Source organism: Lepidochelys kempii, chromosome 19 (assembly GCF_965140285.1).
Source record: "Lepidochelys kempii isolate rLepKem1 chromosome 19, rLepKem1.hap1, whole genome shotgun sequence".
In the NCBI taxonomy this organism is placed as follows: Eukaryota; Metazoa; Chordata; order Testudines; family Cheloniidae; genus Lepidochelys; species Lepidochelys kempii.
This window is the reverse complement of record NC_136398.1, coordinates 5987536-6126623: the sequence shown is the minus strand read 5'-3', so window position 1 is coordinate 6126623 and position 139088 is coordinate 5987536. Positions and strand designations below refer to the sequence as shown.

The following is a 139088-nucleotide window of genomic DNA, read 5'->3' as shown; positions in this document are numbered from 1 at the left end:
GTTCATTGCAAATCCACCAGCTCTGCAGTCCCCTCAAGAGGCTGAGCTGATGCGCTTCCTGCTTTTCTCGAGGTGACGTAGCTCTCACCTGGGTTATTAAAGCATGAAATTTACATGGGACTCTGGCTTTTTCTGCTGAGCTGGGAGAAATTCGAGCCCTGGATCTCTACCCTCCCTCTAAACAAGTCCAGCTGTTGCTGAGTGAGTGAGAAACAGCATTTCAAATTAACCTTTCCCGTGCTGCTATCCTAGTCCCGAGTGCGTCCCAGCGGAGCGCAGCTCTCCTGGCTAATTACCCTAAGTGTACTTGGAGGTTGGCTGTGTCTATGAAACAGGGCTGGGGCAGCTGAGAGAGACCAGATCTTGTCCCCCGCACACGGCCCCGCCCATGTGCTGCTGGCTACCTCTCCACCCCACTGCCCTCGTCTGGCCATTAGAACATTAGGGCCTTAAGTGTCCCCTAGGGTGCAACCCAGAACGGTGCTCATTAAAATCAGAGAAATAGTTACTGGGCAGAATGACCATTTCAGCCCAGAGAGCGAGCTGGCAGTGAAGGAAAACAATCTGTGCTCTCCCTAAGGCCTAATTATTAGCTAAACCCCCTGCCACCCAGAGGCCCTCAGCATCTCCTGGCTGGTCAGGTGCTCGCCATCCTGCAGCCTTTCTCAGAGGGGAGATAAGAACTGCAGGCCTGGAGCTGCAGGTGGGCAGCTGTCACAGTGAAGTTCTCCGGTATGGGAAGGGACGGCTGTTTAATTACATGTTAAGTGCCATGCAGCTGGGTCAGGGGAATCTGCCAGGGTTGCCGTGTCATTACGGGGTAAAGAAATAATGCATTGGTTCTTAAGCTGCAGAGCAGGTTGAATGGGAGCTGCAATTACTGGCCAATGTTGTGGAACGGTATCTAACCAAGAACCGGATTTGTACTTAGAACTCCAGCCACATCCTGCGGTCCCATTGAAATCAATGGCAAGAAAAGCCCACCCGTTGGTGGGACAGCCATTTGGCCGTACGTTTGAGAGCCTGTATTTGCTACACTAACACAGTCTTGTTGAAATCCTGGCCAAAGCGCAGCAAGCCTCAAGTCGTGAGACAAAGGCATTGTGGCCACCCGGGCATCTGTACGCACAAGTCTGCCCACTGGCTGCTTTCTCGGTTTTGGGTGCCTGACTGGCTTGAGAGGAAGAGTTGGTCTTGGCAAAGTGCTGGATTCGGAGCCCGGGGCTCCACCTCGGACTCCCTGTGTGACCTTAGGCAGGGGCCCAGGGCATTGAGAGATGAAGTAAGCCAATCCCAAACGAGCCAAAATCACACCCCAGGATCCCTCGAAATGGCAATTGGCTTAAAACCCTTGAGACTTTAAAAATGCTAATTTTTTAAAAAATATGCCTTCTGTTTTTCAAACCGTCCGGTGCACTTTTTCCAGGTTTTTTTCTGCCACCACGAAGGTTAAAAACAGACACTTAAAATCTTGCCTTGCATGTAAAAATAGGACATAACCCCAGGACTGCAGAAGCCTGAGACTTGAAGATCAAAACCAAATACCACGAGAGTTGGCAACGCTGGATCCCTGTCCGCTCTGTTTAGATTGGGACTCTCTCCGGGGCAGAGGCTCTCACGGTGTTTTTATAGCAGCTGGCACAATGGTGCCCAGATCTCAGCTGGGCCTCTGGGCACTACTGGAATATAAAGACTCTTCTGGATTCCATCGGGCTCTGGATAAGACCCTGTGTTGTCAATGGAGTTGCTCTGGATTCGCGCTGTGGTAACCGGGAGGGGCAGCTGGTAAAAGTGTCGACGTCCGTTGGGCAGCAGCGAGGCGGAAGGGCGTGAGCGGGCAAAGTCTGTTATAAGACAGTAGCCATTTTGGGAACGTGGCCAATATCTCTGATGGGAAGCCATTGACCTGATCAGACTTGGGAAATTTGCTTTATGGGCTCTACAAGGTGCTCAGGGGAACTAGTGCAGAGGGAAATTACATTAAAAGCTGGCAGGGTTTTAAAGCCAGGAGCTAGAGAAACTTGACACGATCCAGTCCTCCTTCCTCCATGTAAAAATAACCCCATTGATGCAATATGTAATGCTGCTACATTGCATTTTTAGAGCCTGTTCTTGTATTTCTGTAGCCTTTAGGCGCCCCTGCTGAGATTGGGGCCCCTTGGGATAGGTGCTGTACAAACACACAGTGGGAGAAAATCCTGACAAGACAAGCCGTACAAAGGTTGGGAGAGGGGAAGCATTATAGATGGGTGTGACACAAAGTGGTTAAGTGACATGGCCAGGGTCATGCTGGAAGGCTGTGGCAGAGAGGAATTGAAGCAAGGTGAAGTGAATCCAAGCCTTTCCCTTCCAAGCAAGAATGTCAAGCCATTTAATCAATTAAACCTTGCAGCACCTCCCTTCCACAAGGTGTGTATCATTATCCTTGCATCATATGGGGAAATTGAGGCACGGAGCGATGAAATGATTTGCCTGAGGTCCCAGAGCAGGTCAGTGGCAGAGATGAGAGTAGCTCTGAGCCATGTCATCTCGAACGTCCACTCCCCCTGGAATAAGATGAGAAACCCTGCGTGACACGTAAGGAGTCAAACACAGACCCAATGCCAATTTGCTCACAGAAATAAAGGAGTGAATCATAAACAGAGGGGAAGTGAGTGACAAACGACGGGATTTTAATCTCCTCGCCCAGGCCCCATGTGTAAAAGGGATTTTGCATGAGTAATTCCATACATTTTTAATAGAGGCCCCTAGAGCAAAATCAATCAGGCCAGGCCTTTGCGTTTCCCGAACATGATGCGATTTCATTTAAGAACACGGCGTTCAGAACAGCCGTTCCCCAAGGCAGGGGGCTAACAGCAGTGCAAGCAGGGTGGCGGTCAGGGGGTGGGGGGGGGAGGGAGGCAGGGGCTAAAGGGAGGTGCCAAGGGCTGGTGAGAGACAGCACCTGGTGGGAGAACTGGTTACAGGCAGTGTAGAGGAGGGGGTATTTGTCCCATACATTTGAGGCTGAAGGACGCCAGCCTGGGAAGAAGGGCTGGAAGAAAGCACTCAAGATGATTGAGAATTTTTTTAATGAAACGTTTTTTTGTCGGGAAATGCCGATTCGCCGGAGCTGGTCCACTTTGTGTAAATAATTAAATATTCCTGGGGGCAGAGAGAGAGAAACCAACTCTATTGCCCAGCAGTCTGGGCATTTACCTTGGATGTGGGAGATGCAGGTTTACGCCCAGATGGGGCAGAGCAGGGATTTGAAACTGGGTCTTTCACCTCCCCGGTGAGTCCTCTGCCTCAGGGGCGATCAGCTATTCTGGGGTGGGTGTCTCTTGCTCTTGGGTTGTTGTTGTTGTTTTGTTTTTGCACAAAAGGTCTCATTTTCATTCCACGTCAGAACGAAAGTAAATTTCAAAAGCTCAGAATTTTTCATTGCACGGAATTCTTGTTTTCTGGCCCGCTCTATAAATCGGCCAAGCTGAAGCTAAAGAAAGACTCGCATTATTTAAGAGGGAGGGTCACTACTAGAGCAGGTTCCCAAACGATGAGGTGGGAGCCTTTCAATTCAGAATGGCTGTCGGTCTAAAATATCAGCTTCACCCACGAGGCGTTGGGCTCGGTGCAGGAATCTCTGAGGACCCCCCTGGCCTGCGTTAAGCAGGAGCTCAGATAAGATGATCACATGGTCCCTTTTGATCATAACCATCGAGGAATGGGGCTGGATCCAGTTTTAGTCCGGCCTTTGTGACATTGAAACGCCAGGAGATTTCGATCCCCAAGGGGCTGGAATCATTTGCGGCTCAATCAGATTCTGCCCTGAACTGCTCCCCAAATGTCAGCCTGCAGCCCAGCTGCACTCACAGCGCTGGAGAGAGGGACGCAATGACGGGAGTTTCTAGGAACAGCTTTGAAAACGCACTGATTGGTATTCTGCACACTGCCGGCTCCATTCATGGAAGGGGGCCAGAGCACTTAATAAATATTAGCTAAGCCTTGTGAAACCTTGGCGCGAAGGAAGGGATATTTGCGGATCAGGTCTTCTATTGCTGTGCTGGAAAGCGGACATCTCTGGGGTAGAACAGTGGTGCTGCATAGCAGCAGGTGTGAACTCTACACACCAAGCCGTGACGGGACATGAAGAACATTGGATCCAGGGAAAAGTACTCACGCCAGGCTGGAATTGCCTGAGCTGGAACTAGGCCAGGACCACTGGGTTTATAACGTCACTAACTCGCATGAAAATGCTCCCTATAAATGGCCAAAAACATTGAGGACCTCAGCTTTCCGTGTCCTGTGCCGGGCTAGGCCCACAGCACCCCCCGGCGCATTCCCTTTGGTAAGATCACGACCTTCTGAGTCAGCGCTCTCCCCCCCCCCCCCCCCGCATTTCCTTTGGAGGGCTCAGAAATGCCTTGGGAGCACATCCCCTCTCCAGCTCCCCACCAGACTCCGGGAGAGCCTCTGTCGCTGATTTCACACTGAGCCCAGCACAGGCTGAGGCCAGGGGCTGGGAATGTGGAGTGGCTCCCGTGCAGCGTAGACTCAGCGCGAATGAAGCTCTTTCTTCCATCACCAGGGAGTCTTAGGTACAGATCCTCAGAGATATCTAGGTGCCTAACTCCCATGGAAACCCAGGGGAGTTGGGAACCCTGATATATTTGAGGATCTGGGCCCTAGTGCTTTGAGTTAAGGAGAAGCTTCTACCCTAAGACTCTGGTCTCTCATCCACTACAATCCTGGCTTTGCCCTCCTTAGCAACGGAGTTCTCATGCGATCACCGCCCAGCTTCAGAGAAAGGCACCGGGGATAGCATTAGCTTTGCCCCTGGATGCCTGCCATCCCAATGCACAAGGCTTGTGTGGACCTTACAGCCCTGGCAGCTTGGTGTTGCTGTTTCCTGGCTGACTGCCCGAAGGTACCCATGGCCGCTCTCTTTATGGAGTACGCATGGGCCTTGTTTGGACACAGAACCAGTCCCAGTTCAGCCAGCGGCGGTCACCCTAACAGCCATCAGTGCAAACTCCAAGCATAGGCAAGGAAAGCTGCGTTCGCTCTTGCCATAAATAAAAAGGGAAGGGTAACCACCTTTCAGTATTCAGTGCTATAAAATCCCTCCTGGCCAGAGGCAACATCCACAGTATGCATCCGATGAAGTGAGCTACAGCTCACGAAAGCTCATGCTCAAATAAATTGCTTAGTCTCTAAGGTGCCACAAGTCCTCCTTTTCTTTTTGCGAATACAGACTAACACGGCTGTTACTCTGAATCCTGTTACCTGTAAAGGGTTAAGAAGCTCAGCTTACCTGGCGGGCACCTGACCCAAAGGACCAATAAGGGGAGAAGATACTTTCAAATCTTGGGGGGGAGGGGGAGTTTTTGTTTGTGCTCTTTGTTTACGTGATTGGTCTCTCTTGGGACTGAGAGAGGCCAGACAGAAATCCATCTTCTCCAACCCATCCTAATCAAAGTCTCCAGTATTGCAACCAGTCTAGGTAAGCCAGGAAAGGTGGATCAGTTTATCTTTTGTTTTATGTGAATTTTCCCTCTCTTAAGAGGGAGGTTTACTCCTGTTTTCTGTAACTTTAGGGTTTTGCCCAGAGGGGGATCCTCTGTGTTTTGAATCTGAATACCCTGTAAAGTATTTTCCATCCTGATTTTACCGAGGTGATTCTTTTCTCTAATTAAAATTCTTCTTTTAAGAACCTGATTGATTTTTCATTGTTCTTAAGACCCAAGGGTTTGGATCTGTGTTCACCTGTACAAATTGGTGAGGATTCTTATCAAGCCCTCCCCAGGAAAGGGGGTGTAGGGCTTGGGGGGATATTTTGGGGGAAGATGTCTCCAAGTGGGCTTTTTCCCTGTTCTTTGTTTAAACGCTTGGTGATGGCAGCCTACGGTTCAAGGACAAGATAAAGTTTGTACCTTGGGAAGGTTTTTAACCTAAGCTGGTAAGAATAAGCTTTGGGGGTCTTTCATGTGAGTCCCCACATTTGTACCCTAGAGTTCAGAGTGGGGAAGGAACCCTGACAGCTCCAGCTGAGCCTGTCCCAGTTCCAAGCAACCACCCAAGGGTGGTTCCACTCAGATTTTGCGTTTATGCAGCTGCATGGGTTGCTGGCTAGCAGTGGCTAAATCCCAAGCAGAGATGTTCTCCCTGAGCTCTCCCATACCTCATTGCAACCAAAAGCTTCATGACCTTTCCTCCCATCCAGGGTGGTGGAAACCTCTTTATGATCCTGCTCCCCGGGGTCCTGACCCCTGGCTTGAGAACCTGGGCCCTAGAGAGAGACAACTTCTCGGCCCATCCCCGATGGCCAAAATCCTTAAAAGTGGGGAGCGATGCCCAACCGGAGACACTTAAAGGGGCCCGGAAAGTGCAGAGCCTCCATCCACTGGAAAATCAGGGAACTTTAAGGCATCTCAAGTTGGGCAACTAGAAACAGAGACACCTGCAATCTCCAGTCACTTGGCCTACTGATAGCCACCAAGAGTCTGTCTGTGTGTGTGATGCATCCCTTTCCTAATGACCTTGGGGCTGTTCTTGCGACCCACCTACAACCCTCTGCAAACTCTGGCTAACGTGTCAGCCACCTCTTCTGCAAGGGGAGGCAGGAAACATTAGCTCTGTCTGATGGAAATGCAGCCAGGCGGGAGAGAGCAAAAGGCTAATGGTGGTTGGGTAGCTGCTAAAACTTCAACCGGGGCTGTATAGCACATCATTTAAGATGATATTTTTTTTTTATGCTGAAATGGAAGAAAGCAGCTGCTATCTGTACAAACAAAATTAGGGCAAAGGAGGAAAGTAATTTTGTAAAAGATACCGGGAGATGCAGGAGAGGAGATGGAGAGGAGACATGAATAAACACAATCTACATAGAAACAGATAAAAAATTCAATTTCTCCGCACACACATCCCTGGCCTCCCTTTCTCTTTCACACTCACACTGTACAGACTCACTCCTACTTCGGCGGCGGTGCTCAGGCATCCATCTGGAACGTGGGAGGCAAATACAATGATCATATTCTGTCATGAACACGCAGCAATAGTTTCTCCAATTATGTTTTTATAATTCCTCAGAATTAGACTGGGTCTTGAATAATATTTTGTTTTCTTTTCCCCGCTGTTTGAATTTTGTGCTGCTGGAAGGTGACAGAATGGCATTTCTTACAGCCATGCTCACAGGCCGTAGTCAAAATCCGGGCCCCATTGTGCTAGGAGCTGTACGCATGACAGTTCTTGCTCGAGAGAACTTGACCCTCTAAATGGACAAGAAGTATGAATCATAGAATCATAGAATATCAGGGTTGGAAGGGACCTCAGGAGGTCATTTAGTCCGACCCCCTGCTCAAAGCAGGACTAACACCAACTAACACAACTTTGTCAAGCCGGGCCTTAAAAACCTCTAAGGATGGAGATGCCCTCACCTCCCTAGGTAGCCCATTCCAGAGCTTCACCACCCTCCTAGTGATAAAGCTTTTCCTAATATCCAACCTAGACCTCCCCCACTGCAACTTGAGACCATTACTCCTTGTTCTGTCATCTGCAACCACTGAGAACAGCCGAGCTCCATCCTCTTTGGAACCCCCCTTCAAGTAGTTGAAAGCAGCTAACAAATCCCCCCTCACTCTTCTCTTCTGCAGACTGACTAACCCCAGTTCCCTCAGCCTCTCCCCATAAGTCATATGCTCCAGCCCCCTAATAATTTCAAAGGCTCGGAGGAAGGCGGACCAGGGATATGGAGGTCAGAAATCTCAGAAGGGCTGTACTGAGCTATCAGAATTGCCAATGATCATACGGCAGCCCAGCCTGGGGCACCCTTTGGTGGCAGGCTGCAGCATGACAGGCACACCTGCCTCAGTTTCCCCTTCAGAGTACCCAGAAATGGTGCTTAAGACCTTTGTGTGTGTGTGTGTATGGATGGATGGATAGGGTTAGGGTAGGGTTAGCTTATTACAAAAGTCCCTTGCATATAAATCATAACAAGCCCCACCCAGCATCTCATTGTGCCTCATCCCCATCCTTCAGCTGTCTGTGATCCTCTGGCTTCAGCTCTCTGGTTCAGCATTAGCAGGCACCTCCCTCTTTCCAGGGAGGGCCTGATAAGTTTTTTGCTCTGTGCAGGTTTCCCCAGAGATCTTCTCCAGTCTCCTGATCGCTGGTAGCTCACACTTGGCAATCCCCTCACTCACCCAATCGGTCAGACACTCCTTCAGGGACCCACCCTCTCTAGGGCCCAGGGGCCCTCTTCTAAGCCTAATTAGGGGGGTAGGGGTTGGCTGAGCAGTCACAGGTGCACTGGCCTCTTTCCTCTTAAGGGACCACACCCTGTGACACCAACTCTCATGGTTTTATTGGGTTTCCTGTGATGTTTGGTGTCGTAAAGCCCCAGATCCCGGAACGATGCCATTAGGTCAGCATCTCAGTTCCATTCAAAACAAAGATTATTAGCGCCCATGGCTGCAGAGAAAAACTTTGAAAACATGAACCCTAAAGGCTCAAAAATCAGAAGAGAAAGAAAAACAACCCCAGCGACATTAAAAATAAATTGCATGATTTTTGCGGTGCCTGGGACATGATTTCTGTGTCCCTGGGGGTGGGCTGTCTTGTGCAGCCCCTTGCACCTTCCCACTTCTGATCCTCATCCCAGTGCAGCTGAGTTGGATTTCGCAAGGTTGGCTGATAACAGTTGTAAGGTAGGTCAGAATTTTTATTTTTGCATTCTCTGCTCAGCAGCATGTTGCTCAAATCTGAGTTACACATAAATGGGAACCTGACGAGCTCAGCTACAAGGGTTACATTCAAATGATCTGACCTAGAAGTAATTCACTGGATCAGGAGCTGTGTAATGGCAGTAACTGGGACTGGCACAGCGTCCTCTGCTCCACCAAGGCACGGCTCGAAAGCGATCTCACACACACAGAATAGGAAATTCTAGCTCTAAGCAAGGAGCGATCTGGGTCTCAAAGCTGGCGGTGGATATTTCGGTTAGCTACGAATGGGTGGAATTGTCAAAAAGCCCCAAAGTGATTTAGGAGCATGAGTCCGGTGGGCTTTGTGCGCTTCATACTGGCCTCTTTGTAAAGTGCTTTGAGATCTACTAAGTGCTAAAGGAGAGGGAGGTATCACAAAGGAGGTCCGTGTCATGAGCACAAATCCCATTGACTTCTGCTCCGCAGCCGCTTAGTCCTTTTGAAATCCCCCCGATATATGCTTTTATTTTTCAATGGTAGCTGCTGGTCGTTATTTCTCCTAGAGGAGTGCCAGCAGGCCCCAGCCGAGATGTGGGCTGTATTGGGCTAGGCTATTGTGTACATGCATGCAAGACACAGTCCCTGTTCCAGAGAGCTCACAGTCTAGCTAGATCAGACAGACACAGGGTGGGAGAAAGGAGCTGATGGAGAAGGGAGGGACAGAGAGGCTGTTCTTCACCTGAGCTCACAGAAAGAGTCTAGGGCAAAGCCAGGAATCAAACCCACACTGCCAGGCTACCAGCTGACCATTTTATCACCATAGACTACCTACTCTAGACAACGGTGGGGTATTCTTTAGTAGGGGCCCCATTGTGTTAATTATTGTACCTGTAGTTACAAAACTAACCATAGCTACAAAACCCGTGAGCGGAAACTCAATGGCTGCCCACTGGCCTTGAAGGTAGAACTGGCAAATGTCATCTGTGGTCCATACCCAAGAGAATTCTCTTTCCAGCCCATCTTACCAGTTCAGTCCCAGTGTAACAGGACTGATCCAGGCTCTTTCTGGCTTTCCACGCTACCGGACCTCTTTGATTTTTTTCAAATGCTTAATTTCTACCCAGGAAAAATATCAGAGCGGTTTTCACTGGAGATTTTTCCTTTCGCAAGTTTGTTTGTCCTCAGAACCTTTTGAAGCATTGAGCCCACTGATGTCAGGCCTCCTCGTGCCCGGACAGCGGCCTGTCTAGGCACACTTTTTCGGTACGCTGCATGAGGAATCGGATGTGTTGGCTCTGTTCAATATTAATAGCGGTTGCGTGTCTGTTTTTCAGAGCTGGGTGCTAAAAGTTCTCAGCCACGTCCGCTCTGCGAGGAGAGGGGAGTGTGGGGTTTTGCTGGGAGTGGACTGGTGCTCAGGTTCGTAATGCCTGGGCAGGATAATTTGTTAATTGTTGCAAGGGTGAATTACTCTGTATGCCTTATTTCCCCTCCGAATGTGTCTAGCTTCAACTCCCAGCCGTTGGATTGTGTTGGACCTTCCTCTGTTCCCCTGGAAGGTCATTATAGCCTGTAACCAAGTCACCCCGTAACCTTCTCTTCGTGAAGCTAAATAGACTGAGCTCCTTGAGTCTCTCACTGTAAAGCAGGTTGTCTAAGCTGGGTGGTGGCTCTACATGGCTACATTACCTGCAGGCCACCACTTATCACTTGTGCTCTGGCGTTCCATTGGGCATCTCCATTCATTGACAGGGCGCGGGATCCTGGAGCCATTGACATCAAGGGTGCAGCTCCAACGTGAGTTTACTAGCCCTGCAAGGCCCGGGAAGTCTCCCCGCTCATCCCCCGCCAGGGCCCTGCTAAGCCCACCAGGCAGCGGGCCCAGCTGGATGGGTCAGTTCTAGATGAGAGTTACTACAAGTCAGGAGCGGGGCCAGGTTGGACAGAGCTGCAGAAGGCGCGGGCAGCTATTGTCCACACTGTGCATGAATAGGACTCCCAGCCTCGCACCTCTCTTCTCCCCCCCTCGCCTCACTATTGGGCTTCTCCTTGGCTTCCATTGCTGCCCTCTTGCTCCTCCTGCACTTGCAGCCAGCCCTGTACAATTGGGCACAGACCCACGTGCATCCCCCACCTGCACGCCGGCCTCTGGAGGGCTTCTGGGGTTCCGGCACATGCTTCCTCGTTAGCAATGCCCGGGAGGTGAGCACGGCACCCTGAGCAATGACACTGGCTCAACCTTCCCGGCAAGGCGGCTGGGAAATGCACTGCCCTGCTCAGAGCTGGGCCGTAGCCGAGGCTGGGCGTGGGAACGCACTGCACAGCTCACCCATTCGAGGCGAAGAACCACTTCCCAGGTGAGCTGTTGGACCGACTTGGATTCGGATTTGTCCCGGGGAGATTTTGCTGTTGTGGGGGCATGTCTATTCTTTCAGGGGGGCAGGAATGAGACTGCGTGGACTCTGCAATTGCACTGTACTCGTATGTATGGAAAAGCAGAAGGATTCCTCGCCCGTTGCAGAACGGGGCCTGGGCAGTACTGCAGGGCTCTGCCTTCTACAGCGCAGGCAGCCAGCCACAGTCAGACTTTGCTGGGCTGATGGGCTGACTCACTGGGCAATTCCCAGGATCTTAAAACGAAGCAACTCCAGAGCACTTATCAGCTGGCTACTTCTGGCGCTTGCCTTGAACGGCTGTGAAGTATCCACCCACGCAGCATCCACATAGGAAGGCGCAAGCATGACAAGATTCGGGGTCTGGAGTCCCCCCACCCCCATGGAATCTCCTTTCTCTGGGCCTTGTGCTTGGAGCCGGGTCTGAAATTAGTGAAGGTTTTTGAAGAAGAGAAGTTTAGCTTGGTGGGAAGGGAGGTTTGGCCCATTCTAATGGCAGGAGCCAGCTTGGAACCTCAGCTGCCCAATGCCTTTGGGTTGGGAGTGTTTGGATCCATGGGTGTGATCCGGGCTGTCTCTGGTAGCAGAAGTCTTTGAGGTCTCGGCCCAATGATGCGTTGAGGAAGATGCTGCTGAGTTTAATCTCTGTTCCTGAAGTTTTGCTTTCCCTGCACTGCTGCAGTCACTCTTTACAAGCAGGGCTGGGTGGGGCTGGAGTGGAACCAAATGGAAATCAGGAAACCCTTGTTAGAGCTGACATAACTGATTTGCAATGGTTTGGGATGGTGGCTTCTGGAGCCAGCTGGAGACCACGGACGTTGTGTTGTCTTGTTCTTTATTCTCCCCCCCCCCACCCCCTTCGCCTCTTTGATTACTGGACATCAAACCAGACAGGCACTGGAGAGCGACGTCAGCCCCCAGGCCTCGCCTGGCACCCACGCAGACGGCCGCGTTTGTTGTCCGTTGCTGTCTGATTGCAGGCCGGTCGCTCTCCTTGTTCCTGTGGTTTGTCTCAGGTCTTTGTGGGCAGGGCTATAGCAACCTGTTGTCGTGTGTGTGTGTGTGGGGGGGAATCGGGGAGGGTCTGGCAGATTGTGGATGCACCCATGGCCAGTGGGACACACCTAGGCTGTGAGCTAAGTGGGGCTTTGCTGGTTTTATCCTCCCTGTCCTCCTGGTGCATGGTGCATGTGTGGGGGGGAGGAGCCCCATGTTATGCCCCCCCACCCCCGCACCCCACACTCATGGGAAACTCAGAAATAAAACTTGATCCTGTTATGTGCAAAAAATAAATCAATGAAATCAAAGCGACGCCATTTCCCTAATCTGTTTCAAGGGCAGTGGAGCACGGAAATGAGCTCCCTCGGCTCCTGCTGCTGGAAGCGAGCGCCAGGTGCCCCCAGGAAGGAGAGTCTTGATGATTGCCATCTCCATGGCGTGAGGTGCAGGGCGCGTGGGCGGCCTGCCGTCCCAGGGGAGGAAGGAGAGGGACATCGGGTTGGGGGGAAGGTTTGGGAATAAAGATCAGGGCTCCGCGGTTGTCTGAATCTTTGCACCAAAATCTCAGCCAGGTCATGGGCAGGGCTTGATCCTGCAAGGTGCTGAGCACCCTGAGTTCATCAGTGGGAGCCCCTCACTTGATCAGCTCCTTAGGGTATTCCAATGGGGAAATCAAGCCCAAGGTGCACAGCTAACGAGGAGCCAGACAATAGCTCTGCAGCCAGGCAAAGAGACTCTAGTCTCTCAGCCACTGGGCGGGTGCAGAACAGAGTGGACAGCTGCTGTTTTAAGGGCAGGGTCCCACGTTCATTTCAGTAACCAGGAGTCTGGCCGGGGACTTCCCCAGGAGCAGGATAGGGACCTGAAGGCAAAAACGGGCTGGAGGTAAGAGTAGAAAGGATACTCTAGAATCAGCATTGCTGAGTCAAACCAGTCTCGTCATAGTTGGTGTTTTTCTGAAAGCCCCAGCTGCTGGAGTCACGGGATTTAGGGGGGAGAATCTCAGCTTTTGTTTTAAAAAAAGATAGAATAAGTTTCTAGCCCTCGCGGGTGCAGAGAAAAGCTTGCAAATGTGACCCTTAAAGGCTCCAAAATCCAATGACCGATAGCCACAACCCACCACTCATAATTTTTAAGCTAACCAGGCCATGGTTTTGAATATTTGGGGCTGGCAGTGCTGGATAATAAAGGCTGTGTTTATCCTCCTTTGCACACCTTGGCTAGCCTGAGTCTGTGCGTGGGCTCCTAGGCTAGTCTGTATGCTTCTATTCTTGGTGGCAATTGTTTATGGAGGGATTTGGATGATGAGACTGCCTACAACTGCATATGGCCTGTCTGTGACTGCTTTTAGCAAATACCTCCACTGGCCAGGGATGGGACGCTATTGGGGAGGGCTCTGAGTTACTACAGCGAATTCTTTCCCAAGTGTCTGGCTGCTGGGTCTCGCCCATGTGCTCAGGGTCTAACTGATCGCTGTATTTGGGGTCGGGGAGGAATTTCCCCCCAGGTCAGATTGGCAGAGAGCCTGGGGGGGTTTCGCCTTGCTCTGCAGTGTGGGCCATGGGTCACTTGCTGGTTTGAACTAGAGTCACTGGTGGATTCATGGTAACTTTGAAGTCTTTAAATTGAGATTGGAAGACGTCAGTAACTCAGCTGGGGGTTCTGGGCCGATTGCAGGAATGGGCGAGTGTGTGAGATTCTGTGGCCTGAAGGAGATCAGACTAGATCATGATGGTCCCTTCTGGTCTTAGTCTGAGTCTGATCTCCTGCAACGGCTGGCAGGTACTGTGACCCTCTCCTGCTGTTCCAGTCCTGGGACTCCCCGCACCGCTCTGCCAATAGATGCCCCAATCCCAACTACAGCCCTCTCTGGTATCCCAGACCTGGACTTCCCCACAGCTCTGCCAATGTACCTCACTCTGGCACACCCCCTGCTCCTGCAGGAAGGGTTCTGTCCTCTGGGAAATGGCCAGATGTTACCATGTGATTGAAGAGAGCGTCCAGCTTCCAACCCTGGATCCGGGACTCCGCTCGTGAGTGAATCCATTGTGTTCCCTGTTTCCCTTCCCCCTCATGCCTTTGCCCCAACCCTTTGGAATCCACTTGCACCCATTGTTGCTTGCGGGAAGCTGGCTGATTCTTGAGGCCTGCCCTGGTGCTTCAGAGTGGTTCGTTAAGAGGCATCGGTATAATTAAAGAGAGGAGAGAGAATAGAACTGTGTCAGCCGGAGGCTCCAGAATCCTTTTATCTGCCACATTTAAAAAAAGACAAAGAAAAAGCCATAATTCCGCCCCGGCATGGAATTATTCACACTGCAAAGCAGCCCTATGGGCGTGAAGACATTACTGCTCCCTGGACAGGGCTGTGGAGTGCTCCATCAGTGCTGTTTTACGTGCAAAGGACAAAGACGGCACAGCTGTGCAGAACTCGTGGGCTTTGTTGCAGCAGCTGGAGCTGGTGGGTAACCATTCCCTTCTGTTCAGATCGGCCCAGGGTCGTGCAATAACCCCGGCTGGTCAAACATCTTTCAGCAGATCTTCTTTTTGATGAGAAACGGAAGTTTTGGACATAATGAAATGTTTGCAGAAACCGTCTGCTCTTCTTGAAATGTGGTGTGGGGAAATCGTTGGCTGGAGACTGCTGTCATTAAAATGGCACAAGTGATGCTGTTGGTCTTCGATTCTGTGACGGCTGGGGTTTTTTTTTTTCCTTATGTAAAACTAACATTTTGGGTACAAACCATCTGATCTCTGTTGGGAGTGTTGTGTGCAGCCCAGGGTTCTGTTCAGGGCTGACTTTCGGCTGGGCAACTGACACGTCAGTGGGGTTGTAATTTGGCCACTTGCCCCTTTTGTGTGCCTCCGTCTGAGGGTACCACTCAGAACTCCCTACAGAATGCTCTTGGATCCATACCGGAAAAGCCCTGTGTGACACCTGAGTATTGATTTAATATTGCTGGTTAAACTGGGCACCGTTAGAAAGGCATAGTTCCCTGCTCCAAAGCCAGATGAGATCTGAAGAGGAAGGATGGTCCAGTGGTTAGGGCACTAGGCAGACATGGGTTCGATTCTCTGCTCTGCAACAGACTTCCTGGTGACCATGGGCAAGTCATTTAGCCTCCCTGTGCCTCAGTTCCCCATGTGTAAAACCGGGATAGTAGTACTGCCCTGCCTCACAGGGCATTGGCAGGGTAACTATGTTAAAGACCGTCATCTCCTGCAATAATGGGGGGCAGATAAATTCCATAGACAGTCAGTGGGAAGACTTGCTGAGCCTTGGATCAGGCCCACGCTGGTGTTAGCTGTGACCATGGCTAGCCAGGGCTGTGGATCAGGTCTGCACATGGCATTGGCTGTGCGCGAGATTAGCCGTGGCTCATGCCATTAGTTCAGTTTTCCTGTAGGCTCTGGTAGCTCTGATCCCTTCCCACTCAGGAGGGATTCCTGCTCTAATTCAGTCTGCCTGAGTGGGAAGGTAAGTTTCATTTTCAGACCCATTGCTGCTTTCCATTTACACCTCCGCCCCTGCAGCTCCCCACCTCTCCATCTTCCCCGATTCCCCCTCCACCCTCTCTCATTCCCCAGCCCCGACCTTCCCCTCCTCCTCCTTGAATTCAGCATGCACCAGTGAGCGAAGAGCTGTTTGCTAGGCTGCTAAAGTGGAGAGTTGATAATTTCCCCGTCAAGCAATTAAGACGAAGCCATTTCTCCTCAATCAGCCTCTTTGAATATGGAAATGATTTTTAATTACTCGGAGTCAATATCATTTTATCACTAAAATGTGTTTGAATTAGGTTTGCCTGTATTTTCAGGGAACCTAATAAGCTGCATGTACATTTGCTCCAATGCGTGGTTTGCAATGGTCTTGTTACTGTAGGAAGGCATTGCCCTTTGAGGGGGTGGAGCTATTTAATGTCTGGGCTTCTGATGGAGTGTGAAATACCGCCAGTCATTCCTTCTTTCTGAGCTAGGGCATCCCCCCTTCTCCATGCCTGGCGCCGAGAGGGCGGGGGACCCTTTCCAGAGTGGAATTTTCCATGGTTGGTGCTTTGTTTGCTCTGTCCCGCACTGGCGGGTGCTGTCTCCTCGCGCCTCCCCACCAGAATCCCACGGGATGGAAATGGGGCACGCTGCCAGCTGGGCACCATTAGTAGGTGGCAGGTTTAAAACAAGCAGAAGGAAGTTCTCGCACCATGCACAGTCAACCCATGGAACTCCTTGCCAAGGGATGTTGTGAAGGCCAAACATAGAGCTGGGGTCAAAAAAGAATTAGATAAGTGGATGGAGGATAGGTCCATCAATGGCTATTAACCAAGATGGTCAGGGATGCAGTGCCAGGCTCTGGGTGTCCCTAAACCTCCAACCGCCAGAAGCTGGGAGTGGACCACAGGGGATAGATCACTTGATGACCTGTTCTGTTTGTTTCCTCTAAAGCACCTGGCATTGGACACTGTTAGAAGAGTCTGACCCAGTATGGCCGTTCTTAGGAGGCCCCCACCCTGTCTGGGTAGGGGGACGTTTCTGGGCCTCTTACCCACAATGAGCCCCCGCGCCCCACTCTGGGAGGCACCTGTCTCTGCACTTCTGGGATGGGCTGGTACCCAGGAAGAGGCTGTCTCTGCACCGCCCGTACCCAGAGCCCCCTGTGCCTTAAAATGTGCATCAGAGCCAGCTGTCTCTTTCCCCATCCGTGTCTCTTGGGTGCAGGGCGCTAGCCCATGGAGGACGTAACCGGGGGGGAGCCGGGGGGAGGGAGGGGCTGAGTGCATCTCCCTGGGGCAGTGCTTGGGTGGGGCCTGCTTCGAGGAGGGGAGAGGGATCCCCTGTCACGTCTGTTTAGCTTCATTCTGGGATCAGTCTCTCCTGCGGGGCGGGGGGACAGGGAGTTCTGAAGTGCGCACTGACCCCAGGAAATGCTCCTGTCTCTCCCGCCCTTCCCTCCTCCTTGTGCTGGGGGTCTCTATTGTCCTGCCATTGGCCTGGCCTAACGAAGGCTGGCCGTGCCCTTTAGCCAAGCCAGGATGCCTGCCCAGGGCCCCTTGCCCTTAGCTGCTGTCATTGATTTTATCCACCAGGCCGTGGCTGGAATGGAGAGCTGCCGGACTCTCTGGCCGTGCTCCCCGAACCCCCGACTGTTCGCCCTGCTCCCAGCACCCCTCTACGCCCTGCAGGCGGTCGTCACGGTGATGAAGCACTGTGCGAAGGGTGGGGATGTCTCCATGGTGATGTGCCGGGTGCCAAGGCTGCCCACAAACCCTCCTAGGGTTATGGATTTCAGCTCCACGCGGGGCCAGTGGGCTGGGCAGCACCTCCAATGCCAGGTGACGGGAGGCCGAGGGAGGGCCATGGCAGAGCAGGAGTGGGATGGGGGGATTGGGGGATCTTCCCAAGATAATCATCTGAGGTTCCTGGATGCCCATCAACACCTATCCGCTGTGCTTTGTCAGCCTCCCCTGGTCCCCCAGAGAATTGCCCCTGCGTAACCCCCCCCTTCAGTGCCCATCCTCTGTGCCCCATCATGGCCCCCCTAGCATCTATGTACTGTTCCCCATTACCCCCTAGTGCCTGTCCACTGTGCCCCATTGTCCGTCCATTGTCTCATTTCCCACACCCAGTCCCCCTCCTGCTCGCACATTCAGCCTGCTTCCCCTCAGTGCCCATCTGCTGTGACCCCATCCACCGTGCCCATCGTGTCCCCCGTCCCGTCCCCCGCCGGCAGCAGTCTGCTGCCCAGTCACACTCGCCTCGGTCCCCCTCAGCACCTGACTGCATTGACCTAGGCTCCCCCATCCTTCCGGGTGTGCACTGTGTCCTTTCCCTCTCCCCTCGCCGGCTGCCTCCTCGTGCCCGTCTCCAGAGGCTCTGTTCTCACACCTGCGAGATGCTCCGACTGCCTCTTTATTTATGGCCATTTGCAAGTCGGATCATCCCCGCCCCGGCTCGGATCACTGAGTTATTAACAAGGGCAGAGGAAGGGAGCTCCAGGGAGGCAGCTGAAGGTCTCGAGGGAGGCTGTGCATGGCCAGAAGCGCAACAGCCAGCAAGAGAGGCGCAGTCTGCATGGCTTAGCCTCTTGCCTTAACATCTCCCAATGCCTGGCAAGTCCGGCCAGCCAAATGGGTTGGGCCTCGAGGGAGAGCACTGGTGATTCGTAGCTCTACACACCCTGAAAGCTCCCTGTAGCTAGAGCACTGGGATCCAGGAGATCTGCATTCGGTTCCTGGCTCTGCCACTGCTTCCCTGTGTGACCCTGGGCAAGTCACTGTCCCCAGTCTTCTGCAGGTGTATTTCAGCCATTTCTCCCATCCTTTAGCTGTCTGGTCTGTTTAGATTGCAAGCTGGGACCATCTCTTACTATATATCTTTACAGCGCCTGGCACAATGGGGCCTGAACTCAGCTAGGGGGTTTCTAAGGCCCAGATCCACAAAGGTTAGCTGCCTAATGCCCATTGAAATCAAGGGGAATTAAGTGCCTAAACACCTTTGAGGATCTGGGCCTACGTGCTACCAGAATATCAGCAAATGGGCGCATTTCTCTTGGCCAGCTGTGAGAGCATTACGCCTGCTTTACAGGTGGGGAAACGGAGGCACAGAGCCATGAAGTGACTCACCCCAAGCACGTGGAAGAAGCAGGAATTGAGCCCAGACCCCTGACTCTGAGCCCAGTGCCTTAACCACAAGACCAGCCTTCCCCGCTTCTGCTTGGAGTAACTTTTGCAACATTTGGGTTGGAAACTTTTCGGGAGTGAGGGGCCTTTAGTGGAAACACAGTGGTCTTTGTTCCTGGAGTCTAAGGCTGCAAAAGACCATTCTGACCATCAAGTCTGACCCCTGTATAACACAGGCCAGGGAACTTTCCTCAGTTACCCCTTTACTGAGCCCAATTGTCGGATTGAAGGAGGCTCGTGGGAATGTTTCTACTACAAATTCTACACTGTTTAATTACAAGCCTTAAATGTCGGTCCGAGGCCACCTTCCCAAGTCACCTACAGGAAATTCAGAAAAGCCAAGGCCTGGCAACGGGAAGAACACCGACCGAGCCAGCCTCTCCTTGCTCAGGTCTCTGGTTCCTGTGCCTGCGGGAGTCAAGGGCATTTCAGGGGGCCGTAAGTGCTTTTGCAAACACATTAGGCCTGAGCTGCAGAGAGTGCTAGATGAAAACCAAATCCAAGCTTCCACACGCCTCCCTCTCCGGGGGCTGTTACAGCCTAAAAGGACTTTGGTTCTTGTAGTGTCTTTCCAAGAAGTGCTCTCTGGAGCTGAAACAGCCTTTGACGACAATCACAATCGAGTGGAGTGCCGCTTTTATATCTGCTGTCCCCACTCTGCTCCTCCTGGGGGACCAGCTCTCTCTATACGCCTCTGTCTCCTCCACTCCAGGCTCTTTGATCCTGTAATGCAATTAGAGGTAAATAAGAGGAGGGGGAGGGGAGCTTGCAGGGAGCAGAGGAAGCCATTCTGGCTGGCAGTTCCAGGGAAAGGGCATCAAGGAGGCCTGTGCCAGATGAGGTGGCAGGGGAGAGGTGAAAGGCCAGCCATGCAGTTTACGCTGAAGGCCAAAGTGCCTCCAGGCAGGTTTTCTGGGGCCAAGGAGCCGGCAGCTCTCCCCGCCGGGCACTGGGGATGTGCGTGTGCGGCGGTCAAGCCTGTGCAGCGTGGGTGTGAAATGCTCCCCCGTCACAGCTCTGCACGCACGCCGTTTACAGCCACTTTGCACAGGCGTGAATGACGCAGCCAGGCAAGAGGCAGGGAGTGCTCCGGCCCGGGGCTGGGCGGTTGGCTGGCGTGAGACCGGGGAGGGTTCTACGAACAGGGACTCCTTCCTTTTCCCGAGCGCTGCATCGCAGGGCACAGGCAGCCCCTTGCAGAGCTAATGGCACCTCCGAGCTGTTAGATTCCCCAGCGATGGTCCCCCCGTTAAGTTGCTAGTTCGGTTCTCCGTTTATCAAAGGGGGCTGCGAGGGATGTTGAAATGTCAAGTGTTTTTGTTTGGGATTTTGGTTGCTGGCTGAGTGACACTGCTGCCGTGCTGCAGGGGTGCATTTCTGCGTCAGGCCTGGGCTTTTCACACCTCCCTCCCCTCAACTAGCTACCATGTTAAAGCCCATGGGTGAGACTGCGCTTTGACTCACATCCTGCATGATCCCACTGACTCCTGAATTCTAAACCCTAACGGACGTGGCATTTCCATACGAGCAGAGACGCAGCTCGGGGCCCACTCCAGGCAGGGGATCCCAGAGCCAGATGTGCCACCTCTGGGCTACCAACGCACTGCAAAGGAAGTACCCAGCAAGGGTGTTAATGTCAGAGACCTGATTTCAGTTCTGAGCTCTGCCACTTATCTCATTGGGTAAGTCCCTCTGGGCTTGTTTACATGGGGGCACTCAGGAAAATTAATTCAAATGAACTTAAGTGGATTAGTGAAACCACATTAAACCCCTGTGTGGACACTTATTCAGAATTTGGAAATAAAGTAAGACGATAAACTAAATTAAGGGCACTTCAATCTGCATGAGATACTCCACACAGGGGTTTAATGCAGTTTCACTAATCCACTTTGAATTCATACCTGTATTTAATTTGGATTAATTTCCCTTGGGCCTGGTCTATACTTAAAAAGTAGGTTGACAAAGCTGCATCCGTCAGGGGTATGAAAAACCCACACCTCTGACCACTGGAGCTATGCCAACTTAAACCCCAGTGTAGACACAATTATGTCCGCAGAAGAATGCTTGTGTCAATGTAGCTACCGTTGCTTGGGGAGGTGGGGTTCCTGCATCGATGGAAAACCCTCTTTTAACTGCGTCTACACTGCAAGGTTATGGCATAGCTACAGCAGGGCCGATGAGCAATGAGATGTTTGGATACTAAATCAGCGAGGGCCCCAAGGATGCCTAGATACACAGGGTCACAGGGCTCACCTCGGAGACTCACACTGACGTTGTCTGCCTTGGAAAGAAAGAATTGACTCTTGCCTGATTTGACGGGAGTAGGTCAAGGTATGCGAAGGAGGTTTTAGTGCGTGGTAGCAAGGCCCAGGTGGCCAGTTAGTACACGGCACACGTATGCAGTCTAGATTTACACCCCTGCTTGGTGAGCAGGTAGTGTTTTATGCCCGCTTTGCCCAGGTGGGAATGACGATGAGGCGCTGGGCCAAAGAGAATCAGGCCCATAGACGCATCCTGTGATCCAGCCACTAGCTGGAGATACACCCCCACGCTGACAACAAGGGGGTTTCCTAAGGAAATCACTGGGCAACCTTGCGATTGAGCAAACCGGCTCTGTGGATTGTATTGCGACTCTCTGTCCCAGCTGGCAGCCAAAGCGGGCCCGTCCCGGTTCGACGCTGCCTGGAACAGAGCTGGAGAGAATCTGGGTTTTGGTGTCCCTGGAAAATGGTCACAGGAAGGTTTCTCTGAAAGAAATCCCTTTAGTTGGAGGCTTGAAGGTGCACCTTCCCTCAGTGATGAGCTCTGGGGTGGTGGGGAATGGGAAAGGCTGCTCCCCCCAAACATTAGAGCAGCTAAAGCTTTGGTTTATTGCTTTGAAAATCTGTTGGATTTCTGTCTTAAATGTACAGCTTCAGAGCTGAAAAGATAACACTTCCCACCGAAGGCTTAAGTGGCGCTTGCTCCAGCCTTCATGTATATTAATTGAGATGAATATTTATGCAACATTTCCGGCTCTGGAGCAGTGGCTTGTATTGCAGGCGTGTTCTTTATTTGAACGATTCGTTCATAGCACGGGCGAGAGGAAGGCTCAGATGTCCAGATGCGAGGTTGGATTTCTTCCCTTAGAGGCTAGGAGCTCTTGGCCTGTTGTTGCATTTTGGACCGCTGGAAATAGGTGTGTTGTGGGCTCAGGGACAAGATGAAGAGAGAGAAGCAGGGGAATGAGAAAAGGCTTTGGGGGAGAATAAAAAGGGAGGTGGTTGCTAGGGTGTTAGAGTAGAGAAATGGGTATCAGGACTCCTGGGTTCCCTCTGCCACTGACTTGTTGTGCAGGGCTTTGGGGAGTCACTCCTCTCTCCATGCTTCGGTTTTCCTGCCTGTAAAATGGGGTGATAACACCATCCTGCTCCCTGGGGGTGCTGTGGCGAAGCTGAGGTTGGTAAAATAGTCCATGATCCTCAGATGAGAGATGGCGATATGAGAGAGAGAAGGCAAGTGAGGTAACGTGTTGGATTGGACCAACTTCAGCGGGTGGAAAAGAGACAAGCCCCCGAGCTTCACAGAGGGAACCAGAGCGGCACAGCTAAACACACGATTAAAAGATGGCTACCACAGCACGCAACCCAAGACAGGGAGATGTTCTTAAACCCTTGAACGGCGCGCGCTGTCTGGGGTCTAACTAGGTTGTAGCAGCCTATGCACTGTGCAGCGAGCGTATTGGGACCCATGGAATAAAGCGCCTGGCTCTTGGGTGTTATAAAGCCCGTCTGTTGTAGCTTCCTCTTTAATTAAGTCCTTCGTCCCAGGGAGAAGCTCTAAGGTAGACTGCTGCCAGGCGCCTGTGCTGAACTCACGCAGATGCCAGGAGCGTCGCAGTGAAGAGGGGGGATCCGTTTCTGTTTGCTCCCATTAGCCACTTGCAGTGAGTCAGCATCTGCAGAGAGCGTGCCAGGGATGGAGTGCTGTCCCCGCTGCCCTAACGGCGGGCCGGATAATCCAGCGGCAGCGGATTTCCATGCACGCCCTGCCGGAGCTGCAACCTGATGGCTCCAGGCAATTGAGGCAAATGAACCGTGACAAGCGGGAGCAAAGGTGATGGGTGAAGCTGGGCGCCCCTTGGGATAACAATCTACCCACACCCAGCCGAGAGCACGGCGCCCCCCCCTTCCCGCTGCCAGCGATCATAGCTATTTACATGGCCCTGGGACCTTAGCACTGCAGGCTCTTGGGAGGGAGAACAGTGCCATTAACTCCACTTTCCAAATGGGGAAACTGAGGCACAGTGGGATGACATGATCTATTCAAGGCCAGACAGGGCACCTGTTGCACAGCAGGGAATTGAACCCAGGTCTCTGGCCAGTGCCCGAACCAGTAGACCGTCCTCCCCCTCTAGCTATTATCTGCACCTTCCTGGACAGCACAGTAGGTATTTGTTAGCCTGCACTGCCCCCCCGATTGCCTTTAATAGCGGCAGCTCTGCCCCATGCTTGAATAAGGCTTCTGTCACTTTTGATAAACTCCCTCCGTGTTCACACCTGGTGTCTCTGCTGTGTCCCACCCCCCACTATCCGTTAGGCGAAATAGTTCCTTTTCCCTCGAGCTTGAAGAAACGTTCTCGCTTTGATAGACAAGCCACTTGGGTTTGGAAAGATGGGGCCCTGTATACTGGGGAGCGGGCTCAGCGTTGCTCGGGGGAGGAATTGTTGTGGCGGCAAAATGATCCATTGCCAGACACCGAGGCACTAGGGGTGAAATCCAGCTTCCACTGAAGTCTGCAGGGATTCTTAATCAGGAGTCATGAACCCTGGGGTTGCAAACAAGGACTGGGGGAGTTGGGACCCCCCCTACCCTGCCTGTATTGCTAAATGGGATTTTGGGGGGTGTCCTGGCTGGTGGGAGAGGGGTCCTGGTATGGAAAAGGCCGGACCCACTGCGAGAGTGAGGATGAGTAACAGACATGCCCAGGGTTGCCGCCCTGTGCCTTTTCCGAGGCCTTCAGTGGCACCAGCATTGGGCCCATAAAGTAACAAACAGATCAAGAAGGGGATGCTGCTGGGTCTTACTAAGGGCCTGATCCTGAACTTCTAGCCTAATTCTCTCCCCCCTCCCCCCCCCCCCCCCCCCCCCCGAATGGCTCATCCTCACTGGGAACACCTGGGGAAAAAAAATCCCCTCCATCCTGTTTGCACCCGTCAAATGCTCTTCCCCTGCCAAGCCATCCTTTGGCCACGCTATAGATATCTCATTCTTTTAATCTCCCCTGCTTGCTAAGAATTGCCAGCATGTTAGTCATCTCTGTGGCCTGTCACTGTGTCGCCCCGGTTAGCTGCAATCTCTCTGGCACTGAGGAAGCCTCGGCAATGCTAGAGGGAATTTGCTACCGATAGCTCTGTCACTTGAGCCCGTTCCAGCCCAGTAAGGCACGACGCAGACTGTAGCGTAACTGCCCCCGTGTCCATCTGCATTAGCCCGTTTCACGGTCCCAGATCTTCATTTAAGATCTGAAGTGCCAGTTTCCCGGCACTGCCCTGTTGAGACCGTGTGAAATTGGTCAGGAGAGGCGAGCAGCTGTGGTGATTCAGGAGAAGGCGCCCTCCCCTCTGAGTCGGGGTGGAACAAACGATTCGGGGGGGAGGAGGGAAGACGCAAGGTGAGAGGCTGTAATGTGGGAGGGGCAGCCTTTCCGATGAGACGTAAAACAAGTCCTGTCCACGGGAAATAATTCAGGAGACTGGAGGCCCTGTTTGCAAGAGCAGGAGTGCAAGCCTGGGGTCCAGGACTTCTTGCAATTGGAGTAATTGCACCGTGTCTCTATATGCAGATTCATTTGCATACCGTATTCTCTTGTAGCATTGCCGTGTGCTCTTAGGCCACACTTCAGGGAAGAACTAAACCGCATGCTTAATTTTAAGCATGTGTTTAAGTCCCATTGACATCAATGGACCTTAAGCATGTGCTTTACTGAATTGGCACTGGAACTGGAAAAAACAAATCAGCTGCCCGCCTTCATGCCAGAGGAGGATGCACTCCAGTAGTGGGTTACGGGACTCCTCTGTACATTTGTGTGTCTATTTGTTCAAAAATTTTCCAAACACTTTAGATTCTCCATGCTGTAGGGCCTGCAACACACATGCTGTTATTGCTATGTGCGTTATTATTCTTATCATAGCCAGCCACGCGCTCAGCAAGCTGACCCCTTGAGTGAGGCAAACCACTTGGGAAGTGCTGGGGTGAAAGGTGCTGTAGAAATGTATGTCATGGTTGATATTTTATCCTAGCTAAGCAGGCCTACAACTTAAACGGAGAGGTCCAGTCTCCCCACCGATGTAAATCGGCAGAGCTCTGAGTTTAATGCCAGGGAGAAGCGCTGGCTTCAGCAGAGGTTGCTGATTTCCACCAGCAGAGGATTTGGCCCGGAGGCATGAATAATTCCCTTCAGCCCTGTTCTTGCTCTGTTTGTTTCTTTCCCCTTCAGCACAGAGGGCGGCACCGTCACTGGCGGCCAGTTCTTCAGACCGTGCGGCACTTGGAAAGGAAATAAAAAACCCCCTGCTGAAATGTACTTTCCTGGCTTAAATGATGGTATTTATGTTATTCTGGAACCACTGGGGATACTGCTGTTGGATTGAGAACCGCAGCAGTGTTCCTTGATCCTTGACAAACCCATACATTGAAATTTATTCTAGGGCATTTTCATATTACTGCTCCTCTGTTTAATGTGCACGCTGCACTTAAACTCCTTTGTTTCCCTTCATATTTCCCCCCTCCCTGGAAAAACAAAGCCTTAAATCGCCTTTCAGCTGACTGGTGGCCCATAGTGTAGAGCGCTGCATGGAGGAGATGCACCAATTTGTATGCACCAACAGGCCGGGCAGTGGTAGTGACCAGGCATCGTAAATTTCTTTAAGGTGCCTCACACAGACACCTTCATTGGGTCCTTATTACCTTTTTCCATTAAAACAGATAATCTTGCAAACCAAATCTCCCTTTTATTGCTGCTTTTGCTTCTTTGCCCCTGCTCTTCGGAGCAAAGTTTATGAAAAGAGATTCGAAGGGGAGGTTGCAATTATTAGCAGGTGGAGAGATTCTTGGGGCCTGCTCCTTTATCGTTACGTGACCTGCAGTAGAGCCCAGAGACGTCCTATCGGAGATCGAGACCCCATTTTGTTAGGTGCTAAGCTCTTCTGAAAATCTGGCTGCTTATTGCAGTGTCTAAAAGGGGGTTGAGTCCCAGATCCGCAAAGGTAGGTCATCAATGGAAGTTAGGAGCCTACCTACTTTTGTGGATCTAGGCCAACAAGCCCGGATTTCCATCAGCTCAGCTTCCACGGAGGCAGGCAGCTAAACAAGGTTTGGATTTTCAAAAAGAACTTGGTATCCAGTGTGCCAAGCTCTTTGGAAACCCTTGCCCTTTCCTGGGTGCTGAACAGAGTTGTGGGGGGAAGAGGGGGAGAAATGGGGTTCCAATCCCTTGGAAATTTCTCAGATTTTGAAAAAAACTGGTTTGCACAGGGAGGAAACCAATATATTCTGAAAGCTGTCAGGAAAAACCAGAGAGATTCCAGCCCCAGAATAACCAATAGCCCAGCGGGCCGGACGCTCACCTGCTAAGTTAGAAACCCAGGTCCAAGTCCCTGCTTTGTATGATTCAGAACAGCAACTTGAACTTGGCTATCCAACGTGCCAGGCGAGTGTAGTGACCGCTGGGCTGTTGATTGGTCTCTCTCTGGTTTTAATCAGAAATTCCATCCTGGACCTGCGAAGCCTTCTCCACAGAAGTGGGGTTGAATCTAGAACGTTCCCGTGACGAGGCTGGGTTTCAACAAATCAGCATTTTCTGATGTCCAAAAAATTCCGACCAGCTCTGGTGCTGAAAATCCTGGCCCTCTCCTTCTGTCTGAGTGAGCCTGGATGGCAAGTAAGCAGCATGTGTTAATAGCAGAGTATTGCATGGAATTTGGGTGGTGATGGGGGAACAAAGCGGGCTGGGGGCAAAAAGCCCCTCAAACCAGCAGCATCAAGGGGAAGCTGCTACATCTCAAGTTTGCGTCGGTCTGTTTCAGCTCGGAGAGCTCGCGTCAGACGGTGATGGGTGCTTTAGGAACGAGTGCAATGAATAAACAATAAAATAAATAATAAATGCCCAGGCACCGAGGAGACCCATGTAAACCTGGCTAGTTATTACTGCCTTAATGGACAGGTCTAATTTCCATTAGTCCCACAAAGCCCCAGTGTTACAACTTTCATAATCTCTGCAGCTGCTTTAATTATGCCCTTTGTGCCACACTGGTTACACTGGCTGTATGGTACCTTACAATTTGCATTAATTTGTTCATCATATGCTGCTGAGAACTTTAATTTTTGGAGGGGAGGGGAATGGATGAGTTGACGGGGTCTGGGAGGAGGTCACTGAGCCTTTCCTCTCGAGGTCACAGGTGGGAACCCAAGCCACGGCTTTGTCAGGATGGAGCCCAGAGGGTGAGAGAAGCTTTCCCTCCAGGCAGGGGATATTCCTTCCCGGGGAATTTCCTGGTGCTGCTCAAAGTCGAAGGCAAGACACTGAGCAAGGTGGGCTCACGCATCCGATGCAGCCTGGCAGGTCCTAGCCATTGAAAGCCGTTGCCGTCTAACGAGCTGCGTGACCAGTGGCTCCTAGGAAATGAGTTTGTGGGGTCTCAGGCCGCACTCCGCAGTGTCCCCATCAAGCAGTCACTCCAGTCAGGCTATAGGCAGAGAGGCCAGGAGGAGGTGGTGGGGGTGATTTCCCTGGGGCCTGTGCTTCCCTTGCTCTGGAGGAGGAGAGGATATGGGGCTCTGCAGTTGACCTGCCAGCAGTGTGGAATTCCCTCCAGGGCTGGTCCTAGGAAAGGGGTTTGCAATGGTTCCGGAACCAAGCTGTGGCTCTGGAGCAAGCACCCCGTTCTCCTGGCAATAGTGAGGATACTGCTGGGCCATTCCTGCTCCAAAAGCCACAGATCCCTTCCTCTGCCTGGCTGGGGGGGATGGGGCGGGGTAGTGCCAGGAGGCAGGAATTAGCCTCTGTGTTTCAGAACTGAAGGGAGGAGCCTGAGATCTGGAACCCAATTCTTTGCTGGTGCAAGCTGGACCAGGTCCATTGACTTCCATGTGCCAGTTTGCACCAACAGGGAATTTGGTCCCTGGTCTCTTCTTGTGCTGTATTTCTATGTACACGCGGGGCATTGTGCCAGAGGCAAAAGCGAAGGCTTTGTGCTATCCTGCTGCCCAAAGGCTCAGGACTTCCCTCCAGGAATACATGGCGTGAGGGCCTGATCCTGAATGGAGCTGAGCACCCTGGCCTTGCACCACAGTCAGTAAGAGGTGAGGGTGCTCTGCCCTTCGTAGGACCAGGCCGTGAGATCACGCAGGGTGCTAAGGGGGTGAACGTGAGCGTGGAACAGGGACACGAATGCCAATCCACCAGGCCGGGCCGTCAGCTCCCAGCACACACAGACGACACTGTTCAATCACAGGCATTGTCTGCTGTGGTTTCACGACACTTGCTTTTGGATGGGTGGTGTTTTTTCAGTACAGAAAGTGCATCAAATGAACAAAGACCCTTGTACCTTGACTGAGGGATTATTAATGGTGAAGGCAAGCTGCAATTATCTGAGTGAGAGCGTATTTCTTCTGGGATATTCCCTCTTACAATCATATTAATTGCAATTAACTGTATTTGGGACTATTTGTTATGGGGTATTTCCCATCCTAATGACTTTCTCATCAATGCAAAGGGAAGGATAACCCTCCTCCCCCCATTCTGTTCATCATAGTTAGCTGCCTCCCAGGGCTTGAACACCCCACAACTGTTCCTTCCCTGCGGCTTGCACCTTTGTCAGGCTTGTGTCCCCTTGCGATCCTGAGCTCTGTCATGCTGCTGACCAGGATCTGCGAGAATAGTGACCTGGCCTTTGTACGCAGACCTCTTCAACCACCCGCCGGCTCGCCTGTCTTCTAGACGCCCTTTATGCCATCACAGGGCATGACGGGGGAATGTGCTTAGCGCAATGACTGGCCAGCGACGACAATCGTTAATCACACTCTCGTCACTGACCCTACCATCCGTCCACCAGCTTCTGATCTGCCAAGGCACCTGGCGTCATCTCTGAACAGGGCAGGACAGCTGTGCAGCCAATCTCTTTAAATGGGGTTTTTCGAACGACCCACAATGCAGCTGCGGTCAATGCCAGACTGTCACATATCCCTGCTGAGTGCCCGCTGACTTATTTCTACGGCGGGCTCCAGGCTCTTCACCTGGCTGATGCTGACGCCATCGAACGACTGGGCACATTGTGCAGATGTTGAGAAAGACTGAACTCTGAGTAGGGCTACCCAACCTGGACAGGTCCGGGGGTGTGTGGGGGGAACCAGATGCAGCCTGTCCTCTGGGGCTCTGGGTGGGAGTTTGGACAATAGGCCAAGAACCTCTCCCTGTCAAAATGTTGTTAGAGAAACCCACCAATGTGGATTCAAATCTTTAATGCAGGTTGATTGCACCTTGTGAAATGGAGAAGTAGAGTTATCCCCATGGGGAGCCGGGGCTCAGGGCCTGACTAGCTCAAGATCACACAGGAAGCTGGTGGAAGAAGAAAAGAATCGTAGTCCCTGGCTAGCACTCTAACCACTGACCCAGCCTGTCTCTTGTCAGTTGACTTTCCATTAACCGTAAACAGTACAGGGACCATGATACTATTGATCAGTTTGGATATTCTCCAGTAGAGGGCAGCAGTGCCCAGAAATCCCAGCTGTTTCTGTACACCATGCCTTAATATAGGTGCAGGGGGTGTGATGTACTACAAAGGAAATGCGGTTTTATTGTGCATCCTCCCCCTGCCTGTGAAATTATTGAGCGTTTCCCCTGCCCCGGCCATCTGAGTGACCCCTTGCTGTTGGGCCGACGTCACAAATGAAAACTGTTCCAATCCCCTGGTGGAGAATTGCCCACACAGCAAAACCACCCTGCTTCTGCGCCGCAAACAATCAACGGGGTTCGAAGAGCATCGGCTGGGTAGCAACCCCGGCAGAGGAGAGGGAGGGCTGAGAAGCTGCCAGCTGAAGAAGTCCCTGGAGATGATGGGGATCTGGCTGGGGCTAAGGAATGGGAATCAGTCTAGTTTAAAGCCAGGCTGCTCCCCTGTGACGCTGTTGATGCTTATGGGAGATGCGGGGAGGCTCTTGGGCCTGGTTGCAATGTGATCTCTGTCGCTCTGTGCTGACTGGCCCGGGAACACTTTCTGGCACCCTCATAGAAACAGGCCGCCCGAGTCCAGGCTCGTTCCAGGCAGCCAGAACTCTGTGACCCTTGTCAGCACCCCTGCTGCCGGGCCGTGTCTTTGTCGGGCGATTGCATTTGGAAAGGTCGCACAACACAAATGTGCACCTAGACCTCACCCGGATGCACGTGGAGATGTTCGGCACACGGGCACACATCTCCAGGCATGGACACACCCAATCTGGGCACACATGTCACCCGTGCACACCTACACCCGTGATACAACACCGGTGTGCCCGTCTGAGCTCTCAGGACACCCACGCTGCACATTTCACATCTGCTCAAGGGTACGCAGCTCACGTCAACACATCTGTGCCCCACAGCCCCCCCCCCTCAAAAAAAACCACACTAGGGGCACGTGTGTCCTGCGTGCTCTCTACTTGCGTATCGACACAGGCTCCAGCCCCCCCCGTGCCCATACACAACCTGCCTGTGTTGATCTGGGCAGTCAACACACTTACACCCCCCCCGTCCCCCCCTCCGCCCCCAGCACGTCTTCACCAACACACCTGGCCACGCAAAGGCTCATGCCTAGACACACCGAGGTGTGCACACGCTACCACCGTGCCCCCCCCCCACAACACACCCGTGCCCCACAAACCTCTCCCCCCCGTCAGGCGCAGCTCCGTGCCCACCTGTGCGCGGCGCACCTCTGGCTATGCCCACACCCCTGGGCGCACCCCCGCGGCTCCCGCAACACGGCGGCGCCCGTGACCCCCCCTCCCAGCTAGGGGCAGAACCTGTCAGGGACCAGGCTGGGGAGGGATGGGGAAAGGACCCCCCCCCCTGCAGCCAACATGCCCGGGTCACCTTAAATCCCGCTGCTCCCTCGGCCGGGCAGGGAGCAGGGGAAGGGGAGGAGCGGAGCGAGCCAAGCGGCCCCCAGCCAGGCGCAGGCATCTCCCCGCTGCGCCCAGCCTCGCCCCCGCGGCTCTGCCGTGAGCTGCCCGGGGCCTCCTTAAAGCCTGGGACTCGCCCCCCCCCCACCCCCCCGCCCGGCTTTTTTTTCTTCTGTTCCGCGCAAGCTCCCCAGCCCCGGGCCCGGCGCGAGCTGCCGAGGCCGCCCGTGCCCGCGCGCCGACCCAGCCCTGCCGCAGGGAGCCGGGGCCAGGGGCGCAGCCGGGCCGGGACCCGGAGCCTCTGCCCGCCCCTGAGGATGCAACCCCGCCGCGGGCGGGCTCTGGGCGCCGGCTGCGGGCGCCGCCTCCTGCCGCGGGGAGCCCCCGGGGAGGCGGGGACGCGCGGGCAGTAGTTGCGGCGAGGAGGGGGGGGGACCCCCCTGTCCGGAGAAGAAGGGGGACCCCTGTCCGGAGAAGGGGTTTGCTGTTTTGTTTTTGCTAATTGCGGCCCCCCCCTCATTTCACACTGCGGGGGGGGGGGTGAAGATCGGAGCGAGCAGCTGCAGCGCACGGAGCCCTCCTAAACAGGGACCTTCTCCCTCCCCCCTTCCCTCCCCCCCGCCCCCGTTTTGCAGGCACAGGCTGGCTCTCAGGGATGGCAAACTTCAGCGGCTCGGGCCCCTCGTCTTGCAAGGGCTTAAACTACTGCTAGCAGAGACCAGGTGAGCGGGGCCCCCAGAAAGCGGGGCAGCGGGCAGCGAAGAGTTAATGCTCGGTGGCATGCCACCAAACTGTGCGCCTCTTCCCCCCCCCCCAAAAAAACCCCACCCCCCAGACAGCGGGCGTCCGCCATCACGCCTACTACTCAACTGGGAAAATGATGGCAATTAGAGGCTGCTGTAATTTATTGCGGAATTAACCCCCCCCCCTCCGGCTCCTCTCCAGCTCTTCCCCGGGCGCGGGGGGGGGGGTGGAAGGACTCGCTGGGATGCAGAGAGCGGGCGCCCCGAGTTTACTTCCAAAAGCCCCCCGCGCCCTGGACCGAGTTGGGTTGATGGGTCCTGTGCCGGTTACAAACACCAAACTGCAGCGTGGCCAGTGGGCTCCCTTGAGCGGGGGCCGTTCGCAGCTCTGCTTCGTGGCAGGGCGGGCCGATCGGTTTAGAGGAGGGGGCTGCGGGTAATAAATGCTCCCCTGGTGTGCCCCCCCTCTCCCCCCCCGCCGCTTGTCTGGGAAGGCGAAGCTTGCAACTGGCTCGGGTCTTCTTCCTCGCTGTCTCTGCTGCGTTTCCCGCGGACCGGAGTGATGCATCCGTGCTCAGGTCTTTGCTTCCCCGTCCGCTTTGCAGCAGCAAGCCGCCTTCCCCTGCCCCTGCCCCCCGCCCCGGGTTTCATGCAATGCGAAAACACAAGACTGCTTTTTATTTGTAATGACTTGTGGGGGGAGGGGGGGGATCGATCTCTTCGTGCAAACGCAGCGGGAGGGGAATCGGCGTGGCGAAGCACGCGGAGACCTGCCCCGGGGTGGCATTTTGTGGACGCATCTTCATAGTCTGCGTGTTCGGCCGGGCTGTGATTTCCTTCAGCGAAGGTTGGAAACGCCGGTGGGGCCGGGAGACCAGGCAGGATTCTTGCTTATGGGGCTCAGCGACAGTATCCTCCCCCCCTCCCCCCCTTTCCACGGGGGGCCGATGGCTGCCTAGTGAGGTGGGGAAGTTTGAATTGGATTGAGCGGCCACAGGAGTGGAGTTGGCTGGAAGCGACACACCGGCCTCCTCCTCCTCCTCCGAGGAAGCTGGGGGGATGCTTGACCATCTCTTTGCACGTGGGGGGTTTTAGGTTTCCGATCGGGGGCCGACTTTCAAGAAGATGGGAAAGAGAGAGGGACTCCTGAGCTTCCCAGGCTCTGTCCGTTAAATCGACTCTCAATTCTCTACAGCCAAAAAAATAAACCTACCGTGAAAAGGCGTTGGGCGAATTTTCTTGCGAAAAGGGTTCTCTGGCTCCTGCTAGGGGCGCCCCGAGAGATGGCACCCTCAGCTCTGCGTGGGTATTTATTTTTTTTCTTGCTGCCCAGACTTGCCCATCTGGAAGGGCTCTCGTTACACGTATCAATCGGATGCATTTCTGTTTTGAAAGCAAGACACATGGGAGTGTGGGTGTGGGGTGTGGGGGTGTGTGGGTGTCAAGGCTCCCGATCCAGATGAACAATCCGTGGCACGTCAGCCAGAATAAGAGAGGTCGGGGTTTTGACACAGCTTGGATCGGGAGTGCCCTGGATGCTCGTGCTTGTACGGCGGGGGCGGTGGGGGAAAGGTGTGCGTTGGTGTGTGGTACCCATGTCCCACTGCATGTGTGTAGACGTGAGTTGGAGTGAGGCTGAAAGTGTGCTGGAATTGCTCTTAATGCCCTGGCGCAAGATGGGACAAGGTCAGCCCTGATGTAGGGGTTGAAACGCTCCTTGAGATGCACTCGATTCCAGCCAGGGCTGAATTAGCGCGTGCAGCTCCTTCTCTGTGGGCAGGTAATGGCTTTGCCATGCGGGGTCTGTGTCTTTTGAAGCCGGTAGGTTGGATTTGTGGGTTCTGCTCTCGTGCACTTAGGGTACTGGGTGCGTAGGCATTGGCAGGCAGGTGCGTTGCTGGGGCTGTTTGCACTGCTGTAGTGTGTAAGTGTGCTTTGCAGGTCTGTCCTAGCACCAGGGTGTAGGTGTATCTGAGTGTGTGTATTGTAGAATGGGCATATGGCCTTTCTATTGGATGTGGCAGGTGTGCTTGGGTCCCTTTGCACTAGCATGAGGGTGCGAGTGCCTGGCTAGATCTGGCTGGTGCATGTGTTGTGGGGGTGCATTCCTGGGTTTGTGAGCACTGGGTCTGCAAGGCTGGATCCGTTTCTCTGGGCACCATGGGCATGTTGTCAGGTGTGTATGCAGGCATATTGCCACGCGTGCATTCACAGTGTGCGTGTCCGTGCATACGTGTGTGTTGGATTTGTGTGAGCAGTGTAAAGGGGGGGCAGGGATGGGTAGCGGAGAGGGAGTTCTCTTTCCAGGAGCGGCTGGGAGCAGAGAGCAGTTGGATCTGTGTGCAGATCGATCACGGTTTGGTTTAAAGACAGTAACTTGTTGCAGCGTCAGATGCTTGTATTCCTTCCAGCCCGAACCATGCCTGTGGTCAGAGGGCAAGGACCGTGACAGCTCACTGCTCCCGCTTGCTTTGCGGCAGGGACGCTTACTAACGTCTTGCCTGAGCGACCCTTTGGTTTTCTAGGTCAGATTTGAATGCTCTCTGCGCCAGTGCTTCCCAGCCCTCTGCGAGCTCACTGGAGTCACTGACATGTCTTGGGACGTGCAGTGTAATTGTGCAGTCAGGGAAAGGACACTTGTGCACCTCGCTGTTGCTCTTGGAGAGGATGTCCCCTCCACGCGGGGTGGGGAGGGGGAATTCTGCCCGAAGGGGGGCGCTGCCGTAGGCAAAGGCAGATTGTTACTCACATCTTCGGACTCCTGTCTGGTGCTTCTTAGTAGATCATTTCACTCTGCACCGATAAGGGGATGTGGAATTAATTATGCTCTGCCCTGTGGATCGTGCAGCCCAGTTAAGCAGTGGCAGGGCATGGGAGGCTGAAACCCCATCGGTGAAAGGTTCGGGGTGGGTGTGTGAATATTTTAAACCAACCCTCCCCCCCCTTGACTGTAGCAACATCTTGGCAGAAATGCGCCATCTGTGCATCCGGAATCGATGGGGATGGGGGGTGCAGAGATCCGGAGGAGTGGGGTGGACATGAAGCGCAGCCAGAATCCAGCCTGGCAGGCAGCATCTCCCAATGTGGTCGCATGGAGCGTGGCTTCCGCGCCCAGCGCTGTCACGCTCACAGAAGCCCGTGCGATGCGACGGAGCGTGTGGCCCGGATTATGAATGTGGTTCGTAACCCTGCTGTGTGGGGATACCCGAGCCACCAGGGGCTTAGCTGGCTGGCTTTCCTACCCTTGTCCCAGAAGGGCAGCTGTGATTGGCTTGGGCGGGTTTGACTGGAGGCTGGCGGCAGCAGACCTCTGGCTCTGTGATTTGTCTCCCCTCGCGGCCCAGTGGGGTGTTGTCCTAAGATGCATGCGTGTGCTCGTTTCCCTGAGCTGGGCATGAGCCGGGGGCTGACAAGGTGGGTGGGTTTTGTGTGGCTTATTCTCAGCATCTACCTGTGTATGCAGTGGGCACGTGCCCATTGCCTTGGCATCTGGCCCCAGGAGAAACCTGCAAAGAAAATGAGGGTTTCGAGCCCCTGGTGAGGCATGACCTTGATGGTGCGATTTTGGGGTGATGAGAATGATCAGAGAGGAGCTGGGGGCGGGGGGAGGTGTTAGTCCTGGATGGTGTCTCTCCCCCTCTGCCCGACTGATGGTTTTAGGGGTTAATTCCTAAAAGTAGTGAGGAGCTTCTGCAACCCTGGCCTTCCTCCCCAACTCCTCCCTGCGGGGGACCCCATTCAGGGTGGGAGGATGGTGCAGCCTTCGGATCCTGTTTGGCCCTTGGCCTTGTGTGGTGGTGTTTTTTCTGATGCAGACATCTCATCATGGGGAATGTGGATTGAGGCCTAGCAAACCCATTTCATATTAGCCACCAGACAGACATCTAATGGGAACAGGACTGCATCTGAGCTGTCAGCTTATTAACAGTAATAACACCTACCTCTTACAGAGTGCTTCGGATCAGTAGCACTTTACAAAGGATGTCAGTCCCATCATTACGCCCATTTTACAGGTGGGGAAACTGAGGCACAGAGCGACAAAGTGACTTGCCCACGGTTACTCAGCAGGCTATGGGCAGAGCCAGAGCCTTACCATCTTGTCCCTTTGTCCCCTTCTGCTTTCTTGATGTCCTGTCAGAACTTGACCGAGCAGCTGGGTGTAGCTTGTTTCATGCAGGCCACCGAATAGTTCATCAGAGGGGCTTTTGGCCAGTGCTGTGACCAAACTGGGATGTGGACCACGGAGCCGTCTACAAAATATCCAATCCGAGGAGTGCTGTGGGCTCTTTTCTCTTCTGCAGCTCAGCTTGGGTGTTGGTCAGCTCCAGGCATGGTTGGGGTTAGGGTTAGCGAAGTAGCTTGGGAATGACTGATGCAGCGAGCAGGTTCCGCTGTTCCGGGGCCTACAGTCAACGGGAATCTTTCCATCAGCTTCTGTGGGCTTTGGATCAATTCCTCAGTGCCTTGGCCTGAGCTCCTGTAGTGACGAAGAAGGCTGGGAAGATAACCAAGGGAGGGGTGTTTTGGAGACACAGAAAGAGAGAGGTTATCAGGCTCCTGCATAGCAAAGAGAATAGCCACTTTATACAGTTCCTGCTAGCCTGTATTCCTGCTACGGACTCTTGGTTAGATGGACCCCCTGCCCCCCACCTGTAAATTGCACCGGGCGGGAGGCAGGGATGAACGGAGTGTTCTCTGGCAGAGCGTTGTCCTTAAGCCTGGAGGGGATTTCGTCGCTCCGGCTCCTGGCCTTGCGCTCGGAGTGGAGTTTTACCAACAGCCGTTAAGTAAAATAAATAAAAAGGCCCTGTGCTTGCCAGTGGTAGCGAGTCTGATCCAGTGATTGGCAAAACAGCGCCATTAATTACCGCTTGGCTTCACTGCCGGGATGCATTGCTCAGGAAGGGTGGTGGCAGCATGCCTGGGAAGCCAGAGGGAGTGGGGGAGTGAGAGAGGAAGGGATGAAAAAGAGAGAGAGAGGGGAAGCAAGCACTTGTCTCCAGGCACCATAGAGAGCCTACGGTTCCTGCTGGAACCCCCACAGCAGGTGTTGTTCCCTACCATGTGCACGCACACTCATGCTCCCCAGGAGGGATGTTGCAGATCTGGGCATGGCTTCAGGCTATGAGAATTCGAGACACCGGGCCAGGTTTGCCGGTGGTTTCAATGGAGTCACACTAGAGATGGATTTGGTTCACCAGGGCCAGGAGCAGTAATTACATCATACAGAGGCTCTTTCCGATTGTTGGTCTGATGCCAGCAGCAAACAGTAGTTAGGTCCGTCTGTGGTCGTCACACAATCGGGCAGGGGTGTGACGAAGTGACGCAGCAGGGATGGGGGAGTGTTGACCTGGGAATATGCCCTGGGGATGGGAGACCTGAGAGCCTGTAACCTGAGCCAGGAGGGGAAGGGAGGAAACAGCTCTGCCCAGGAATGTGGACAGAGGCTGCAGAAGGGAACCTGCTGGTGGGGTTTAGTTTTCAGTTGCGGGCTGGGTGGAGGAACGCAGGGAACCCCAGGGCTGGGGTCTAAGCTCCCTGCTCCCCCAGAAGGACTTGACTGAGGGGTCCTGGTTGTACCCAAAAGCTCTGTTTTGGACTGTGTTCCTGTTGTCCAATAAACCTTCTGTTTTACTGGCTGGCTGAGAGTCTCAGTGAATCCCAGGAAGAGGGGTGCAGGGCCTGGACTCCCCCACACTCCATGACAAGGGGTTTTTTAAAATTGTGCTGGAGGGAGGAGAAATCGGGGGTTTGGAAACGCAGCCCTGTAGGGAGGGCCGGTATGTATGGGCCAGAGGGAACAGCTTTGTTCTCCTCCTGTTACCTTTGGACAGCCAGGACGAGGGTGCCAGGTGCTTTCCAAGCACCCAGGGAGTCGCACTTCTTGTTGCAGGTCCCTTTCACTTTCAGGGTCCCCTCTGCTGCCTATAAGATCCAATACATCTCCCACTGAAATCTTTGGAAAGGCCTCGGCTGAGTCCTTGGGGCTGTCGGTCTTTGGGGCAGAGGCAATCTTTGTGTTCTGCGTTTGCTCTGCGCCTAGCAAAGGGGACCTGGTCCGTGACTCGGTCCTAGGCACTCCCGCAATATAAAATCATTATTATTAATAATTATTCGGTGTTTGGATCACAGTCGCTGCAGGACAATGTCTGCTTTCAAGGGTCACTGTCGAAATAAGTGTTGGGATTTTTTTTAGATGAGTCAGTTTGGGAGAGAAAAAAACCCCAGTGTCTGACTCAACCTGTTGGGTACAGTCTGTCCCGATTTTTTTTTTTTTAAATCCTTAATTTTTATTATAAGGGTTTTTCTGCTCCCTGTGGAGATGTTTATATGGGCCTTTTTAGTTATCCAGGTCTCCCTTTCTAGCTGGCTCTGACCCGATCCTGCAAATAGGGGAGTTTCTGATACCATAAGTAGCGTTTTACTCAAATGGTCCCATTGACTTTGGTCGGACAAAGGGTGTCAACATGCGGGCCTGTAGCACGAGTTGTGTCCTTGAGCTCATTGGGGCAACTCGCTCATGTAAAGTTACGTATGTGTTTGCAGATGTGGGGCCTGTGCAGTGAATCTGACTTGTCTGGTGCACAAGTAAACAACCTGGAGAGAGATTTGCTCTACCCAGTTTCTCCCCTCTCTCTGGAGTCACTGGTAACAAGAGGAGACACACACAGTTTCCAGACTTTCACATTGGTGGGGTCTCCTTAAATTGTTCCCCCTGGCCTTTTTAAAGGAAAACATCCTGGATGCATTTCTGTTAGTCTTCACTTTGGGCAGACGTTTATAGCACGGGATGAAGGGCATGAAAGCTGGGCACAAAACGTCCTCGTTCCAGGGCATCCGGCAGTGGAATGAACCTCCGGAGGAGACGGGGGGAATTGGAAATCTGTCTGTCTTCAGGAAACACTGCAGAACCTTCCTCCTTGACAAACTCTTTGTGACATAAGGAGTGCTGGGGAATGACAGTGGGGCAGCCTGGAGGTGTGGGGGGCTAATTAACTTTTCTATATCGACGTGATTTGATTTTGATGGGTCTGTTTGTTTGTACCTGTGTTTTTTCAAAGACTGTCAGAAGCACCCAGAGTGCTGAATGCGGCCTTAGTCCAGAAAAATCGAAATGAACCCAGAGACTCCATGCGCAGCCTGATCCGAGCCCCTAGGGTTGGGGGAATCCCAGCAAGCTGAAGGTTAATTGCTGCTGAGTTAACTTCGGGTTTCCTATAGATGTTTTATATTTTTTCCCCCAAAAACCTCGTGAATAACGAATCCTGACTGAGGCCTCTGTAGTCACAACATGGAACGAAGGCGTCATCTCTTGTTGGGAAGCGTTGGGGAACCTCTGTGCAGGCTGAGCCGGAAGAAGCTGTCTTCTGTGCTTCCCGTGCTGCAGCTGGGAATAATCATGTGTGAGGCAGGTATTTAACACCTTCCCTCAAGAGAGATGAACCCCAGAGACTTTAACTGGTTTCAGAAGGGCTGGGTTTCTCTCCTCCTGGAAGGAGATCTCTGGAGAGTTAATGCACCTGCATGACAGATATTTTGATGATGCATTCTTCTGTCTGAGTCAGCCCTGCGTGACGCTGCTAGAATTGTGGTTTATTTTTGTTTAAAGATGAGATTTATAGGGTCAGCCTGACCACTTGTGGTCGTTAAAGATCCTCTGGCACTTTTTACCACCGTTGGGATTTTCACCCTCCTAGGTAATTACATTGTGCCTCCCTAAAACCACCAGGCAGTTTCAGGTGGATAGACTCTTTCTATCCCTAAAACCCCAGTTAGCATCCGTGTGTGGCTATAAAACAGCTGTTGCATTCCACCCCAGAGATGGCTGCATTTCAGGAGCAGGTGATGAAATTCCTTAGTCTGAAAAGAGTTTTGGCTTCCATTGGGAGGTAAGATACTAGGTCACTGAAGATCATTATACTATGCAATTAAAAGATCAGGGGCCAGATTCTGATTATGTTTATGCTGCTGAACCTCTGCCAATGTCAGTAGCGTTACTCTGGATTTACACCAATGTAAGTGCAATATGGGTGTGATAGTCAAGAGACTTGTGTGTAAACAGAAGCATGCCCTGATCTTTTTACCTTGCTGCTGAGATTCCAGTTTGGCATCTTGCCTCCTAATTCATCCCCTGGAAGGTTGCGTTTCCCTCTGGGATTTTAGGGAAGGGGGCATGCATGATGCAGAGCTTCGGCAAGGACAACGTAGACAGCTAGAATTAGGAGTTTGGCCGGGGCACGCTGATGCTTGGGGGGAATGCAGTGGTAGCTTTAACGTCCTGGAGTAGTCAGGACTTCTGGTTTGTGTCTCATCCAGAAGACGATGCCTCCAGCTGTATGGCGTCTTCCCAGCACTGCTTTGAGGCATTTGTAGTACCGATGTAAGGCAATGACAAGTCCCGCTCCATGCCGTCGAGTGCCCCTCGGCAAGGTAGTGGGGCACTGGGGTCAGCAGCAGGGACTCTCCGGGGCAGAGAGCCCCCTCCTGAATTGCTGGCCCCGAGGCGACCCACCCAGTTCTCCTCTGAGCTGAGTGCTGACAAGGTGGATGGCGGTGGCCACTGCAGGCCATATGTGCCGTGATCCTTGCTGTGTTTCTGGAGAGGGCCCAGACCGCTTCTCATCTCACCAAGGCCTTAGCATGCAGGGGCCTTGGTGGCTTTGCCGCACACTCTGAGGAAAGGATTCACCCCGGGCACAGGGCCAGCATGAGGCCTATGCACCTCTTACGGCCCACATAAGCCCTGCTAGGGCGAGGTCCCTTGGGCCTAGCCCTGGTGCTGCCCCCTGCGTGGGGCTGAATTTCACCCCTAGCGTCCAGGGCTGAGGGGAGAGAGAGAGATGCCCAGCCATGCCCCGACAAACCTCCCGCTCCTCCCTCAATGCTTGGTGCTTGCAGGGGGTTGGAAGTGGGGGAGGGTATTTAGCTCCTGCCGGGCTGTGATTTGTGGAGCCCTAGACCTGCAGCGGTGAACCTGGGGCGGGCTGGCGCGAACGCCTCATTGAGAGGAACGCAGCCGGTCGCTCGGTGGTGCCTGCAGACTCCAGAGGCGGGCGCTGCATTGGGCCACGGCCGGGAGGTTCAAATTCTGCACCAGCTGACGGGTAGGTCCCTTTGCCAAGCCCTGCGACAGCTGCCTCTCCCGTCGCAACGTGGCGGGCAGCCCCTTCTCTGCACCCACCCTGTGTGCAGCCTGCCCAGCCGCCGAGTGCAGTGCCCTGGCGAAGGGAGACTTGGTGTGCGTGGAGGTGACTCTTGCGTTTTGTGTGGGATGTCCTGTGTCTGGGCAAGTAACTTTTCACGGTCTAGCGGAGGGGACGGCACGTCAGGGCTCCTGGGGGCTGCGCTCGGCTCTGCCACTGAGCTGCGGCATGATCTTGGGCAAATCACTGTCCTGGGTGCCTTGGTTTCTATGAAAGGGGTTTAAAGAGGGGCAGCCGCCGAGATCCTGGGTGCTGCACAAGGGCACAAGGTTTTAATGGGCACTTTACCACCGTCCTTTACGATACACAGGCCGGGGGTCGTGTAGCAGAGCTGGAGGGTGGGGATTAGAAGCGAGGCTTTTAATGGTTTGTCATGATTCTGGCCAGCCGGGCTCGCAGCGCACTGCCTGCTGGGACCTGCCATCTCCATGGGACAGATCCGCGAACGGAAGGTGAGGCTGCTGATAGGTTGTATTGGGTCAAACCTCAGCCATGTAGCCCCCCTAGAACGGAGGCTGCAGGCTGGGCGCGGGAGGGACACCGCCCCACGGCGAAGGGGCGTTGAAGGGGCCACATCCAGCCCATCCGTTTCACCCAGGCAGCCCCATCGATGTCAAACAAGAACCTTCCCCGCAGCGTACATGTTCCCCTGTGCCGCCAAGTCCTGCGCTAGCTGCCGGTTGCACTGGCCCATGAGCTTCAGACATGTGGCAGTCGGGTGCTGTCTGGAGGCCCTGAAGCCGATGGCCAGGCTTTCCGAAGTGCTGGACCTGCACGGCACCTTCAGTGCAATGTGCGGCTGGTAAATCCGGCCCAGTGCCTCAGTACCGACTGTTGGCACCCAGGATTGAAAGAGGCGGCTGGGGTAGCAGTGAGGAGCCCACACCTCTTATCTGGGTTGGATATTCTGTGTTCAGCACCGTGGGGCCTTGATCCCGGCTGGAATGTCTAGATCTTTTGCGAATACAAATAATTAATAAACTCTGGGCCGGCAACCTGGTCTTCCGGTGTGTGCTGCAATGCTCCCAGCCCAGTTTTTGGGCATTCGCTTTGCGCATCATCGAGGGAGGAGCAGCCGACTTCTGATGGCCGAGCCTTTGTCAGTGGCGACGTCCTAGGCGGTAGAAAGAATCCAGGCGTCCGGCTGAGTTTGCGACAGCAACAAAAAAAAAAATCACCTTTTTGATCTGCAAGCCGTGTGCCACGGATTTGCTCTGAAATTGCCAGAGCACAAGGATAAAAGCAGGAACCCCAGGAAGCCAGTTTTACACAATCACTTTCTTGGCTTTTTAAATGTGGTTTTTAATTAAACCCCCCCAAACCCTAAACTGGCTCTATAGCGCAATGGGAAACGAGAGGGACAGAAGCAGAATGAAAGATCTGACATGAATTGCGATTGCGAGGCAGCCAGCGAGGAGCCACCAGTGTTTGGGAATTCCTCCTAATTCCAGAAAGGAGCCAGGTTTGGTGGCCGTCTGAGCCACTCAGCTTCACACCATCGGGGGGGACAGAGAGAGCATCAATTTTCATGTTATGGGGATGTTGAAGGTCAGGAAGGTTGGCAGCAGTTTCAGATTGTTGCTGCTCTGGTCAGTCTGCAGGCTGGGCCGGGTTAATAGATGGCATGCCACACAGTCTGGAGAGAGAGTCTCAAATGGGCAGGCGCTCTTTACCCATATGGCCTGATTAGGATCCTCAGCTAGGGTCAATCAGTGTAACGCCAGTGAAATGATTGGTTTCAGAGTAACAGCCGTGTTAGTCTGTATTCGCAAAAAGAAAAGGAGGACTTGTGGCACCTTAGAGACTAACCAATTTATTTGAGCATAAGCTTTCGTGAGCTACAGCTCGCTTGCATCCGATGAAGTGAGCTGTAGCTCACGAAAGCTCATGCTCAAATAAATTGGTTAGTCTCTAAGGTGCCACAAGTACTCCTTTTCTTTTAGTGAAATGATTGGTGCTACCCCTGATTTACACCAGCAAGGGGGGTCTGGCTCCTGGAGGTTGGCAGACTTGTGTCCACTTACGCCTGGCCTGATTCTGGCCCATGTAGAGCGTTTGGAAGTGACTGGGAATGTTCATGCAGCATCTAAGTTGATTGCCGGTTGCTTTCCTCTGGGGAAGGGGTTTGGGTGGCCTTTTAGCTGTCCCTTCATTTTGGACGCCTTAAAGGGACAGGCCTCCCTCCCTACAGTGCACGGATCCCTCCTGCCAAGGCTCTTGGCCAGATCTCCAGGCCACTGTGGAGCTGATTTCCCCAGCGGCCTGTCGTCCCCACTGATGGGACAGTCTCTCGTTACAGTTCACGGCATCGGCTGCTAAAGCCCTCCCCCTTCCAGCCACGTATTATCCAGCCCTGGCTGCTGCTCCCCTCCCTCTTCCAGTTGTGCCCTCCATGGCTCGGGCGCCTGCTGGTGACCCCTCCAGTGTCACTGTGTACATGCTGTGGGGCTGCAAAGGAAACCCCAGAAATAATGAGCAGCCTGGGGCTTCAGATATCCTCTGCTTCCCCTGCTGCCTTGTAGGCTCCTTACCAGGGCCCTGGGTGTGGATCGGGCATCGTCTCCCTGGGCAGGGTGATGTCCAGCTGCCCTGCCGGGGCTCTCTGATCTTTGACCTTTGTCTGTGCTTTACTCGCTCCTGTTCCGCTTCCAGCTGCAGTTTCCTCCGACGTTACACGCTGAGCAGTCTCAGAGGATTTAGATCAGGGAGAACCAGCTGCAGCGAAGATGGCGTGAGTGGCTTGGCAAGGGTTTGCCCTCTCCTCTGAGTCAGTCTGAAGCACCATGCCCCAGTGTGGTGCAAGGGGGCGCTGTGCCGCAGGGGAGGGGAGTGGGTGAGTCAGCAGGGGGCGCTCTCCTCTGAGTTATCGCTGACCCCGGTGACCCAGCCCATTGTTCGGCGATACCACGCTGTAGTTTTGGGAGAGACCGAAAACCAAGGTTACGATGAGATGATTTAAAGAGCCCGGGATGCATTTGGCAGGAGCAGGGGGCGTTAACCATGATGGCCCGTTTGGATAACTACACCCTGGTTGTCAAAATGGCCGGCGTGGTTTCAAAGAGATACCATTTTCCTCTCCCTTCCTGTCCTAAACGGTTGGGTAGCGTTGCTGTGTGGTGTTAGAGCTGCCGCGTCCCACCCCAGAGGTCGCTGCATTTCCGTGATGGGTGACGCGTACGGCAGCCGGCACAGTGCGCAAGGCACTTAGTGGCTGACAGCGGCTGTATCAAGGCAGGGTCAGGAGTGTGGCTGTTGGGTACTTTCGGAGGGTGGCTCTGTGCTGCTTCACGCTGTATTATTGTGGGAAAGGGCGTTGGGGCCAGGGGAGGAGGCTGCATCTTGTGCCCCGCCAGGGTGCGGAAATGCTTCTATGCAGTGTTGAGGCCCGGGGAGGCCTCGGCAAAGTGCATAGCGTGTCCCCGTCTGACTTGCTTCTCTCTGCCGCTCCACGGAGTGGGGATGGGCAGCCATCCTGCCGGGGGCCCCAGGTCCTCAATGGATTCTTTACACCTGTAAACAGAAAATGAGTCTCTGGTGCCCCACATTCCACCCTGTGAGTGACCTTCCCATTATCGCTGCAAAGCAGACGCTTTCACAGCCAGGCCGGGCTGGGCTCCCGCTCCCTTGCCTGCTGCTCATGACTGGTCCGGAGAGGTAGCGGCTTAAGGGAAAGTGGGGGGGTGGCTTGAGAAGGAGGGGTGGCTGTTGAATCTTGAGGGTTGAATTGCAGATGCAAGGGATCGCATCTCCAGCCACCCGACTGGCACCCTCTGTTTGGTGGCAGAAGATGCGAGCGCAGGACTTTGCAACCCAATTAAATTGCGGGGGCAGCTTTCACCCACAAAAGTGAGGTCTCCTCTTCTGCAATTGTACTCTCCTTAGTACGTTGGGGGGCGGGGAGAAGGCATGCAGGGGTGGGTGTGCATGTGTGGGCAAAAATGTGCAAATCCTGCTGAGGCCCCTCCTACCGGCTGTTATTGACATTGGAGTATTGCCTAGAGGCCGCAGCTGGCTTGGGGTATGGCTACACAGCAACTAGACACCTGCAGCTGGCTCATGCCAGCCGACTTGGGGCTCGCAGGGCTCAGGCTGCGGGGCTGTGTCATTGCGTGTCATTGCCCAGGCTCTGGGACCCTGCGACGTGCCAGTCCCTCAAAGCTCACTATACGGACATACAGTAAATGGTATGGACAATGCCCCAAAGAGTCGACAATCTAAATCCAGCTTCCTGCCCACCTATCTCCCCATCAGCTTGTGCAGTCGGCTGGAGGTACCCAAAGAATTACTCAGTTTGAAATACACACATTTCAAACTTTTGTTTGCTTTTGTTTCGTAAATGCAAATTGAGATTCTGATGCGATCCCGGGGCTCCAGGAGCTGGGGCTTGAAGAAACATGCCAGATATCGCAGGAGCTGGCAACTGCAGAGCGAGATCAAATGCAAAAGGATTTTTCCTCCCCTCTCCTTGGAGATCACCATCAGTGGGTTACAAGTAACTACTGTATAATAATTATGCTGTACTGTAATAATTTTGGTGTAGAGCGTCCGCATGGGGAGATATTCCAGAATAGTTCATTGCACTAGAGCTATGCTAGTAAGATTCCCCATGTGACCAAGCCCTTAGTCATGGGTGGCCTGGGGGCATGGCCCTTCCTGCCCCTCATATTAGTGGCTGTGGGTTCAAGTTCCCAGCATGCCTTGTGCAGAGGGTAGATGCTGTGCATTTGGCAAATGAGGCTGGCGCCTCTCCATGGGCTTCTCCTTCACTGGTACTTCCAAGTGAGAACTCTGTGAGCTTTGATTCGGCCTGGGCTGGGAAGGATTAGCTTTCTCCTCCTAAAACGGGGAGCTGCCAATCATAAAAGGTGTCAAAGTAAATTCTGCCTTTTAAATGAAGTACTGTGGCCAACCCAGCTGTGAACTGATGTTCCAAAAGTAATGGTAGAGTGCTTCCTGCAGGCTCGTGTTGGCCGCAGACAGAGAGCGGGCTGTCCACGTTGTGTTGCACTGGGTGTATGTGTTGGAGTATACACAGGAGAGCGTGCCCACGGGTGTGCATGGGGGGGAGGTTGTAGAAGGGTACTTAGGCTAGTGTGTGGGGGGATGTGTGGTTGGGTGAGGGTGGTCGACTTTGTGTTGGTGTGGTGTGTTCTGCGTGGGCTCTTACACTCTGCTCCTCGCTCGAGCTGGGCACAGGGTTTTTGGGCCAAAACCTTTTATTTATTTCTTTATTTTTGCGCTGCAAAATGCACGTTGGTTTTGGCCGAATCCTTTCACCGACTCGTGTCACCGTCACCCAGCTGGTGTGGCTGAAACGAAAAAGCAAACGTTTCAGGACCATGGAAATGAACCCTTTTGAGTCTGCCACACAAAAACTTTCCAGGCTTGATTCGCAAAGCTAAGGAGGAGGCTCTGCCTGAAAACCTTTCGCCCAGTGCCTGGGCCTCTCCCCTGGGATTTGGGAGACCTGGGTTCGAATCCCGGCTCTGGAGGCGGGGACTTGACCCCAGGCTGTTGTTTGTGCTGGGCTCAGTCTCTCAATCCCTGCAGTCGAAGCTGGTCTGCTTTGCCAAGTGTCACGTGTGGGCTTGGGCTGACAACCGCCGAACGAGGAGAGACGCTAGCCAGCAAGAGGCCCTTGCTCGTGAGCTGGGTTATTTTTCCATTTATAAGGTGCCCACCGTGGGTCTCCAGAGAAATAAAATCCAGCGTGGAGCCCTCCTGCCTGAATGCCTCACTTCTTCCCCCCACCCCCGACCTGCCCCCTCCCTCCCTGGACCATCTCTGCCTTGTCTGGGCTGAGCCTCAGACAGCGTGATCTCCCCCCGGTCCCGATCTCAGCCCCAGCGGCCAAGGCACGGTCAGCCAGGCCCTGCTGCCGGTCTCTAGTCCTGCCAGATGGCAGCGAGGGCCGGGAGAGTGACTCACAGCTGGCGCAGGAGGGGCACCGGCTCACTGCGGGCGTCTCGTGCCGCTTTCCCAGCTGAGACACCAGACGTGGGAGAGGAATTTGTTCCTGGCTGGTTTGTTCTGTGCCATGCCCTTGGCCAGGGTACGCCAGGCCACGCGGCATCGAGGAGGAGCCAGGCTGCAGTCTTCTCCTTGCAGAGGTCAGGCATGGGCCAGGTTTGGGTTAGTGGCTCAGTTAATATCTGCTCCTGCCTCCTTCTGTGTGTCCTCCCGGCCTGTCTCCCTTCCTGTGGGTTCTGCATGCAGCCCCCCATCTTGCATGCAGCCTGGGGGCAGTCATTTGTGCTGCTCCGTGAGGAGCCACAGGGCCTCAAACATCCACACCAGAGCCCAGAGCTTCGGCGTGTTTCCTGGATGGATGATGCCTCCATCTGCACAGCGCCCCCTACTGCTCTTCTGGAGTATTGGATCAGCACTAACTTGAAGAGGAGAGCGCCCCCTGCTGACCTCCCTGCCCACTCCAGGCAGCTGCGTGTGCACAGTGCCAGGACTTGTGCACATGGTCCCCTGGGGAGGGGCGCTTGGTAGATCTCCAGCTGCTGCTCTCAAGCGACCCTCCTGGTGAATGCCCTCCCAGTGGTTCTAGCGTGGCTGGCTCCCCCTTCTGCCCACCCTCCCCCATGGTGATGGGGGCGGGGCCCACTGCCTCCTGCACCGGGACCCTGCCCAGTCCTGGGCCTCATGCGGGGCCTGGGGAATTGGCCCTGGCAGTGCCAATACGGAGCCGTCAGGAAGAATAAACGTCCAGGGCTCGCTCTGCTGGAACTAATGAAAAGGAAGAGCCGGGAAGCTGGAGAATCATGCTCCCGAGGGAGCACTTTTCCCCACGCTCACGGGGCCGAGCACCGGCCTGCCTGTCGGACGAGGAGCTGGCTACATCACTGCCTCGTCAGCTCTCGCATTGAGGTTCCCTCTGCCTACGGCACGACCGGGGACAGGAGGCTCCAAGGTTCAGCCTGGGATCTGTCTATCCCTGAGTTGCTCTCGCCCAAAACCCCAGCCACCAGGGGCCTGCCCGGCCATTGCCTGGTGGGGCAAAGGCATGATCTGTGATGGGCGTGGCATTGTGTGGCGTGGCCTTCTGCTCTCCCGGGGCGCCAGCATCACGCCATGGTGAGTCTCCTCTGGCAGCGCGGCGTGGGGGAGCAGCCTCGTGGCACGGCCGCTTACACGGCAGGGCCTTGCGAAGCTGGGGGGACGATGCAGTGCAGGGGTAGCGTGATGCAGCGTCCTCCTGTTACAAGGCAGGGGTCACGGGGCCCTCGTCACGCTGCAGCACACGCCCCAAGACACGACGGAACGTCCTGGCTTCAGCCGTGCGCTCGCTGGGACCCGCAGCCACCATTGATCGGCTACAATCCCGGCGCCAAGGCTGCTGCGGAACAAGCCCCGTCCCGCAGGGGTCCAGTCACTGGCTGAACCAGAGGTCACTTCAGTGGGGTCCCTTGGGCGAGGGTGGGGAGCCCGGGACGGGTTCGCTCCTCCGTTGGGATGGCTGGCACCAGCGACCGACCCTTACAATGCGGCTCGTGGAGCTTTTATTCCAGTGTTTCCTCCCTGGGGGAGGTGTCTTTCTCATCCCAATGGCCCGGCAAGGGGTACTGACTGCAACTGTGTCCCTGCCCCCCCAGGGGCTTTGCCCCCGGGGTCCAGCTGGCAGGGAGGAGCTAGCAGACGACTGGCCTGGGCAAACGGGCTGCGAGGCCAAGAAATAGGCCTGGCAGGTGGGTGGGGAGGAGGAGGTGGCGAGGGCCGGTTGGCATCTGCCCACCCAGCAATGGTTCCGGAGAGCACGCGAGGGAACAGAGTTGATTTAGTCCCTGGAGGTGGCGCCGATTTCTACCCCATTCCTGGCTGGTGCAAGGATGACGCTGGCGAACAAAAGGGTTTTGTTCCTGTGGAAAGCGCAGCAGCGAAGTTGGAGTCGGAGCTGCGTGGAGGCTGACGAGAGTGTGCGCCGGGGCGGATGGGGGCTCTGTCTTGCCCGGCTGAACCCCTGGCTCCGCAGGAGTGTGGGTAGGAGGCTGGGTGTCAGGCCGGCTGGGTTCTGTTGCTCTCTGGAAGACGGTGCAATCTCGTGGCTGGCATCTCGGGCTGCGGGTCAGGACCCATGGTTTCTGTGACTCTCCCTAGAAGTTACTATGGGGTCGTTAGAGCTGTGTGCCGTGTGTCAGGACTCCGGGGGTCTGTTCTCTTTGAGGCAGGGACCGTCTGTGTGCTGTGTTTGTACAAAGCTTAGCACTGCATGCTCCTGGCCAGGGACTAGCGCCGCGACGTGCTCCGGCAGTGCAAATAATTCATAATAGTATTCCTGTGCCACGCACTCGTTAGCTCATTTCACTTAGGCCTGTGAGCCTCCAGTCGCTGCCTGGGGCTTAGGTCTCAAACGGTGGGGGCTGGGGTTGAGTTTGGATGGGTGCATGGACATATGTATCAAAGGGGTTCTTGAGTTCTCTTGCTACTGAGCTTGTCTGTGACCTTGAGGGAGTCACGTTGCCCGTCCATGCCTCAGTTTCCCCATGTGTCCAGCTGTGGTAACGCTGTTGCCCAGCAGGAAGGTCTGCGGACATGAGTGAGTTACCAGAGCTTTGGTAGCACTCTGACCCCAAGCATTGTACCATGGAGACCAGGATCCTCTTTCCCCATGCAGGGACCCTGTCTTGGGGGGAGCTGCTGAGCTTCCTGAATTCAAAGGATGGGCGGGGAAAGGCGCAGTCCGGGCCTCCAAAGCAGAACTCTTCTGGGATTCATGCGGCTGCTGCTGGCGAGACCTTGATAGATGCGTTCCCTAGGGTCATGTAACCAGTAAGTCTGTTTCCTCTCTTCTAGGGGGGCTTGGATCTCTTGGGACCCAGATCTGGACTTCCCTGCTAGTGTTTTTGCAGCTCCCCAGCCCTATCCTGTGTGGTGCTGTGTGGCCCCCTCTCCTTTTGAAATCACCAGGCGCTGATGGGGTCAGCACCTTGCAGGAAGAGTCCCCAGCTACCCAGATTCTGCAAAACCATGTGTTGTTTTTGCTCCCCATCCTGCCCACCAGTTCTGCCGTGAAGCCACGAGCCTCGCATCCTTCTGCAAAGCTTCGCCAAACCAGTCAACCTTCCGGGGCATATTCCTCCCACCTCCAGTCAGATCCAGCACCTTCCCATCTACCCGCGAGCTGGGGACTCCAGCATCCTCTGCTCCAGGCCCCGGGCTTGGCAGCGGTTTCCAGCCCCCTCAGAGTTCCTTTGACTCTGGCTAGCTTTGAGGCCTTGGCGCTGCCAACCACAATGCTGCAGCAAGCTCGCTAGCTTCCCTGTTCCTGCCCTCACCCCCTTGCAGCAGCCAGAGTGTCTCCAGCTGCACGTTACCGGCAGGTGTGTCGTGCCGCCAGAGAGCTGGCATCTTTCGCAACGTCGGGCTCACGCTGGTGGTTCTTGTGAGATCGGACCCTGGAAAAGGTCCCTGTTGTCTGCTCTGGGTGTGCTGTGCTCGCATGAATAGAACAAACCTTCATCCTCGCACCGGTGTGACTTTCAACCCAGCCTTGCCCCGACCTCCCCACACAGATCCTCTCCCTCCCAAATCTCCCACCTTTCGCGTTCTCCCCACTACTTTGGCTGCGTCTCAGGTCACACATGGGCTAATGCTGCAGCCTCCTTCGGCTCCGAGGTCGGCCCAGCTCACGTCGCAGATGCAAAGCCCCTCTTAAAAGCAAGGCTTCCGCCCTGATTTAATAAGGCAGCTGCCATCCGTTATTTTATTAATGAGTTATTAAAATCCCGTTTGAGGCGAAGCAGCTGCAGCTCTAGGATCATTCCCAAGAAATATGTTTTTAATGATCCGTTGGTTCCTCGTTAATGTACAACAGGTGCCCGCAGGAGCCTCAGTGTACTCGCAGACTCCCGCTCTGATGAGGTGTCCTCCTGCCTCCGGAGAGCCCCCCACGCTGTCTTGGCCCCAGCGCCTTTGGTAGGAGGTTTCCTCCGTTAAGCCACCGATCCATCAGTCCCTGCTGTGCTCACTTGGGATAGGATGTGGGAAATAGGAGAGTCGGTAGCATTTGGTCTGTTCTCCCCCTAGCTTATCAAAAGCCCGGTGTAGCTATCTCCCCGAGACCGGTAGAGATACTGGCTACGTTTCCCCCCCGCCTCCACTCCAGCGAGAGGAGTTGGAATCCCCTACCTGCCCTCCCATGGGGAGGGGGCTCAGGCACTGGGAACAGCCTGTTGGCTCCCTGCAACTCCCCCGGGCGCCTGTCACTGCAGTATCTGAGTGCCTCGCTGCTGGGAGTTCAGGTCTCTCTAGCTCACCCAGTCCTTGGTCATCAAGGCGAGGTGTGAACGGGACTGAGACCTAGCAGATTCATTGCACGTGGGCCGCTCACCAGTAACCCGGCTGCCCTGGGCCAGATTTGAACCAACGACCTGGCAGTAGCAAGGTTGCTGGGATGGCGAGGGGGATGCGTGTATCCGTTTCCTCCTGCACGGCTGTGGCGGCTCGTGAAGCGCAGCTCAGGATAACAAGCTCGTCACGGCCTCCCTGATCCCTGCGCCAGAGTCAGCTGTTAATTAAAAGGGCTCTTGCCCTGGTTCGTTACATTGCTGAACGGGGTGGGGGCACTCGCTCACTTGCTTCTCGCCCCAAATTACCTGTTGCCTGTGATCTTTGCAGAAGGGCAGGGGAAGGGATCGAGGGGGGCTGGAGAGACGCAGCCAGCGGATTGCATTAATTCCTGAGCATTCTCCCGGGGAGCGTCTGATGGAGCCAGCGAAACCCTGGCTGAAGCCGTCCATCCTTATAGCGTTTAAAAGGCTGCGGCGATTATGTCGTGTGCAGCAATTTGGAGCAAAGCCAGGGCTGTGGGGAGGGGGCTTTCTGCTGTCCTTCCGTGGCTGTGTGTATGAATGCAGATGTGTGCACGGGAGCGGGTGGGTCGCCGTGGCCCCAGACACTGAGGACGTTCTGACCCAGAACTGTCTTGCTGACCCAGTACCTGTTGGGTCCGGGGGGAGGGAGGGGTGCCACGTGACTGCATCCTGGGTCCTGGCTTGTTCCTTTGCCAAGCAGACGCTGCCCCTGTGTTCCGTATTTAGCAGGGGGACATGCCTTTGGTCTCTGATTCTCAGCGCTCGCCCGGCTCGCTCCCTCCCTTCCCCCAGGGCCGTGCTGCTGCAGCCTGTGCCAGGCGGCTCTGGTGAAGATGCCGGGTGGTTTAGGGGCTATGAAGCCTGTTAACCTCCCAGTTCAGAGCTGACCCCGGTTGGTGAGAGATGCCAGCAGCCTGGCTGGTGCTAACCAAGCTCAGCAGAGGAGACGGCTGGGCCCTCCAGCGCTGCGTTGAGGCCTGTTGTGTGGGCAGTGGGATAGCCTGGAGCTGGCACTATGTGCCCAATTCTCCAGGGCACTGCCTCTTATACTAGATCTTAAATCAGCCAATCAGGATCCTCTCCCCGTGGCCATTTATACCATCCCTGCGATCCCTGGGTCCTGTACGGTGCCCTTGGATCATAGAATCATAGGACTGGAGGGGACCTCGAGAGGTCTCTAGTCCAGTCCCCTGCACTCGTGGCAGGACTAATTATCTAGACCGTCCCTGACGAGTGCTTGTCTAACCTGCTCTTGAAAATCTCCAATGATGGAAATTCCACAACCTCCCTGGGCAATTTATTCCAGTGCTTAACCACCCTGACAGTTGGGAAGTTTTTCCTAATGACCAACCTAAACCACCCTGGCTGCAATTTAAGCCCATTGCTTCTTGTCCTATCCTCAGAGGTTAACGAGAACAATTCTTCTCCCTCCTCCCTCCCTGTAACAACCTTTTATGCACTTGAAAACTGTTCTCATGTCCCCCCTCGGTCTTCTCTGCTCCAGACTCAACAAACCCAGTTTTTTCAATCTTCTTCAATCTAGGTCCTGTTTTCTAGACCTTTAATCATTTGTGTTGCTCTTCTCTGGACTTTCTCCCATTTGTCCACATCTTTCCTGAAATGTGGCACCCAGAACTGGACACAATACTCCAGCTGAGGGCTAATCAGCATGGAGTAGAGCAAAAGAATTACTTCTCATGTCTTACAACACTCCTGCTAATACATCCCAGAATGATGTTCGCTTTTTTTGCAACAGTATTACACTGTTGATTCATATTTAGCTTGTGGTCCACTATGGCCCCCCAGATCCCTTTCCGCAGGACTCCTTCCTAGGCCATCATTTCCCATTTTGTTTGTGTGCAAAGGATTGTTCCTTCCTGAGTGGAGTACTTTGCTTTGTCCTTATTGAATTTCATCCTATTTACTTCACACCATTTTGAATTTTAATCCTATCCTCCAAAGGACTTGCAACCCCTCCCAGCTTGATATCATCCGCAGACTTAATAAGTGTTCTCTGTATGCCATTATCTAAACAATTCACGGGAAAGGAGAAAACAGCATCGGGCTCTGCCATGGCATGGGCTGGGGTGGTTCTGCGTCAGGCAAGCATCGGGCAGCCTCTGATTCGGTCCTGCCTCCGGGCTGGGGAAGCTGAGTTTGGGGGGAAGGGCTGTGAATGTCCCAGCCTCTTTTGGGACCCTCCAGGAGATGCAGAGCAGAGATCCCAGGGTAAGTTTCCCCTCTGGGAGATGAGTGGGGAAGCTCCAGTCATTCTCGGAGCCCCTGTGAATTCCTGCAGACAGCGGGGGGCTGTGGCGGTGACTCATCCCTTCCCCGTGCCTGGGGGAGTTCTTTGCAACCCGCTTGAGCTTTGGCTGCCAGCAGGGGGGCTGGCCAGCTCTAGCTGCCCTCCGATGATGTTCCAAATAGCGCCAAGACCCAGACAGAAGGGCACTGGAGATGCCAGATGGTAATGACATTGGGCTGCTAACGACCAGGGCTGGTTTCAGGTTCTGGTTCCTGTGCTCGCATTAAGGAAGGGAAATCCATGGCCCTAGCGGAGGTGGGCGGCCCAAGGCAGTGCAGACATGTGCTTTTCACGGCAGGCGCTCTGCTCCAGCAGGGGGCAGGGAGGCAGGACTCCTGGGTTCTCTTCCTGGCTCGGCGAGAGAGCGCAGTCTAGTGGCTAGTATGGTTAAGTGGTTATAGCAGGGATCTGGGAGCCAGGAGTCCTGCGTTCTATTCCCAGATCTATGCTGATTCCCTGTGCGACTTTGGGCGAGTCACGCCCTGCTCTGTGCCTCAGTTTCTCCACCTGTGAAAGGACGCTCAGGACCCCTCTCACGCAGGGCCGTGGGCACTTGGCTCACATGCATTTGCAAAGCTCTGAGAGAGCCATCTGCTGCGTTCAAAGCCTGTAACAAATAAGAAGAAATAACAAGAAGGCTCCGTTGCTGCGGCCTGGCGCTATGCCCGGCTGTTGCCGTGGGCAGCGTCGCACGGTATCTGTGCGCCGTTTAGAGGTGGGCACGCCATCCATCTCCTCAGTGGGGTGACGGCGAGAGGAGCCTTGCTTTGGCACAGTGGGAGTGGCAGCAGGACAGATTGGAGATGCCAGCTCGGTAAACCTTTTGGGTGCTCCGAGAGGCTTGTTTTCCTCCCGTTTCAGTCAGCTGGCCTGACTCCCCTCCTTTCCCACCAGCCATGGCGCTGCTCATCCGGACCAGGGACGGATCCTGCCTGGGCTGGTGGCGGGGTCGGGGGGAGGAAGCAGGCGGAAACACCAGGGCGTGGGGAAGGAAGCAGCTGTCACGATTGTGCTGGGAGACGTGGAATGCTTGTGCGTGTGCTTGCTGTGATCGGATGCCGAGGGGGCGAGTGGGGCAGGCATGGGGCAGGGGGGTATCTGCATGGGAGGGGAAGTAAGCAGTGGCCTGGGGCCCAGGCAGCATGGGAATTCACAGCAATGGGAAGAGGGACAAACAGAATGAAGAGCCAGATGTGCTTGGTTCCGTTGTGGGGCTGTAGCGAGTGACGGGCCCTTGGGGGAGAAGGGTGCTGAGGGGGAGGGGCTGTGTGCGGGGCCCTGGGAGGGAGAGGCTGGTGCAGGCCTGGCAGTGGGGCATACATGTCCGTTAGTCCTTTTCAGTCTTTTCCTTGCCCTCCCCTCTCTCCAGCCTCTGGTAGCCTATGGGGCGCCTCGTCTCTCAGCCGGGGAGGCCCATCCTTACCCGTGCCTCGCCCTGCTTGGTGGGGATCTGCACTGGGCTCCCCGAGTCCCCGCACGGAGCCAGGGCCAGGTGGCAGGTGACCGCGTCGTTGTCTGATCGCGTGGGCCTCTGTGAGTGCTCACCTGGGCTGACACGCCTGGCAGGGCCCTCGATCCTCTCGGTGTGCGCACGCGTCCACATGCTGTCCTTGTGCCTGGGCAAGAGGCTTTGCAGTGGTGGAACACGCGTGTGTGTGATAGGTACTGGGGCTGGGTGGCCAGGCTGATCCCCGGGGCTGGCCAAGCTGGCGACCGTCACCCCCCCCGTTCGCCCCCCTAGACAGACGATCCCTGCACCTCCAGAGAGCCAGCCGAAGCACCAGCCCTGTGTCCCTGCCCAGCCCCCTCACGCAGCGCCCCTGCTTGGCGGTGCCCATGTGCAGAGCATGGCGCACGGCACCCCCGCTGCAGGGATCCTGTCGCTCCACAGCCTATCTGGAGTGGCCGCTGGGCTGTGATTGCAGATTTCCCCTGGCCCGGGAGGAGAGCCCTGCGGCCTTGTGCTCCGAGCCTCGGGGAGCCCCTGGCCATTGTTTCTAGGCCTGGGGGCGCCGAGGGGCTTTCCCTGCCCACCCGGCCTGCGCACGTCTCTGGCAAGGCTCAGTGTCTGGGCTGATGCCAGCTGCCCCTACTCTGCTGGGGGGACTGGCTCTGCAGGCGCATCCCCTGGATTCCCCCCGCCCCGTCACTCATGGGCCTGTCTGTGACCCTGAGCTGGGCTGTGGCTTCCCTGCCAGCAGGGGCCTGCCTTCCTGTCACGGGGTCCCCGGGCGATGCTCTGGAGCTGCTCCCTACGAAGCCAGGCAGCCTGGTGAGGTCTCCTCCTCTCTGGGAGCAGCCTGTCTGCAGGGGAAACAGCTCACATGGCTGCCACCTTCCTGGGTCTGACCTGGCAGCATTCAGCATCCTGTGCCCCTCCGTGCGCTTCCCACAGCGAGTCCACCCAGGCGGGGTCCTGGGAAAGCCAGAGGGTGCTGCCCCCCAACTCCGCAGTCAGACGTGACTCTCAGCCAGCCAGTAAAACGGGTTTATTAGATGACAGGAACACGGTCTAAAACAGAGCTTGTAGGTACAGAGAACAGGACCCCTCAGTTGGGTCCATTTTTTGGGTGGGGGCAGTGAGCCAGACAACCACGTCTGCACTTCACTCCTCGTCCCCAGCCAGCCCCAAACTGACTCACCCTCCAGCCCCTCCTCCTCTGGGCTTTGTCCCTTTCCCGTTCCAGGAGGTCACCAGATTCCTTTGTTCTCCAACCCTTTAGCTCTCACCTTGCAGGGGGGAAGGGCCAGGCCATCAGTGGCCAGGGGACAGAGTGTTGGCCACTTATGTACACTGGCCCTTTGCTCTGCAACAATTACACCCCCTTATCCCACCCCCTAGAGACTTAAGAAATGCCTAGGGGAAACTGAGGCACTCCTACAGTATTCAGAGGAAACATTAAGAACAAGTCCCGCTTTGTCACACCTCCCCCAACCCTCCTGGCTCCAAAGGGATCAGCGTTGCCTTCCGGTGCCTGGGCTCAGCTCTCGGGCCTAGCTTAAACCTCGGGGAATGGCCCCGGGCTCACACAGGCAGCCCTGGACAGGGTTGAGTCTGGCTCCAGTGCTGGGTCCATCTCCTTGGCTGAGCTCACAAGGACCTGCCGGGCACAGATGGTAACGAGTGTGTCCCCTCACTATGGGAGATGGATGGGAAGCTGAGGGCGACGAGGCGCCGGGGCCCAGTGCCGCTGTAACGCAGCCCGCTGGGCATCTGGCACTGCCTGCCTCCATGCCAAGGGCACAACGGCCTTGGGGACCCAGCGGGAGCCTGAGCTACCAGCACCCACTCTGGGCAGGAGCACTTTGTTTGCTGGGCTGTCAAGCTGGGACCTTCCCCAGCCCCTGACGTGCTGGTCACTCCCATTAGCTGCCTCTTGGCCTGTGGGCCGGCGGGTGGTGCTCACAGCCCCGGAAGGGCACTGGCAGCTGCAGGAGGCTGGTGTGGAGAGCGGGGAAAGCCGGAACACCCCTGAGTGAATCTGTGTGAAGGAAGCTCCCTCGCCTCGTTCTGCTGGCTGCGGGCTGCCTAGAGCACGAGCTGCGGGTACTGTGGGTGGACAGGGCCCCAGGAGGCCCTGGCGCTGCCCGCGGCGTATCTCCAGAAAGCAGCGTCACTGGGATTTCTGTTGGGATTCTTGAGGGGGGTGATTCCCATCCAAGGCCCCCCCAAGTCCCTCCATCCCAGTCTCAGAGTCTCTCCCGGCATGGAGAATCTCTGCTTCCTAGCCCCCCTGCAGCCCGAGGGCCTGGCGCGACCACATTACAAACCATGCCAGCAGGTGGGCATAAATTGCGAATTATCCCTGTGTCCCTGCCCCGGGAGGAGCCGAAAGAGCCGCTGGGGCCGGCACCGAGGAGTGGAAAGCGGCCGGGGGTCTCTGGCCTGTGCTTGTCAGAGGCTCGGATGGGATGATCTGTGAGCTGGTAAAGCAGGACCTGTGGAGGCTGGTGGCCAAGTGAGCAGAGGCTAAGCCCGCTGAAGAAAGGGGTCTGTGTCAGTGGTGCCTGGCTGGGAGCTGCAGGGAGACGCCGGCCCTTCGGCAGCGGGCGCCTGGCCAAGCCACGGGGGGTTGGTTTGTGGTTTGGGATTAGCGCTGAGGAAATACGGCCGGCGCTCTCCCGCTCTCAGAGGAAAGCACGGCTGTTCTCCACCCTCCTCCCGCGAAGGGTGAACCGGGGGCTTGGCGAACACGAGCGGAGCCTTCCAGGCGCCCTGTGGCGTTCGCCCCGTTGCAGGTGGGGAAACGGTGAGGCCGGCTCTAAGACGGGAACCGACTTCCGGAGTCCACCCAGTGAGTCAGGCTGGAGCTGGAACTGGATCCCAGGTGTCCTGTTCTAACCTCGCCGCCCGCTCCCTGCCGAGTCATGGCTAGAACCCTGTGTCCCTGGAGCAGTCTTTATTATCCTCAGCCCCTAGGAAGCCCCCAGTTCGCACCTGTTGTCAGTGCCAGGTGCCCTCGTTAGCTCCGTGCTCCCTGGCCAGCCTGTGGGCGAAGGGTCAGCTGTGGGGCACCCCCTTGTTCCCCAGCTCTCTCGCACCCCCCGCTACGGCGTAAGCTGCAGGATTCATGGGTGGGGGATGGCAGGGTGTGTGACTTGAGTGGGAGACGGAGACTGGGATGGAGGGACTTGGGGGGCCTTGGATGGGAATCACCCCCCTCAAGAGTCATAAAGCTCCGCCCCCTTAAACTCCTTAAATCCCACCGTTGCAGCGACACCCGCAAGATGCTGCTGCCTGGCATTGGTCAGGAATGGATGCTCTGCCGCTCCCCTGCCCTGTTCTCCCTTGTCCTCCCCCCGCCTGTCTGTCTGCTCTACCCGCCAGCGGGGCAGATGCTCCGTGCCCTGGGCAGGGCCAATCCCCTTTGTTACCGGCCTGTACAACATCTAGCATAGCTGTAGGCTCAGGCTACCGTAATGTATATATTTGGGGGGGGGTGGGTATCTCAGAAATCCCTTGCTCAAATGACCCCAAATTTAGATCACTAGCCCTACTGCATGTGCCCATGAGGCATGCCAAGTTTCAAGGCGATACGGGTAAGGATGTGGATTTTACGGCACTTGGAAGAGAATGTCCTAACTCCGGAGCCCTGGCACTCTGCTGTAATAACAGCCCCTCGCTCTGCTGCAGCTCAGTAAGGCTCTGTCTGTCTGTCTGTCTCTCTCTCCTGCAGGGCAAATGACATAGGATGACCCCTGCTGGTCCCCTCTTACTGTCTGTGATATCGTCTCTCTTGTGGCTAACGCGGGGCTTCGACCCAGCTCCCAGCGCCTGCTCAGCTCTGGCCTCCGGGGTTCTCTACGGCTCGTTCTCGCTCAAGGACCTCTTCCCCACCATCACCACCGGCTGCTCGTGGACCCTGGAGAACCCTGACCCCACCAAGTACTCCCTGTACCTCAAGTTCAACCGGGAGGAGCAGGTGTGCGCCCACTTCTCCCCCATGGTGCTGCCACTCGACCATTACCTCGCCAACTACACCTGCGGCCCGCAGGGCGACGCGGGGCTGCCCCTGCGGGGCCCAGAGGACGGGGAGGAGGAAGGGGAGGCCCGGCTGGAGCTGTGCCAGGGCGCCAGCCCCATCACCTTCCTGCACTTCGATAAGAACTTCGTGCAGCTGTGCCTGGCTGCCGAGCCGGAGGCAGCGCCGCGGCTGCTGGCCCCCGACGCCCTGCAGTTCCGCTTCGTGGAGGTTCTGCTCATCAACAACAACAACTCCAGCCAGTTCACCTGTGGGGTGCTGTGCCGCTGGTTCGAGGAGTGCTTGCGGCTGCGGGAGCAGGGGGGGCAGCGCTGTGGCCTCACCCAGGCGGGCTGCAGCTGCCAGGCCGAGGCTCTGCCGGCGCCCCGGCCAAACGAGACCCAGTCCAATGCCCTGCCACCAGCCGGCACCCCGGCCGCCGCGAGCAGCAGCCAGTGCTGCATGACCGAGCTGCATTCTGGGAATGCGAACGATTTATACGCGCCGGAGATTAAATACGGTAAGGGGGCGCCGGGGCCTGGGGGGGGGGGCGGGGGGTTCAGAGGAAGGGAGCCACAGCCGGCTCGGGCTCCATTTGATCGTTGGGTGCTGAGAGGGGGATGGAATTTGGCCCCTTCTGCCGCCGACAATCTACTTCCCCTGTTAGCCCTCTAGGGGGCAGGTTGCCCAGCGTGGGCAGTTCTAATGCCGTCCAGTAGAGGGCAGCGGCGCTCGTGCACGTTAGAGGTCATCTCTAGTGATTACAGCCGCGGGCTAGTGCATCCGGCTAGCGACCCGTCTGGCTCCAGTCTGTGCTGAGCGGAGACGAGGAGCTAGTGGAGTTGGTTTATAACCAGAGCGCTCAGCTCCAGTCCGTCCTAGCGATGCCCACAATGGACTTCGGTCTGTTAGCATCCTGCCCTTGTGTTTGCTGGGAGTTCATGTTGCCGGTTGGCCTGGAAGGAATCCAGCTCGACTCCGGTTCCAGTCTCCGCCCCCGGCTCCCGGAGCAGATGTGTGCAGGGTGTGTGTGCAAGGGAGCCGCTGCAGCGCAAGCCGGGCGCAATGTGTTGCTTCCCGATGCGCTGCTGGGTTGTGAGGTTGTCGCGTGATGGGACCTGGCAGCTTTGGGGTACATTGGGGTATCGTGAGCCTGCCCAGAGGGCCCCCGGCGACAACCGTGCACTCTGGCTGTGCCGAGCTGCCTGGCTTCAGGCTGGCGAAGGGGAAAGGTTTGATGGCTGGGAAGAATTGAGCACGTCAACTTGCAGCGTCTTGCCAGCTTTCTTGGCCTGCTGCAGTTTCCCGGCTCCGAGGCGTTTCTCTTGGGTGCAGATGGCTCCGTGCGCTTCCCCCAGGGCGCCGTGGAAGGAGAAAGGCCAAGTGCAGTGGGGTGCTAAGTCCATCAGGGGACAGAATGGACTTCAGGGCCCAGCCCAGACCCATCAGCCTCCAAGGGACTCCCAGCAGCCTCTCCTAAATCCCAGGCCTTGGATCTCTCATCCCCATCACAACGGTCCCTCCCAGCTGCCTTTGCGGGAGGCTTGAGGCTGGCGCTGCGAGGAGGAGAGAGTGAAAGGCACAAGGGGGCAGCTGCGCCCATAGACAGGGCTGGAGTTTTGCCTGTCTCTCCTGCACTCCCCTCACGGGGGTGGATCCGGGGCATCATCTGACACACCGAGAGAAGGCATGGAAAAGCAACTGGGGTGGGGGTGGGCGGGGGTGAAGAGGTGGTGCGCACTGGAGGGCAGTGGGCGGGGGGATCCAGCCCTGAACCCAGCCGGTGGTTGCACCATTCACTGGAGTCGATGGAAAGACGGGAATCCAAGGGCTTTGGTCAGGCCCCAGGATTCTGCCCCCCCCACCTCAACTTACCCCTGGGATGGGTGAATTCAGGCCATGGCGATTTCTCCTCCTCCCCCTCTTCCCCCAGCAATGGGAAAGTAGGTACTTGGGGTGCCTTTCCCTGCTGGTCCTGCCCCACGTCCCCAGCCAGTTAGCGCAGCCCCTGTGCTCCCTCCTGAGGCTGGGGGCTTCTCCCCAGCTTCCTGCGGCTGCCGCGATGACTGGAGCGCCTGGGGCAGGAGACCCTGTCATCCCGCACTGGCGGAGATGCAGCGAACAATTGACAGGTAAAATGACCCATTCCTGTGACCAATTACGCCTGACTGCAGCAGGCCAGGTGCCTGTTATTCCAGGCCGGATAGACAGGTGCACGGCAGAGCTCTGTGGGCTATTAACCGGGAGGAATGAGGCCATTTGCTTGTTGTAGAATCTCATGAACCTAAAGTGAAATTAAAGCGTCAGAGCCTCCCTGCCCGATGGCTGAGCTGGTTCTCACGGCCCCGGCAGAGTGGGGCTGGGTGGCCCGTGCTGTGGGCTGCTGCTGCTTTGAGCCACTCCTAGAGAAGTGTGAGGGGGGGCTTACGGTCGCCTCTCCCAGGGCCAGTCAGCATCTGCCACGGCCCCCACCCTTTGAGCCAGTCTGGGGCAGCTCCGCCAGGGCATCTCAGTCCAGACCCACAGTGCCCCCTGCTCTTCTGGCCCTGGTCCTCCCTTGACTGACATTAATGACGAACTATGCTGTGGTTTCTTGACATGAACAAATGTCCGTTTGAGATGCTGCCGGAGTTTTGTTTGCCTTGCGACCGTGCTCTTCAGACTCTTGGCTCTTTGTTTCCCCTGCCAGGCTCTTCAGTGACAGCTGGCTGGTGGATCGGCCCTTTGGGCCCTGGAGCCCGCTGACCAGTGGCCAGTAACCAGAGAGGCATCCCTGCTGGCTTATGCACTCATCTTACTCGTGCCCCTTGCTTTAAGGGGTAGGCGCTAGTCCATATTTCTGGGTCACTTCCTCCATATGGGGACCATCGGGCTGCTGAGGGCTCTGTGTGTTTGGAGGGCAGCGGCAGCATTGTGTAAATCAAACAGTACGAGATCCAAATTGCCTTGGTACTGGAATTGGGAGCTGTGGCCAGGAGTAGCCCCCCAGTGGGCCATCGCAGCCGGCCAGATGTTCCCCCAGGTGCCAGGGCTGGCGGGACGGGCGTCGGAGCAGTTTAGCAGTGACATATCCTTATCTGGGGTGCTGCTTCCTGCTATCCTCATCGGCTCAGGCCTGTAGCGTTACTGGCTACTCTTTACTGGGCTTCAGTGTTTCCACTGGGAGCTAAACGTCTTCCTGGGCAAATCCCTCCGAATAATTCCTGCTCTCCTCCAGCCACGTGGTTATAAACCGCTTCCTTCCACGGGAAATCTTGGTGTGCTTTTTTCAAATGCAGATTTAGATGGAAGGCTAGGAGCCTGCTGCCTGGCGCAGATGCTTTCCCTGGGGGGATTTGCGCTTGGAGCCCTGCAGAGCCCACGGGATGGGGACAGGTCCCCGCAGGGCTTGGGAGAGCCGGCGCCCCCTGTGTGTCCTGGGAGCACGCTGCCTTGCCCTCTGTGTGTGAGTACTGGGGGCCGTAAGCTGTCTGCGGAGTAATGCCACGGTTGGCTTCGGGCAGCCCTGGGACAGTGTGGGTTTCCAAGAGTGGGCGCTGATGCCCTGTTGTCTAGGGGCACGTCTACAGTGCAAAACAAAAAACAAAAACAAAAAAACCCAGCCAAAAACAACCCCTGTGGGTCTCCGAGCCTGGATCACCTGACTCGGGCTTGCGCTACAGAGCTAAACCTCGGTGGAGACGTTCCTGCTGGGCTCCGAAAGCCGGCAAGGTGGGGTGTCTCAGTGTCCAGGCTCCAGACCAAGCAGGAACGTCTACGCTACTCGATTTGGCCCTGTAGCACAAGCCTGAGTCAATTGCCCCAGGCTCTGAGACTTGCTGCCCCGTGTTTGTTTATGACTTTTTTGCAGCTTAGAGGCGCCCTGTGGTTCCCTGCTGGAAGAGGCTAGTGTGCTCTCGACCGGCCTATTGGGTAGCTGGCTTGGGCAGCATTCTGCCTGCGTGTGTTGATAATTTTGATGGAGAATATCCATGTTTATTTGTAAGCAGGGTTTCTTACATATGTATGGATAGAAATGTTTGCTGAATCTCTCGGGGTTCAGTTTCTGCAACTGGGGAGGGAGGCTATGCCCTTTCTGCCATCCCTTGCTTGTCTTGTCTGTGTAGATCACAGGAGTGGGACAGGGGCTGTCTCTCGCTGTGTGTTTGTGCAGAGCCAGGCACAGTGGGGCCCTGCTCTGTGCTGAGGCTGTAGCTGCTGCTGTAATACAAGCGGTAATGTGCAGCATGGGCCATGTTTAGCAGGCTGGAGCTCTCCGGATCCCAGGGTACGCTGGAGTGCAGTGGGCATCTCCAGGGTGCAATCTGTCCTTGGTCTCTCGCTGCCAGCCCAGGCCTGTCGGGGTGACGGCTTTCGTGGTACGGCCATATGGGCAGAGACCCCCTCCAAACTCACTGCAGGCCAGCTCCCCAGCAGCCAGCGCTGTCCTGGGCCAGCTGCAAGTGGGCGGCCTCGAGGGGAGGGGTGCCCAGCAGAGCTGCCTGGCTCAATCGCCCGTGTCGTGCGCCAGGCCCCCTCGTGTCCCCTGGGGATCTCCGAGGCTGCTGCTCTGAGCAGGCTCCTGTGTCTCTGTGCGTGCCCGAGCGGTGATTGTTCTGGAAGGGCAGTTGCCTGAACTTCGCCAAATTATGTTTGACATTCAATTAAACCCACAAGGCACCTGGATGTAAAATGTTACTGTAGAGATGAAGTCGCAGGGGTGATTCATTTTATTGGCAGGATGATCATGGGCAGGGTTGGCAGGGCTTGCTGGAGACAGCCTGGGCCTTGGGAGCGCGTCGACGGCTCGCGCCACAGAGCATACAAGGGCCTGGGCCGGGCTGGGATGCCGGCATGTGGCGCCCGGCCCCATCAGCTTTGCTCGCGGGATCGGCTGCCGGATTTGGGCCACTACCGGACTGGCATATCGCTGGGCATTGGCATTTAGTGCCACTGCGTCCCTCGCACGCCTGTCCTGAATCCCCGGTTTGTGACCCTGTCCTCCCTTCTCACGCAGCTCAGCAGCCCCTCTGCCATACAGAGCTTATGGATGGATCAGGGCTCCCACCTTTCTAGGAGCGCCGCACGTTCCCGCACACTCGTGTACGCGTGTGTGCTTGATCTCGCCCTCACATTCTTGCACGCTCACACGCACTCTTCTTTCTCACACAATTGCACACCGTCTTTCACATTAGCCCACCTGTGCGTGGCATGGCACGCTGACCCAGACACATCCTTCACTCTTGCGCACTGGCACGCAATGCATCGTTTTTCACATTTGCACACTTGTGCATGCTGTGGCTCCCTCACTCTCGTGCACGTTCTTCAACCTTGCATAGCTGCATGCTTGTGCGCGTTGTCGCTCACATCCCAGCTTTCCCACGGGTGTTCTTTGGCTTGCTGCTGTAGGTATTTGTATTCCCATGTGCTTGTGCGTATTCTCCTCTGCCTTCTGCACTTTCCTTTCATGGCTATATGCTCATGCACGGTCTCATGCACACTCAGACACTCACGGCTGTGTGTGTTTTTGTGCACTAGGCACACACCTGGACACAAACACAAATGCACAGGATCTTCTTTATGCACAATCAGAGAGCAGGGGGCAGCGCATCCAGGAACTGACAAGAGACGCGGGTTAATCTGTGGAGAGAACAGCTACTGATGTGCTAGGTCTGATAAACCTCCAGCTTGTTGTTAGAGTGTCAGCAAGCATGTGAAAAGGGTGTGTGTGTGTGTGTGTGGTTGTGATGAGTTTGTGTGCATGCGTGTGAGGCCACAGCTGGCGACAGAGAAGCCGGCCTCACTCCAGTGCCCTGCAGCGGGAAGCCTGCCTGTTCCTGGCTGGAGAAGCAGCGAGCATCGCGGCAGACGAGAGGACAGAGTTGTTGATGTTCCCGAGCACGGCTTTCGCTGAAGGTGGTGGGTTGCGGGGGGGGGGGCCCTAGCCTGCCCCAGCCGGGACTCACACCTGGCATCCCCCCAAGTCCTGGCTTCATGGAGACACTGCTAAGAATAGCCCCCTGTTTGCCTTTCAGGTTCTCCATGGCAGGCTGGGCTGTGGGGCTGAATGCTGGGCCTTTTATTCAGCATTGGCAGAGGCCCAGCCGTGATCTCATCAGGCCTCCCCCAGGGAGTTAGAGCCACACATTCCCCCCGGCCTGCTTGCTCCCGATGGGACCAGGCCTGGCTCCTCCGGAGCTCAGTGCAGGGCAGAGGGTTGAAACTGGCTCAGAGAGCTTTGGGGCAGTGCTCGGTGGTGAGCGGAGTCGTTCCTTGGTTATGCCCCGTCCCCGGATGGGTCTGGGCTGTTGTGTCAGGGCAGAAGGCCCTCGGTGGAGGATCTGCTGCAGGCCTTCATTTCCTGGGCAAGCACAAAGACACGCTTGCATGTGAACTCTGCCAGCCTTCCCTGCACGTGGGCGTGCACCCCCACCTCCCCGCTCGCTTACTCTGCTGTGAATGCACATGCATATACACACGCTTCCTTCCGGCATCCGTGCGCTGCCCACGTTTGCACGGAGCTTTATCATCCCTAGGAGCCTGGCAAATTCCGTGCCAGCCCAGAGGCTGTGGGCGAGTGTGAGTGTGAGATTGTGGGGGAGGGAGGGGGATTTTAGCTGTGACCACGCCTGGAGCTGTTCACGGCTGCCTCCCTCCAGAGCACAGTCAGGATCTGTGCCACGGTGAGAAAACACTGGTGCTTGCAAAAGAAGCATCACCAGCGGGGGGGCGGGGGGAAGGGGCTGCCAAGGGACCCCAGCCCTGCCCTGTACAGCAGCCCCGATTGGCAAAGATCTGCACAGAGGTTGGGGCCGCTGGAAAGTCCCCATGGGAACTGAAGCCCAGCAGTGCCCTGGGTGGAAGCTGAACCAGGCAGAACGGAGCTGGGTTTGCTAACCCTGGAGGGCTCCCGGGCCAGGGCTCCCTGGAGCGAGCCTGGGCCAGTGTCTAGTTTAGCCACCCAGCCACACGGACCGGTGTGTTTCTGGCGGCTCCGTCTCGGAGCCAGCACGGCGCATTCTGCTTCGGATTTGCTCTGAATTTTCAGGTTCACTTGCTGCTGAAATGGGGAGGCGCCAATCCGGAGGCGTAGAAGGGGCAGGCGGCGAGGTGTGATGGAGAGGATGCCGGACTGGTCCCCCCTGCAGCCGCCTCCTCTGTTGGTCCAGGCTCACAGGTGGGCCATGCACTCCTAGCAGCCTGGGACGCGAAGCCCTTCCTCTCGGTTGGGGAGACCAAACTTCCCCCTGCGCCTGCGGGGCCCGCATGCTGTCGGGGGCAGAGCGCTGAGTGCGAATCCTGCTGGGCGCTATCCCGCCGAGCCCGCTGGAAGAAGCTGGTTGCAGTTGTCCTCCCGCCCCGCCCCCCGAGTCCCACCACCCACGTGGGAGACCGCAGCGCTGCCGAGAGGTGGCTGAAAGCTGTCGGGTAGCCATGGCAACCGCCACGCTGCCAGGAACTGGCTTCGGAAGGGCGATGAACAAGAAGGGAAGCGTGTGAGATTTGGGCAGGTGGCAGCCGGGCCTGGGGGGTGGATGATCGGATGGAACGGACCAAAGGGAGACGTATCCTGATGGGGTGGGCTTGGTGCAATCCCCGGGAAGGTGCCAAAGCCACGGTACTGGTGGTGGAAGAATGGCCATGCGGGCAAGGCCGTGGGCTGGGACCCGTGTGACTGGGTTCAATTCCTGGCTCGATGCCTGCCTCAGTTTCCCAATCAGTAAAAGAGGAGGTGATGATACTGGCTTGTCTCAGAGGGGATGTGAGGATACCTGCAGTGCTGGGCAGGAGAGGCTCAGATACCCCGACGACAGGCTGGATAAGGCAACAGACAGATCTCCCGCTAGGCTGGCCAGCCGCGCTCGGCTTTGTCCATCACGTACATCACTGCGGAGGGTCATTGCCGGGGCGGCAGGAGTCGCCGGGTGAATTGCTCTGGCCTGTGTCACCTGGGTAGCCAGGCTAGATGATCAGAGCGATGGGGCCCCGGGTCTTAGTATCTCCGGGTGCCCAAGAGAACAGGCCATTAGCAGCTGGGCAGCTTGCCAGCTCTTCTCTGTCTTCAGTCCCCCTCCTTCCTGGGGGAACGTAAGCCCGTGGGGAGGGTGAGGGGAGCCCAGGGTGTGTGTTTGACTTGCCCTCTCCCCTCTTATGGGGATCACTCTGGTGTCAGCATGAAGTGCTTCTCTGCCTTCCTCTGAGCAGAGATGAGTGGGGGAGGTAAGATCTTTCATTGGACCCACTTCTGCTGGTGGGAGAGCCCAGATTTTGAGCTGCACAGAGCTGGTCTGAAGGGCTGGGAGAGGTACTCCCAACACACCGCTAAATGCACGGTGGAGCAGATTGTCCAGTGATCACACACACCCCTGTGAGGTGAAAAGAGTGGATTTTCCTGGAAGCTGATGACTAAAGAAAGCCCCAGGCAGAGCAAGCCAGGAGGGGGCAGATGGAGATAAATGTGGGGGACAGGCAGAGACCTCTTGGCTCCAGCACTTCACGAAGGGACCTGTTGTGAAAGCCGTCGGACTGGGCCTGCCTGCGGGGAGCAGAGCGAGCCAAGCTGGAGCAGGGTGCTTGGCACTCAATGTGGGTCCTGCATGTGGGGGTGAGTGTGCAGGGCGGTTGGAGTCGGGAAGAGCTCTATGGGGGTGCATTGGGGGACTTCATCGGGGGGGCTGTGGGGCCTGTGTCTGGGGGAGTCTGGGGGGACAGTTTTTGGGAGGCTTGTGCGGTGCACGGAAGTCAGTGGGGAGGCCCTCTGCGGGTGCATTGTCGTGTCTGTTCCAATCGCAGCCCTGGCTGTTCGTGGCGTGAGGGTATTTGCAGCCCTTGCCCAGCCGGGGTTTCCGTTAAGCAAACGTGGACGATCACGGTCACGTTGTGTTTGTTCTGCTCCGTGTATCGGGGCAAAGCAGCTGGAGAGTCCCGGGGGATCGCTCCCCCTTTGCACCCTTTTACCTTCCTTTGCTTCTGCCTGGCGTTTTCTAGCTCCTTATATGCGATGGCCGACTTCCGCCCTGCAATACGCCACCTCCCCCATCAATTCAGGGTAGCAGACTCGAACTCCCCTCTGTCTATCCATTCTAATCTATAGAGAAATCTTGTGCCTTCTCCTGCCACTGAAATGCAGCCACCTCTGGGGCGCAGCGCAGTAGCTGTTTAACAGTCCCATTGCTTTAGATAGGATGTGAAGAGTCCAAGTTTCCACTGGGATCTGCCTAAGAGATTTGTGAGGCTGGATGAACTTAGCCGAGATGTGGATGGGGATCCACAGCTGGGGATGTGATTTCCCTGCATGTTAAACTATTTAGATCAAAATGACAGAGACTCACTGCTGTGGTGTCCCTGGTCGTTCCTCCGGCTCGTGAGCATGGCGGTGCCTGTGGCCGACCAGTTCTGTGCTGGCTGCCCCGATGCAAGGTGCCTGCATTGTTGCTCCCAGGCTGGGATGCCAGCCCTGCCAGAGGCAGCTGGGTCATTTCGCTCATGATTTGGGGAAGGATCTGCTGCCGTTTCCTAACTTGGGACCCAATCGTCTCCCGTGGGGCCTTGTCCCTTCTGCTCCTCGCCTTTTGCTGCCCACGGAGCAAGGCTCTGCCATGGGATCACCATGTGCTCCTGCACCAGGGCCTCCTGCCAGCTCCTCTGGGCCAGCTTTCCAGCTTCCTGTGTGCACGGGAGTCTCTGCTTGTTACTCACACCCCGTGGAGAAATTAGGGCCCCAGCAGATGACTCGAGGAATGGTCCTCTCGGTTGGTCTTCCTCCCTCATCTTTCTTTCTTTCTTTCTTTCTTTCTTTCTTTCTTTCTTTCTTTCTTTCTTTCTTTCTTTCTTTCTTGCCCATGCTGTCCTTGGCACAGCCCCCTCCCTCACTCCCAGGACCCAACTCCGTGGCTCTGAGGGCAGAACAGCGGAGGAGACAAGTGGCTCCACTGAGAACCATTAGCCAGAGACCCGAAGTACAGAGCTGTGCTGGCAAAAGCCCAAGCAAGGGGAATGAGAGTCGGATGTGGCAGGGAAGGGACCTGAGAAGGAGGGGACAGGTGGGGCTGGTTCCCTGGCGCGGGAGACTCTGCAAGGCGACAGCCCGGGATTTAGTACTTTCCAAAGGAAATTGAATTTGGTTTCTTTGTTCAACGTAAGTGGGGAAAGTGCCCTCATATATCCTGTGAATTTATTATTTGTTCTGGGCACTCGCTGCACCGTTCATAACTCCTGATCATTTCCAGTGGGGAAGCGGGTGGCTGGCTCTGCATAGCGGCACTCCCCCCGTCGGACTCTCCCTCAGCTGGTGGCTTTATCTACCTTCCAGTCCCCCCGTCTGCTGCTCCCAACTCCCCAAAACTGGGGAGATCTTCGGACGCTCCCTGCTCGTGTGTCCTGAGCCCTTCCAAAGGGGACGCGCCGGGGCACGGAGTAGATTGAGTCGGAAGCAACAGTCAGTAAATTTGGGTCCCTTTATGGCACCAATAAGTATCAGCACAGTCAGCGGCCTGAGTGTATTTCATGCACAGCAGAGATACTGACAAGGCGGGTGCCTAATCCACCTAGCAGCAGCATCCGCCCCGTGGGGAGGCAGGGTGGGGGAGGCCAAGGGTCCCTCTCCTGTGGGTATAGGACAGGCACCGCAATGGGCATCTGGCAAGTCCAGTTTTGGTGGGGGTGTGTGGGTTGGGGAGGAGGGCTTTGGAACGGATTCACTCCCAATTCTGCCCTCTGTTGCTGCCCTGTTCTCACAGGGCACTGCTGGGAGGAAGTTCACGTTCCACTAATCTCAGCTGCCATTGCTGGGGTACTGCTGCTAGGAAGTGGGCACCACTCCACGCCCAGCCGGCCTTGCCAGGGCGGTGCTGTGGGGAAGGTCTCGCTGCTGGAAGCCCGCTTCTCCAGGGTGGTGGTCCTAGGGCCATCACTGGCAGCGGCTGGGAGCCTAACAGGAGTTCTGGGGGGGGGGGGGGGGGTTTCCTCCTCTTTCCAATCGTCTCTGCACAGGACCGTTATCTGTGATATTCATGCCGGTCAATATCATCGCCGGAGCTCGCTGCTGTTTGTTTCCGGTGGCGTGAAGCATCTGCAGGCCAGTGACAGAGCCATGCTCTGGGAGCGCCGCAGACGGGCAGATGCACACAGCAGAAAGCAATAGCCACTGCCGGAGAGCCTCCCCCAACCTCCCTGCACTGGGCCAGATGGGATAACAGGAGGGGAGCACCCCTGCACGCTCCCCTTGACAGACGGGGCTCAGCAAAGCTTTCTGCACCGAGTGAAACCACCAGGCGCTGCCTGGTTCCTATTAGCTGGCTGGGCAGTGCAGTGAATGGCCTTGCAAACCCTCCCAGAGCATCCATTCGGGGTGGGAGGGGAGGAGGTTGTTAGAGCCAGTACGGTGGCCTGCACATGTGTCTGAGCGTGTTTGTATGTGTTGGTGTGTGTGGGTCCGTGCATGCATCAGTGCATGTCCTGGGGCATGTGTGTTTGTGCATCTGCGTGTGTGCTTTGTGTACGTGTGTGTTCATGGGGGGCTCCTTTTTAGTATCCCCCGGCCCCCTGCGGCTGCACGGAGGGAAGTACCCTGCTCAGAGAACAGCAGGGGGAGAAGCTGGGGGGCTCTGTGTGCCCCCATACACTTGGCATTAGCTACACAGGCAGGCCTCTGCTGGGAAAGAACCATGCTGCACGCTGGCTGAGTGCCACGTCACTCTTCGTCGGCTGCTCCACAAAGGAGTATAACAGCCTACTACTGCTGCCAGCTGGTGGCGTCGCACGTGTAGCTCAGGGGGTCTGCTCAGCAGAGCTCCCGGCACTGAGGCCTGCAGTCGAGGGAGCAGTTGTGCTAGGGAGCCCTGCACTGGGAATGCGGTCCTGTCTGCGGGCTCCCCCCTCTCTAGGCTGACGCAGGGATCCACCAGCCGTGGCACAGAGAGGAGATTCTTTCCCCAAGATGTCCGCTGTCGTCCTATGGGTGGGGGAGGGAGGGTGTGAGGGAAGGATAAGGAGTTGGGGGGGTGGGAGAGCTGGGGGGGGCCTAGGAGTCAAAGGTGCCCCCGCTCCTGTGGCTGGCATGCGTCTTTGATGAGCACATCCACATGCCTGTTAATTTCACGCTAAGCACCCTTGATGGATCTCTTGTTATTTTTGGTGAGCCAAGCCATCAATTTGTGGCACCTCGCTGCAGCAATCTGTCAGGTGGCGAGCGAAGAACACCGCCATCAAATCAAACCGGGGCGGGCGTGGCCCCCTTCTCGGCTACCGTGTCAGCGGGGCACACGGGGTGGGTGGTGAGGGGCTGGGCTCGCAGAGGGGGCAGGTGGGCATTTGCGAGGCTGGGATCCCAGCGCTTGGCGCCTTGCCCGCTGACCTTCGCTCGCAGGGGACCGGTGCGGGGAAGAGCTTGGGGGTCCGGGATCTACAGAGGATGAACATGGGAGCCCTTTAGATGCTCACCCCAGCCCAACCCGCATCCCTTCTGCTCAGTCTGAGCTGAATTCTGCTGCGACGCTGTAACGAGGCTGGTTCTGGCAGGACCCAACAGAGAGTGCCAATTCAGGACAAATTCCTTGAAGCAGGGCAGTTACAGCACAAGGCTGGGGTTTTTCCACCTCCAAGGCAACCAAACCAGCCAGACAGAGCAGACTTTGGTCTCACCCCACTGGCTAACTACAAGTCACACAAGCAATTCCCTTAAGCACTCCAGTTTCCCAGTATCTCCACCAGTGTCCCTTGTTATAGGGACAGATGATTATGAAAACCAGTACCCCAGTAAAAGAAAAAGGGTTCTCTCGATCCCAAAGGACCAAGCCCCAGACCCAGGTCAATATACAAATCAGATCTTACCCACAAATCACGCGGTTGCCAATCCTTTAGAATCTAAAATCTAAAGGTTCATTCATAAAAGGGAAAAGATACAGATGAGAGCTAGAATTGGTTAAGTGGGATCAATGACATACAGTCATGGCAAAGTTCTTGGTTCAGGCTTGTAGCAGTGATGGAATAAACGGCAGGTTCAAATCCAGTCTCTGGAGAACACCCACAGCTGGGATGGGTCTTTCTGTCCTTGGTTCAAAGCTTCAGTGTAGCAAAGTCCCTCCAGAGGTCAGAAGCAGGACTGAAGACAAGACGGAGGAGCTGCCGCAGCTTTGTATAGTCTCTTGCCATGTGGTCTCTTTCTTTGTCCCAAAGACAAGCTGCCCCTCACATGGCCTGGAAACACCTCAGAGTTCTGTCCATAGGCAGGTCCCTGCACACCTGGCTGAGTCCCCAGGCGAGTCTGCCTTCTCTCAGTGGGTCAGTTGTGTAGCTGATGGTCCCTAATGGGCCATCCAGCAGGCTAGGCAGAGCTGACACCAACTTGTCTGGGGTGTCCCCCAGAAGCATAGCATTAGTTTGGAATACAGACAGTAGAGAGCCAATACTTATATCTTTAAATACAAAAATGATTCACGCAAACAGACAGCATAATCCGAACCAGCCAACCATCACCTCGTCTTAGACGCCTTGTTTGACCCCCTTTATACACGATTTGGCGCCACTACAGGATCTTGGTTGCAACACTGTTCTATACGATCCCAGTTCAAGTCAGTAACGTCACAGGCGCCTCTCTGGGAGCTCGGCTGCAGGGATCCGCTGCACAGCCCTCGTGAGTAGGCCCATTTCCTCCAGCCCTGCTGGGCGAGGGGAACCCCTGGCTCCCCCAGACTGCCTGAGCTGACACTCTGAGGGCAGCCTCCCCGGCTGGTCGCAGCTAAAGGCCTGAAGCTGCCCAAAGTCTCACAGTGATCTGAGATCAGAGGAGGGAGGCCCAGCTGTTAGGGGGTTCGGGGAAAGGGTGCGCACCCTGGGGGCGGGGGAGGGAGGAATGCAACAGGGGGCCTGGGTGAAATTGAGCAAAGGAAAATGTTAGCTGAACATCAGGTGACATTAGCTGCTGGGGAGATGCAGGGCCCACAGGACGTGGTTCTCTCAGGGAAGTGGTGGAAGGCTCCTGGCTTGGCCGCGGCTCTGGAGGGCGTGGTTGGGGCGGGGGGGTGGGAGCACTGTGTTCTGCTGGCGGGGGGGATACGCAGACTCCCAGGGCCTCAGCCACTGCAGCCTTGTCCACCACGAGGCCGGAATCAGCCGTGCCTCTCGCTGGCTTTTCACGTGGATCCCCCCCCAGCCTCCCGTCCGTCTCTCTTGTGCTCCGGCTGCTGGACGTGGGTCCTGCAGGAGGGTGCTAGCTAGGCTGTGAAACGCCGCGCGCTCGGCTCTCTCCAGCAGGTGGGCGCTCTCCTGGCATGTGCTCTGTGCGCCCAAGGACGTGGCAGGAGGAAGGTGCTTGGACTGTGCACCTGCCTCTAGCCGCGTCGCACCTGGTATTGCAAAACTCGCCGACAGGGGCTGGGGGAGGAACACCACAGAGCTGGGGCCAGGTTCTGCCTGGCCCTGCCCGGGCCCCCAGCATCCAAGCAGGGGACCCGGGCATCCTGCCTCCGTAGCATTTGCTATCTGCTTTGCCCTGGTGCATAGTAAATCCTGTGAGCCAGTCAGCGATCAGCTCAGCTCCCCATTGCAGGGGCTGTGTGAGCTCGCCGGTGTGTGGAACGACACCTATAGCTCTTGTCACTAGACCCTGTGTGCTGCTGGCATCCTCGTCCTGCCCCTTGCAAAGGCTGCGACGATGCTGCCCAGGGTCTGGCTGCCACATGTGCCCAGCATGGCCCAGTGGGCAGGGCTTGGGCCTCAGGACTCCTGGGTTCTCTTCCTGTCTCTGACCTGGGCAAGTCTTGCTCTCTATGGTTCCCCTTCTCCTCCCACCCTTTGTGTATTGTTAAGCTCTTCAGGGCTGGACCTATCTCTGGCTGGGTGTGTGTGTACCGCGCCTTGCACAAAGGAGTTCTGTTCTCTGTTGGGCCTCCCGGTGCTACCGCAGTGAAGTACTCCACGAGCATGCAGCAGGCCGGCCAAGTGGGCAGTGGTGTGCCTGCTTTCCAGAGTGGATGTGCTTATGGGAGCTCCTTAAATCCATTGCACGGTGGCTCTAGGTCACGGGGGTGCTGCCCGTTCCAGAAATGAGCCTTGCCGGCTGCCTGGCCTCCAGAGGGAAGCGTGCAAACCAGATGAAATCGCAGGGATCCGCAAAGGGATTTAGCGAAGAACTAGATGGTGCAAAGGGTCGAATCACCCCGAGGGGGAAGGGAGCCCCGCTCGGCAGGGGCAAGATCAGCCTTCTCTTGGAAGGTTTATTTTAACATGGGCTCTCCTAAGTGTCAGGGGACTAACTCTGTTGCCCAGAGTCAAGCTTGGTGGGTGCATCTCAGACCTGCCCTACCCTGTAACACCACCTTGCCAATGCATCGCAGTCTGGCCCCGCAGCTCCCCCTGCTATTCCAGGCCTCGTCCTCCCCCACGCCTCTAGCTCTGCAGCTGCATCTGTGCCCACCCCCCCTGCTGTTCCATGGCTCCACCCATGGCACCCTGCTAACCCAGCCCAGTCCGGCCGGAACCCCCGCTGCTTGGGCCTGCCCTGGTGCCAGCTCAGAGCTGGATGGAGCGAGAGTGTGCCAGGCAGAATCTGCAGTGAGGTGATGGACTGGGATGCTGTGAATGCTGCTCAACGGCAACACGAGGCAGTGGGTGGCGTACTGCAATGCAGGCTGCATGCCTTGGGTAGTGGGGGCAGGGCCCTGCAGTGAAACAGTGTGGTTGGAGGTAGAATGCAGTGATGCTGCAGTGTGGGAGCAGCACCCTGCAGTGGGGCGGGGCGGTCAGAGGCAGAGCGCAGTGATGCAGTAGCAGGGGGCAGGGTTTGGCAGTGCAGTCAGAGGCAGAAAGCAGTCACGCTGCAGTGGGCAGTGCAGTCAGAGGCTGAGCAAAGTGACAATGCCGCAGGGGGCAGTGCCCGGCAGTGAGGCCAGAGGCAGAGTGCAGTGATGCTACAGCAGGGGGCAGTGCTTTGCAGTGAGGCAGTGCGGTCAGAGGCGGAGGGCAGTGATGCTGCAGCAGGGGGCAGTGCCCGGCAGTGAGTCCGAGGCCGAGCGCAGTTATGCTGCAGCAGGGGGCAGTGCCCGGCAGTGAGGCAGTGCGGTCAGAGGCAGAGGGCATTGACGCTGCAGCAGGGGGCAGTCCCCAGCAGTGAGTCCGAGGCCAAGCGCAGTTATGCTGCAGCAGGGGGCAGTGCCCGGCAGTGAGTCCGAGGCCGAGCGCAGTTATGCTGCAGCAGGGGGCAGTGCCCGGCAGTGAGGTCAGAGGCCGGGCGCAGTGATGCTGCAGCAGGGGGCAGTGCCCGGCAGTGAGTCCTAGGCCGAGCGCAGTTATGCTGCAGCAGGGGGCAGTGCCCGGCAGTGCGGTCAGAGGCAGAGGGCATTGACGCTGCAGCAGGGGGCAGTCCCCGGCAGTGAGTCCGAGGCCGAGCGCAGTGATGCTGCAGCAGGGGGCAGTGCCCGGCAGTGAGGTCAGAGGCCAGGTGCAGTGATGCTGCAGCAGGGGGCAGTGCCCGGCAGTGAGGTCAGAGGCCGGGCGCAGTTATGCTGCAGCAGGGGGCAGTGCCCGGCAGTGCGGTCAGAGGCAGAGGGCATTGACGCTGCAGTAGGGGGCAGTCCCCGGCAGTGAGTCCGAGGCCGGGCGCAGTGATGCTGCAGCAGGGGGCAGTGCCCGGCAGTGAGGCAGTGCGGTCAGAGGCAGAGGGCAGTGTGTTGCTGTGTATTAGAGGCTCACACGTCACTGCAATTCCTTGGCCAGGGCAAAAGCTGCGAGGTCTGTGGGTGGGGACAGGAACGGTTCCTCGGAGATCTGGAGGTGGCTTTGCCTGCTCCCCGCCTGTCTGCCCTTGCCCAGCCCAGCACCTGCACCCTGAGTTGTTTGAGAGAGCGAGGCCTGTGTGCTGGGGCAGGGAGGAGCTGGCGGCAGGGGAAGAGGGCGAGAGAATCCAGGAACCATTAAGGGAAGCACATAGGCCTTTGGTCTAGTGGTGAGAGCACAGGCCTGGCAGTCAGGACTCCTGGGTTCTCTTCCCAGCACTGCCCCCTGTTCACTGCATGACCGCGGACAAATCATGGAAATCTCTCTGTTCCTGTGTCCCTGTCTGTAAAATGGGGATACTAATACGGTTCTGGCCACCAGTCCCATGGCGTAAAGGTCCCACAAGTGACTGGGGTGGGGAGGATTCCCCCAGTGTAGGTCTGCCGTGAGCAGCCCGCACAGACCCCTGTAGCAGCCCCAGACTCCTGTAGGCCAGGACACAGATACCACCGCCCCCCCACATTCTCTCACCAGTGTCTCCCTCTCCTCCTCTCAGGCGATGACGTGGAAGAGAATCAGAAGGTGAAAACACAGTGGCCGCGGTCGGCGGACGAACCCGGGGTTCATATGGCCCAGACAGGTAACGGTGCTGGGAGGGCAGGTTCTGTGGGTGAGGCGGTGCGTTTATACCGGGAGACGGGTAGCCAGGGCGCGAGTTCCTTGGGGAAGTACCACACCCTGCACAATGCTGGCCGGTCCCTGTGGGCCATCTTGTCCGGACACACACAGGTGTGTGCTTCCTGCAGGAAATCTGGGGGAAATGGACAGACTTGCAGCCTCCCCTGGAGGCAACGAATCTACCCGCAGGCTGGGGGAGACGTTCCAGCATCATCGGCCCTTCCCTAAGTGCCGCCAGCCCCCAAGCAAATGCAGCAGCTGCCGGTGGCGCTTGCTGGGCCTGGACGAGGCTTGGCCCAGAGCCAAGCTCTGTGGGACTTCTCTAGCCAGACGGTAGGGCCAGGGCCCCACCCAACCTGCCCTGAAGGATAGCAAGGCGGGGTTTGGGGTTAATGGTGATGATGATTTATTTGTATTACTAGGAGTCCCAGGCAGAGAGTAGGGCCCCATTGTGCTGGGCACTGGACTGGGCTCTAGCAGGCCTGGCTTCAGTTCCCTTTTCTGCCACTGGCTTCCTGAGTGACCTGGCCAAGTCACCTCATCTCTCTGCACTCGGTTTCCCATTGGCTTCTTGTATGTTCTATCCCTTTCTCCCACCTTTTGGCTGTTTAAATTGTAAGCTCTTTCAGGCAGGGACTGTCTCGCTGTGCGTATGTACAGCGCCTAGCGCAATGAGTTTGGACGGTCCCAAGGCAGTACCATAATAAACACAATGAATAGTAATATGTACAGCACAATAGGGCCTTGTTGTTGATTGGGGCCCATTGGTGGTTCTAAAAAAGCAGGAGGCCCTGAGTTCTAATCCCAGTTCTGCCACTGACTTACTGTGTGGCCTTGTCACATCACTCTGGGAATTAGGCACCTTATTACCTTTGAAGATCTGGGCCGCTGCCCCTCTGCCTCAGTTCCCCATGTGTAAAACCAAAAAAATACCCAGGGGCGATACTGTTTCCCTCCCTCCCAGGGCTGTGGTGAGGTATAATTAGCTCATGTCTGCACAGCTCTTTGAACATTAATGCTAAGTGTTGTAAGGCAGCCACCTCTGGGATGGAGCAGGGGCCAAACTGACCAGCCTCAGTGGCACTCTGCAGCAGGCTGTGTGTGACGGGAAGCCAGTTCTCCACCGGGCTGTCCCATAAATCAGCCCGGGGATGATGATAGTTCTGTGCGTTTTAATTAAGGAGAAAACCCTGACAGTTTAAAAACAACTGTCTGGCTTCCATTTACATGTGCCCTGCGCGATCTCTGGAGATGGAGCGAGTTCCTTTGTTCCCAGCCTGTGCGCCCACTTAATTTGCTCCATGTCTGTATTTTCTTTGCACCTTCCTTAGAGGAGTGAAAAAAAAATCTGTTAATTGTTTAGTTCAAACATATTTATTTAGCGAATTCAACGGGGTCATTTGAGCGCCTCTTGTTGCCCACTCCCGGATTTATAGGCTGTGGGCTGCTCCGTGCTTGGCAAGTTGGATGGAGCCTGAATCGCAGGAGTGATCAGGGTGCAGTGAGTCTGGCTTGCGGATCTCAGATACTGCCATGCCCACGGCTTGGAGATCGCTCCCATGTAGGGGCCTGATCCTGTCCCTGTTGAAATCCAAGGGGGGGTTTGCAGCCGGCTTTGGTAGGGGCAGGAGCAGCTTTCCCTCGCAGGACTTCCTCTGTCTTGGCTCCTGCTCGTCCTCCTTGTACTCAGGTTGGCATTAACGAGCCCCCCACCCTGCCAGTGAGATCAATGCCTGCCAGCACGCTGGGCCCACAGAAGAGCCCTGCTGTCCTATAGCGGACACCTCCCTGCCCCTTTCAGTCCTGTCTCTGTGGAAGTCAGCAGCCAAACTTACTGACTTTCCTGGGAGCAGGATTGGGTCCTTATCCTACTGTCTGGGTGTCTCGCTGGCTGTGAGACCTGAACAGAACCTGGTGCTGCGCGAACACGCACTGAACTGTGGTGAGTTAAAGCTCCCGGTTTGGGACGGGAACCTCTACAGTACTACAGGAGTGTGTGCGGCCCTGGCAACCCGACAATAACAAACCAGCGTCCAGCCCTGCAGTGGTGTGGCCGGCCCCAGCGCTCCTGCCTAGGAGCTTTATAACAACAAAGTGGTGCGTACGCGCAACCCTACAATAACAAACGACTGATCATCAAGCCGATGGGCACTGAGATACATGGATTAAAAATGCTGCCAAGGTGCCATGGATTGTTACAGTTGTAGTAAATTAAGGGCACAGCCCCACTGTTCACCAGCAACCCTACGATAATAAACCGTGCCAGATAACACACTGGCGTTCAAGTACCATGGAACGAATCAGGTGGTGTGCCGGATACCCTGCATCTAGTGGGCCAGATCCCCAGTAAGTTGGCCTAGCTCCATTGAGGTCAGCGGGCCAGATCGTCACTTGGTATAAATCTGCGCAGCTCCTTTGAGGTCAGTATTTATGCTGATTTTCACTAGCTGACTCCACTGGCTTCGGTGATGTTACTTCTGATTTACACCGGCGGAGCTGAGAGCAGGACCCAGCCTGTAATGGGTAATAACAGCTCAAAATTCTATCCCACCCTTTAATTTCTGACTGAGTGTGTGAGCACCTTGCTGGGAGCCCCGTTCCAGCTAATCTCCACTCTCTCTGTCTCCAGCAAATAATAATCCCCTTCCCAGGCCTCCTGCGTACGTTCACTCTTAATTTGAATGGATATCCCTACTGCTGGCCTGTCCAGTAACTTCAAACGGATCATCAAGCTTAATAAGAGTCGGATTGTTGTAAATGTCAATATCACACCTGCTCACCGGAGAAAGAGAGATGGAGCCCTGGGCCCACACAGCCAAACAGCTGCTGGGCCTGCCAGCCCAACCGCCACTGGCCATGGAGCTTTCCTAGGAACGGAGCCAGACTGGATCCGATCAGGGCCCAGTGTCCTGCTTCCGACTGGCCCACAGCAGCTGCTTCAGAGGAAGGTGCAATAAACCCTGCAGCTCTGGGATAACCTGCCCCCTGGGAAATTCGCTCCTGACCCCTATTAGTTAGAACCATTAGAGGCTAGCCCTGGGGCAGGAGGGCTTTGATTCCTTCCCAAAGCTCCTGTGTTTTATTAAGCCTCCCCAGTGTAAACCTGGCTCCTCTCGCTCTCCAGATAAATGTCCAGTCCCTTTATTTTTAACCCTGCTAAGCTCAATGACAGCATGTTGCAGTGAGTTCCGCAGGCCAATTGGGCATTGTGTGCGTGTCTGTGTCCGGCTGGGGGGCACACTGCGTTTTGAAAGAGGCCGGTTGGCCAACGCGTGTCTCTCCCTCTCTCCCCACAGGAGACCCCGCCGCAGAGGAGTGGTCCCAGTGGAGCGTCTGCTCCCTGACGTGCGGGCAGGGCTCTCAGGTGCGCACACGCTCCTGCGTCTCATCTCCCTACGGGACGCTGTGCAGCGGGCTGCTGCGGGAGACGCGGATATGCAATAACACGGCCACCTGCCCAGGTACGGGGGGGCTGGCAGCGTGGAGGGGGGAGTTGTGGCACTTGGTTCCATTTCATAACTAGGGTCCCCTGCCCCCACCTCTCACCCACCGGCTGTGCCATGGGCACAAACTGGCCCCATGGGGGTGCAGAGATGCTGTATCGCTAGGATGTGCAAAGCCGCCCGTCCCAGGCTGCAGTAAGCATCAGCTGGCCAGGTAGGTGAGCTGTGGGGATCAGGATGGCAGGGACGGGGTGACCCTAGGCTTCTCTTTCCCCCTTCCTGAGCTGGAGTGATGGTCTCTCTCCCAGCCCCCACACCATCCTCCCGTGGGGGACCCAGCCTCCCCGTGAGCCATCCCCATCCTGCCTGGGGGAGCAGCAGCAGGACATCCTAAGGGCCAAGTGAGAAACTCCTGTCCTTTCTACGCCTGGTTTCCTGCTCTGGGATCCGCCCACTGGATCCTGATCTCAGCTGTGTCGGGGAGGGGTGAAGCCACTGGCTCCAGGACAGCCACTTGACCTGGGGCATGTGAGACCAGACCCCGGCCCGCCCCTCACAAGGTGCTGGCGCGGGGCGGGGATTCTGTCCTGGGGCAGTGCAGCGTGGGCGGGGTTAGATCCCGATCCAGCTCTCAAAGGGGATGCGGAACCGGGCTTTGAGCTGGCTCATGCTGCCGTGAATCCCGAGTGACTCTGTCGTGGTAAGGAGAAGTGATTTCTCATTTACACCAGTGTAGTTAATCCGTTGGCCTGAGCGAGAGACGTGCAGGACGCAGGGTGTAGCCCATATCCTGTCCCCCAGGGGACACCTCTGTAGGACTGAACCTTGGCTTCACGCACGAGGCGCTGACATGTGTGAGCGTGGTGTATTTATCTCTAACGTTACGCTGACCAGCCGGGATCTTGATATGCTAAGCAGATAATCCTGATGATGACGTTGGTGCGGTGAGTTAGGTGGGTTCTCAGCCCAGCTCCGAGTGGAGACAGGCACCCACAAAAACCATCGCGACACTTGCTTGCAGGCTCAAGCAGTGCCATGGGGCTGAGCTCCCTTCACCCACAGGACAGAACCAGAGCCCCCAAGTGGGGAGTGAGGCAGGGACCAGGCGTGCCCTGATTCTCCCCTGCTGAACCTGGGCACGAACTGAAACTCCCAGGGCTGGCGACCCGGCCAAAGCGCTCAGCAATCCCCTGCCAGGTGGTGTCTCTGCTGCGGGAAATGCCCCACACAGGCCCCCAGCAGGGAGGAAGGTATTTTAGGGTAGGGAACGAGTCTTTGCCTGGGTTGAAGGAGGGATTCAATCGGGGGAGGACGGCGCCTGCCTGGATCCCATAGAGATGGTGCATGCGATGGCATGGAAGGACGGGGCCTGTAGCTGCCGTGTCCCCGGCACCGGCTTGCAGGGTTAGAGCGCAGGTAGCCGGCACGTGACGCTTGGAGTGTTGGCTGTGCATGGCCAGCCCGTTGGGAGCAGGTTCCCTGGCTGCCAGGGACATCTTGGTCCTGTGCCTTGTGCTGTTACACTCAGGGCATGTCTACACAGCAGCCGGGAGGGTGACTCCCTGCTCGGGTAGATGTGCCCAGGCATGCTCTGCTCGAGCAAAGGTGCCAAAAACAGCCCTGTGTCCGTGGCGGCTCGGGCTGGCCATCCGACTACAGACCCACCCGACCCCCTGGCTCCGTACTGGGCTAGCCTAGCCGCCCCCCGGGGTGGCGTTGTCTTTGGGAGCTCAGAGAGAGGTGGGCAGCTTCTCCCGAGTGGGGGCAAGTCTCCCTACCTGACACACACCCAGCCAGCTCAGTGATCCATCTCGGCTCAGGCTCAGATAGCAAGTGTAAAAAATCGGGACGGGGGTGGGGGGTAATAGGTGCCTATATAGGAAAAAGCCCCCAAAATCGGGACTGTCCCTGTAAAATCGGGACATCTGGTCCCCCTAGGCTCAGTGGCCAGCAGCGCGGGGAGCCCCTTGAATTGCCAGACCAGGTCCTGAGCATCTTCCGCTCCCACAGACGTCAGCTGAGAGGACTGGGCCCAGCATGTCGCTGGCCTTGGCTGGTCTGGGGCTCCAAGGCTGGGAAGGACGCTAGGCACCACACTGGTTCTGCTGCAGACCTGTGAGTGGTATCGGTGTTTTCCCTCGTTCAGCCACCTGCCCAGGGGCCTTGTCCAGGCCAGGGGCTGAGGTGTGACCTTACAAGCGAGAGCCTTTCACACGTGCTAAACTGGCTGACTTACAGTCGGCCTGGCATGTGTGGCCTAGTGGGTAGAACCCTGGGCTGAGATGTAGGAGACCTTCATTTTATTCCCAGCTCCGCTGCTGGGTGACCCTGGGTAAGTCACTTCCCAGTTCTCTGCCTCAATTTCCCCCTCGACACAGTGGGGATAATGATGGGAGCTGGGGCCGAAAAGGGCTCGGTGTTATTTTTATTGTCCACCCTAGATTGCCATATGTGTTAGCAGGTGTGTGCTAAGACCACGCCTTGAATCTTAGTCCAGACAGGGCCTCCCCATCTTCTACCCTTCTGGCCCTTCCTGATCTTCCCAGTCTGATTGCCAAGCCTGGCTTCATTTCATTGCAAGTGCTAGTGGAATAAAAAACCCAACAGACTTGTCATGGGCTCAATCCCCACAAGCAAGAGGAGGGCTGTGTGGGGGCGGGGGTAGGAGCTGTTCTGAGAGTTGACCTCTTCCTATTGCCATGGCCTCGGATGAGCTGCGGGTGGGCTCAAGGAGCCACGGTCATTACAGGATCAGGGCCTTTGCTTCCCTGCAGCTGGATTCTCTCTCTCAGTCTAATCTGGCCCCCTTTGGGGGCTTCCTGGCTGTCATAAAATGACAGCGTGGGCAGAAAGAGTCTGCTTGTCATGTCATAACTCTCCTCTGCGTTCCCCAGCCACGGGCTGACGCGGGCTGTGTCCCCTCCTCTAGTCCAGGAGGAGATTTTTCTCCAGGCTGAAGGCTTTTAGCTCAGTGATGGCTCGGTCTTCTCCTCCTCTTCCCGGAGCTTTCAGGTTATCCCTCCCAACTGCTGTTTGATTCTCAGAAAGCTCAGGTTTCAGAGTAACAGCCGTGTTAGTCTGTAGTTGCAAAAAGAAAAGGAGTACTTGTGGCACCTTAGAGACTAACCAATTTATTTGAGCATAAGCTTTCGTGAGCTACAGCTCACTTCACTTCCCTGAGGACTAAAGATGCTATGCAAAGGCTTTGAAGATGGGCGAGGTGTTGAAACTGCCGGCGGAGCCATGGAAATGTAAAGCACGAGGGCTCTGACTGCCGGTGCTGAACCAGTGGAAACTTGGCCCTTTGCATCTAGTCGGTTTCACTGCTTTCCCCTCCTTGGTTCATCGGTTTCACTGTGGTTGGCAAGACCCCTATAAACATCAGCGGAGGAACAGGAGCATCCCCCCTCTCGCCCCCCGTGCAATAGTTCCTTTATTTCAGAGTAGCAGCCGTGTTAGTCTGTATTCGCAAAAAGAACAGGAGGACTTGTGGCACCTTAGAGACGAACCAATTTATTTGAGCATCAGCTTTCCTGAGCTACAGCTCACTTCATCGGATGTTGATTTTCCACTGAATGCGTCCGGTGAAGTGAGCTGTAGCTCACGAAAGCTGATGCTCAAATAAATTAGTTCATCTCTAACGTGCCACAAGTCCTTCAGTTCCTTTGTTGACTCTTTTATTTTTAACAAACCTGAATTATTTTTAAAAATCAGAAACTGGAATTTTGAAAAATAACCATTTTTTTTTATAAGTCCCAAGCGGGCCATGACCCTGTGACCCGATTAGTGTGTGGTCCTGCCATCGGAGTCTGTGACCGGATTCTCACAGCTAGGCAGGGTCCTGGGGTCGCCAGTGGGGTCCCACGTGGATCCATCCACACGCATCAGATTGCAGCCGGACATTCAGGTTTTCAAGGCCTTGTCTGCAGGGGAAGGTGCCACTAACGCAACTTATTTCAGGGAACTTCTCTGGCTGGTGCTACACAGGAGGGCCGACCAGAGGATCACAGAGGTCCCCTGTAGACTTAGGCTTTATTAATCTAAATAGGCTTTGAAACCACTTTAGTTAAACTGGAGCAAAGCCACATGTGGCTGTTCTGGTTTCAGGTTATTTTGGCGTAAATAAACCTGTTCCTAATCGACTTAAGCGAAACTGGACTAAGGGTGTCTGCACAGGAGCTTGCACTAAATCGGTTTCAGTTCACACCTGAGGTTAGATAAGTGCTCGTTTCTTGCGTAGACAGGCCCGAAGGGCGTTAGGTGCCCGCTGTAACCCAGTGGGGGGCGTTTTACAGCTCCACCCCTGTGCAATGCCCACAGAGAATGTGGGTCTGTTAGAGGCTCAGCGAGAGAAACAGGCTCGGAGAGGTGAAGTGACTCCTCCCAGGACGTATGGCGAGTCAGTGGCGGCTCTGGGAATAGAACCCAGGAGTCCTGACTTCTGCTGTGGCAGCTCATGCGGTTAGCTCAGGAGGTCCCCGGTTCATCCCCTGGTGTGGTGGCCATCACCCAAAGATCCCCTGGGCCTTGGAGTCTGCTGATCTCCCACCATGTCGAGCGTTCACTGGGATCTTTTAATCACTCTTGGCCCCACCTCACTGCCACCGCAGCCTTTGGAACCAGCCTGAAGGAAAAGGCTGCCTTGGGTTAACGTGCTCTAGCTAGGCGGTTATACTAGGGGGTGTGGCTGAGACTAGGGACTGGAGGAGAGTCTGACCTGGCTGTGTGGGAGACAGACCCTCGCTCCTCTGCTATCTCTGTGGCCCCCTTGCCCTCTGAACATTTCTTATGATCGTTGAGTCCCGGGGAGGGAGGAGAGCTCCAGTGGTCAGAGCAGGGGAGTGGGAGTCAGGACTCCTGGGTTCTGTTCCCAGCACTGCCACTGACTCACTGTGTAGCCTTGGAGAAGTCACATCGCTGATCCGTGCCTCAGCTTCCCCACCCGTAGAACGAGGGTTGTGATGCCTCCCTGGCCACGGTGGGATTTGAGCCCCGTTTCACAAGTGCTTCCAGGTCTTCAGTGCAGCAGCTCAGGCCTTCCCTCTGCCGTGGGGGCGCTGCTTTGGGTGCGGGCCTGCACTCCTGGGACGGAGCGCCCCCAATCCCTGTCCCCCGCCATGCCGTCTGCTGCGCGCGGGCTGGGCCGGAGGCGTGATTGCTGTGTGCTGTATTGCAGTGCACGGCCTGTGGGAGGAGTGGTCCCCGTGGAGTCTGTGCTCCGTGACCTGCGGGCGAGGGGCCAGGACGAGAACCCGGCAGTGCGTAGCTCCGCAGCACGGCGGGAAGGCCTGCGAGGGCCCCGAGGTGCAGACTAAGCCCTGCAATATCGCAATCTGCCCTGGTTAGTAACTTGCTCCTTGGCTCTTCTCCTCCGCGCTTTCCCGCTCGGCTTTCCCGCTTGCCTGCCTTCCCTGGCCATCCCTCGAAGCCCTCAGGTGGCCTCGCCCCCGGAGACAGCCCCACGCCACGCTCAGAAAAGGCAGCTCCCGTCCCTGGGCGGCCTCAGGGCACTTAGGCTCTGATCCTCAAAGGTATTTAGGCTCCCAGCTTGGACTGAAATCAAAGGCAAAGACCTTTTGAGGTCCTATGCGTTAGGTTCCCCCCGGGACTGAGAGCCCTGGGAACAGCCTAGAGAGACTGGTACCGAGGTCATCTTCCGTCCCCCGGCTGCCCCTCAGCTATCCGCTAGCCGGCACGCAGGCTCGGAGTGCAGGGAGCAACGTGTGTGTGTGTGTGTGTGGGGATCACGAGGGGCGGGCGGGGGGACTGATAGGGCTGTGGCACGGGATGCAGATGTCGTGCTGGAGAGGGATGATTTGGGGAGCGGACGAGGCATGCCCGTTTGTTCCTTTCCCTGAGCTAGGACAGCGGGTTGGAAGGGGACTCGGACGGGAGTTTGGTCGGAATGAGGCCGGCGGGGGGTGACCCAGGGGAGCGAGGTGTGAGTGCGAGCGAAGAGGGCGGCTGGGGTGACTGGGAGGGGGATACGTGACTCCAGCTTAGACAGACATCCCCCCACATTAAAGCCCAGGTTCCCCAGCTCTGGGGCTGAATGGCCTGCGTCCAGCTCCCGATGGGGCCAGTGCCTGTGATCCGGGGGCTAGCAGCAAACGCAGCCGTCTCACTACGTGTGGCAGCTCGGCCGGGGCCCCGGCGGGCTCAGCAAGTGACATTTTTGTGGGCGTGCGGGATGCACGTGAAATACACTGAGCGTCCCCAGAGGGTCGCCTTGATTCCAGCCCCTTGTGGGGAGGGGGAGAGCCCCGGGGGCTGGGGAGGAGGAACGGGAGCAGAGTCTTCCTGAGACAGGACTGTGAGACATCTGGGTGGCATATCGTGCTATGCCCCAGCCTGGCTTGTTAGCTCACAGGCCCTGTGCGCGCCGGGAGGCCACAGCTGTTCCCTGGGGCGCTGGAGGAGGGAGGTGTGAGGGCAAAGGAGGGTGATGTGATGGGGCTGTAGTGAGGCATGAGATGTGGGTACGCAGAGCTCTATGGGCAAGAATGGAGTTGTGGGATGGGGTGAGGGGGCATATTGGGCAGAGTAAGGGGGAGGAGCTGTGGGGATTCGGAGAAGGGGCCCTATAGGGGCAGGAGCATACAATGGGCCAGCTGAGATTGTAAGTAGACCCCTCTGGGAGCAGTGCCAGGCATAGGGGGGCTCTGGGCCTGTCCCATCAGGGAACTTTGCTGCCAGTTCCCTTTCAGCAGCCAGAGCTCCCCAGCGGGCGGGGGCTGCCAGCGGACGTAGCCGAGGTGAAATCGCCAGCGAGGCTGCGGGTGGCCGCCCCATCTGTGCCTGCTGCTTTAAAGGAGGGGCAGCGTGTAGCTCCGTCAGCGGTGACTCCTGCCCGCCCCGTCACTGGCCGGGGGAGAGCAGAGGACGAGGGGCTCCCCCTTTCTGTGGAACCCCCACCTCCGTGCTGAGTCCTGACACGGCCCCTTGGGATACTCCCCGAGAGATCGGGGATGTGGGGGCTCTTCCCCCTGAACGCTGTTCATGTCTCCAGGGTGTCTCCCTAGCTCAGAGGCCCGGGGTGGAGGGTTGCTGCCCCACAGTACCTGGGCTGCAGTGGGTCACTCCGGGCTCTGCCTTTGACCCAGCATGGTGGGCGGGTGTCGCTCATCTCTGTCGGTGGGGGGGGAAGCTGACAAGTAGCACCCAGCAGGCTGCAGGCGGGTCGTTTGTAAGCAGCTTTGTGTCCAGGGCTAACGAGCAATTCCCTCCAGGGCAGAGCTGGGCAGTGGCCCAGGGCGGGGGATGGCATGGCATGCTGGGGTGGGAACCCTCCCAGAGCCCCACGGTGCCCACCAGGAGCCAGGAGGAGGAAACGGGAGTGAGGGGAGGCAAAGAACAACTGCCCCAGCTGGGGTCGATGGGCCCTGCTCCACTGGAGCGAGTGGGCCGGGTCCCCTTGCTGTCGAGCGGTGGTGGCCACACCAGTGGCGGATCTGGCCCGAAGCGCTTTCTCTCTCTCTCTCTCTCATCCAGTTATTGATTTTGTGGCAGTAGATTGCCAGCTGACTCTTCGCTGCCCTGTTGGGCGGCTGACGGGCCAGACAGGCTGGTACCAGCCTGTGGGGAGGGCGAATAGCTATGTGATCCCAACAGGGGCCTGGGGCCAGGAGTGCATCGAGAGCGATGGGGAGGAAACGTATTCGCTTGTTTCTGAGCCTCCACCCTGCCCCACCCGGGCCTGTCTCCCAGATCCATCCCCTGGCGCGCGGGGCCATCCCCGAGCCCCACGTCGGTTAGTTTCTCTCTCCTTCCTGGTTTCAGTGAGCGGATCCGCTGCATTTCCATGGTGGTGGTTTTAGGACACGGGTCAGGCCAGGGGCTGGGAGTTGGATGCTCAGGAGGCGGACGGGGGCCTAGATGACCTGCGGGTGCTCCTGCAGAGCCAGCCTGCTGCTCTGGGCTGCCTGGCGGCTCGTTAACGCTCCCTCCCACCTGGGCCTGGCAGGACACCCCAGTCATGGGGAAAGATCCATGCCGGGTGGGAGCGCCACCGGGAGCTGCAGAGGGGAGGAGTCGCGTCTGCTCTGCACCCCAGTAAGGGCCCTGCTAAGGGCTAGCGGGAGGATTCATGGCTCATCCTGCTCTGCTGGTGTGGGGGAAGTGGGGGGGCGTAGTCAGGGCAGGATCCTTCCGCTCTCCGGATGCATCTCGGCTCTGCCGTGCAGCGGAGATGCTGCTCACACGTCTCAGCCCGGGGTCACCCTGGGGATGCCCACAGACCCCCGCCCCCCAGTGTTTCCTGTAAAGAGGCTGGTGGGAGCAGGCCCAAGTGTGTCTTGGCCTGCTGTCCGCTGAGCCGCTGCAGCGGGACCACTCCTGGGGCTAAGGCAGAGAGTCCCCCTGCAATGCGCCCCCCACCCTCCATGGCTGGAGCCTGGGGCTCTCTCGCCGGAAGCACCGGCAGCCCACGGCGGGAGCAGCAGGCTGTTACCCGGCAGCGCTCTGCTGAACTGTAGCACCGTTGGCGTGCAGGGGAACAGGAACCACCAGAGCGGGCCGAGTCCTGGTGACCCCTGCCTGGGTGGCAGCACCGTAACCACCGCGGGGAGGCAGGAGGTGAACCCAGAACCTCGAACACCACAACACAGGCAGCTAGAGTTTCAGCTCTAGGAGCAGCTGTTAGCTGGCAGCAGTAGTAGGCCATTACCCTCTAACCGGCCAGCCACTAGAGCGGGATGTGATGCACACTTTGCCAATGTGTGGCCGAAGCTCATAACCGGATAGGGGAGGACGAGGTTCGTGCCTGGATCTGGACACCAGGGCCTAGAGGAATTGCCCCTGCCTCCCGTCCCCCCAGCTCCTGTTCGCACTAACCACCTTCTCTCCTGTGCTTTCCCCGGCAGTGGAAGGTCAGTGGCTGGAGTGGGGCTCGTGGAGCCGGTGCTCGGTGTCGTGTTCCAATGGGACCCAGCAGCGCACGCGCAAATGCAGCGTCTCGGGCCACGGCTGGGCGGAGTGCAAAGGAGCCCACGCCGACGCCAGGGAGTGCATCAACCCCAACTGCCCAAGTAAGGCTCACGCGCGCTCCTTACGCTGTGGGGGGGCAGGGGGCTTGGGCGCAGCAGGGCACGGCGTGGCTGGGACAGGCCACGGGGAGGGCGTCAGAGCTCGGAGAAGCTGAGGACACCGTGCTGGGCGTTGCTTTGGTGCAGACTAGTCCACACGTGGCAGGTGCTGGCATGTTGGGGCCCAACCCCTGCACAGGGACTCTGGCGGGAGAGTAGGAGCGCCTCTGGGTGGGTAAATGCCCCCTTTCGGTAGCTGGGTGTGAGCAGCGGTGCTGTGTTGGGGGGGGGCGCCTGCATTGCCCTGGGTGTGAGTGGTGGTGCTGTGTCGGGTGGGGGGGCGCCTGCATTGCCCTGGGTGTGAGTGGTGGTGCTGTGTCGGGGGGGGGGGGGGGCGCCTGCATTGCCCTGGGTGTGAGTGGTGGTGCTGTGTTGGGGGATCCCGTGCATCCTGGTGGGTGTGAGTGTCAGTGCCCTGTCGGGGGGGGGGGTTCCCGTGCATCGTGGGGTGCGTGAGTGGCAGTGACACATTGGGGGTAGGGTCCCTGTGGGTCACTGTGGGTGTGAGCGGCGGTGCCGTGTTGGGGGGTCCCCAAGTGTCGCTGTGAGTGTGAGCAGCGGTGCTGGGGTGGGGGTATCCCCGTGTGTCGCTGTGGGTGTGAGCAGCGGTGCCGTGCCGGGGTGAGGAGATCTCCATGTGTCCCTGTGAGTGTGAGCAGCGGTGCTGCGTCAGGAGATCCCCATGCACTGCGGTGAGTGTGAGCAGCGGTGCTGGGGTGGGGGTATCCCCGTGTGTCCCTGTGGGTGTGAGCAGCGGTGCCGTGCCGGGGTGGGGAGATCTCCATGTGTCCCTGTGAGTGTGAGCAGCGGTGCTGCGTCAGGAGATCCCCATGCACTGCGGTGAGTGTGAGCAGCGGTGCTGGGGTGGGGGTATCCCCGTGTGTCCCTGTGGGTGTGAGCAGCGGTGCCGTGCCGGGGTGGGGAGATCTCCATGTGTCCCTGTGAGTGTGAGCAGCGGTGCTGCGTCAGGAGATCCCCATGCACTGCGGTGAGTGTGAGCGGCGTTGCTGGGGTGGGGGTATCCCTGTGTGTCGCTGTGGGTGTGAGCGGCGTTGCTGGGGTGGGGGTATCCCCGTGTGTCGCTGTGGGTGTGAGCAGCGGTGCTGCATCAGGAGATCCCCATGCACTGCGGTGAGTGTGAGCGGCATTGCTGGGGTGGGGGTATCCCCGTGTGTCCCTGTGAGTGTGAGCAGCGGTGCCGTGCCAGGGTGCAGGGATCCCCAGGCGTCACTGTGGGTGTGACCCGTGGTGCCATGTTGGAGGATCCCCGGGCGTCGCAATGTGTGTGAGCAGTGGTGCTGTGCAGGGGTGGGGTGGGGGGGGTCCATGTGTCCTCACGCTTGGCATGGTTTGCCTAGTGAGTGGGGGTTTGTTCACACTGAGCCGCCCCGCTGCTGATGTGCAGTGGGAGGAGCTGCCTGACCCTCTGTGCAGGGTGCCCTGTCTCCCGGATCCAGGTTTGTGCGGCGCTCGCTGTAGAATGGGCTCTGTCCTGCTCCCCGAGCCCGCTGCTGTCCTGGGTCTCTGATCCCGGTCTCAGCTGTTCTTTCGGGATCTCTGCATCCAGCAGCTCCGGCTGTCCCTCTTAGCCTGTGGCCACCGCAGCAGCTGGCATCTCTGCTCCATGGCAGGCCCTGGGCTGGGTCCCAGACTCGGCGTAAACACATTTAAACTGAGCCACAGACAGGGCCCGTGAACCCGTCTGCGGCACCAGCTGCGCTCCATAGGATCGCTAATCCCCAAGTAGTGGGGATGGAGCTGCCCGTCAGCAAGCGACGGTGAGAGATGGGCCCCGGCTGCCTCTCCCCGCCACAGAGCTAATCGGTCAGCTTTTATGAGAGCTAAAGCAGAGGAGCTGGGGGACAGGGTACGTCCAGAGCTGGGGAGCACCCGTCTCCATCTCCTGGGGGCTCCTGCTCGCTTGGTGATAGTTGTGGCTCCCCGCTGGGCTCGAGCGCTAGCCCCATGGCACGGCGGCATCGTGGGCCTGCCAGGGGTCCATGGCTCCCACGGGGGGGGGCACAAGCATCCGTGTGAGCGCTCGCGATGGCACTAGGAGCCCGCTGGCCCAGGTGCACGGACTCGGCATGTAGCTCTGGGAATGCGCCCATGCACGAGCACGCCCGGTAGCGTGGGGAGCTGAACATGTAGGCGTGAACCTTCACAACCGCCCAGAACCACTCGTGCGCGCGTGCAGCAGCAGCAGATGCCCTGACGAAGGGCCCCGTGGCTGGTCAGTTGCTGCCAGGACCAAGGACACATCCAAGGAGATGCTGGCCTGGCTCAGCGTGAGCCTCCAGGCTCCCGCGCAGAGAGGTTTAATCCTTAGCCCTGCCGCTAGCCGGGGGAGGTTTGCTGTCAGTCCAGCAGGCGGCCCCAAAGACCCAGGGTTCTCTCCCGCTTTCACACTCGTGGTCTGCCTGTGTGTGCTTCAGTGTAGTCGGTATGTGCAAATGCAGCCTGGGCAAGTGTGCACAAGCGGGCACCAGTGCAGGGTGCAGCTGTCTCATAGGCTCACGTGCATCCCGAGCGGAGCCAAGGACCTTTCCCGGACCTTGGTGGCCCTTCGGTGCAGAGGATGGTCCTTTCCTGCCAGCCTGCACCTGCCAGCCAGCGCGGGGTGAGCCGGTCTGTGAGAGTCGGCCCCGGGACAGGGGCGGGCAGGTCTCCTGACGATGCTCTTGGCTTGGCCTTGATCCTTCCCCCTATTCCCAGTCAGCCCCGGTCCCTCGGGTGGGTCCAGACAGGCCCTGTGCACCCAACCCTGGAGGGAGGGCAGGTGTTCGGCCCAGTGCAAAGCAAGGGCAGCTGCTGTCACGTGCCTGCTGACCTTTAAATGTCACTTGGCTGCCGTGAGCTGCATGGAAAGGTTGGGGGCGCCGGCTCCTGGCAGGTCACGTGGCACATCAAGGCTGCTCGGAGGGGGGAGAGACAATCCGGGGAGGGAGACCGGAGCCAAGCTGCTGAGCCCCACAAGGCTCCGAGATCGGCGGGCAGCGCTGCAAACCTGCCGCTCTGGGCCGCTCGAAGGCTGCACGCTCCGCCCCCTGGATCTGCGTGCCAGTGGCGAGGCCGGGCGGCGTGACCCAAAGCCTGGGGCGCTGGGCTAGGAGGCGGGAAGCCTGGCTTCGAAACCCACCCCCCTCGCTGAGAGTCCCAGGGTGCGTCGCTTCCCTGCTCCGCGCCTTGGTTTCCCCATCTGTGCAAGGCTGGCAGCGATACTGACCCACCATTGGCCGATGCCTCGAACCTCAGCGGCGTCTCCTTGGACTCTGCTGTGGCACCGGACCCTGACCCTTTGGGGGTGGAGGTCCCCCCAGCCCTGCAGGGGTACAACCAATGGACTGAACCAGGGAGCATCAGGAGGAGAGGCAGGGGGGATGGGGAGCTGCATAGGTGGCTGGAGCCGGGCCCGCAGAGGGGGTCCTGGGGAGAGCAGGCGGGCTCTGTCTGGGCTCCTCTGGATTGGCAGGTGTCACGGAGTGTGGGGGAGTCCAGGCCCTGCACCCCTCTTCCTGGGACTCACTGAGACTCTCAGCCAGCCAGTAAAACAGAAGGTTTATTGGACAACAGGAACACAGTCCACAACAGAGCTTGTGGGTACACCCAGGACCCCTCAGTCAAGTCCTTCTGGGCGAGCAGGGAGCTTAGACCCCAGCCCTGGGGTTCCCTGTGTTCCTCCACCCAGCCTCAAACTGAAACTAAACCCACCCAGCAGGTTCCCTGCTGCAGCCTCCGTCCACATTCCTGGGCAGAGGTGTTACCTCCCTTCCCCTCCTGGCTCAGGTGACAGGCTCTCAGGTCTCCCATCCCCAGGGCACATTCCCAGGTCAACACTCCCCCCTCCCTGCTGCGTCACATCGTCACAGCAGGCAGAGGGTGGGAGCGTGGGTCTTGGGGGGCAGGGGTGTTGGGACTGAAAGGACAGGAATGCTGGGGGTGGTGCTAATTAGCCGAAGACACCCTGGGACACAAGGGGACATTTGTCTCGTTTGGTTGAAATGAAGCTGAAATGATTGATTAATGGGTTTAATAATCTGTAGAATATTTGATTAAAGTCATTATGGGCTGGCGCGGCCGTGTCCCAGTCTCTGGCAGTCCCTCTCGCTTGTCTGTCTGTCTGGTCCCTGCCCTGCCTGCATCAGGGCCCTAACATGCATCTCTTGCTCCCCCTCGCAGCCGACGGCAAGTGGGGCCCATGGAACCACTGGAGCTTGTGCTCCAAGACGTGCGACACGGGCTGGCAGAGACGTTTCCGGATGTGCCAGGGCACGGGCATGCAAGGTTACCCATGCGAGGGCTCTGGAGAGGAGGTCAAGACGTGCAATGAGAAGAAGTGCCCAGGTACTTGGTGGAGAGTCTGCCGACCCCTGCTCAGCCTCCAGCCCAGCACGCGGGCTCCCCCTGCCTCGGGACCCAAGGACTCTGCCTCTCTCTGACCAGCTGGTGTGATGCCTTCCGTCCAGCCAGCTCCTCCTCCTCCTGTCCTGCCCTGACACCCAGCCAGCCCGTCCGTCTGTCCTTCCACCTGCCTGCGCTCCCTGTAGCCATCTGTCCTTCTACCTACCCACCTTCTGTCCATCCTTCCACCCGCCCTCTGTCCCTCCATCTGTCTGTCTGGCCTTCCACCCGCACGCTGTCCCTCCATGCGTCTGTCCGTCCTTCCACCCACCCGCTATCTCTCCACCTGTCCATCTGTCCTTCCACCCACCCATCGTCTCTGCATCCGTCCTTCCAGCCGCCCGCTGTCCGTCCAGCTCCCTCTCTCAAGCCTGTCCTCCCTCCACCCCACCAGCTGACCGGCCACATACCTGCTAGTCCTGCCCAGCAGGCACCCCCCTTCCTCCCGCACCAGTCTAGTGGCCCATCCATGCAGAGCAGCCGTCCGGGGGCCCATCTCACCCTCGCATTCCCTTGGCAGCCTACCATGAAATGTGCAAGGACGAGTACGTCATGCTGATGACCTGGAAGAAGACGGCCGCTGGCGAGATCATCTACAACAAATGCCCACCCAACGCCACCGGTGAGCGGCCGCGGCACCATCTCTGCCCCAGCTCCCACCTGGGCTGAGAGCCGAATGGGGAGGGGGGCCAGGCATGTGGGCTATGGGATTCACTTGCCGGCAGGCTCTTTTCTCTCATGACCCTGCCTGCTCCCCGGGACCCCCTTGCACTCCCCAGAACAAGCTGAGCTAAGGCTGCTGGCCCCTGAGTAATTCTGCTGCCTTCCTAGAAGAGCTGATTCCCCGGCCTGGCTTCCCCATGGCACCTTGTTGGGTGGGGTTTGGGTGGCTGCAGGCTGCTGCTAGGGCTGGGACTTGGGGGAATCTGTGTGCGTTGGCTCTGGGGGGGGGGCTGCGGGCACTGGGGCTGGATCTGGGCCTGGGGGCTGTGGACACTGAGGCTGGAAGGCAGGGGCTGCTGGCACACTGGGGAGCTGTGGGCACTGGGGGGCAGGGGCTGCAGGTGGTTGCTGGGGCTGGAGCTCGGCCTGGAAGGCTGTGGGCACTGGGGTTGAGGGGCAGGGGCTGAGGGCTGGAGCTGAGCCTGGGGCTGTGGGCTCTGGAGCTGGGGGGCAGGGGCTATGGGCAATGGGGCTGCGGGCTGGAGCTGGGCGTGGGGGCTGTGAGCGCTGGGCACTGGGGCTGGGGGGTGGCGTGGGGGCAGGGGCTGGGGGCGCTCGGGCTGCACAGGCTGGGTGCTCCATGCTTCTTTTCCCCTCTTGTCTAGGATCCGCCAGCCGCCGGTGCCTGCTGAATGCCCACGGGGTGGCGTACTGGGGCGTGCCCAGCTTTGCCCGCTGCATCTCCCACGAGTACAGATACCTACATCTCTCAGTAGGTGCACGCTCCGGTGGGCCCACGCACTCTCTCCCCGCTCCTCTCTCACCGGCGCCGTGCCAGGACGGCCTTGGCACTGCTGGCCGCGTTGCTTTGAGCCTCCCTTGTACAGGGACAGAGCGAGCCGCCCAGCCAGCCCCCTCCCCCCCGCTCTGCCCGCTCTGCTGAGCGCCCCCCGTGTGCCCTGTGCCGCCAGCCACCTGACTGCAGGGGCCATTTCCTTGAGGGAGCTCTTGTTTCTTGGCCGGTTGGGGGCTCCCAGGGCTTGCAGTGGGTTCGGGTGCCTGGGCCGTGGTTTGAAGTGGCTGGTCGGGGGGCGGCTTTGATCTGGCGTTCTCCAAAGGTGGGGATTGCTGCAGTCGTTGCTGCAGGAGAAGGTGCCTCATTCCTCCTCCCCGGGATCAGCCTCGTCCCCTTGGTCGAGCCCCCCGGGCCAGCGTCCTTGGCCACGGGGCTCCCGCTGGGCCAATAGGTCCCTGGGCTGGGGCCGCTGATGCGCTGTCGGATCTGTCCTTCCTCCATTGGCTTCCAGTTCTCCCAGCCCTTGAGCCCCACTCCATCCTTGGGAGCCCTGCGCCCCAGCTGTCTCCATCCCCTGTGACCCGACCCTCCTCATCAGTCCCTTCAGCCCCTGGATCGCTGCTGTCTGCCCCCTTCCCTCCCCAGTCCCACAAGCTGCCCAAGGAGCCATTGCAGCTCAAGGCCATGGGGACTGACCCGCGACTCCAGTCTGGCCGCAATCCCGCTGGCTGGGCAGGATGCCGGGCTCGCCAGGCAGACCTCGCAGGCATGCCTGTCGCAATGGGCTCTGATCTCCTGGCCTTGTGTGGCTTTGCCACGCACATTGGACCCGCCCATGCCCGTTTCGTCCTCACTGTATGCCTTGTTAAAGGGAGAGAGGGGAGCCCCTGCAAAGCCAGCCTGCCCCCATGTCCAATCCCTCCCCCTCCCCTTTCCCAGAGAGGGTGCGCTCAGAAACCGGCTGACCCTCGGGATTGGCAGACAAAAGCTCCCCCAGTACAGAGCAGCCAAGCAGCCCCTGACTCCCGCCAGCCAAATTGCTGCTTTGCATGAATATTTCATTGCAATGGAACCTAATTAACGTCCTTGCCCCTGGCTCCCTCCCCCACCCACCCCAGGTTAGAGGTGGGGGCTGATGCTAATTATCCCTCTGTGTTGCCATCTTCCCCATTCTCGCTGTGTGTCCCGTTCCCTGGCAAGGCCAAGCGCTCTGATGCGGTAGATCAAGGAGCTGCCTTGATTAGCGTTATCCCCATTTGACATATGGGGAAACTGAGGCACAGGTTAGGGGTGTGACTCACCCTGAACAGTGACTCAATGGAGAAGCTGGACTAGGACCCAATGTTCCTGATTTCCTTGGCCCCTACTCTAATCCACTGGCCCCACGCCCACCTTTGGGGGGCCACAGGGGCTCAGGGGCTGCGGTGTGGGGCCTGGAGAGGGGTTGGCTTGGGTATGGCACCTTCCTTCCCTGGGCCCTGCAATGGTGGCTCCTGGGATAGGGTGGGACACGGGGAACTTCCCCGGGACGGGCCATGTGTGGGGGGGGTGGGGCATGGGTAACCACCCTGATGGCTCCTGTGGATGTCTGTGCTGTTCCCAGACAGAAATCCTGTCCGGCTGCTGCCTCAGGGTGGGTTGGGAGAGGGACCTGGGGAACCCCCTGCTGCTGGGTAATCTCCCCTCTCCCCCATCTCTGTCCCTCTGCATGGAAAGCTGCGGGAGCACCTGGCCAAGGGGCAGCGCATGCTGGCGGGCGAGGGCATGTCGCAGGTGGTGCGCAGCCTGCTGGAGCTGATGGCCCGCAGGACGTACTACAGCGGGGACCTGCTCTTCTCGGTGGAGATCCTGCGCAACGTCACCGACACCTTCAAGAGGGCCACCTACATCCCCTCCTCCGACGACGTGCAGGTACCGCCCGGCCAGCCCCTGCGAAGAGCCGGGGGCCCGGCCCAGGTCCCACGCGGGAGGCCGGGCCACCGTGGAAAGGCCAACGTGGGCTCTTTGCTGGCTGCCTTTCCCTGCCCTCTGTCTGGCATTGTTGTGGGGGGCTCACCCCTAGTGTCTTGGCATGACCCCTTTTGTGTCTGGCTCTGTGGTTTCTGTGCATTGGGGTGCCCCGTTCCCAGGCTGGCGCTGCCTGGCTGACAAGCAGCAGCCAAAGGTGGCCTGGATCCGAGCTGGCGGGGGGTGTAGATGCTCGGCATCCACCGGGAGGGTGGGGGGAGTTGGTGACCCTCGGCTGGGAGCAACCAAGGAGGGCCAGGAAGAATCCCAGCTGGAGCTGGGGGGTCCCGTCTGGGGGTGTGGGTGACAGGGCTGCCTGGACGTGCAGGTGCGGGTACTCTCAGGGCAGTGGAATTTCGAGGCTCCCGGACGTGCCCAGGGGAAGCCCCCTGTCCCATGCCCCCGTGCGTCGCAGAGCCACCCCCTCACGCCCCCTCTCCTCTCCTCGCTCCCTGCAGCGTTTCTTCCAGGTGGTCAGCTACATGGTGGACTCGGAGAACAGAGACAAGTGGGAGGACGCCCAGCAGGTGAGCCGGCTGCTCAGGGACGGGCGCCAGCCGGCCAGGGAGGCAGGCGCTTGGCTGGCGCAGCACAACTGTGGCTGTGACAGGCTCTCAACAGAGCGGGGGGCGGCATGGTGCCAATGCTGCCAGCCTAGCTTGTGGGGCTGCCCTTCCAGTGCCCTGCCCAGGCTAGAGGGGCGAGGAGGAGCCCCCGTCAGCAGATGGCTTCAGCCCCGTCTACAGGGCACCTGGTCTGGGAGCTTTTCTGGGGCCTCGTCTACGGCTGTGGGAGGTATTGGGCTGGCGGCTGCCTGCGGGGAGGGGTCTCTGGCTTGAGGTGCCCTGGGGAGGTGGGGCAGGCTGAGGGGGAGCTGTGGGCATATCTATGCAGGGGGTCCAGGCTTTGGCGGGGAGGGGAAGCCCATGGGCCGGGGTCTCTGAATAGCTATACGGGGGGGGGGGAGGAGTAGGTTGGCTCTGCCAGTATCAACTTGGTGGCCCCGTGGAATTGGGGGAGCCCAGCTCCCTGCCTGTGGGTGGCTGGAGCCTCCTGGGCGGTCGGAGTGACCGGGGCGCGCTGGAGCTGTGGGGGGCAGTTTCTGGCATGGCTGAGGGGGAGGCGGCTCTGGATGAAAGGGCTGGGGCTGTTGCCTGGGCAGGGAACCCCCTCCCCACAGCACCCCCCCTTCCCTTAAAGCTAAGCATGGCCTGGATCAGCGCTAGCTCCTGTTCTCCTCCCTCCCCCACGCTCTGGGAAGTTGGGGTGTCCCTGCACATGATATGGGGGGGACCCTTTGGATGATTTGGGGGGGATGATTTGGGGGGACCCTTTGGAACCGTCCAGGTCCCATTCCCTGTCAGTGGGGGCAAGTGGCAAGGAGCTACCCTCCCTCCCCGCCATACCTGGGCCCCTGCGGTAGCCTCTCCCCCTCTCTGTGCCCGCAGGTGTCCCCCGGCTCCGTGCACCTCATGAAGGTGGTGGAAGATTTCATCCACCTGGTGGGGGATGCGCTGAAGGCCTTCCAGAGCTCCCTCGTGGTTACCGACAACCTGGGTGAGTGGCCAGGCTGGGGCGGGGCCTGGGGCTGCTTTATTCTGAGGGGGGCATGAGGGGTCCAGGCCAGTGCAGCACTGGGCAGTGCAGCAGCAGAGAGGCTGGGAGCCTGGGGGCATGGAGGTGTCAGGAGGCCCGTGGGCAGGGGCACCGGGGCATCCTGAGCTTGGCCAATGTGCCCAGGCAGGCGGGAGCTGGAAGTGACCCTTTCTCCCTGTCCCCGCCCTGGCAGTGATCAGCATCCAGAGAGAGCCCGTCTCGGCCGTCTCCAGTGACATCAACTTCCCCATGAAGGGGCGCCGGGGCATGAAGGACTGGGCCCGCCACTCGGAGGACAAGCTCTTCATCCCCAAGTCGGTGCTGAGCCTCTCCTCCTCTGGTAAGGCGGGGCCGGGGCCCCCGGGAGGAGAGCAGCAGGGGCTGCTATTTGTGCGTGTCTGTGTGTTTGTTCCCATGTGATTACGAGTGTGTAGGTTTGTGTGTGCACAGGGGTGAGGTCTGTGTTTGCATGCAGGTTTGCAAATGCGTATGTGTGTCTGCAGCCCCATGTTGCAGGTGTCCTTGTTCATGTGTGGGCCCTGGAAGAGAGGCAGGCTGGGTAGCCAAGTGCACCCTGGGACACAGACATGGCTGGACTGGCGTGTGCTGGGGCGGGAGCTGGGGACGGCTGCTAAAAGCCCTTCCCCTTACCAGCACTTCACTGCTGCAGGTCGGCACCGTTAACCCCCTTTTACAGGTGGAGAAAGAGAGGCATGGAGCCGTTCAGCAACGTACCCTAGCAAGTCACAGCAGGGAGGGAGTAGAACCCAGGAGTCCTGGCTTCCATTCCCCCACTGTAACCTCTTCCTCTGGATGGAGCCACCTCCAACTGCCGGAGGGCAGGGGAAGGGGCCTGTCTGCATTCCCAGGCCATGAGGAAGGGTGCACATTGGAAAAGGGGGGCACGTAACGACTTGCAGCCCTTTCCAGGAGGGCCAGCTGGGTCCCTGTCCCCAGGCTGGGGGCATGGGAGGAGCCGGACCCCAGGGACGGGTGCTGACCCCTGTTCACCATGGTTCTGTCCCCTTCCCGTCTCTCTGCAGAAATGGACGAGTCATCGTACTTCGTGATCGGGGCCATCCTGTACCGCACTCTGGGGCTCATCTTACCTCCTCCCAGGTGGGTGGGTGGCTGGGGCGTAGGGACAGTAACCAGGGCTTCCAAATGGGGCAGGGGATGGTGGGGTCCCGAGTCACTCGTTACCTTGAAATGGAGCCATGGGGGGTGAGACAAGGCTGGGCCCTGCAGGGGGGCGACCCACAGCCGTGGGCCCTGATCTGTGACCCCACTGGAATTATTGCTGCATGTCCTGAGAGTGTGTGGGGAGAGGGGCTAGGGGGAAGAATCGAGCCCTGAGCAGATCTAGTTCCTGGATTCAGGATCAAGTGCGGGTAAGGGAGAGGGTGGACCCTATTGGGGCTGGGGGAATCGGCTGGGGGAGGGTACAAGACAGCACAGATGGCGCCATATGTGGGCAGAGGCTTTGGTTCCTAGAGGAGGTGGGTGCTGGAGGTGCGAGGGGGCAGCAGATGAGAGCAGGCACCTGTCTGGGTTTCTGTAACTTAGCATCCCCAGGCAGTGCCTTCCCGCAGTCCATGTCTTAGCCTGCTGCTGTACAAGAGATGCAAGGCGGGGAGCCAGTGCCTCTCAAACAAGGGTTCCTTCAACCTGCCTCTGCTGTCAGTCGCCGAAAACAGGAAGGAGAAAGAGAGAGAAGCAGCAGGTTTGTGTGGGAAGGGGAAAATTCAGGACTGAAATGTGGGGCAGCCGAGAGGGCTGTATGCGTTCATGGGCACGTGCGTGTGTGTATATACACACGCACTTCACCCGTGCACAAACAAAACTGCACCTGTGCACACCCTCCACCCCTACCTACAGAAGAGGTGTGTGTATCCACACACACACACGCACAATCAAGGAGTCGTACATTCATACACAATGCCCAGCTACAAGGAAAACCAAACCCAGTGGTGTATATGCAGCAGCATGGTGAGTGGATTGGGAAACGTGCTTTAGAGGGCTGGGGTCCCGGAGCTTGACCTGTTTAGCCTAACCCCGAGAATGGGAATGGGCGACTCAGTCGCAGTCTGGAGGTACCTCCGCGGGGAGCCGAAATTTGATAATGGGCCCTTCAGTCTAGCAGACAAAGATCCAACAAGGTCCAATGGCTGGAAGCTGAAGTGAGACAAATTCCGGCTGGAAAGCAGTGAGGGTAATTAATGACTTACCCAGGCTGGTGGTGTATTCTCCATCCTTGGCAATTTTTAAATCAAGCTGGGAAGTTTTTCTAAAACGTACGGTCTAGATCAAACAGGAATTAAAGTCAGGGTAGTCCCATGGCCTGGGTTACGGCAGAGGTCAGGTCCCTTCACTACTTACCATTTATACATCCTGTGTGTAAGGAGACGACTTCAATAGCACAGATATCGGTGTGAGGTTTTTTTGTAGGAGTGGGTGGGTGAAATTATGTGGCCTGCGTTGTGCAGGAGGTCAGACTGGATGATCATAATGGTCCCTCCTGACCTAAATATCTATGAGATGCACACTCAGATCATACAACGTGGTGTTGTCTGGACAAAGACAGTCCTGTAACGCTGTGTGCACACACGCTCACACACACACGCATGTGACCAACAGCAGGACGTGCCAGCCCCCAGAGAGCCCTGTCCTGACACCTGTACCGCCCTGCACTGTGTCCTGGCTCCAGCCCGTTCCCTTGTCTCCACAGGAGCCCCTTGGCCGTCACGTCCCGAGTGCTCACCGTGACCGTCCGCCCGCTGACCAAGCCCACGGAGCCCCTGATCTCAGTGGAGCTTTCCCACATGCTCAATGTAAGTGCTGTGCATTCCGAGGGGGGTCTCAGCCGGGAGAGAAATGTTCGCCCGTCGCCCACCCCTGCATGCCCTGCTATTGAGGGCACCCGCTCCACCCACAGCCTTCCCGCTGTCCCAGTCCTGTGTGCCCGCCCCTCCTCTCAGCCGTGCAAGACCCATACCACCGGCTCTGCTCTGCCATCCAGACCCATACCACCGGCTATTCCGGTCCTCAGTGCCCCTCAGTCCCCACCCACAGAGGCTGGCTTGACCTTGGGCGAGTGGGGCGCAGGCCGGAGCTGCTGCCGCTTGCCCTAGCTGGGGCCTGCGGAGGAAGTCTCCATGGCCACGTGTTACCAGTCTGCCTGGCTTCAATGCTGCTGTGACACCAGACGCCGCGGCCCCTGCTGGTGCCCTCCCTTGTGCCACTCTCTAGGGGCCCGTGCTGTGGCGGGCAGGTAGTCATGAGGCTAGCGGGGGCAGCAGGCCCTGCTCAGATCGGAGAGCGCCTCCCGCCCGCCATGGCCGGAGCCAGAGAGGGGCAGGTGAGAGTGGGGGCGGGGAGAGAAGGGGCATCCCTGTCCCAGCCCCGGGTCTCTGCTAACCCAGCTCTGTCTGTCTGCAGGGCACCTCGCACCCACAGTGCGTCACCTGGGACTACTCCAAAGCGTGAGTGCAGCTCTGGGCCTGGCCTGTCTCTCGGGGGGCTCCCTGGATGGCGGCGGGGTCTCGAAGGGTCTCTCCAGCCCCTGGCAGGCCCTTGCACCAGGACCTGAGCCTGGTCCCCTGCAGGGTCAGGAGCTGGTACCCACCTGCCTTTCCTGGGTAGCTGAGGGCTCGGTGCCGGAGGCCGGGCTCTCTGCAGGGCGTTCACTACACACCGTCCTCCCACCGCAGAACGCGGGAGATGGACGCACGTCCGGGTTGGTGAGAGCCAGCCACCTCCCCTCCCTGCAGTGTCAGCCGGGCCGCGCGCAATCGACAGGAAACGGCGGGTGACGTGGAGAGGGCAGGCTCCCCGCTCCCCTGCTGCTGCAAACCTTCCCCGACCCCCCTACGCCACACGCTGCCAGGGCCCCCAGGCGCCCCACAGGCACTGCCCACCCACCTTGGCTGCTGAGCCCCGTACAGAGAGGCAGGTTGACTGGACAGGACCAGGGACTGTGTGAGGGGGGTCGTGGGTGAGCCAGGCGAGCCTGTGGTTTCTTGGCAGGAGGAGAGGAGGATGAGAAGGGGACCCCCACGCTTGGAGGGTTAACGGGGTGTAAATACCTCCGCTGCTCTGGTGCCTTCCCCACTGCAACCTCATTGGCGTTTGGGGATGTCAGGGTTCCCTCCCCACTCTGAACTCTGGGGTACAGATATGGGGACCCACATGAAAGACCCTCTAAGCTTATTTCTACCAGCTTAGGTTAAAAACTTCCCCAAGGCACAAATCCTGTCTTGTCCTTGGATGGGTACTGCCACCACCACCAAGTAAGTTAGACAAAGATTCAGGAAAAGGACCACTTGGAATTCCTGTTTCCCTAAAATATCCCCCCAAACCCCTTCACCCCCTTTCCTGGGGAGGCTTGAAAATAATCTACCAACCAAATACGTAAACCAGGTGAGCACAGACCAGACCCTTGGGTTTTTAGGACACTAAAAACCCCAATCAGATTCTTAAAAAGAGAACATTATTATAAAGAAAAAAAGTAAAAGAAGCACCTTTGCAAAATCAGGATGGAAGGTACCTTTACAAGGTAATCAGATTCAAAACACAGAGGATTCCCCTCTAGGCAAAACTTTAAGGTTACAAAAAACAGTGATAACCCTCCCTCTAGCACAGGGAAAATTCACAAGCTAAAACAAAAGATACTCTAACGCATTTCCTTGCTATTACTTACTATTTCTGTAAGTTTAGATGTATCATTCAGTAGGAGTTAGATTACTTGCTTGGTCTCTCTCTTTGTCTCCGGAGAGAACTCAAAGAAGAACCTTCCCCCACAAATTTGAAAGTATCTTCTCCCCTTATTGGTCCTTTTGGTCAGGTGCCAACCAGGTTATCTGAGCTTCTTCACCCTTTACAAGTAAAGGAGGGATTTTATGCTACCCTTAGCTGTAGGTTTATGACAGGAGGGGACTGGCCATTGGCTGGAGGGAGCCAGTGAGCCAGATGTGGGGGGCCCTGTGTGGTGCTGTCCGCTCCCCCGAGCTGAAACTTCCCCTGTTATCCCGGGCAGAGCCCTGAGCAAAGCTCCCCATCTTGTTATCCTTGGTGCCCGGGTTATTATACAGCAAGGCGAGATCAAACGGGCTCCTCTCCCTGTCCTGGCTGGGCAGTCACGTCCGCATTTAAAGGGCGAGGAGACTGGAACAAGGCCAAGCCCCCTGTGGCCATGGGTTAATTTTGCTAACACCAGTATTGATTAGCACCCGCTTGCAGCCGGAGATTGGTGCCTGCAGCTTGCCAGACGCAGTTTGTTAGCAATGGGCTGGAGCAGAGAGCCAGGGCCGGGCGGCGCTAGGAGGGAGAGCGATAAAGTGGGGCAGATTGCCGTGGCATGGGGGAGACGGGGAGGGGGAGCCAGCGGCCTCCATTGGTCCTGGCCGTGCACTCTGATGGCAGTGCTGCCTGAGCTGGGGGCCAGTGGGGCCGTACCAAGGGGGGGGGAGTTGCTCCTGGCCTTAGCACCTCGTTATTGTCTGTCCCTGAGGGGAGTTCGGTGGCCTGCGTGGCAGGGGGTCGGGCGGGATGATCCCGGGGGTCCCTTCTGGCCCTCGCTAACTCTGGATCTAGCCAAGCGCAGCCTCCCGGCCCTGCAGCCTCCCTTCGGGTTGCCAGAGCAACCTCGCTGCAACGCTGTCAGCCTTGGCAAGCCGCAGCAGCCACGGCTCGCGCTCCATCGCAGGGAGCAGGTATCGCTGGCATCTCTGAAGTGATGGGCCGGCACCTTCGCTAGTGAACACCCAGGAAGGGCTCTCTAATGCCCGGAGTGGGTAGTTGCCAACCCCTTGATGTGGCGGGGGGCTGGGCAGTCAGTGGGGCAGGAACCTTGGCACCAGCTCAGAAGGGGCACCAAGGCCCAGAACCTGCCCTAGCTGCAGGGAGATCCCACAGCTCCGGCTGCCTGCAGTCCCTTCCGATAGCAGTAATGAGGGGCCCATTGCTGCAGGCTTCCAGGCCGGGATGCCTGCCTGGAGGAGGGTAAAATCTTCCCCAGCCATAGCCATGGTAGCGCTTGGCGCCCGGGTGCCTCTTAAATCAGCAGCCCTGGGTAGCTCTGAATTCAGCTCCCCCAGCCCTGAACCCCCCCCGTTACCGCATGGCAGTGCTGTGTACTCTGCGAGGGGCAGTGGGGCCCAGGGCCTGTCCATGATGCCTGCTGTCACAGAGGCTGGTCCCCAGAGGAGCTGGGCACCCGGCATGCCAGTAGAAGCGAACGGGCACTGCAGGCACCTGGCACCTCTGCAAACGCCAGCCGTGGGTTCTGGGCTGTAAATGCTCATCCCTGTTAGGGAATGGGGTGCAGCCATTGGGACAGGGGGAGCCTGGGGGCTCCAGCCCTGGGCACCGGTGGCGTTGGGCTCACGGTGCCCCTCACTGCTGGTTTCGCACGCCCAGATGCAGGGCTTCGCACACCCGCCCGACACATGGGCCCGCGGGCCCTTGGTGTCCTGTGTTTCAAAGTTGATGCTATCGCACATTTCTGCCGGGGCACCAGGGCACGTCCCGGTCAGCAGGAGACCCTGTGGAATGGCCCCTCCCGGCAGAGTAGGGTTTGCAGGAAGGTGGGTACGTTCAAAATGAATCCGCCAGAAACAGCCCCCCCTCCCGGCAATCGCACCAGCGCTCCTGAGCCCGTGACTGGCACCGGCAACACACGCAGGGCAGGAACGTGGGTAGGGCGGGCAGGCTCCTAGACCCAGACAGCGGGGAAAGGGCCTGGTACAGCTGGCTCCATTCCCTCCCATTTCCTTTCCAAACAGCAGAGCAAGTGCAGGGGGCGGGGGAGAGAGGGAGCCGAAGTGGGGGTGAAGAGGCATCTCCCAGCTGGCTGCATCGGTGGCTGGCTGACTCAGCACAGGGTGCCCCACCCACTTCAGTTAATGCCGGGAGCCCCCAGCCCGCGGGGGGGACAGTGCCGGCTCTGCCGTTGGTTAAAGTAACCAGAACGGGCGAGCGTTGCTCAGGCCACAGTTGGGATTTCCAGGGGTGAACTCCAGGCTGATCGGGGGCGGAGGGGTGTCCCCAGCTGGCTGGGAGTGGCAGCTTTGCATACCTTTGTGCGCACACCTCTGACCTTGCACGCAGCCAGCCACGTGTCTGTGAGCCCGTGCATGCAGGGAATCGTGCCCTGTATCACACGCGTGCGCAGCCTCGCAGGTGTGCTCTTCCGTGTGCAGTTGCCCACACACAGGCTGTAATGCCTTGTTGCACGGGTGCTCCCCCTCCTGGGCGGCGTCACTCAGGGCTCAGGTGCCTGGATCCTGGCCTGGCTCATTTAATTCCCCTCTGTTCTCGTTAGCTTTCAATACATGTGGGTTGAACAAAAAAAAGCCCAAAGCCAGGTGGGGTATGGAAGAGCCCAGGGGTAAGAGCTGGCTCTGACCCCTGGCTGGCCTCCATCCACCCTTCCTGGGACAGGGCTCCCCTCCCTTCCTCGCTGGAGTTTAACCCCCGACCCCAGCCAGCAACCTGAGCCTTCAGATTAAATCAGACCTGTGTGCAGTGTTCAGCTCCCCCAGGGATCATCATCTGGGGGGTGGGGAAGAGCGGGAGGAGGATGGAGCTGAGCTGGCTTTCGTCAGCGCAGCCCTGGGCAAGGAGGGGGGAAGGGCAGGGTTTTGCCCCAGCATCTGGGTCACGAGCGAAAGCAGCCGCCCAGACAGTGCCCTGGTGCCGCTCAGACAAAACCCCCCCGCAGGACCCAATGCGGCCGTCGGGTGGGCAGCGCCAGCAAAGGGTTAAGTCGGCACAGGAGCCGAGGGGCTGGGGGCGCTCTGTGTGTTTGATCATTTTAAATCACTCTCTCTCCTGCTCTCCCATTCCATTAATCAGGGATGCTGGCTCTGGAAACTGGGACACTGAGAGCTGCCAAACGCTGGAGACCCTCCCGGCTCACACCAAATGCCTGTGTAGCCACCTGTCCACCTACGCCGTGCTTGCCCAGCTGCCCAAGGACCTGGTAGGTGACGCCAGCCCAGCGCCCTCAAATTTCCCTTCTTGTCTTTGGCTGGCGCGGGGCCTGGGCTGAACGGGAACCGGCAGCCAGAGCCGGGTGGGATTGCAGGGTCGGGAACGCCAGCTGGGTTGTGTGCGGAGGGGGGTCTGATCGTAGGGGGTGGTCCCGAAGCGTCGCAGGGACAGTGCCATGCTGGGAGGTGGGACCCAGCGCGGATCTCTGGGGCTCTGTAACAATAACTCCTCCCTGCTTGGAGAGTGCGGCTGGGATGTGCACAAACTCCACCAGCCATCCCCACCCCAGTGGGAGGATGGTGGTGGCTTTTTGATGCTGGAGTGGGGAGGAGGGGGCGGTGCTGTCTGCCAGGGCCTGCGGGAGGCTCTGGGGAGAGCTGATGCTCTGGCTGGAGATGGGATAAGATGGGGGTCCCCCGTTGCTCATGACAGGCTGGAATCGTGCGTGAGGGAAGAGCTTGGGAAGGGGACAGCTGCTGCTTGTGCTGGGCCCCCCGGGATGCCCCCTGTGCCATCCCGCTGCCTCTTCTCCGCTGAGCCTTTCCTGTTCCCTTCTCTCCCGCTGCTGTTCTCACATTCCCCGGCTCTGGCTCTCTCCCTGCGCCAGGAGCTGGTGGAGAATCTGGGCCTGGGCTCGGTGCTCCTCGCAGGCCCCTGCCTGTCCCCAGCCCGCGCCGCTTTATCCCGTGCTGAGAGCAATGGGCCCAAGCTGGGTGGCACCCAGGAACCCACTGGGGGCAGGTGGGGGTGGCACCAACAAAGGGCACCTGCTGCGGCTCAGCCTCCCCCCAGGGTTGTGGGTGCAGGGGCTGGGAGAGGGGTGCATTCTGGCCCTGTCTTCTCCTAGGGTAATGGGCAAATGGTAGTGGGGGCAGGGCATTTTGGCCCTGTTGTCTCCTGGGGTTATGGGTACGGGGGGCAGGAGGGCAGAGTAGGGCATTTTGGCCTTGAACTCCCCTAGGGTTGTGGATAAAGGGTAGAGGGCAGGGCATTGTGTCCCTGTTCTCCCGGGGTTATGGGTACGGGGGTGGGGGCTGGGCATTGTGTCTCTGTCCTCCCCCAGGATTATGGGTATGCGGGAGGTGGGGGGCATTTTGGCCCAAACTCCTCTGGGGTTATGGGTACAGGGTGGGGAGACAGGGCATTGTGTCCCTGTCTTCCCCTGGGGCTATGGGTACAGGGTGGGGGATACTTTATGGGTCCCGGTCCTGTGGCAGTGGTGGGTCTGGATCAGCCCACCACTGTTGGGCCGTGCTTCTGCTCCGATGGCTTTGCTAGCCCTAGAGCCAGGTGCTGTCTCTCAGTCTGAGGCCCCGAACGTTGGACTCTCTCCTTTGCCTTGCCGGCTGAGCGTGAGCCCTGGCACAGAGGTGCGAGCCCAGGGGCGGGACAGGACACCGGGGCACTGGAATTCACACCAAGGGGCATTGCCCTGTCGCTGCGGAGAGGCCGGCGGTGGTGAGGGCCATAGCGAGAGGGGGGCCAGCTATGCTGAAGGGGTCCCATGCCCAGCTGCGTGGAGGTTTCCCGTCATGCAAAGCCCAGCCTCCCTCCACCCCCCCATGAATAGATCCCCTTGGCACAGGGGCAGCTGTGCAGAGAGTGGGGAAGTGCCCCACTCTTCCCCCCCCCCCACTCCTCTGGTCTCCCCTCGGAGCCCGCACTGCAGCGTGTGGTGAGATCAGAGCTCTGCACCAGTCACAGGCAGGCTGCCTGGTGGGATTTATAAGGCTCATTAGCAGGTCTTCCAGGCGGTAACGTGTGAGGAGGGGAGCGGTGGGTGGGAGGGGATGTGAACTGAGCCATCTTGCCTCATGTCTGGGAGGCCTGCTCCCCACTCCAGCGCTCACAGACGGGGCGGTCTCCCCCCCCGAAGCTGAGCGCCACCCAGCTCCCTGCGGCCGCTCTGGGCCATTGGTATTCTGGGAGCGTGCCCGGTTGGCAGGGCGATGGAGAGGTGCCCCCAGGAACGCGCCTGGGCAGCCCAGAGGCTGCGGTGAAGCCCCCCTCCCCGAAGCCCCAGCGTGCGGGAAGCCGGTGGGCCCCTGGGGCTGGGGAGCGGTGGGCAGAGAGGCCTGGTGCCGTAGGCCTTGGGCTCTGCCCCATTCACTGCGGGAGGAGCTTTTCAGGTGTGTGATGGGCACATTGGGCTTTCCCGGGGTTGGGGTGGGGAGGGAGCAGCCTCCGGGACCCCAGGGACACTGGCTGTGCGCGAGTGATACAGCCCTGGGGCAGCGCGGACCCTGTGGCAGCAACGAACCCATCCTTCCCCCCCGTGCTGAGCAGCTCCATCCCCTGTTCCTCAGGGGCGCTCCCTCCTTCCAGCCTCTGAGCCTGGCTCCGGCGGGACGCCTCCCCCCTCCCCGTTTTCAGCACCTCTCTCCCTCTCTCCTCCCGGGCAGGCCATGGACCCCTCAGGCACTCCCTCCGTCCCGCTCATGATCGGCTGCGCTGTCTCCTGTATGGCCCTGCTGACCCTGCTGGTGATCTATGCCACCTTCTGGAGGTAGGTCGGCCCCATCCCCGGACCCTTCTCCCTCTGTTCTTCCGCACCAGCCCAGAGGCCGGGGCATTGCCAGCAGGAGGGGACAGCCGCTGGGTGGCTGGGGGGAACGGTTGACAGATTTTTGTTTGGTGGAAGCCGGCTGGGCTGGGGGCACTGAAGCAGTGTCAGTCTCCGAGTTTGTGTCAAGGTTTTCTACAGTGGCCGAGTCAGCTATAACCTGCCGGGACGTCGAGCCGAGCATCGCCCCAGGCATCCTGGGGGAGACGGTCAAATCGGCCAAGGGGCCAGATCAAGTGGAAAGGAGATGGGCAATAATAGAGAGAACGTCATGGTGCCCTATGAACGGGGGGCCCGTCCTTGCCCCGTTGGCTCCCAAGGGACTGAGCAGAAACAGAACAAGGCCCAGAGATGGGTGCCAGCAAGGACCAAGGCAGTGCTCCTCGAGCAGGGCCCTGCACAGCGGGCGCCGTGGGGGAGAGGCCACGTTGGCAGGAAGGATGCAACGGGAGGGGAAGAGGTGAGGGTTGGGCAGCCGGGAAGCGTGTGCCGAGAGAGCAGAGGGAGGAAGAGACATCGGGAGTAGGGGGTGGGGAGGGAAAGAGCACTAGCTTAGCCACTGCGTGATTGAATCTATTGTTCCAGGAAAAGAACAAAGCTCTTAGCACATGAAAGACAATGGTGGGCATGGTAGTGCCCTGCTAGAACGGCTATTCTATCACAAGCACGAGGCACAGACAGGAGGGCTCTGCAAGGCCTGATCCTGCCTCACTTGCATCAGTGCCGCTCAGCGGAGTCACTCCCGATTTACACCAGCAAGAGGGACAGCAGAATCAGGCCCTCCCTTGCTGCCGAGGCATGAAAAGGTCTGAGATCCCCAGGCTGTACCATCGGAGATGCGGGGGGAGGGTCCACCCGAGGAGAGAGTCAGAGGGCCGTTAATGTACAGTGGCACCTAACAACCTCGGGCAGGGTTCGGGGCCCCGTTGTGCTAGGAGCTGTACAGGCATGAGGCTTTCAGTGCTGATGCTGTTCACTGCAACGGGAACCAGGAGTCCAAATCCCTTTGTCAGCTTTGCAAGCTCCACCTAGGACAGGTTAGCTCCCAATCCTGCAGTCCCTTCCACACACACACACCCCTGCTAGGGAATGCGATGGGGCCACCTAGGTGCACAAGGAAGCATGCACGGAAGTGTCTGCAGGAGGAGCACCTCGGTCTGCGAAGGAGGAGAGGAAGAGACGGTTAGGGTGGAGGTTTATCAACAAACGACGCCTGCCACAGAGAAGAGCTGTGGGGCTCGCTGCTCTGTCCTGGAATTGAAAGTAAAAGGGCTCAGACACATCTGAAATGGGGGGGGAAGAGGAATTGGTTTCTTCCCCTTGTGATGGATCGTTCACCTGTGGGACTCTCTGCTGCTGGATGCTATTAAGTCAAAGAGCTGAAATTAGTATTTAACGTTTTTACATCTCAGTTCAGGGAAGTTTTATCGGCTGCTTCCCTAAATCGCCTCTGAGCTGTGTTGGTGGGCACCCTCACATGGCTGCCACATTCCGCTTCAGAAGGGGCTGTAGTTCCACCAGAGGTGAAGCCGTCCCTGTGTCCCTAAGGGTACGTCTACACTGCAAAGTGAAGTTGTGATGGTAGCGAGGGTAGGCATACCCATGTTTGCTTTAATCTAGCTAGCATGGATATGAGTAGCAGGGTAGATGTTGTGGCACAGGCTGGCAACTAGAGCACAAGCCCGCCAGGGACCCTAGGTACCAGCTAGATTAAAGCTGGCACAGGTATGCCTACCTGGGCTGGAGTCATACCTTCGCTTTGCAGCAGAGACCTACCCTCACATACCTCGCAGGGATGTGGGAAGGCCTAATTGGTTCACGTTTGTGTAGCATGGTGTGTTCCCGAGGTGCCGTGGAAGTGCAGGTGTTTCATCCCAGCCTGGGTATTTGTTAAATGAATGGGGTAGCCCCTGGAGTCACACTCTCTAGGATAAAATAAACTCTCCATCCTCATGCTTCAGGACATAAACTGATCCCCAGTGGGGGTGGGGTGGTCAGGACGGAGTCCCCTGCCTGCCAACACACTCCACGCACTATGTGAAGGTCTGTGCTGCCCTCTAACGTATCTCCATTGGCCGCTGTTGGAGACGGGCTACCAGACTGATTAGGCCATTAGTCTATTGCGCATCTCCTGCATTCTCCACCTTAGGTCTAGAGAGAAACCAGGCCAGAATGTTTGCAAGGGGCCCAGCCCCAGGACCCCTTCAACCTGCCTCCCTCTGCCCTCCCTGCAGGTTCATCAAATCGGAGCGCTCCATCATCCTGCTGAATTTCTGCGTCTCCATCCTGGCTTCCAATGTGCTGATCCTGGTGGGCCAGTCCCATATGCTCAGTAAGGTGAGAGTCTGGCCTAGGGCTTCCTTGGCTTCTGCCCCATTACAGCTGCCAAGGGGCATTGCCCGGCTGGGCACCTGGTGAGGGCACGCCGTGTTCCTTGCAGAGGGCAAGGGGAGTGGGAGAGAGACAGGCACCTGGTGGACGTTTCCCTGGGGCCTTGCAGCCGGAGAGCTGCGGGCAGAGCAGCTTGGAATGGCAGGATGTGGCCTTTAAATCGATGCATCCTGCTGAACAGTCCCCTGTTCTGAATTGCTTTGCAGCATGCACCTGCATCCTAGTGTGTGTCCCAGCACTGTGTGTTGGCCCTGCCTGCAGTAAGGAAGGACTGTGCTGAAACATTTGTGTGCTGATGGTCACAGCAAGATACCATCTCTGTGGCGTGGCTTGGGCCCCAGGACCGCGCGTTCTCTCCCCGGATTCCCTCGCTGGCTGGAGAGGCAGATGGGATTTGGATTAAGTCAGTGTGGGATTGACATCTCATGGAGGCTTTGTCATGTCCAGTGGATTTCACACTGGGCAAACCCAGCCTAGGTGCCAGGGGATTAACCCCTCAAATGCTGAGCTTATGCTGTCTCTCAGAGAGGGTTGGATTTGCTGGTCTTGTGGATGATTCCCTGGTTTGGGACTCAGAGGAACTGGTTTTTGTCCCCAGTTCTGCCATTGGTTTGCTGTGGGATCTTGGCTGAATCTCTGCCCTTCTTTGTGCTGCAGTTTCCCCAAACGGGGATAATCCTTCCCTGCACAAGGGGTGTGAGGATAAATCCATGAGGGTCTCAGACACTGCAGCGATGGGGACCAGAGAGCAGCCCCTGGTCTCTACACAAAGGGTGGACTGCCACAGTGATGGGGCACAGTGCTCCCTTATTGCCGAATGCTCGGGTGTGTGTTTACAGTGTATATCACCAAAGAGGTGGCCCACAGGGATTAGGAATGCACCATCCACTCCCCCCGTAAACACAATGCCCATCCAGGACTGGGATCTAGCTGCAGCAGGACCCCTGTTGCACCCCAGATCTCACACCAAAGAGACGCTTGTAGCCAGTCCTGTAATAAACTAGCTAAAGATTTATGAGCTAGGAAAAGGAAACCAGAGACGCAGTGACAAGGTTAAACAGACACACAAATGAGTTACAATCTTAAGTTTCAAAAGGCAATAAAAGCTTCTATCATGAGCATGTTCTACATGGCCCTTAGGGCTAACCCAGGCTGAGTCCCTGGGGATCTCTTGCGCGTGCCTAGAAACATTTGGCCCCCAGATTCCAAGCAGCACAGAGAGACCAAGTTCCTTTTGTTTGGGGTTTTTATCCCCCTCCTGCCATGTGCCCTGAGCTGCAAACTCCGCCGATGGGAGGAATCACATGGCTCATCTTCCTGGGGAGGAGAAGGAGAGCAGGGCAACAAATCTCTTTTGCGAAAAGAACAGGAGGACTTGTGGCACCTTAGAGACGAACAAATTTATTAGAGCATAAACTTTCGTGAGCTACAGCCCACTTCATCGGATGCATAGAATGGAACATATAATAAGATATATAGATATATAGATAAGTTGGAAGTTACCATACAAACTGTGAGACGCTAATTAGTTAAGATGAGCTATTATCAGCAGGAGGGAAAAAAAACTTTTGTAGTGATAATCAAGACGGCCCAGTTAGACAGTTGACAAGAAGGTGTGAGGATACTTAGCTTAAGGAAATAAGAACAGGAGTCCTTGTGGCACCTTAGAGACTAATCAATTTATTTGAGCATGAGCTTTCGTGAGCTACAGCTCACTTCGTCTCTAAGGTGCCACAAGTCCTCCTTTTTGCGAATACAGACTAACACGGCTGCTCCTCTGAAACCTGCCATTACTTAAGGAAATAGATTCAATATGTCCACATATTTATTCAAGCTTCAGAGGGGTCGCCGTGTTAGTCTGGATCTGTAAAAGCGGCAAAGAGACCTGTGGCACCCTATACACTAACAGACGTACTGGAGCATGAGCTTTCGTGGGTGAATCCCCACTTCAAGTGGGGATTCACCCACGAAAGCTCGTGCACCAATGCGTCTGTTAGTCTATAAGGTGACTAACAAATTTGTTAGTCTCTAAGGTGCCACAAGTCCTCCTTTTCTTTTTACGGATACAGACTAACACGGCTGCTACTCTGAAATGGGTCATTTCACGTATTGAGTCTATTTCTTTAAACTAAGTATCCTCACACCTTCTTGTCAACTGTCTAACTGGGCCGTCTTGATTATCACTACAAAAGTTTTTTTTTGCCTCCTGCTGATAATAGCTCATCTTAACTAATTAGCCTCTCACAGTTTGTATGGTAACCTCCAACTTATCTGTATGTATATCTATATATATCTTACTATATGTTCCATTCTGTGCATCCGATGAAGTGAGCTGTAACTCACGAAAGCTTATGCTCAAATAAATTTGTTAGTCTCTAAGGTGCCACGAGTACTCCTGTTCTTTTTGTGGATACAGACTAACACGGCTGCTACTCTGAAATCTCGTTTGTTCTCTTGTGGAGGGTAGGCAGGGAAATTCCAGGTGCACCATCCCCCAGTGGTCCGTCTGGTATCCATGGACCTTTCCTTTTGGGAAGACTGGCCTAATTAATGTCACACTAATTAATGTCTCTCTCCTGTCTGGTGATTTACACAGTCTCAGAGTCTCAGAATACAACCACTGAGATATTACTGTACCGTATGGGATACGGATGTTATAAGTGGGGTTAATTCAGGCAGCGACTCACAAGCTTTCTTCCAATCTCATACCTGTTGGAGCCGTGCTAACACACAGGTGAGCCAGACGGAGTCCAGCTCTGGAGCTGTCAGTGTTCGACGTGGGAACCTTGCCAGGAGCTGGCACCTGGTCTGCCAGCGTCACACCTGTTACCAGGGATTTGAGTGCCCGATGCATCCAAGCCATGAGAGCACTGGGCTGAGCTCCCCTCTGGCTTACACCGCTCCTACTCATTGGGTTCAGTGGAGTTGTTCCTGATTTACGCCATCTAATTCAGGGGGAATCCAGCCCATTATTAACAATGCCAGGGAGTGTGGGGAGCCCGAGCGCTCTACTCGGGCCAGATCCCGAGAGGCGCCAAGCACCCCACACCTCCATGCGGTGTGCCTGTGTTGATTGCCATCTCTCTCTCCTTGCAGGGCGTCTGCACCATGACAGCCGCATTTCTGCATTTCTTCTTCCTCTCGTCCTTCTGCTGGGTGCTGACCGAGGCCTGGCAGTCCTACCTGGCTGTGATCGGCAGGATCCGTACACGCCTGGTCAGGAAGCGCTTCCTATGCCTGGGATGGGGTAAGGGGCCTCGCTCGCTTTCCCCGCGAGCAGCGGGTCCTGCTTAGGGAAGGGGCGGGGTCTAGTGGTCAGAACTTGCATGCATGAGTTAATGGTGGTCACACTCAGACCCCGCCTTGGGGTGAGCTAAGGACGATCACTCCCATTTCACAGGTGGGGAAACTGAGGCACGGAGCAGGGCAGTGACTTGCCCAAGGTCACGCAGCAAATCCAGTGGCAGAGCTGGGAATAGAAGCCAGGAGTCCCTGCTCTGACCCTCACCCCAGCCCCTGAGCCGTGCGACGAGCCCCGCTCTCATCAGGGCAGATTGAACCCAGAGGCGCCGTGGGTCGCTGCGCTGTTTCACGTCTAGATGTGCTGGAGCTGAACATCCCAGCCCCCCATCGCTGCTGGGTGGCTTGGGGTCCCCTGCTGGTGCATCAGTCACTGCATGCTCTGTCTGCTCTCCAGCTGCTGCCCTGGGTCTATAGACACAGGCAGGGGCAGATCTTCCCCCGGCTCTGCTCCCAGCAGCTCTTACTGTTCAGGGGGGCAGTAGGGCAGTTGTTCGCCACGGGGGCGGGATGCTGCACTGGTGTCAGTGGGGAGGAAATGGAGGGTAGTGGTGTCAGTGGGGCAGGTGGGTGCTGAGCCCCTCTGCAGATCTTGGCCATTGTCTCCTCTCCCTCCCCAGGTTTGCCAGCCCTGGTGGTTGCAGTCTCTGTCGGCTTCACTCGGACCAAAGGCTACGGAACAGCAAGCTAGTGAGTGTTGGAATGAGCCCGGCTGGGGGTGCACAGTGGGCTGGGGCCGCAGGGGCTCCCCGGCTCTGCGCTGCGAGGGACACCAGACTTGGCAAGAGCTGGGGGCTGCGGGGCGGGGCGAGGAGCCAGGCTCCCTGGTAGGAGATGGGCCATGGTCAGTGTGGGGAGGCAGGGAGTGGACGGGGCGGCATAGGGAGGGGATTCCATCTCCCCTAATGGCGCTGTGTTCCCGCTGTAGCTGCTGGCTCTCCCTGGAAGGCGGGTTGCTCTATGCCTTCGTCGGCCCCGCTGCTGTCATCGTGCTGGTAGGTGTTTGCCCTTTGGGAGCACGTCTTTGGCTGAAGAAAAGAGCCAACCCCTGTCTCTTGCCGTCTCCCCCTCGGGCCCTGGCGCTCCCCAGCCCCAGGGAGCCCCTCCCCTTCGCACCCCACGACCCTGTTTCTCCTCCCCTGACCCCAGCCCGTTCCCAGCCCAGACCCTGCCGCTGAGCTCTCCCCACAATCTCTCTGAACTCTCCCATGATCCTCACAAAGCCCAGTCCCTCCCTTCCCCTGGGGTGGGGGCAGAGCAGGAGGGGAGGGCGCTGCCCAGTGCTGGGTCCCCTGTGTGGGGTCACCACCCTGCCCCTCACCTGGGCTCTGTCTCTGTCTCTGTCTCCGCATCCAGGTGAACATGCTCATTGGGATCATTGTCTTCAACAAGCTCATGTCTCGGGACGGCATTTCAGATAAGTCCAAAAAGCAGCGGGCCGGGTAAGTGCCCTCCAGGGCTGCCCCCGGGTGGGGCGGGCGAGCGGGAGGGCACACACAGGCAGGTAATACCCTCTGCCCCTTGGAGGCCCAGGTGCAGTCAGGAGGAGCGGGGGCAGTGGCAGACAGTCCATGTCCCGTTTGCTCTGGGAGGCTGGAGGCTCAGGGTGTTAAGAGCCCCCCCTCCTTACCCTGGCTGTGTCAGTGCGCCCCCTGGTTGCACCTGGGCTCGGCTCCAGCCATTCACAAGTGAAGTGAAGTCTGCCCAGTCCTCAGCAGGCTCCCAGCTCACATAGCTAAGCGGGGTGGGTGGGTGGAGTGTGGATTTCCAGGAGCTGCCCTTCACCCCCAGCTCCAGCGACATGCCATCCCCACCCTACAGATGAGCCCTCCTCCGATCTAAGAGAGATACGCAAGCCACCCATCAGCACCCTCTCCCCCAGCCCCGCCCCGCCCAGGAGGCTTAGCTGGAGGCCTGGGGAGACAGAATGGGGGGTGGCACTGAGCTGACTGCCGCAGCAAGTGGACAGTGTTTGCCCCGTTGTCTGTTACCCAGACGTGCCCACGGCTCCTGCCCAGGCCCTGCACCCGTTACCAGCGGGTAGCCAGATTGCTGAACCTCTCCCCCACGGGGGAGGGGCGGGGAGCGCTTGGGCGGGGGCATGCCCGTCGTATAGGGAAAGAGGGGATCCTACTGCAGAGCCCCCCAGCGAGCGCTGCCAGCCCTGTGCTTGTCGCTAACCATCCAGCGTGCCGGCCTGCAACTAACAATTTCTCTCTCTCTCTCTCTTTCTCTCTCTGTTTTTCCCATTTGCTTGGTGTATGTGTCCGTCCGTCCCCTCCCGCCTGCCTCGTGCCCTCGCTTCCCGCCCCTCCCTGCCCCCTGGCCGGCGCATGGCTCTCCCGTGGGGGGTGGGGCGCTCAGCTGGAAGCAGCCCGCCTGCGGCCGCCTGCTGCTGAAATGCACCAAATGCGGCGTGGTGTCCAGCACCGCCCTGACCTCCGCCACCGCCAGCAGCGCCATGTTAGTCTCTCGCTGGCTCCTCTCTGTGCTCGCTCGCGCTGCCGCGTGTGTGGCCACGCTGCCCGTGACCTGGGGGCGCAGCATTCTCCCGCTGGCCGGGGCGCGGGGGGACGGCAGGGAGGGGGCGTTGCCTGGTGGGCGCTCAGCCGTTTCACTGCCGCCCCGGGGCTGGAGAATGCCGTGTGCTCGGGGCTGCCCCGGGGCCTGCGTTGGCTGGCCTGGGGCTGTGTGGGTGTGTGCATGCAGGTCCTTCGTGGGGCGGGGCTCGCCCCCCCTCCCTCCCTGGGCAGGGGTGGGAATGGGGGAACGGGGGCTTTGCAGCCATGACCAGCCAGATCTCCAGGCTGGGTTGTTTTGTGTTCTGTATGTTGGGACCTTGCAGGGCTTCTAAGGGGGTGGGGTCCCAGACCCAGGGGAGGGCGCGGATTGTGGGGGAAAGGGGATCAGTGATGGGGAAGAGGGGACGAGGAGATGAGCAGGGGAGGGGAGTCGGGACCAGCTGGGGGTGAGTGGAAGAGGGCAGCCAGTGTGGGAAGGTAGCAAAGAGCTAAAAAGCTCCGGGGGATTGATACGTCCCCCGTCCTTGCTGCAGGGAGCCTGTACCCCATGTGGTGGTGTAACATGGGGCTCAGGAGTGGGGGGCTAGGTCAAGTTCCTTTTCCATGGCTCAGGGGGACTGGCAGTGCCTTACAGAGCCGTTCCCCTCTCCACCACTGGTTTGAATCCTGCCCATGGCAGCAGTGATGAAAAGACGGTCCGTTTCTGGCGGTTGGTGGGTCACAGTCCAGAGGCCGAGTGGTTCCTGCCACCAGAATCCCCAGGGCAATCACAACAGAGAGGTGGCTGAGGACATGTCCCGTGGGGGCCTGGCTGCCCTCTGAGGGAGGGCAGCATGTGTGGAAACCAGGGAAGCTGAGTCCAGTCTCCAGCGCTGTCTGGGCTGTGCTGGGATGCGCGCTGGTTCCGGCCACCCCAGCAGGAGGGGACCCTCGCTCCCCATGACCGGAGGCCGAACCCAGCAGCTGATGAGAATGTTCCCAGCCAGGCCCCGGGGCAGGGCTGCCGGTGCCAGAACCCCTTACACTGGGACGCTGGTGGTGGGGTTGCTGACAGCAGCCAGAGACCCTGGGGAGCGACACGGCCACGCTGAACGGGCCTTACGTTGTTGGGGAAATTCCCCAAAAGCACAATGTAAAAAATCCTTTTTTTAAAGATCGAAGTCCTTGTGCTTGGGCAGAGAATGCAGGAATGGGAAGGTTCAGGCTCTCAAACCTACATTGCACCCACATGTGCCCCCATACACCTCCCGTAGCTCCCCGCACTCCCGCATGCATCATGCACCCCGCAGCCCCCACACACTCCCCCAGATCTCGCTCCCCGCACACACACGTTGTTCTAACCCATGCGTCACCCTCCCACATTGGGCTCTGCTATGCACCCCCTGATCCAAAATCCTCACGATGCTTGTGGGGTCCCAGCCCAGCCCCAGAGGCCTGGAGTGAACCCCTGGAGACTCCCCGCGTGGGGGCGTGCTCCGCCATCGTCAGTCCATGTGCATGGCTGGGGTGCAGGGGAGCTGCTAGCCGGCTATCTCCATGTCAGAGGCTGCTCTCATGGTTAATCTGTCTGTGCTCTATCATCTCGTTCCCCCGCGTCCTCCCCCGAATCCTTTCTCATTATTCTGCTGCTATTCATGGCGAGAGAGAGAGGCACGTGGGCGCACACTCTGTGCCGTCCCCTGGCTTATCTTGCATCACTGCTAATGGCATCTGGCATCAGCTTTCCGCCTGGAATGTTGTCTCAGGAATACAGGGCTCAGTGGAAGAAAGGCCAATAGCCACCAGAAATGAGGAGGGAGGCCCTCCTGCTGGTTTCCCCAGCAGGCCCGATTCTCTCGCATGCTGGTGCAAATCAGGAGTGACTCCAGCCAGTAGCCACACCAGTGTAAATGCAGTGGGTCTCATCCAGCCCTGCTCTGCACCTTGTCCGTGTTTTTGCATCGGCCCAAAAGGCCTTTTTGTGCCCATTTTGCACTGGTATAAATGATGACTCAGCTCACTGAAGTGCACCAAGCGCTTCCTTGCACCTCTGGCCCAAGGTGTGGAGCAGTTTGGAACTGGAGCCCAGCGCATTCGAGATCAGACCTGGCCCTCAGGTTTCATTCTCCTCCCGGAAGTGTTTTCCCCAGGAATTGAATTGAAATGGGGGTGGGGGTCAGGGCCGATGAGGGGTGAGACCGTGAGGGTGAAGGAGGGCTGTGTGGCACCAGAGTAAAAACTGAAAAATGTTTCATGACCATTTTATTAGATTTTAAAATCATCACACAAATTAAAGTTAGCTACTCAAGCCTTCTATGGAGCACTCCATCTACATCCTTCTTGGTTTCTTGTTATAATTTTGCACAACTCTGTTAATGAACTTCTTGAATTGAATGCGTTCATCTTTGGTGGCTTCTCATGTGTCCGGTACTTCCATTCCTTCCATTGATATGCTCATCAGTTCATTCACATGATCAAGCAGAAGGCGACTTCTTTCAAAACACAAAATTCTGTTCAATGATGAAAACGAACGCTCCGCTGTAGCTGTTGTGACTGGGAGTAGCAAGAGATGCATTCCTACTTCTTTCAGCCCAGGAAACAGAGCGTAAAGATCGGGTCAAGCCACTAGTGATGATAAAAGAGAAGTTGAAGTCAAATCTTCATTCGTTCGTCGGATGATATTCCACTCTGTGTTCAAATTCTCTGTTCTGTCCTGAGCACACGGCAGCCCATTTGCTGGTAGTGCCTCACTCCACTCAACTGTCGTGTTTTATAAGACAGGGATCTGTAAAAGCTACGTAGAGGTTGAGTAGAATCTAGAAGTCGTTGTAGATTTTTAAGAATCAAGTCTGTGTACTTTTTCAGTTGTCTTAACAAACACTTCTTGCCTTTTCACTTAAGGATTCAATATAAATGCCTTCATTAGTCAACTTCTGGACTGAAGTCTTTGCTTCTTCCAGTACTTTTTCAGTGGATAGCTCTCGGATTGATCCAAATGTAGCTTCTATTGCTGGACAAAGATCTACTACTGTTGTAGCAGATGCCTGGATGGCATTGTTTAGTGACCCAAGTGGTTTCAACAGTAGACTTACAAGGGAGAGAATGGCAATAGTCTTCTCTGAAGGTAGTAGCAAAAGTAATCCACCAGCCTCACTACTTAGATTCATCTTGGTAGATACTTTCCAAAGCCAGTAATAATGGCTGGAGTAATTTTGAGACAACAGTCAAGGATCGCTCATGAGAAAGCCAGAGGGTTTTCCTAGGTTGGACTAATTTGAACTTCAGTCCCAGTGTATCTTCTGTATCTTCCAAGATATTCAGTCTTTTTGGATTCTTGCTGAAAAAAGAATATAATGAAGACATTAAATTTATAGCTTTTTTAATGTCTTTTGAAGAGTCTGCAGCTTGTACTAGCGCTGGTTGGAGTAGATGGCCTCTGCAGTGTGTATAGGAGAGACCAGGGTTACTCTTTTCTCTGAGCAAAGCTTGTGCTCCACCATGTCTTCCAGAGAAGTTTGCAGCTCCATCATATGCACAAGCAGCCATCTGTTTGGGATCCCATTGACAAGCATTTAACTCTTCTAAGATGTGGATTGTCACAGATGCAGCCAATTTTTCTTCTATCACTTGAACATCTAGAAATGCATCTACTGGCCTACCCCTGACATCAACATACACAATGACTTAATACTTGATGACCATTTGCACTGGTGCATTCGTCAGCCATGTATGCAAATTTTCTGAATGTGGTGAGAGAGGTCTTCACTTTTTCAACTGTTGAGTCTTTCACTATTGCACCACATATGTCTAGCCAGTCAGTTGAGTTTCTTGCAGAAAGACAGTGAGCATTTGCTGGTTGTGTTCGGAACCAGCGTTCAACTTCAGGATGAACACGTGACAATGCACTTAACATTGGCCTCCAGTCTGCAGTGTGTGGTATCTCTTGCTTAAATAGAAAGTAGGATGCCACGGCCATGTTTGTTCGCATGAACTGTGTTGTGTCTCCAGCATTCTTAACAGCCTCATTAACACTCACCGGTGTTGTCCTTGGTCAGTGGAGACTCAGCGTTCAGAGGTGCTTTCACATGAGTTCACCTCCCAGGTGGGGGGCAAGAAGGCACCTCGCTCATTCCTCCAGCTGCTCACTGTTCGCTCTGGCCACTGTTGTTCGTTGTGCCACCGTTCACTCCATCGCTCTGTTGCCAATGGCCCTGCGCCGTCACCTTCGGCTGCCACCTGCCGCTGTGACCTCTGCGAGTTGGTCTCTTGAGGTTCCACCCAGCTCTCCGTGATTTCAGCTGAGCTCTCAGTGGGGGAACCTCGCTGCGAGTGCAGACTAGGCCGTCTCTGCCACAGAAACACTGTCCCACAGCTGGCCTAAGCACTTAGACCTGATTCTCAGTGATTTCAGCTGTAGTGGTCACTTAACAAAACAAAGACTATCTGTGGAGCCCAATCATCTCTGTCTTTAAACAGCGGAGAGAGGCAGGTCAAACAGTACTTGGGACTCAGGCAGACCATCAAGCAAAACAGCTGTCCCCACCCTCTCTCTTGATGCCCTCAATCAGCACAGGCTAAGGACAGTTCTACTGCCCTTTACTCCTACAATAAGAATAACAACATTTCATTCCCCCCCTACCCCCTGCATTCAAGTGATTTGTAACCCAACCCCAGCCAAAATCTATCACTTGGGCAACACCGCTCTGTTTGCTGGATACCTAGGTAGATTAGGTGTGAATGTAAATACAATCCAATCCTGAAGCCTTTCCCTCCCAGCTCATCACTGGCTGTCAGGGAGAGCTCATTTAGACTTTGCTTACAAATCATAATTTGAAATTATTAGGTTGGCCAACATCACCGAAATGAATGCACTGACATTGTCATAAACAGCTGTACAAGGAAGCTAGTCTATGTTCATACTTTTCAAATCTATTCTACTTTTTCAGATACATGTATTTTATCATACACTGTATATGCTTTTAAAGTGTGTATACATGTTTTAGTTTCAAATGAAATTTCCAAACAATCACTAATTTGGCAACACTGCATGTAACATGTAACTAGTTCACAAAACTCGGGGGTGGGGGTTGGGGAAATTCGGGGGGGTAAACACCCCATGCAGGGGTGTAGGGAAATCCCTGCCTCCTGCTATCTCAGCTTCCCCCTAAAGCTGGGTGGGGAAGGACCTTTTAGCTGTAATCCAAGCCCAGGATCTGAGTGCCTTGGGCCGGGGCTAGCTGAGACCCGTATCATGGCAAGGAAGGCCGGGCTCTCCGTTCCCAACTCTGCAACTTCTCTCCCTTAAATCTCCGGGAGGCTTTGCCTTCTGCCTGTCACTTAATGAGTTTTCAACAGCTGAACAGAGCAGCAAGAGGAGAGGTTAAAATGAGAAGATAGTTAAATCTAACGAGCTGAGTGCATGAGCCGTTCCCCCTGCCACTCTGTCCTCTGCATGCAGAGCCTGGCTCACCTCTGCAGGAGTTTGCATGCTTCATCCACACAAGCTGGGGCATGGGCTCTGGCATTGCAGGCAAAGCTACAAGCTTCCTCAGCAGATGCAGGTCTTTCTCACCCCAGGAGGTGATGGGGCTCTTAGGCCCAGATTTTTAAAGGTGTTTAAGCATTGCTGCACTCAGCATTGCAACGCCTAATTGATTTAGGAGCCTCCGGCTCCTTTTCAGAAGGGATTTAGGCACTTAGGAGTCAGAATCCATTTGATGGTCAATAGGATTTAGACCTAAAATACCTTTAAAACTCTGGGCCTTTATGCAGTTTGGGAAGGCAGTGCTGAACAGCTCAGGGGAATGGGATTAGGAGCCTGGGTCAAATCCAGATCAATCTGAGAACGATGGTGTTGGCCTACCTGAAATGCGTTTGCTGGGTCTCTCTTCCATGCCCCCATCAGAGAAGCTGGCACGCAGTCTGGCAGACTTGGCAGAGAGGCCACGAACCGGCTGGGCTGTGCCTGGAGGGACAGTGCCAGGGGGGCTACAAGCGGGAGATTTGTTGGACGGTGCCCGCACTGTAACCTGCAGCCTGGGTGACAGGCGGGATCTCTCAGCTCTCACCAGCGAGACTGCAGTGAGGGCAGGCGGAAAGCACTCACTGGTTTTCCTAGCCCTTGGGACATTGGCTCAGCCCCCCACAGCGCTGGCAACTGGGCTCCCGCAGCTCCCTCGGGAACGGCCGCCGTTCCTCTTAAACAGCAGCCTCCCCCCCGACTGACGCCGGGGCTCGTCTGTCTCACCCTCGTCCCTCCCTCTCCCCGCCCAGGGCGTCGCTGTGGAGCTCCTGCGTGGTCCTGCCCCTGCTGGCACTCACCTGGATGTCGGCCGTGCTCGCCATGACTGACCGGCGCTCCATCCTCTTCCAGGTCCTCTTCGCCGTCTTCAACTCGGTGCAGGGCTTCGTCATCATCACGGTGCACTGCTTCCTACGCCGAGAGGTGGGGCCCCGCACTGCCTGCCCTGCCCCGCCATCAGCGCTCACGCCCACAGCCCTGGCAGGGGCCGTTCTAACTCCATTGCTGGTCTGATCCGGGGGCTGAGGTTCCATCTGTCCTTCCCTTCCTCCAGCTGTCTGTGGCTCGGCCTGCCCCTGGATTTGCACACGCAGATTTGCACATGCAAACCCCTGGCCTTGCACACGCCAGCGGCTGCACAATGGTTTCCACTCCTTCTGCAGAAAAAGGGGTCTCAGTGAGTCTGCCCCCACACCCCTGGCGGAACAAGTAGCCCTGCGCTCTGTGCACACCCCGTTGCCAGCGATTGAGGGTTTGCACGCCCGCTGACTGTGCAAAACAGCGGGTGGGAATGCAGGGGCGGGGCGGGGTCCCACTGTGGAAAGGGGGCCCTTTGCGTGTAAGCACGACGCGCTGTTGTGGAGACAGTAGGCAAAGCGTAATCGAAGCCCACGGTCCTGGCTGGAGGCAGCTATCCCAGACCAGTCCAAAATACGGCTTTCTGCTCCAAATGCAACGCTAAATCTTAATGGAGTCGCCCAGCTCCCGAGGGTGGGAGGGGGTGGATTTCTGTCCATCATCCGCCTGGAGAGAACCACGTCCTTCCGAGCCCGTCCCTCTGCATTCCGGAGCTCCCTTGGGTTGCCCATTTATCTTAGCATGATGCACTGTGAAGGCAGCTCTATAAATACAAAATGCGGCCAGCGAGAGAGTGCACGTGCAAGATCTATCGTTACGTGCGTCTGGCCTGTCCTGTCGCAAACCGGGGATGGCCTAATGGCCCCGTCCTTGTAACCACCTGGGGAAGTTAGCAACAGCAGCCTCGCCTTGGAATGCCAAGTAGGGCGGCCAGAGCGGAGGGTCAGGAGGACGAGCCAAGGGCCGTAGGATTTATAGAGTCTAGTAAAGAGGAGGCTCTGGAGAGACTGTAAATATCTCCAAGGTAACAGCTCAAATGGCAGCAGGAGCTGGTCAGCGTTACAGATGGGCATGGAGCTCAGGGAGGGAGAGATTGTGGCCGGCTGCTGGTGGAAGGTTCCCATCAGGGCAGGGGCCCAGTGGCTGTCACTGCCCAGGTGCCAGGAGGGCGTAGGAAAGATGCTCATGGCAATGCTGGGGCAGAGGTCCCACAAGATGCAGGAGAGTGAGAGGTGGCTGCGAGGGCACCGCGGTGACCTGTGGTGAAATTCCCTCTGCATGGAGGGGCTAAGGGGGCCCTGCCCTCACGCTGGCTCCTCTGCAGGGGTTGGGGCTCAGTCCAGCTCTAAGCGGGCAAGTGTCCATGCCCCTGGATCTCCAGCTGTCAGCCCCAGCCCAGGGTCCAAGGCCTCAAAGAGCATATGGAGACTGACCTCCCCTTGCCCCCGGTTACTGCCCAGCAGCAGGCTAAGGGATGCTGTGCGGGGGGGCTGGGGATCAGAGGGGCAGATCTGGGCGGGGCGTGAGGATTGGCTGGGGTAGAGCCAGTTGGCGTACAGACCCTAGTAATCATTTGTGAGTGGGGCAGGGCAGCAGGGGTCCTCTTTCACTGCCAACCCCCAGGGCAGTAACCGCGGCCTCTGCTTCGCCCAGGTGCAGGACGTAGTGAAGTGCCAGATCGGCGTGTGCAAGAGCGACGAGAACGAGAACTCGCCCGACTCCTGTAAGAACGGACAGGTGCAGATCATGGTGAGTGAGCATCAGCCAGGCAGCACCGGGCAAGCAGGCCGCTCAGGGCCTGGACTGGAGCGGCACCAGGCGACCAGACGGCACGGGGCCCAGGCTGGGGCAGCAAGGGGACAAGCAGACGGCACGGGGCCCGGGCTGGGGCAGCAAGGGGACAAGCAGACGGCACGGGGCCCGGGCTGGGGCAGCAAGGGGACAAGCAGACGGCACGGGGCCCGGGCTGGGTGGCACAGGGGAGCAGACGGCCCGGGGCCCAGGCTGGGGCAGCAAGGGGACAAGCAGACGGCACGGGGCCCGGGCTGGGGCAGCAAGGGGACAAGCAGACGGCATGGGGCCCGGGCTGGGGCGGCAAGGGGACAAGCAGACGGCACGGGGCATGGGCTGGGGCGGCAAGGGGACAAGCAGACGGCACGGGGCACGGGCTGGGTGGCACAGGGGAGCAGACGGCCCGGGGCTCGGGCTGGGGCGGCAAGGGGACAAGCAGACAGCTCAGGGCCTGGGCTGGGGCAGGACCGGGCGAGCAGACGGCATGCGGCCCTGGTCAGAGGTGACTGGGCAGCACGGGGCCCGTGCAGATTGGGCTATGCACGAGCAGCATGGACCCTGTGGCCCTGGCGGTAGCTCAGACTAGCCACCCCAGCTCGTACCCAGCGGGTCGGGAGGGCTTGGACTCAGTGGCTAGCCAGGGCCGTAACATTCACACTACTCGCACTGAGCTCGCATGCGTCTGTCTGCCCACACTGGGCATCGCCCCTCCCGGCTGCAGTGTAGCCAGACCCCCGGGGACCCTGCTGCCAGGCTCCTTTGGCCCTGCTTGCTGCCTGTGATGCATTCATCCCTCCGGGTCTCCCTCTCTCTCCCCGCTCTGTCTCTCTCCCCCTCTTTCTCTGTTCTTATAGACAGACTTTGAAAAGGACGTTAACCTGGCGTGTCAGACAGGTGAGGCCTGGTCCTGCTCCTGTGGGGTGTTTTGGGAGGGAGGGCAGTGCTGTGTCCCCTCCCCACCCCCAAGCCAGGGACGTGAATCGCCACAGATCCATGCCATCCCTTGGGGCTTAGCATCAAGGAGGAAGAGCTAAGAGGAGCAGCGCCAGCCAGGCGCCATGGGGGTGGGTACCCCCCCGTACGGGGCTAACAGCCTGGTATTAACACCACTTAGGTCAGGGCCAGTCTGACCCCATCCCAGTGTCCCTGGAGGTTGGGAGACACCCTCACGTTGCCTTTCCACGTCTGACCCACGTCTCCTCTTCTCCCTGCCCCGGCCAGTCCTCTTCAAGGAGGTAAACGCGTGTAACCCCTCCACCATCACGGGCACCTTGTCGCGCATCTCCCTGGACGGCGATGAGGATCCCAAGCTCCACCCCAGCTCCGAGGGAAGCCTGGGCTTCTCCAGCCTCCCGGGGAACATCCCGCCCACCGGCATCCTGGTGCAGGTGCCCAAGCTGACGCACAAGGGCCTGAACGAACTCAGCGACCTGCCCGCCAAGAAGGACGTCAACCTGGACAGCCGGGGGCCCGTCTACCTGTGCGCGGACAGCAACCTGCGGCAGGCCGACTACGGCTGGATGCGGGCGCCGGACCCGGCACTAGAGAGCGACTACATGGTGCTGCCCCGCCGGACTGTGAGCCTCAAGCCCTTCAGCCGGGAGGAGGGCAAGCTCAACATCAAGGTGGATGAGGTGCCACACGTGGGCAAGGGGCACCGTGCGGCCGAGTCGGAGGTCTACCCCGGCTTTGTCTCGGTGGACCACATCAATGTGAACTTGAACCAGCCCTACGGGACGGTGAAGCACCCATATGGCCTTCAGTTCAAGCAGCACCCCACGGTCCGGCAGATCCTGGCCTCGGAGCTCACGGAGCGCAGCCGCACCATGCCGCGCACGGTGCCGGGCTCCGCCATGAAAGTGGGGTCACTCGAGGTGAGCTCACCCGCTCCCGGGCCCAGAGCCCGCTGCCCTGGGTGGCTGAGGGGGAGCGGGTGGGCCCGGGACCAGGCGAAAGTGTGCACATCTGTAGTGAGGTGTGTGCATGCAAGGGGCTGCACAAGTGTGTGTGTTTGAGAAAGTGTGTGTGTGTGAATACGTGTGTTTGTGCAAGAGAATGCACAGGTGTGGGTGTGTGAGAGTGCACAAGTGGTAACTGCATGTGCCAAACAGCAACAAGTATATGAGAGAGACAGTGAACGTTATTGAGCATGCGTGACCGACCGCATGCACGAGCGTGTGCAAGGCCACGTGCAAAGGTGTGTGCGAGAGCGAGCGTGTGCACAGCAGGGTGTGCGAAGCTGCGTCTCGGGGACTGATCGTGCTGTGACGCACAGGGGGCTCTTGTTCCTGCTCTTGCTGGGATTCGTTTGTACCCAGGACTTTCCCACCCAGTGCACATCCGTGCGGTGACCCGGCTTTGAGCAGTTCCTTGCCAGCTCTGGGGTGTGTCTCATCCCTTGGGAGGAGCCCGGAGGCAGCATTTGTCTCTTGTTGCATTTACCTTCCCTTTAGCTCACTGCTGTTCCCCAACGTCCATCTGAACAGGAGAAGGAGCCGGTGCGTTCGCCTGGCTGAGCCCCAACCCCATGGCCGGTGTCCCCCCTCGAACAAAGGCCCGCTCTGGGAATAGTGTGTGTTAATTAACCACTGGCTGCAAAGCACCAGGGGGCGCTTGTACATCCCTTTTCTGTGTGACACGTCAAAATGGTGGCTATTGTCTGCGGCTGGAAGTGGGGTCTGCGGGAGTCAGGGCTCCTGGCTTCTCGTCCTGGCTCTGCCACTAATTTTCCTGTGCGAGCCACTTCACCGCACTGTTTACCCAACTGCCAAGTGGGGATAATGCTACTGGCCTGGCCGGGGAGGTTAAATTAATACCTGGCTGGTGCTTTCACCTCCTCCGATGAACGGCGCCCGCACTGTGTGAGTAACGGGTTCGTATCGCTTTCAACTTCTTGGTGACAGAGTGACTGCTGCCAAAGAGAGACAGAAGCCGCATGGCTAGAGGACATTTCCCTGCTGGGTGCTCTTTTAAAGCAGGTCTGATTTGGGGCCTGCCCAGGTACCTAGCGTCCCTCCCAGGTAGTAACAAGGAATCACAAAGCCCCCAGGGCTGGAGTGATCCTCACCCCAGCACGGGGCAAGCGTCTGCTGCTATGGCCCAGTGCTTTGAGCACCAGGCTGGGTCGTGGGAGACCTGGGTTTAATTCCTCGCTCTGCCGCAGACCGGGTGTGTGACGTGGGGCGAGTCACTCAGTCCCCAGCTCTAAAATGAGGTCGTAGCTGTTACCCACATTCCACATCAGAGCGGGGCTGGGAGGCTAACTGCATTAAAAGATGGACAGACGCTATAGTAACGGTTGCCATAGCGGTGGTACCCACCCCTCTAACACTTTGGGCAGCCCAGGTATCAGCTGCTAGCCTATCAGGGGTCTGTGGCTAATTAACATATGCAGATGAGGGCAGGGGAGGTCCCATCCTAGCAGAGGGAGCCGCGATGAGAAATCCAGCCAAAAGGGGGAGCTTTGGTGCCCTCCGGTCCTGGGACCGAGTTTTTGCAGACTGGGGTGTCTCCTGCTGACGTCAGTGAGAATAGCAGTCACTTCAGTCAGGTGTAAATGGGCATCCTTCTCCCAGCCCCTCGCCCCAGCGCATGTTCTTCCCCCCTTTGCCGGCTAGACCAATAAAGATCTTTCTTTTTTCCCCCCTCCCCCTTTTCGGTTTGGTTTGGCTGGCGCGTATATTTCACCCCCAGAGGAAGCGGTTACGATACTCAGATCTGGATTTCGAGGTAAGCGCCGCTGAGACCCGCCCCACTTCTGCTGCTCATGCGGCGATCCCTGGTGCCTTGGCACCGACACGGTGACGGAGCTCCCTTCTGGGCTTCGGGGGACCCGTGGCACGGTGAGCGCCGTCCTGCCCGAAGCCGAGAGGGATCGAGGGTGGTTGGTGCTTGGTCTCTGCGGAGAGGTGGGGGCTGGGGAGGAGCCCTGCAAGGAGCTCGGCTGGGTTTGGGAAATAAAATCTCCTTTATTTATTTCCCTCCTGCAACCGCATCCCTGGCCCAATTGAAGCAGAATCCGGTGAAATAGGAGCTGCGCTCCGGGGAGTTTTATACCAGGCAATAAAGAGCGCTCACAGTTGATGAAAACGCCGGAGGGGTGCTGGGCATATTTTCGCCAGGTTCATGGAGGGAGCTGATGCTCCCAATCAGGCAGGGTCATTTCAGCTGGTGGGAAGGGGGAACCGCCGAGGAATTTAAGCACCTAAATTTTGACCTGCTGCACGTGTGTGACTGTTTCAGTCTGCTGGGGCGGGTGACGGGGGGGAGTCCTGAAAGGGGGCTGGAGTCCCTCCTGCCACTCTGTTGCCAAGAAACGTCAGACACAAACCAATGATAGCGACTGTTTCTCGTGGGTCCTACAGAAATCCAGTGTGTGAGCTCCCCTGCTGTAACGAGTAAAGGAACAACCATTATTCCCATAGGCCAGGAGCAGGGGTGGGGGGTGAGGGGGATGATGCTGTGTATCCGTGGAAACGGCACTGACTCGACGTACGTACGTTCCCCGTCCCCCAATCCCTTTGCAGAAAGTCATGCACACGAGGAAGCGCCACTCCGAACTCTACCGCGAGCTGAACCAGAAATTCCACACGATGGATCGGTACCGGGCACCTGCTACCAATGCTGCCAAGGTAAGGCTGTCGGCGTGGGGCAGGGCTGGTCTGTTCCTACATCCCCGCGCAGGGCTGCGTTACTGACCTAGGCAGCTGCCGGTCGCTGGCCTTTGCGGAAGCCCTTCACTGTCGCTCCCCGGCCGGTGTCGGCTGTCTCGCACGGACGGCACCGTGACCATCCGTACCTCGCTCGCGCACGGTTAGCTGTGCTGCACAGCGCCTCCTGCTGGCCTGAGTCGCTTCGCCGCAGCCAGCGCTGCCAGGCTGTTCCCTTCTGGGAAGGCTGGGACCGCGGAGGCTGGGGGGCCTCACCCCGTTCCCTTCATCTCCCCCTGCTGGGAGGGACCCCTGGGCACCTGCTTAGGCCGATGGTCGAATCGAGAAGTCAATATCGTTGCGCGTCACAGCCCACCCCTCCCCCCAAGCCGGGGGGCTGCCTGGGGGCTCACACCACCCATAAGGCACCTGAGGTGGGTGACGTCCAGTAGCTGGTGCCATAGGACTCAGCCGCGGGGAGGGGGGGCCTGTGCCTTAGTGTCTGACGCCAGCTGCCTTTCCTGTGCTTCCCCCCAGAGAGAGAAGCGGTGGAGCGTCTCTTCGGCCGGGGCGGAGAAGAGCACATCCAGCGTAAGAGCCTGGACACCCCCAGCCGCGGGTTCGGCAGCACCAGCCCCTGGGGAGGGGGGATCCCTGGGCGGGAGCCTAGGGCAGAGCTGCTGCCCCTCGGGAGCCCTGTGCCCCCGCAGATCCCCCCCCGTTGAGTCCTCGTCACATCTGCTCACAGGGATCCTGGCACGTCAGCGTCTTCACCCCATCCTCATCCTCGCTCTGTCCCTTGCAGGATGAAGGCCTCCCGCGGTGCTGCCCAGCGTGACCCTGTAGTTCATACAAAGCCTCCCAGCTTGTCTGTCCATCCTCCTCGCCCTCCCACCCCATCTCCACCCCCTTGTGTCATATGTCTCTCCCCCTCGGCATGCTGTCCCCATGCTGTCCCCATGCTGTCTCGGTCCAGGGGCCCCTCCCCAGGCTCCATCTTCATCTCAGGCAAAGGCACCTGGGGCTCAGATGCATGTTGTTCCAGGCTTCGTTCCCATGCTGGCCACCCACCCTCGGGCACCCGCCCCATCCATTCTGCCCATCCGCACACCCTGGTGCACCCTGTCCTGCCCGCCCGCCCTCGGGCACGCGCCCCATCCATCCTGCCCAGTCTCTGGCTGTTCTGTGTGTCCCGGCTTCCTGCCCTCCTGCCCTCTGGCTACGCCCAGGCCTTCCACCCACCTGTCCTCTGGCCGCGCACCCCGGCCTGTCCTTCTCTCCAGGTGGCTTCCAAATCATCTGCTCTCTGGCCCTTTGCCTGCTAGTTGGTCCCTGCGAAGGGAATAGGAACACAGAGGGGAGTGGGGGACTTTCCATCCTCCCCTTGCCCGGCCCTGGGTCCCCACTGCCCTGCCCCTCAGGTGTCCCCTCGAAACTGCGCAAAATGGGTGCAAAACATCCTGCTGGCTGCGTTTTGCTCCCTCTCTGCCCAGGGCCGTGCTGCTGCTCGGGGCCCCCTCTGGCCGTGGTGCGGTGCACTCTCACGGCAACCCTGCACGGGGGCCTGGGCCACTGCAGAGCCCTTACGCCAGCCGGGGCCTCCCCCGAGTGGCTTTCTGGGTTCCTGCCCGGTCTAAGGCCCCTTTTCCCTGCCATGCTGGCATAGGGGGCCTGCCCCCCAGTTCTCCACTGCAGGTGCTGCCAGGCTGAGTAGCCAAACTGTTCCTAATAATGACCGTATCACAGCGAGTCCCAGGGACCCAGCTGCCCAGCCCCAGGGAGACAGACAGCCTCAGCGATCACAGCCTGTGGAGAGCAGGCCAAGGGTGGGAGAACGGAGCTCTCTTTCTGCCCAGGCCCAGAGGGGGAGCTGAGCCCCAGCGGGACCGGTGCTGTTGCTCCGTTACATCCCCGATGCGTCTCTTTCCTCCGCCCTGCGCAGGAAGTGACCAGCCCAGAGGAGCAGCAGACGAGCTGGAGCACCTTCAAGGCCATGACGCTCAGCTCCCTGCCCCCCAAGCAGCGAGAGAAGCTGGAGCTGCAATGCGCCAGCTGGGAGCCCCCGTGCATGAACCTGGACGTGTCAGAAGGGGATTTCCAGACGGAGGTGTGAGCCGGGGGGAGCCCCACGCTGCGCTGCAGAAGGGAGAAGCAAACAAAAGGACAATAGGATTTTGTTTCCCTTTTGTGGGGGGTTTTGTTTTCCTCGTTCGGCCATTGGACTCTGCTCCCCCCCGCCTGGGGGGGGCCGTGCTCCCTCCCTCCCCCCGGCACACCATCCTCCTCTCGCCTTTTGTTGTGGGCTTTCTTCTCTTCTCTTCCCTTCTGACGTCGTCACCGACGGGACGCGCGCACCCCTGGAGACACACGCCCACGGCTGTAGGGTCACGCACACAGGGCCACGCACCCCCGGACACGCACACGCCAACCGGCCTCCCGCCCGCTGCTGCCTCGCCAGTGCCACCAGCCCCGCTCTCTGCGGGCGCTGGCAGGACCCGACTTCTGTGCGGCGCGTCCTGGCGGGGGAGCCGGCTCCGAACTCTTTTGTACCTGGGCATCTCTTCACACAGTGCACCGTGTGCACCTGGGACCGACGCCCCATGGAAGCAGCCCCACCCCCCTGCCCGCCGCGGGGGGCGCCCGCCCTGCCGCTCGCTGCGCCCGCCATTGTTCTTCCTCTTCACACCTCCGCTCTGCCTGCTCTGCCCAGGCGGGAGGGGGCTCTCTCCATCCCCTAGACCCCAGAGTCCACCTTGGGAGGGGCCCCTCCCCGCACCCCCCCCATTTCTATCTCATGGGGCAGGCGCTGTCTTTGTTGAAAATAAAAGTTCACTCTCTGTGGATCTCTGCGGCCGGGGGCGCTGGCCTCCTTTGCGTGGTGTGGGGCGTCGTGTGCTGCGCTGGGGTGGGCAGGGGGCAGGCGCCAGCCACGGCTGCCTTGGGCACTGTGCCGGGGTGGAGCGGGTGCTGCTGGCGGGGCTGGTTTCCCTCCTGCAACACGCCAGCCTCATGCAGTGCCAGGCAGGGATGCGGGGGAAGCAGAGCCCTGGTTGCCTGCTTAGGGAGCCCCTGCCAGCCGGCTCCCGCTGCATGGGTGGAGGAGGGTGACCTGCATGTGCTCCCGGCCTGCACTCCAGCTGCGGGCGCTTCATGGGGCACGTGCCCTGCTGCTGCCCCTGCCATCTGCGTCCTTTACTTCCTCGGGCTGCTTTGCACCCCCCCCTGCGGCTCTCCCCTTGTAAAGGCACAAGGCTGGGGTGGGAAGAGGAGACGCCTCCTGGTGCTCGCGTGAGAGGACGGGGCTGCTTTCTACAGCCCTAGCCTGGCAGGAAACAGCTCCTGCTACGTGTCCCCTTGCAGCCATTGCCCATTTCCAGCTGCCTCTCCTGGGGCCAATTCCAGGCTGCCCAGGAGCAGACAGGCTCAGGCGCATCCAGCTCCACCCCTGGCTGGAGAGGGTGGGCGCAGGGCTCGTGCTGGACACACCCCGCCTGCCTGCAGAGCCAAAGGGCATCTTGCCCAAGGGGAGAGCGAGGGAACCCCCAGCTTCTTGGGGCACGGAGCTGTGATGGGTGGGAGGTTGCAGCGGAGACACAGGGTGCGGGGGGTCAGAGAGATGCTGTCATCGGCCCCCGCCTTGTGGTGCTGCCACCCTGATAGTGCCCCCCCCCCGAGCCCGATCGTGGGGATGCCCATTGCACCACTGGTGAGCTGCCAAGCATTTCACCAACACGCCCCGTGGACGCTTTGCTTCCTTTGGAGAAATGTCCCATGCCCCTAGGATAGCCATGAGTGGGCAGGGCCTCCCGGGACAGGCGGCTCTTCCGGCAGGGTGGCATGTCCGGTGCCATGCTGGGGCAGTGGGTCTGGTACTGACTTGGGGGAGGGCGCCCCCTGCTGTATCATCAGTCACGCCATCGCCACAGTGCCAGCCAGCACTGCACTGGGGAATTGGGGTCAGCATGGACTGACGGGACAGCCCCGCCCCCACTGAGCCCCCCCCCCAGCACTGCACTGGGGAATTGGGGTCAGCATGGACTGACGGGTCAGCCCTGCCCCCACTGAGCCCCCCCTCCCCCCCCAGCACTGCACTGGGGAATTGGGGTCAGTCCTGACCGTGTGGGGGAAGAGCCCCCTGCACTGAGCCCCGCCCTGCTCCCTGCAGCACCGAGCCCTTGGGTTCAAACCCAGGCAAAGGTACCTAGTCCCATGTCCTCACCACCTGCTCTCCCCACAGTACAGACATGCATGTTGTGGGGTGAATGCTCCCCTCATCTGCTCACTCCCGCCGCCGGCTCTCACTGGGCCTGCACGGGGGTGCAGCCCAGAGAAGATGCTCAAAGGCTGGTGGGCTGACGTGTTGGGATTATCATGCGAGGAGCATCGCCATCGTCCTGCAGGGCTGGTGCTGTGCGGGGACGGGATCGGGGGCTGCACCTTCCCTGTCCCGCTCCTTCCATCCCTCTGGTACCCGGAGGCTATGCACCATCCATACGCCCCTTTGCTGGTTTCCAGGCAGGGCGCAGCAGCTGGAGTGGGCGGGGCTGCTGGTAGAGGGAGCTGAAGCCGGTGCCAATGGCATACATGGGGCTGGGGAAGGCAGGATTCAGCACAGGCCCCTGGGCAGCCAAAAAACTGTTCCTAAAACCCCACTGAGCAGCCTGTTTCTCTCTCTCCTGCTGTGAAGTGCCCCTGTGCATTCCCATCATACGGTGGCTGAAAGCAGGGACCCATGGTCTGCCCTAGATCTAGGGCTGCAGATCCTCCCTGCTCCTGGGAGCTGGGGAATCAAGCTGGAGCACCTCACTAGCGTATTTCAGCTTCAAAGCCTTGGCGAGCCCTCATGGTCATGCAGGAAGCCAGGCTGCCGTTTTATAGGTGGGGAAACTGAGGCAGCGAGCAGTGACTGGCCTGGGGTCACATGGAGTCAGTGGCCTAGCGGGGCACTGCGCCCTGACCTGTGCCTTAACCACGTGGCCAACCTCCTGACAAGCTGAACGGGGTTCCTGCTCCCTGCAGCTGGTGCGTGGGTTCCTGCGCAAGGAGCCCAGCGCCCGTCCACGGCAGGGGGATGCAACCTGCTTCACAGTGACACACACACGTGCCTCGCTGAGCCCCACTCTGCTACCTCTGGCAATTTCATGCCCACAGAATTGCCTGGCTCCTTTGCAGCGGGACTGGCTGGACCCTTTGTTTTTGATTCCTCCCCACAGCTGGGAGTCTCCAGGACAGTTTGCATTTTGTTCGGTGGCTGGAGGCCCAGGAAAGTGCTTGCTCAGCAGGGGCAGAGCAGGTAGAAAGTGAGCAGCTACCCTGGAACCCTGCTGTTGCTTTTCTCGCCGGGCCCCAGCTCTGCCGCAAGACCTCTGCAGTTACCGGGCGGAGGAACGTGGCTGGAGGCTGCGGCTGCGTCCAATTCATTTGCTTGCCTCAAGCCACCGTCCCAGCACAGGGTGAGCCCTCTGTCCCCAGGGCCGTGCGGCTCTGTCACGGAGGGTGGGGGAGTCCAGGCCCTGCACCCCTCTTCCTGGGATCCACTGAGACTCTCAGCCAGCCAGTAAAACAGAAGGTTTATTGGACAACAGGAACACAGTCCAATAACAGAGCTTGTGGGTACAACCAGGACCCCTCAATCACGTCCTTCTGGGGGAGCAGGGAGCTTAGACCCCAGCCCTGGGGTTCCCTGCGTTCCTCCACCCAGCCCGCAACTGAAAACTAAACCCCACCAGCAGGTTCCCTTCTGCAGCCTCTGTCCACATTCCTGGGCAGAGGTGTTACCTCCCTTCCCCTCCTGGCTCAGGTTACAGGCTCTCAGGTCTCCCATCCCCAGGGCACATTCCCAGGTCAACACTCCCCCCTCCCTGCTGAGTCACATCGTCACATCTCTCCCCCCTTTGAGACTGAACTGAGCGGGGTCACGCTGACCAGTGACCTGGGGAAGTTCGGGGCCCCCTCTCCGGGACAGCGCATCCGCTATCAGGTTGGCACTTCCCTTCACGTGGACCACGTCCATGTCGTAATCCTGCAGGAGCAGGCTCCATCTCAGGAGTTTGGCGTTGGCTCCTTTCATCTGGTGCAGCCAGGTCAGGGGAGAGTGGTCGGTGTAGACGGTGAAGTGCCGCCCGAAGAGATAGGGTTCTAGTTTCTTGAGGGCCCACACCATGGCCAGGCACTCCTTCTCGATGGCCGCGTAGTGTTGCTCCCGGGGTAGCAACTTCTTGCTCAGGTACACGATGGGGTGTCTCTCCCCCTTTTCATCCTCCTGCATTAACACAGCCCCCAGTCCCGTGTCTGAGGCGTCGGTGAACACCACAAAGGGCTTGTCAAAGTCTGGGTTTGCCAGAACTGGGCCACTGACCAGAGCCTTCTTCAGCGCCCGGAAAGCCACCTGGCACTGCTCGGTCCAGACCACCTTGTCTGGCTTCCCCTTCTTGCATAGCTCCGTGATGGGGGTGGTGATGGCGCTAAAGTGGGGCACAAATCTTCGGTAGTATCCTGCCATCCCAATAAAGGCTTGGACCTGCTTTTTGGTGTGGGGAGTGGGCCAGTCTCTGATCACCTCCACCTTGGCTGGTTCCGGCTTTAGGCGGCCACTCCCCACCCGATGGCCCAGGTAAGATACTTCCGCCATCCCCACCTTGCACTTCTCCGCTTTTACAGTCAGCCCAGCCCCCTGAAGTCGGTCCAGCACTTGTCTAACCTGGGACACGTGGTCCTCCCAGGTCTGGCTAAAGACACAGATGTCATCAATATACGCCACGGCAAAACTCTCCATCCCCCTCAGGAGCTGGTCCACCAGGCGCTGGAAGGTGGCCGGTGCTCCCTTGAGGCCGAAAGGCAGGGTCAGGAACTCATAGAGCCCCAGAGGGGTGATAAAGGCCGATTTCAGTCGGGCATCTGCATCCAGCAGCACTTGCCAGTAGCCCTTTGTAAGGTCCATGGTGGTAAGGTACCGAGCTCCTCCCAGCTTGTCTAGGAGCTCGTCCGGCCTGGGCATGGGGTAGGCATCAGATACAGTGATGGCATTGAGCTTCCGATAGTCCACACAGAACCGGACCGACCCGTCCTTTTTGGGGACCAGCACCACCGGCGAGGCCCAAGGGCTGGCAGATGGCTGGATCACCCCCAAAGCCAGCATGTCCCGGACCTCTCTTTCCAGGTCCTGAGCAGTTTTCCCTGTGACCCGGAAGGGGGAGCATCTTATCGGCGGGTGCGACCCTGTCTGCACCCGGTGGACAGTCAGATTAGTGCGTCCAGGCTGGTTGGAAAACAGCTGTCGGTACGGATGCAGCACCTCCCTGACCTCAGCTTGCTGGGCAGGGGTTAGCTGATCCGAGAGGGGAATTGTTTCCAGGGGGAAACCAGCTCTGGTCCCAGGGAATAGATCTACTAAAGGGTCATCTCCCTGCTCTTCCCACTGTCCACACACGGCCAACACCACATTCCCCCTGGCATAATATGGCTTCATCATATTCACATGGTACACCCGGCGGTGGTGCGCCCGGTTTGACAGCTCCACCACATAGTTTACCTCATTGAGCTGCTTGACGACCTTGAAAGGGCCCTCCCAGGCGGCCTGTAGTTTGTTCTTTCTCACGGGGATGAGAACCATCACCTGATCCCCGGTGGCGTAGGCATGGGCCCGTGCCGTGCGGTCATACCAGACCTTCTGCTTCCTCTGGGCTCTGGCCAGATTCTCCCTGGCCAGGCCCATGAGTTCAGCCAGTCTCTCTCGGAAGATCAGGACATACTCCACCACTGTCTCTCCATCAGGAGTGGCCTTCCCCTCCCACTCGTCTCTCATCAGGTCCAGGGGGCCCCTCACCCTCCTGCCATATAACAGTTCGAAAGGCGAAAATCCGGTAGACTCCTGGGGCACCTCCCTGTATGCGAACAGCAGGTGAGGTAAGTATTTGTCCCAATCCTGTGGGTGCTGGTTCATAAAGGTTTTCAGCATCATCTTTAGCGTCCCGTTAAACCTCTCCACCAGCCCATTGGACTGGGGGTGATAAGCTGTGGCCCAGTCGTGCCGGACCCCACATTTCTCCCACAAGCGCCGGAGCAGGGCCGACATGAAGTTGGACCCTTGGCCTGTCAAGACTTCCTTGGGGAACCCCACTCGGCTGAAAATGGTCAGGAGCGCATCGGCCACGGTGTCTGCTTCAATGGAAGCTAAGGGCACTGCCTCGGGGTAGCGGGTGGCAAAATCTACCACCACCAGAATGTATTTCTTCCCCAACCGGGTCGTCTTGCTGAGAGGCCCCACGATGTCCATGGCCACCTTCTGGAAAGGCTCCTCTATGATGGGCAAAGGTCTCAAAGCCGCTTTCCCCTTGTCCCGGGCCTTCCCCACCCTCTGACAAGGGTCACAGGATCGGCAATACTGCCGGACCGTGGTAAAGACCCCGGGCCAGTAAAAGTTCTGTAGCAACCTCTGCCGGGTGCGCCGGATTCCCTGGTGCCCTGCGAGGGGGATGTCATGGGCCAGGTACAGGAGCCTGCGGCGATACTTCTGGGGGACCACCAGCTGCCTCCTGATCCCACAGGACTCTACTTCCCTTGTGGGAGCCCATTCTCGGTACAGGAACCCCTTCTCCCACAGGAACCTCTCCTGGCAGCCTCTCCTCATGGTCCGTCCCACACCGAGGTCGGCCAGGTCCCTGAGCTTGCGCAAGGAGGGATCTTTCCTCAACTCGGCCTGGAACTCAGCGGCTGGGGAAGGGATGGGGCCCGGTTCCCTCTCGCTGGCCAGGTCCGAGGCCTCCGCCTCTCTGAGCCGTGCCCCTCGGCGCTCCCTCCCCACCAGGGAAGGGTCCTGCGCCTCCGGTGTGGTACCCTCCCTGAGGTCAGGGCGCAGTGCCCCTTGCCGGCTCTGGCTACAGGTCACAACCAGGGCGGCCTGGGGCTTGCTTGGCCAGTCCTCTAGGTCTCCCCCCATCAAAACTTCAGTGGGCAAATGGTGGTGTACCCCCACATCCTTGGGGCCCTCCTTGGCCCCCCATTTCAGGTGTACCCTTGCCACGGGCACCTTAAATGGGGTCCCGCCCACCCCTGTCAGGGTCAGATAGGTGTTGGGCACCACCCGATCTGGGGCCACCACCTCGGGCCGGGCCAGCGTCACCTCCGCGCCCGTATCCCAGTATCCATTGACCTTCCTCCCATCCACCTCCAGGGGAACAAGGCACTCTCTCCGGAGGGACAGCCCCGCGCCCACCCTGTAAACTGAGCACCCTGAGTCCAGAGCCTCCAGCCCTC

At 57.7% G+C, this 139088-nt stretch overlaps 1 protein-coding gene across 7 annotated transcripts; it reads left to right on the top strand.

The window, feature by feature from the left end:
- The first annotated feature begins 31090 nt into the window (after positions 1-31090).
- On the top strand, positions 31091-132676 carry ADGRB2 (adhesion G protein-coupled receptor B2). Of its 7 annotated transcripts, XM_073317500.2 has the most exons (33): positions 31091-31595; positions 49440-49594; positions 58624-59428; positions 76157-76240; positions 79575-79739; positions 84898-85062; positions 88583-88747; positions 92984-93148; positions 93726-93827; positions 94534-94640; positions 96381-96575; positions 97130-97198; positions 98120-98228; positions 98461-98607; positions 99311-99386; positions 100996-101098; positions 101706-101749; positions 106122-106248; positions 108662-108765; positions 111057-111159; positions 114310-114460; positions 115134-115203; positions 115442-115508; positions 115870-115955; positions 116878-116976; positions 123288-123459; positions 125047-125142; positions 126039-126078; positions 126406-127058; positions 128878-128913; positions 129711-129815; positions 130371-130424; positions 131776-132676. In XM_073317500.2, the coding sequence occupies exons 3-33, from the start codon at positions 58639-58641 to the stop codon at positions 131944-131946; spliced, it is 4620 nt and encodes a 1539-aa protein (XP_073173601.1). In that variant the 5' UTR covers positions 31091-31595; positions 49440-49594; positions 58624-58638; the 3' UTR covers positions 131947-132676. The 7 variants fall into 7 exon arrangements, with proteins under 7 accessions (XP_073173601.1, XP_073173600.1, XP_073173605.1 ...); XM_073317499.2 differs by lacking the exon at positions 49440-49594; XM_073317502.1 differs by lacking the exons at positions 31091-31595; positions 49440-49594 and adding an exon at positions 32444-32463.
- Positions 132677-139088: the final 6412 nt, after the last annotated feature.

Bases quoted from the DNA above. Each gene is read 5' to 3' on its own strand.
- ADGRB2 (XM_073317499.2), top strand. From the start codon at position 58,639: ATGACCCCTGCTGGTCCCCTCTTACTGTCTGTGATATCGTCTCTCTTG. The intron at 96,576-97,129 runs GTACCGCCCGGC...CGCTCCCTGCAG, and splicing joins CCTCCTCCGACGACGTGCAG to CGTTTCTTCCAGGTGGTCAG. The intron at 98,608-99,310 runs GTAAGGCGGGGC...GTCTCTCTGCAG, and splicing joins GCTGAGCCTCTCCTCCTCTG to AAATGGACGAGTCATCGTAC.